This window comes from Carassius carassius, chromosome 44 (assembly GCF_963082965.1).
Source record: "Carassius carassius chromosome 44, fCarCar2.1, whole genome shotgun sequence".
Taxonomy (NCBI): Eukaryota; Metazoa; Chordata; class Actinopteri; order Cypriniformes; family Cyprinidae; genus Carassius; species Carassius carassius.
The window spans coordinates 20,425,007-20,546,902 of NC_081798.1; the positions used below are offsets into that span (position 1 = coordinate 20,425,007).

General features: G+C 39.9%; 5 protein-coding genes and 2 pseudogenes across 6 annotated transcripts in view; 4 read left to right on the plus strand and 3 right to left on the minus strand.

Annotated features, from left to right (window-relative positions):
* Window positions 1-9,228, plus strand: part of LOC132126062 (dnaJ homolog subfamily C member 16-like) — a 15,673-nt gene extending 6,445 nt beyond the window's left edge. Inside the window, exons 8-15 of the mRNA XM_059537072.1 lie at window positions 8-138; window positions 237-414; window positions 509-691; window positions 859-935; window positions 4,947-5,027; window positions 5,122-5,211; window positions 5,329-5,499; window positions 8,085-9,228. Coding sequence (XP_059393055.1) covers window positions 8-138; window positions 237-414; window positions 509-691; window positions 859-935; window positions 4,947-5,027; window positions 5,122-5,211; window positions 5,329-5,499; window positions 8,085-8,520 — 1,347 coding nt within the window. The 3' untranslated portion in view covers window positions 8,521-9,228. The remainder of the gene's footprint in view (window positions 1-7; window positions 139-236; window positions 415-508; window positions 692-858; window positions 936-4,946; window positions 5,028-5,121; window positions 5,212-5,328; window positions 5,500-8,084) is intronic.
* Window positions 9,229-12,488: 3,260 nt separating this feature from the next.
* On the minus strand, window positions 12,489-111,211 carry si:dkey-33m11.8 (trypsin-3). 2 transcript variants are annotated; one of them, XM_059538302.1, is made up of 6 exons: window positions 111,097-111,211; window positions 15,046-15,108; window positions 14,727-14,877; window positions 14,443-14,584; window positions 13,046-13,300; window positions 12,489-12,916 (listed from the first exon to the last, which is right to left on the minus strand). In XM_059538302.1, the coding sequence occupies exons 2-6, from the start codon at window positions 15,095-15,097 to the stop codon at window positions 12,758-12,760; spliced, it is 759 nt and encodes a 252-aa protein (XP_059394285.1). In that variant the 5' UTR covers window positions 15,098-15,108; window positions 111,097-111,211; the 3' UTR covers window positions 12,489-12,757. The 2 variants fall into 2 exon arrangements, with proteins under 2 accessions (XP_059394285.1, XP_059394284.1); XM_059538301.1 differs by lacking the exon at window positions 111,097-111,211 and adding an exon at window positions 16,002-16,122.
* On the minus strand, window positions 30,979-32,317 carry LOC132126738 (uncharacterized). The gene has a single exon (XM_059538196.1). It carries the CDS (start codon window positions 32,086-32,088, stop codon window positions 31,300-31,302), a length of 789 nt encoding a protein of 262 aa, XP_059394179.1. The 5' UTR covers window positions 32,089-32,317; the 3' UTR covers window positions 30,979-31,299.
* LOC132126238 (uncharacterized) lies at window positions 32,322-33,959 on the minus strand (annotated as a pseudogene).
* Window positions 47,006-91,842, plus strand: LOC132126239 (trypsin-3-like; annotated as a pseudogene).
* LOC132126720 (calcium/calmodulin-dependent protein kinase II inhibitor 2-like) lies at window positions 98,152-99,947 on the plus strand. Its single transcript, XM_059538172.1, has 2 exons — window positions 98,152-98,690; window positions 98,987-99,947. The coding sequence occupies exons 1-2, from the start codon at window positions 98,522-98,524 to the stop codon at window positions 99,049-99,051; spliced, it is 234 nt and encodes a 77-aa protein (XP_059394155.1). The 5' UTR covers window positions 98,152-98,521; the 3' UTR covers window positions 99,052-99,947.
* Window positions 111,212-111,240: 29 nt separating the features above from the next.
* LOC132126793 (ATP-dependent RNA helicase DDX19A) lies at window positions 111,241-116,836 on the plus strand. The gene is made up of 13 exons (XM_059538300.1): window positions 111,241-111,307; window positions 111,416-111,500; window positions 111,857-111,923; window positions 112,042-112,089; window positions 112,182-112,317; window positions 112,409-112,501; window positions 112,858-112,960; window positions 113,053-113,167; window positions 113,341-113,518; window positions 114,034-114,271; window positions 114,366-114,528; window positions 114,603-114,794; window positions 116,607-116,836. Exons 2-13 carry the CDS (start codon window positions 111,444-111,446, stop codon window positions 116,666-116,668), a joined length of 1,452 nt encoding a protein of 483 aa, XP_059394283.1. The 5' UTR covers window positions 111,241-111,307; window positions 111,416-111,443; the 3' UTR covers window positions 116,669-116,836.
* The last annotated feature ends 5,060 nt before the right edge of the window (window positions 116,837-121,896 follow it).

The window sequence follows — 121,896 nt, forward strand, 5'->3', positions numbered from 1 at the left end:
TCTCTAGGCAAGAGGGATGAAAAAGCAGATCATTGACGAGTTTGTGTCCAATAATCGTTTCCTGCTGGTGCCGCGGCTGGTGAATCAGAAATTCTTCGATGAGCTGTGTCCAGTTAAACAGTTCCACCGTCGCAGGAAGTAAGAAATCTCACCTCTAACTGTAGCATTGGGTGTCGGTAGACTTACTGTATGTCTCTGAGTAAACCTAATCATTTCCCTGTCTTTCTGATTGACAGGTACTGTGTTCTTCTTGTTACTGGTGAAGGGGAGCAGTTTGTGTCAGTGAATGAGGCGTTCTTTGACTTCGCTTCTTCCAACACTAAAGAAGTTGTCAGGTTTGCTTATGTTTATCAGAGACAACAGCAGCCTCTCTGTGACACCCTGCTCAAAAAGGAAGACACAACCCCTCCACAGGTCAGAGAGATCCATGTGCTAATACACACACTCCACTTAGTCACTTTCTTTTTGATGCCATATGAATTTATACCTCTTCTGCATATAACTTCAGGTGATTCTCCTGGAGAGACGTAGCGCTACAGGAAGGGTCTTGTATCGGACTGTGATGGATGGATGGAATGGGAGTGATGATGATAAGCACCGCCTCCATGAGCAGCTTGAGATTCTACAAAGAGACCCCTCCTACCTTACCCATGATGCCATGCTGCCTGAACTCAACAATGAGTTTGCCTCTGTAAGTCATGTAGAGGGTAGTGAAGGGCTTAGATTGTCTTTAGGACTTCCAAAACATGGTTTAATGAATGCATTGTTAAACCTCAAGATTGTTTACATTAAGGTCTAAGTGGCAATAAAAGAAATAATTGACAGTAATAACGTATTTTGTTATTGTTATTATTTCAGATGTTTTTGATTCAGTGGATAAATGCTGCATATGATTACCTTGCTCAATTTTACTTTGATCTTCTCTACTCTAACTGGTGAGTACAATCATAAAGTGTTCATGGTCCTGTTTGCATGCCGTTTCTAAGCTCTTTTCCCCCAGAATGATTTGCGTTTTAGAGCCAGAGCAAAATCTTGGCCAGTGCTCTACCAGGCAAACTGGATCCTGTTGCAAACCAGCCACATTTTTCCACAGATTTGAGAAATGAATATTGCTATTTGTTGTTCACCGGACTAAAACCAGTCTAAAACAAACCATTATGGAAACACATAGAATGGTTCAAAAATCTGTGTCAGTGGAAAAAGGATGTGTGGTCTATTGTGATCAATCAGAAATTAAAGCAACATTAGCAGCACTTGACTTTTGGGTCATACTGTCGTAAATTGCAAAGTGTATTGTGCTATATTTGGTTTGAAACTTACCTCGACCATTAAAACAGCTTGTTCTGTGTAGTACGAATTAAATTTGGACGTACTTCATGTCACGAAGCCTACAGTGTGCTTTGTGTTGCTTCACTAACTGGAAGTCTCCAATGGTTGCGCACTTCAGAACTTTTCACCTACTGCTTTATGAAAACTAGTTAAAAAAATAAGACCTGTTCTAGTTTGGAATTGGATTTTAAAAATGGAACTGGAACTGCATGTTAACAAATCAAAGACTTAACGCAGAGTGTTCATTACACCCTGGGTGTGCATTATTTTCTAATATTTCAACAGATTGGAATCAATTATTCCACTTGTACTAGATACCACACCTCAAATATTGTTCAGATGTTATATTTCTAGACATTCATCAGGTTTTACCCTTAAAGGGATAGTTCACCCAAAAATGAAAATCCAATGTTTATCTGCATACCACCAGGGCATCCAAGATGTAGGTGATTTTGTTTCTTCAGTAGAACACAAACTCGAGATTTTGAACTCAAACCATTGCAGTCTGTCAGTCTTATAATGGAGGTGAATGGGAATCACGGCTAAAACATACAATAAAACAAAACAAAAACACACACAAACAAAACCACATTAAATCCTGCAGCTCGTGATGATTCATTGATGTGTAAAGACACAAAAAAATCAGTCATTGCAAGAAACTGAACCATATTTATATCGTTATTTACCTCTGATCTGCTTCTTTTTGCTTTAATGCAGCTCGCAAACGTATAAGTGCATTACCACAACCTTCCTCTCAAATGGACCATTACAACTCCTAATTGAGATTGTAGATAGAAAGTCAATGGTCCATTTGAGAGAGAGGTCGTAGTAATGCACTTATAAGTCTGCGATCCACCATAAAGCAAGAAGAAGATGCCTCACACAGGCTGTGTCGAGGACATGCTCACAGTTCAGACAGTTCAGTACATCAAAAGTAAAAAAACTATATAAATACTGTTCAGTTTTTTTGCACAGACCGATCATTTTGTGTCTTTACACATCAATGTATCGTCACTAGCCATAGGGTTTAATTTGGTATTGTTTGGGGGGTTTTTTTTGTTTGTTTTGTATGTTTTAGCTGTGATTCCCATTCACCTCCATTATAAGACTGACAGACTGCAATGGTTTGAGTTCAAAATCTTTGTTTGTGTTCAACTGAAGAAACAAAGTCACCTACATCTTGGATGCCCTGGCAGTAGGCAGATAAATATTAAATTTTAATTTTTGGGTGAACTATCCCTTTCTGAAAGATCTCAATCCCAGCTTGTTAATTCCAAAACATAATTTTAGACCTAGTAACAGAACCTACTAAGGGGATATAGACGCTTATATACCTTCATTATAAGGCTTATATAAGGCGTTTAATTTTTTGCGGCTCCAGACAGATTTATTTTTTCTTCTTTTTTTTTGGTCAATATGGCTCTTTCAACATTTTGGGTTGCTGACCCCTGACCTAGAGCAACTGATAGTAGACTAATGCAGTTATTAATTAAGTTCTTAGAGTGAGAGCATGAGAGAGAGAGAGAGATATCAAGGGTGGGTGAATTACCTGAGTCTGTGCGTCTCTCAACTGTGTCCAGCAGCAGCATCTCTACTAATAGTGAAACTGTAAGTTCATCAGCTTCAAGAACAATGCCGTTGTTACCTCCTCACTAGTGAGAAATCACGTGTAGCTTTCAAGCTACTATACTGCTGATAAAATCATCAGAGCAAGTGTGTGTGTGTCTGTACTGTATATATGTGCATTTAAAGAAAAGCATTCAAAAACTTAGTAATATAATATTACAACCCGAATTCCGGAAAAGTTGGGACGTTTTTTAAATTTTAATAAAATGAAAACTAAAGGAATTTCAAATCACATGAGCCAATATTTTATCCACAATAGAGCATAGATAACGTAGCAAATGTTTAAACTGAGAAATTTTACACTTTTTTACACTTAATTAGCTCATTTAAAATTTAATGCCTGCTACAGGTCTCAAAAAAGTTGGCACGGGGGCAACAAATGGCTAAAAAAGCAAGCAGTTTTGAAAAGATTCAGCTGGGAGAACATCTAGTGATTAATTAAGTTAATTGATATCAGGTCTGTAACATGATTAGCTATAAAAGCTTTGTCTTAGAGAAGCAGAGTCTCTCAGAAGTAAAGATGGGCAGAGGCTCTCCAATCTGTGAAAGACTGCGTAAAAAAATTGTGGAAAACTTTAAAAACAATGTTCCTCAACGTCAAATTGCAAAGGCTTTGCAAATCTCATCATCTACAGTGCATAACATCATCAAATGATTCAGAGAAACTGGAGAAATCTCTGTGCGTAAGGGACAAGGCCGGAGACCTTTATTGGATGCCCGTGGTCTTCGGGCTCTCAGACGACACTGCATCACTCATCGGCATGATTGTGTCAATGACATTACTAAATGGGCCCAGGAATACTTTCAGAAACCACTATCGGTAAACACAATCCGCCGTGCCATCAGCAGATGCCAACTAAAGCTCTATCATGCAAAAAGGAAGCCATATGTGAACATGGTCCAGAAGCGCCTTCGTGTCCTGTGGGCCAAGGCTCATTTAAAATGGACTATTTCAAAGTGGAATAGTGTTTTATGGTCAGACGAGTCCAAATTTGACATTCTTGTTGGAAATCATGGACGCCGTGTCCTCCGGGCTAAAGAGGAGGGAGACCTTCCAGCATGTTATCAGCGTTCAGTTCAAAAGCCAGCATCTCTGATGGTATGGGGGTGCATAAGTGCATACGGTATGGGCAGCTTGCATGTTTTGGAAGGCTCTGTGAATGCTGAAAGGTATGTAAAGGTTTTAGAGCAACATATGCTTCCCTCCAAACAATGTCTATTTCAGGGAAGGCCTTGTTTATTTCAGCAGGACAATGCAAAACCACATACTGCAGCTATAACAACAGCATGGCTTCGTCGTAGAAGAGTCCGGGTGCTAACCTGGCCTGCCTGCAGTCCAGATTTTTCACCTATAGAGAACATTTGGCGCATCATTAAACGAAAAATACATCAAAGACGACCACGAACTCTTCAGCAGCTGGAAATCTATATAAGGCAAGAATGGGACCAAATTCAAACAGCAAAACTCCAGCAACTCATAGCCTCAATGCCCAGACGTCTTCAAACTGTTTTGAAAAGAAAAGGAGATGCTACACCATGGTAAACATGCCCCGTCCCAACTATTTTGAGACCTGTAGCAGAAATCAAAATTGAAATGAGCTCATTTTGTGCATAAAATTGTAAACTTTCTCAGTTTAAACATTTGCTATGTTATCTATGTTCTATTGTGAATAAAATATTGGCTCATGTGATTTGAAAGTCTTTTAGTTTTCATTTTATTAAAATTTAAAAAACGTCCCAACTTTTCCGGAATTCGGGTTGTAAAATATCTGCAATAGACCATAAAGATTAGAGACTGAAAAAGTGCAAAAGCTGTACATTGTATGCAAAAATGTTTCAAATGGGATTGATAACAAATAATAGCAGACTAAATGATAATGACTTTTGTTGATGATTATTTTCAGGTTTATTTTTTGATTATCTTAGAATTTATTTATTTTTTTATGACAAACTTAAGAGCACCCTGTTTTGTCATGTTCTGCTTCCCCCAGGCGTGAGATGATGCCTGTACTGTCTCTGATCTTCTCCGCTCTTTTCATTCTGTTCGGGACTGTAATCATTCAGGCCTTCAGGTAGAACAGATTTTGTTATATCAAAGTGCTTTTGTAAGGAGAGTTTTTTGTTGATTAATTGATTGATTCATTCATTCATTTATTCGATCAACAGCGATGCTGGGGAAGACAAACCAGCCAAACAAAAGGCCACTGATCCACCAAAGACAGCAGAGAGCTCACCAGGACAGGAAAGCACTTCAAGGTAAGGCACTGTTTGCTTGTAAATAAAATATAATAACAGTATGTCAAATAGAGTTGGAGATCACAGATGTGTTCAGTTCATTAGCTGAATAGCTGACAGTTGGTTTTCCTGTTACAGTCGTCCACCAAAGAAGAATTTTGTGGAGGTAACGGAGCTGACGGACATCACATACATGAGTAACCTAGTCAGGTTAAAGCCTGGTCACATCAACGTTGTGCTGATCCTCACTGATGCTTCTAAGCAAGTACTGCTCAGGAAGTTTGCCAAAGAAGTGTATTCTTTCTCAGGGTGAGGCCTGCATATGTGTTTGAGAGAATGCTAAAACCTGTTTCTGGAGATCTACCTTCTTACAGAGTTTAGGCTGTCAACTATTCAAATCAAAACTTCCCAACTTAGAAGGCCACTTGAAGCTTAGCACACATTCAAATCAATACTAGCATTCATCATCTTCCATTAAGCTTTGGACAACTGAACCAAAGTCAATGATGCTATTTAAACATATTCCAAATCTGCGATTGTAGTTGTAAGTAGATCTCAGTAGATCCTAGAGAAGATTGGTACCAATGGTTTCAGTGATCTACATGGGCTTCCAGTGCTTTAGTAAATACAGCCTGGGTTCACTTGAAATCATCTGGATTTCATAAAAGCACAATAGGAACCATTATTCCAAACTTCTAATTTGTCAATGTGCACAATTAAAAGGTGCATTCCTTTTGTAAACCCTGGGTCCTTGCATTGTGCAATCACCTGTAAATGGTTTATATTTGTTGCTGAATGAAAAAAATCACACAAAATAACATTTTGTACTTTAAAACCTGAAATAAATTTGAGTAATTTTTTTATTACATTTTTAGATGTATAAATTTAGCATGAATCCGGCTAGTCATTTATTTTGTATGCTCCCCTCACACACATCAATATATTTTCTTCTGCACTCAGCAATTCAAAACAGATCTTGCAATACTGAGAAACCAATAAAACCCATTACAAACTAGGCATTTGTTGCATCAGTTGGGGACATAATTACTGATTATAATGACTTAAACTGTCTTTTTACGTGTCGCGTTATGTATCACGCCGCATAAACATAAAACCATGTCTGCATTTGTGATCGGAGAAACGACAAACAACAACACTACACTGCTTAAAACTCACATTTGAATAGTCAGTGGCAAATTCTTTAAATATAAAAACTTAAATATAAAAATTTACTTACAGTCTATGAGTCAGAACAGCCAACATTGTAGGCTACTCTCCCAGAATCAGGAAACAGTACTCCGTAAAATGCCCTGCAAACACTCGATTATTTGGTTTGAACTGTTCTGGAACATTGTTTTAAATACAACTTAACCACTGATTTCTAGTTGTGTCCTCTTTTGGAAGACCAAACAAAGTCGTTTCGATTTCACAATGAAACACACAGCATCTCCACAACATGGTTCTACAGCGAGAATCAAAGTTACACCTTTTTTTCATCGCCTAAACATTTGGGCAGCATTATACAATTTCCCACACAGTGATGTAGACGTGGGGGCATGTTTAAGTGAGGCGTTTTAGGAGTGTGTGGACAAGTCTTTTAAATAGAATATCTTTTTGGGTTTGAGACTTAAGGCCGGTGACACACTGGCTGCGTGGCGTTTCTGCTGCGTGTCAGGAGCGTGGCGGCTGCCTCACGTTTTCTGTGTCTTTACACACCAAAACCGTGCCTGACGCGGCGCTGGCGCGCTGCTGCTGCTGTAGAGGGAGGCCGCCGATAGACCAGGCTCTTGTCTTCATGACAACATCAACTTTTTTTTACACACCTACACCTACTGATAAAGGACACCGTCAACAGTATTGACGGCAAAATAGACTATGTTTGACAGGTGCAATATTTGAAAATCGATAATTATTTATTTATTTTTTAAATTACATTTATATCTGAATTTATGTCAACCTATAGACTTTCAAACATCAAAATGTCATGAATTAATATGTATTTGTGTACAAAATGACATATAAACATATTTTCCTATTATATTTTGCCTGGAAACGCTTCCAACACGCTTGCGTGTCACGTGAAAAATAGGCGTCGGTTCGATTTCTAGCATGCACGCGTTTTCCGCGCGTCTCACGCAGGCAGTCGGCAAGCTCTAACCTGTTAACATGGGAGCCGAATTAAAAACGGACACGCCACGCAGCTGAGACGCTTGCGCCACACATCCAGTGTGTCGCCGGCCTAAGTCTTTGCAACTTTAGGGATCTTATCTATTCATGAACAGCTTGTAACACTCCAAAGAGAAAGGAAAAATTTAAATCGCATCACATGACTCATTTAATATCATTACATTTTATTTGCTTTGTTTTATTTTGTGAAACATTTGTACATGAATGGAATAACTGTTTGATAGCAATAAAATTAAGCAATAAGCCCTGTGAAGCCATGGTTTACAGTGAATTTATAACCGTTAAGGGGATTTTAGGCACTCTGCGTCATGCTTTACAGCACCCCTAACTGTTATAAATTAAGTTAACCACAGCTTCTTGGGGCGTATTGCTTTATTTTTACACTAGGGATTAGGTGTCTGAAATTGAGTAGCATTCCCGAGGTCAAGTAAGAAGTTGCAGAGTTTTGATTTCCAGTCATGGTGCTTTCCAGACAACTCCAACTGCAACTCTCTTACCACCACTTTGAAAAACAATGGAGCATCATTTGAATATGAAGTCGAATGTCCATTTGCTACTATTTACAGGTCTGGAAAGTAGCATTACATTACTGGAATTAAACACCGAAAAAAAGCACGTCTCCAGAAGCTGTATTAAGCATCTTTGCTTTCAACTTAAATCGTGCTACAAACAAATGCAAAGAAAACTATCCCTATTTCCTCCCTCAGGTCTCAGACTCTTCACTACTCCTTTTTAAATGTGGACAAGCACAGCCAATGGATGGATTCCCTCATGGAGTCCGCTCCTGATGCCAGACCGTCAGACTGCTTGGACGAAGAGGAAGACACCACCTTCAACAAATCAGACTACACTGGCCATGTCCTGGCACTCAATGGCCACAAGAAATACTTCTGCATATTCAGACCCGTGTTCACAGGGGAGGAAGCCGAATGTAGTAGGTGGTCCGACGAGGATGCAGGGACGGCCGGTCCAAGCAGAGCCTCGAGGTCCCGGTCAAGTTCTCGACAGAAGGCCACCACTCTGGAGATCCACCACAAACTGGACCGACTGGGTCTGTGGATGGAGAGGCTCATGGAGGGAACTCTACCACGCCACTATGTTCCGGCCTGGCCCAGTCTGGACACTATAACACCACAGAAATAAGACTCTTCTTTGTCCTCAGGCCCATTGTAGGAGGCGGTCTGTAGTGACGTGAAAAGTGTTGAATTCTCAACATCTTTTCGATCCAAATTACTTTAAAAGATATTAAGTTATTCTGTAAAATGCACTGGTGATAAGTAGAGGTTTTTTTTTTGTTTTAGAGCACCATGTGCTCGTCGGCTGCTTTAAGGGCAAAACTCCTTTCCATCTGTTAACATACACTGTCTTTTTGTTAGTATGCTTGTTTCATTACTGTATGAATGCCAGTGTCCAGGTAAAGCCTCTCTGTGTAGCTTCCAACAGGGCTATCGTTTCTTTACACTGCTGGGTATGTGGCAGCTACAGTCCACCCATATATCATCCAGGGTCCTGTGAATTCAAGCAATGGGCCAGATTTCAGAAGCAACTCGTAATGAGATTACCGTTCTGCCTTTTTTCCAGTCAGAGTCACTAAGTGGATGATAGAAATTTGACAAAGAGTGTGTGTGGAAAAGGTTTAATCATCCTTCTCTCCTTATGCAAAAAGTCCAACTATATGAAAGCATGAAAAATCACGTTTTGAAGACTTGAGAAGATACTTAGATTTTCCTGCCATTCGTGCATGTGCTGCCTTTCCTTAAAGCCCATACTTTCTTTAATGTCATTTGTTTAATGTTTTGCACTTTGATGACTTGCTTAGGATTCGATTAATAAACGTAATATTTAAATAGAGATTCTAACGGTATTTGACTTATCTCTGAAACTTAAGGTTAAGAATGTCTCTAGATCATCAGTTGCCATTTTCTTATAGGAAAATGATGTTATTTTTTTGTTGCACTTTTTTGTGGTTGATTTATATGTGCATTGTTTAAAAAAATAATAAAGTTTGTACTGTAGTGACGTGTTCACTTAAATCTTTTTTAACATAATTTACACATTTACATAAAGCATTCATTAAGACACATTAAACAACACCATTAATCCACATAAACCTTTTTCTATCTACAAGCAAAAGTCTTTCTAGAGTCAGTGCTTCAAAACTCGTTCTAAATATTGACTTTCTTCCTTTCTAAGCCTTCTGGACCAAAATATGGCAGTTCTTTAATAGTCATCTACGCAGGAACTGTCAGGTTTTGACAAATACACATCCCAGTTTGCACAGAACTGTATAGGTAAAAACAAAAATAACATGTTTAATGAAATATGAGAATGCTTCTTGCTTAATTGATATAAAATACTGGTAAATGAAACTTGCCTCTCTCTCATGAATTGCCTGCAGCCACCACAGGGGGAATGAAGTGCTCACACATATTGCTAAAAGAGCAGAAGACATTACACTGATGCTGTTTTGTACTAGGAGAGTATATTATTTCCAAATATGGAGGTAGTTAGGAATGTAATTCAACCAATAGAGGGCCTGTGAAAACAGCAGAAATATACCTCGCAGTAGCAATGGCTTTGAAATCCCGGTAGCCATCTGAGATGAATTCTTAGATGGCAGTTCTTTCGACACAGATTCCCAAGTGGAAGCATGTGTTTCCTACATTACAGAATGATGTAGAGAAATAATAAAAAGTTTAAATGAGAGTTGCCGATATATGTTACATCACACCATAAACTCTTAACAAATATTATGTGAGGTACATTTCTATTAGCTGGTCTGGAAGGCACCTTTCAGGTCAGGAGCCAAGTTTTTATTTACTTTCTGTGATGACAAAAAAGGTCCTCTCTCGTGCCACTGTTGTGTTGCTGCAGTCACGAACAGTATGGTCATTAAACAACAGTAAGTGATGTTTCACCACAGTTCAAGGCTGTGTCAGTTGTACTGAGAGAGCAATAATCAACTGCATTACTTAATGGGATCAAAGTGTTAGTTAACCAGAGCATTAGCCAGTTTAGACAAACAAACAAAAAATGTGTATTGCATTTAAAAACCATAAAACCAGTTTTGTTCAGTGTTTATAAGCTACATGATGTGCAAGGTTCTGTGAAAATGTTTCAGCTTTTATTTTCCTTTTTCGCCCTTAAGAAGATATAACAGGTCCTTCAAGTTCCATCCTCGGTCACTTTTTCAATCAACTTTGACGAAACTCCTCCCAGAAACGTGGATGGGAACCACTGCTATAGACACTATATTCAATTTATGGAGGGCATAATATTTTTTAGATGTTAATACGTATATATTTTTACATTTTGTAAAATTCATAAAAAAAACATGGCTAGAACATAAATTGGTAGAATTCTTTTTATTAATATGTGGATATATATATATATATATATATGGTGACTCTAAAAATACCATAATATGTTTGCAGATATTTAAGAAACATGCTATCTTAACATACTTGTTTATCTGAAAAACAATGCTACAGTCAGTTTTTCTTCTTTGAAAATGTGTGTTCTGGGCCGGAATGTCGGTCTCTGTTTTGGTTTGTGAAACCGACCACTCCCAGTTTACCCAATTGTATTTTGGCACTTCAGGTTGCCAGTTGGAGGAAAACACAGCGTATTTCATTTAATTCATCGTCAAGTGCACTTGTTCCTGTTTGTGTCATCAGTTTGGCAACCTGCTAGTGCTTCAAGTCTGAGGAGCAGCGGCTGCGTGAAAAAAACCCTTTCCAATCTTTAGAATTTTGACTGCAGTACCTAGTTCAACCACTCAGTGTCAATCCTACATACAGCACCTTTAAATATAATTTTACTTGTATATTATCTTAAAGCTTCCACTAACAGAAAATAATTCAATAAAATGTGCAAAACTATTGGTCTAGGAATAAGATTTACATTGCAACAATATTTTAGTAATTGTCTATTAATGTTGAAGTCATCTGAGTGCATTTTTACCACAGTCGATAGTTAAGGTGCAAGATGTTTGAATGAAAAGAGAGGGAGAATCTGCAGTATGATACTAGTGACGTGAAAATAGCACCGGTTTCAGTTTCTCAGATCACTGGATTGAAATACACCATTCCCAATTAAGACGGCAAAGATCAGGCAATATCTGACCACAGAATTTCACGAGACTGAAGAGCTGAGTAAAGTGTGTGTGTTGAGTCTCATTTACGTGTCAGAGGTTTTACCTGCTATTAGTCTTCCTTCTGTTGACATGCAATGGTTTAGCAAGCTTTCATGTGAATTTGCCAACATCTTTGCTCTCAGAGTGGCAACAAATTGAGCACACATTAGATTTCAGCCTTCATACATTATTCATCAGTTCTGAGTTCATAAACACTCGTTACAGCAGTTGATGTTTTTTACCTAACCAGCACTGGGAACTGACTGAAACTGGCACTTTTACAGTGCATTACCTGTGAAAACCTTCCTGTCTTGTGTCAGAAGTGCCGCCCCGACTCGGAAATTGCTGTAGGGGCAGTAGGCAAATTTCCTGGCCTCAAGGGATTTCCGAATCAATTCTTCATTCATTCTAAAGAAGTGTTCATTCAACCCATTAATAAGCTTACATCTCATCTTTTGATTTCCCATGTTGCTGTGCCATATGTGTATTGTGTTTCTGTGTCTTAACAGACTTGCCTGTGACTTTGTTTTCCCAGAACCGGCATCCAATCCCCTTTTCCCAGATCTCCCACCTCCCTGACGTTCTGTGTTTGATGTGTGTGATTCTGTCATGCTGCAAGGTTATGTAATTTCCAGTCAGAGACGACACAGCAACCTTTCCCTTAGCCACACTGAGAGACAGTGAGGAGGATGAGGTATAAAGGTCACTGACTACATTATAGTGGCATTCCCAATGGAATAATGATGAAAAAGCATTTCCTTTTCACAAAAGACAGCTGAAGATAAATATGCCAACAGCGGTAATAAGCTGGGGAAAATATTTTATTAATTAATTACAAACAAAATGTAGATTTTATATATATATATATATATATATATATATATATATATATATATATATATATATATATATATATATTATATATATTTTTCCTTGAAAACAAGACTTTATATCTTAAGTAATTTTGCTTCTCAAGTAAATGTATCTTGATTTAAGAATGTTTAGATATTTGTACTAGAATTTGTGGTTAAACTGATGATTTTACTGGTGTAAAATCAAAACAAAAACCTGCTGCTCTTTCTTTCATTCATAAATTGAGCATCCTTGTTTGAGAACGTAAAAGAATAAAACAATTTATCTTATCTAACAGACACTGACTGTCGTACTCTGTATACTGGGTCTTTTTGACCATCGGGTGTCATTTCTATGGTGTGGCAGTTCAATAACCTTTAGAAAAGGAACATTCTAGCTGGTGTTGTCGTTCTCGATTATCCAGTTGATCCAAGAGACGTAGTTGCTAACTTTGGTGTAGACTCCTGGGAAATACTGGTTGGCACAACTGATGCCCCAGGACACGATCCCCTCAAAATAACCGTTACAGACGAGAGGCCCACCAGAGTCGCCCTGCAGCCAAACAAACACAGGATCACACAGTGCTAAGTGTTCTATGATGCTGTCAGCTTAATTATAAATATAGTCTCTTTTCCTTTCCTTTCTTGAGTTTCAGAATAAAACCATGCTTCTCGGATTCACCTGGCAGGAGTCTTTGCCGCCCAGTGGGGAGCCGGCGCACACCATGTTGTCTGTGATTCTGTAGTAGTAGTAGTATTGACACTGAGGGATGATCTGGACATCCACAGAACGCAGGACAGGGGACAGGTAATAACTGTAGACCTGAGTGACGCCCCAGCCGCTCACCGTGCAAACTGTGCCCCCTTGTAAGGGAGCGAGTGAGATTGGCAGCACAGCTGGCTGAATGTTGGCATTGAACTCTACAGGCTTTTCCAGCTAATGCACAAATCCAACAATGAATTAAAATGAAAAACATTATCAATTGCATTTTTAACTGTTGATAATATTATATTCTATTGATAATTCAACTTTGATAATATTCAGAAATGTTTCTTTAGAAGCAAATTAGCATATTACATTGATTTCTAAAGAATCATGTGACACTGGAGACTGGGGTAATGATGCTGACAATTCAGCTTTGATCACAGGAACAAAATTAAAAAATTGTATAATATTTTAAATTACACAAATTACACATTTTATAATATATTACAGGGGTAAACATATAGTAAAATATATGACAATAGAATAAATTCAAACCAAAAATATTGTGAAATATTACAATTTAAAAAAAACTGTAATTAATTTTAATAATATTTCACAATATGATTTTTCACTCTATTAATTTACATTTAAAATCTGTTTGTTACTTGATATTATCATATATATGCATATAGCAAACTGAAGAAAAAAGATCCTTTATTTATGACCATTTTATGAACATGTTTTATTTTCATTTCTATATTACTGAATTTTTTTTTTCTTTGTAGTAAAACATTCTCCAATAATGATGTATAAAAAATAAATAAATAAATAAAAAGTGATGATTTACTTGAAAGGAAATAGTAGATCAGCTTGTTACTATGTGTGACCCTGGAGCAACAATACATTGTATAAGGTCAAAATGTAAAAAAAACAAATTATGCCAAAAATCATTAGGATATTAAGTAAAGATCATGTTCCATGAAGATATTTTGTAAATGTCCTACCGTAAATAATAGTAGTAATATGCATTGCTAAGGACTCAATTTGGACAACTTTAAAGGCGATTTTCTCAATTTCTTTTATCTTTTTTTTTTTTTTTTTTTTTTTTTTTTTTTTTTGCATCCTCAGATTGCAGATTTCCAAACAGCTGTATCTCGGCCAAACATTGTCCTATCCTAAAATAAGTGGAAAGCTTATTTATTCAGCTTTCAGATGATGTATAAATCATGATTTAAAAAAATGTACCCTTATGGCTGGTTTTGTGGTCCAGGGACACATGTGTTTGTTACTTCCTAACTAGGATACAAGGATAAATAAACTCAGATTATTACCATGTGTGCAATATTTATATATTTCATGCTTGATGAACTTACTTTCAAGAGCATAATGTCACTATCAAATGTCCTGTAATTGTACATGTAATGCACCAGAGCTCTGGACACACCGAACACCTGCTCAAGACCCTCTTTAATGGAGAGGTTATGCTCACTCAAAACCACTTTGATTAAATAGCTCCTGCGAACAGATTAGACAGCAGAACCCAACATTATCACATCAGTACAGTCAGAGTAAAGATTTGGCCTACGTCAAATACTGTAGCATGCTTGGTGTTTTCAGTTGCTTGTCAATAAAGGTGAATTCTGACTGAAATACTCACGGTCTCCAGCAGTGGGCGGCTGTAACCACCCACTGTCGGTGTATGAGCGTTCCTCCGCAGTAATGGAAGTTGTTGTACTGGATAGAGGCCTGGTACTTTATTGAGTAGGGCCCAACCTCCTGTCCTCCAATGATTCTCTGCTGCAGTGAGTCTGTGAATGTTAAAGCAAAGCCTTGTATGTGCTAGAAAAACATAAAACACCAGCCGCTTGTGCTCACCAACGGATTTCAATAATGTATGCACAGAAAGCAACTTCTTGTTACATCTGCATTATTTTTAGATAGCACCGCTGCGAGTAACATGTAATGCAGTGCTTTACCGTGAAGCGAAGAGATGATGAGGAGCAAGGTGTATTCAAGGCATTTCTTCATGTTTGAGGGGTCTAAAACACAGGAGGTTTAGAGGTAAAGAAATAAATACAAAAAGCTGTAGTAAAGAAAAAACATCACATTTTACATAATACATGGTCATTTTTTTTTTCAATATTTGAGATATTGAATGAATGTCACAGCGAGTTTCCAACAACTATATATATATATATATATATATATATATATATATATATATATATATATATATATATATATATATATATATTATATATATATATTAAATAAAATGTATGCATTTAGCAGACACTTTTATCCAAAGCGACTTACAGTGCATTCAGGCTATCAATTTTTACCTATCATGTGTTCCCGGGGAATCGAATCCCCAACCTTGCGCTCTACCAACCAATGCTCTACCAATTGAGCTACAGGTACACTATATATATATATTTATTTATATATACACACATACATACATACATATATATTCAAATAAATGTGTTCATCAAAGAATCCTGAGAAATAATGTAAAAAATAATAATAATAAATACAACACACAGAAAGTAAGGTTTCCACAAAAATATGAATCAGTTCGAGTGTTTTCAACAGCTGAAAAAAATTTTTAGCGGCAAATCAACATATTAGAAAGATTTCTGAAGGATCATGTGACACTGAAGACTGGAGGAATGATGCTGTAAATTCAGCTTTGCATCACAGGAATACATTAAATTTTACAATATATTCATATAGAAAGCAGACATTTAAAATTAATAAAAGTAATAATATTTCACAATTTTACTGTTTTTACTTTATTTTTGATCAGATAAATACAGCTTTGGGAAGCGTAAGAAAGCTCATATGCATAAGAGGTTTCTTATGCTTCCCAAAGCTGTATAATATATAACTTTTCCTACTCAAAACATAAATGGACAGCATAAAAACTCACCCTGAGCATCAAAAGCTTAATCCTGAGCAGCTAAATTCCACTTACTTCCACCAACAGTAACTTAGCTCTGATATTGTCTTAGCTTATATAGTGTAACCACATCTGTCCCTTAGGTTTTATGGTCTTGTTTGTACACTAACTATTCACAGGAACAAAAACAATAACACGCCAGGACTTGGGCTGACCCAAAAGCTTTGAATATCTATGATCGCCTCCTCTTATTTGAAGCTATCAAATCTAAGACCTTGCCTTTGATCCACACACAGTGAGCTGCTCTCCAAGGAGAAATCAAATATCTATAGACGATTTCATTTGAAAAAAAAGTTTGTCAGAGAATAGGATATCGAGTGACAGTGAAACTGGGTGGAAAGGGCAATGTGGTGGTAACCAAAGCAGCTGCGAACAAGGTCTTTCCAATATTGCTTGACTGTATAAATACACGTCTATATCCTCAGGGGAGAGCTCCACCTAGAAGGATGAGTTTGCCATTTATCTGGAGTCCCATCTTGGATGTAATGAATCTGTATTCTCATAGAACCTTGTGAGATTTGTTTAGAAAAATAATGTCAATTTCTCTCCTCTCATTGTTTGAAAATCAAATGAGATACCAAAAATGAAATTCTTATTGGTGCTACATTATCTTTATTGTATGTAACTCGTAATCTGTTCAGGGAGTCCACCCAGAGAATGTTGTTGTGATTATCTTTCCCTTGAGTTGGGCAGTTACAGAAATATTGTGTGTATTTCTGAAACAAAATGCTCTTGTGGGAGACAACAGGAATTCAAATATGTGGTACTGCATACTAAATAAAATCGAATGGAGAAAATGTATGCAAGTGGCTACAGAGAGGACAAGGGTTTACATATAAGGTGCAATCGCATTATTGAATGTCTGCGGCTGAAATAGGTCCTCTGTCTTTTGTGTCACACATAAGTCGCCTTCAACCCAAGCAGCTTTCTTTTGGTCAGTGCAGAGAATATGCATGACCACCTTGAACCCCTTGTGAAATCTGCTTAGGGAAATATTTTTCCCTTATGCAACGTTCCTGATCATATGGATTCCTATTTAAATGACTGGAAAATTCACAGTACAGCAGTAAATGTAACCACACCTTTAGACTGGAACGTAAAAGTCAGCAGTTAATAAATTATTAATGAATGAATCTTCAATCTTGATAAATTTTCACATCAGGATAAATATAAAAGATACAGGGTTTGGACAAAATAACGTGAACACCTGTTATTATGAGGGTTCATATAATTTATGCAGGCTACAGGAGCATTGTTAAACTTAACAGCCCAACTGTTATTTTAACTGGTATTTTGAGAACAACGGTTTTTACGATTATGACTCTGTACGCAAAACATGGCAATACTTTATAAGAGAAGAGGAAATGTAGTTGAAAACTGAAAGTCAATGATTGGGATAATTGAACACTGAGAAGGATTGTGTCCACAGAACTACTGTAGCAAAGTGACAGCTAACCTCAATATTCACTTTAAAGGCCATGTTTCCACAAAAACTTAACTTCACAATAAACCAAGATATAACCAAGATGGCGACGCGTCCACACGCATCAGTTCTCTCTGTCCCGACAGAACGGTGTTTTCGTGTTTTTTGTCTTGTAAGTCGCAGTGTTTTTGTATGTCATCATCGCATACAGTCGCGAGTTTCTGCTTGATGTCAGCAGAACCGCATTTTTACAGTTAAACTCTACGCACGCGGAACAGCTGTGAGATCTCGGTCTGCTACAGAGGCCTTCACCATCACCGACCCCCACTACTGCATCTCGCCCACAGCGGAGGCGCCACAAGCGGTGTGAGAGAAAGCAGAAGAGGGGTGTGCACGGAGGTATTCGGTCTAGGCTAACGGCTAACCCACACAAGCCATCTATCCCCACCATCGTACTGGCTAATGTACTCTCGTTGGACAATATACTGGACTACATTCGATTACTACGTTCAATTCAGAGGACTGTAAGAGGCTGTTGTGTTTTTGTGTTCACGGAAACATGGCTCAGCAACAGCGTTCCAGACTGCGCTATTCAGCTCGACCAGCTGACGTGCTATCGAGCGGACAGAGCTCTCGTCGCGGGAGGAAAAACCCACAACGGCGGGCTTTGTGTTTACATCAGTGACGCGTGGTGCCGCGATACTGTTGAGATCTGCAAACACTGCTCACCCCTGATGGAGTTTATGGTTATTTAGTGCCGGCCGTTCTATCTGCCGAGGGAATATACTGCTATACTGCTCATTTCAGTGTACATTCCCCCGTTCAACATCATCAGCAACAGGAACGACGCACTAAATGAACTGTACCAGCACATCAGTGAGCAGCAGACAGCAGACCCCAAAGCTTTTCTCATCATAGCTGGGGATTTCAACCATGCTGACCTAAAGAGTGTATTTGCAAAAATACACCAACACATTAACTTTCCAACACGAGGTAATAACATTTTGGACTTTGTTTACACCACACAGAGAGGAGCTAACAAAGCCCTCCCCCTCCCCCACCTCGATGCCTCAGACCACATCATTGTCATGCTAATGCCTGCATACAAACCGCTCATTAAAGTCGCCAAACCAGTTCAAAAACAGATTCAAGTGTGGCCAGAAGGATCATCAGAGGTTCTTCAAGACTGCTGCAACACAACTGACTGGGACATGTTTAACCTGTTAGCCAACACCCCCCCATTATGGGACTCACAGCTGAAAATGCTCTACCTAACTTATAATTGTAACAGTTTCCTACTTCAGTGTGTTACAAACATAATTTTGGTGTCTTTGGAAAGAAGACCCTTTGGGCTTTACTTTTTATCAACCAGATTTGATAATGCTCAAAAATATTAAAAGGTATAGACACTGAAGTGCCTTGAAATTTTTTTACCACACTTAAATATTTTTTTATTTGATATAGAAATACATGAAATGAGTCCTGGAGCAATCTAGAAAAGTAATGGGTTGAAAGCCACATGTCTCATGAGTTTTTATTTCAAATCTGAATAAGATATCATGAAAAATGAGACTCCTGCAAATATTTTTATGAGACTATATCTAGACCCGCCACCCCCCAAATATACAAAAATATATTTCCCAATAGTATTGAAGGCTTCTACAAAGTATTTATTCAGTAAACATACCACTGCATAGTTTTTTTTTTCAATTATAAAACACTAGACAGAAACTTAGACATCATATAAGTGATTTTTTGAACACTAGAAAAATACAATAAGAATAATTGGAGTAAGAAAAATGAGAATAAGAAAAATGAAAAAAGATTTAACTTTGTTTGCCAATTACAGAAAATCATGAGATTGCTAGAAATGCAGCATTTACAATGAATTATGATGCAAATAAGTGCTGATGTGCTGATGGCCACTTATACAGATGGTAATAACACAAAGTAAATAATCCACTCTCTCTATTCATATAGACGCGTTCACTTTGATAGCCGTGATCATGCAGTAATAGCGAGCTTATTTGGGCTGATTTACACTCAAACAGATGGTAATCATGCAGATACATTCACATTCAACATAAAACACACTCTCATTTGAAAAATAAAACAAACAAAGAAAAAGGCGATCGCTATAAGTTCCACCTCCATCAGCTGACAGGTGCGTCAGAGCGCGTCACGATCTTTCGCCTATCTTTCATTCATTCTTTTTCCGGTGGATCTACTCATTCTGTTTGTGACACTGTATGCTGCAAAACCATGCCGTTTTTTTACTACCAAGACGCAGTTTCTGTAACGACTGGGTGAAAGGAGTGGCAAGAAGCAAGTGCGAGTAATGAATATTTAATTATATGAATGACACAGTACATAAAGTTGGAAACACAGATGATACTTGGCCGGGGATACACAGTTGGCAGCAGGAGAGGGTGACACAGGAACTGCGGGGAAGCGAGCCGAGAGGTAAGTGATGATCCGATGGTGATATGCGATGAGTGGACGGGGTTCCAGGGAGACACGGACATCCAAAACGCAGAAACACACAAGAGAGCAAAACATCAGACGAGTAACAGGAAACAACGGTCTGACAAACACAAAACCCTAGAGAGACCAATATATTGGGATGAGTAATGAGTGAGAGCTGTTGCTGATGACAATTAGCGGAGACGCCCACAAGAAACAATCAGTGCTGACGTGTGACAAACAGACTTCACCCACATAGTGAAAAACCCAGAGATTACCCAGTACCCCCCCCCCAGGAATGGCTCCTGAAGTTCCCAGAAGGGCCTACCTACTGATTGTAATCATCAATAAGGGAGTGATCCAGTATGTCCCTAGCAGGTACCCAACTCCTCTCCTCCGGACAGTAACCTTCCCAGTCCACCAAGTACTGGAATCCTCATCCCCTCTGTCTAGAGTCCAGAATCCGATTTACCGAATAAGTTGGCTCCCCATCTACGAGACGCGGCGGTGGGGGAACCGGGGTAGGCGGATTAATATGTGAATAAAACACGGGCTTAATTTTGGACACATGGAAGGCGGGATGAATCCTCTTGTACGCCGGAGGTAGTTTGAAGCGGACTGTCACCGGACTAATGATCTCGGTGACAGGAAACGGGCCAATAAATTTGGGAGCTAATTTATTAGAAACGGAGCGGAGCGGAATGTTGTTAGTAGAAAGCCACACTTTTTGACCCACGACATATACGGGAGGCTTCGACCGGTGGCGATCGGCCTTGACCTTAGTGCGCTCCCTCATCTGTAGCAGAGTCTCGCGGGCTCTGGTCCAGGTGCGGTGGCACCTCTGGACAAACGCGTGAGCAGAGGGGACCGCGACTTCAGACTCCAGACTAGGAAAAACAGGTGGCTGTTAACCTAAGCTACACTGAAATGGAGAGAGGCCCGTGGCTGACACTGGTAACGAGTTGTGAGCGTACTCCACCATAGAGAGTTGTTGGCTCCAGGAAGAAGGATTCTTGGAGACTAAACATCGCAACGTTCTCTCTAAATCCTGGTTGGCTCGCTCAGATTGCCCGTTACTCTGAGGGTGATAACCCGAAGACAGACTAACCGTCGCTCCTAACAATTTGCAAAATTCTTTCCAAAATTTGGATATAAATTGGGATCCCCTGTCAGAAACCACGTCTACCGAGAGGCCATGTAACCGAAAGACATGATCAATGACAGTGACTGCTGTCTCCTTGGCTGTAGGTAATTTGGGCAAGGGAATGAAATGTGCCACCTTCAAGAACCGGTCCACAACGGTCAAAACGACCGTCATGCCATTAGAGGGCGGGAGGGTGGTAACAAAATATAGAGCGATATGTGACCAGGGTCTCGAAGGGACAGACAGCGGTTGAAGAAGCCCATCTGGAAGTCGGTTATATGACTTACCACTGGCGCAAACTGAGCAAGCCAAAACAAAATCGTGAACATCGCGAGCCATAAGTGGCCACCAGAATCGTTGCTTAACTAAACCCTTGGTTCGGCTTATCCCTGGATGACAAGCAACATTAGAGCAGTGACCCCACTGAATAACCTCAGACCGTAACTCTTCCTGCACAAATAAACAATTCGGTTGGCATCCGGGTGGAGGCATTACCCCTTCTAAGGCCGTCTTGACCTTCGATTCGACCTTCCATATGAGTGCTGAGACGACTATTCTCTCAGGTAAAATACACTCGGGAGTCACCGGGCATTTGGAAGGATCAAAAAGAATCGGGTTTAACATTTTTGGAACCCGGGCAGTACGACAGAGCAAAATCAAAGCGGCCGAAAAGAAGTGCACAACGAGCCTGCCTGGAATTGAGTCTTTTGGCAGTTCTGATGTATTCTAAATTCTTATGATCGGTCCAAACAATGAAAGGTACCCCTGACCCTTCCAACTAGTGACGCCACTCCTCTAAAGCTAATTTGACAGCCAACAATTCTCTGTTACCAATGTCATAATTGCATTCAGCAGGAGATAAACGATGGGAGTTTATCTATATTAAATGCTGTTTCGGCTGCATTAGACCACCTGAACGGAGTACTGGGGGAGGTCAAGGCGGTCAGAGGTGAGACTAGTTGGCTGAAATTACGAATAAAACGTCGATAAAAATTGGCGAACCCCAGAAACCGCTGTAGGGCCTTATGGGAATCTGGAGTTGGCCAATCTATCACAGCCTTAACCTTGTCAGGATCCATACGTATTCCCTCGGACGAGACGATATACCCTAGGAAGGGAACAGACTGTGCATGGAATACGCATTTCTCTGCCTTGACAAAAAGACCATTCTCAAGTAATCTCTGGAGCACTCGTCTGACGTGTTGCACATGTTCCTGGAGAGATGAAGAAAAAATCAGTATGTCATCCAGGTCTACCATGTCTCTCAACACATCATTAACGAGTGCTTGGAAAACTCCTGGTGAGTTGGAGAGCCCAAACGGCATCACCAAATATTCAAAGTGCCCTCTAGGGGTGTTAAAGGCGGTTTTCCACTCATCCCCTTTCCTAATGCGGACCAAATGATAAGCATTACGTAAATCCAGTTTTGTGAATATGGATGCTCCCTGTAACCTCTCGAAAGCTGAAGACATCAACAGCAAAGGATAGGTATTCTTTATCGTGATGTTGTTCAGCTCTCTGTAGTCAATACAAGGTCACAGAGAACCATCCTTCTTACCCACAAAAAAGAATCCCGCCCCTGCTGGAGAAGAGGAAGGGCGGATGAACCTCGATGCCAAGGAATCAGATATGTATTTCTCCATGGCCTCCCTCTCCGGAATAGAGAGTAAAGCTTGCCCTTAGGCGGAGGCTTACATGGAACTAAGTTTATAGCACAGTCATAGGGACGATGCGGAGGAAGAGAAGCAGCGCGGGACTTACTGGACACTTCCTTCAGGTCCAAGTACTCTGTGGGCACATTTGATAACACCATGGTCTCATCCTGAAAGACAGAAACAGGCACAACAGGACAAGCAGAAACCAGACAAGACTCGTGACAACTTTCACTCCACAAAGTGACTGTGTTGGAACCCCAATCCACTCGTGGATTGTGTTTGACCAACCAGGGGTAACCTAAAACAATGGGAGCGACAGGGGAGTCCATAAGGTAAAATGATATGGTTTCGGTGTGGTTTCCTGAGGTGAGCAGAGTTATGGGTTCAGTGTTGTGAGTGACGTGTGGCAGTTCCTGGCCATTGAGTGCGGTGACATGGATAGGACGAGACACGGGAAAGACAGGAAGGTTCAGGTGATGTGCAAGGACAGTGTCAATGAAATTACCTTCGGCTCAAGAGTCCAGAAGGGCGTGAAAGTTGTGAGTATGGTTCTCCCACCGCAGTTTCACCGGAAGGAGAGTCGAAGATGTAGTTGAGGACTTCCCGGCAGAGATCCCACCCGATAGTAGCCTCAAACTTACTACCGGGCTGGCTCTTTTACCAGGCATGAAAGGAGGGAATGACCCGAGCCACCGCAATATAGACACATTCCCTGGGACCTCCGCCTCTCTCTCTCCTTCCGGTATAGTCAAGCTCTACCCACCTGCATGGGTTCGTGATTGTAGACGGGACCGACCATGTTCTCTCGACTCGAGTGACCCCGTTCCGGAGAGATGTGAAGGCGTGATGGACTGGTTTGTTTACCAAGGCGATTTAATCCGGGCGTCCACCCGGAGCACTAGATCGATGAGACTGTTGAGTATTGGGGGTACCTCGAGGAGGTAGATCTCCTTATGAACACGGTCGGCCAGCCCATGCAGGAATCGATCCCACTGTGCCTCCTCGTTCCACTGGCACGCGGCCGCCAGGGTGCGGAACTGGATGGAGTAATCCGCCACCGACAATTTCCCTTGTCGGAGGTCTGATAGCTGGTGAGCGGCCTCCATGCCGGCCGCGGCCCGATCAAATACTCTCTTCATCTCCTCGGAGAGGGCGTGGAACGAGGTGCAACACGGATGATGGTTTTCCCACACCGCCGTCCCCATAAAGGCGGCCCTGCCAGAAAGTAAAGTGAGAGCAAACGCAACCTTGGACTCTTCCATCGCGAAGGTGCGGGGTTGTAATGCAAAGTGCATGGAACACTTGTTAAGGTAAGTTCTGCAAAAGTCTGGCTCACCGGATTAACTCTCTGGCACCGTAAGTCGCGGCTCTGGCCGGAAGTGGTCTCTCGGGGGGCAGGCGGTGCGGGTGGCGCAGTGGGAGAGGTGAGCTGATGGATCTGCTGGGTGAGCACCAGCGCTTGGATCACGCGTCCGGTGTTTACAATGCTCTCCTGCTGCTGATCCATGCGGTTGACGCTGTGGTGGATGAAGTCGGAGAGTGAAGTGGTGCTCGCTGCTTCCATGGTGGGTCTGAGCGTTCTGTAATGACTGGGTGAAAGGAGTGGCAAGAAGCAAGTGCGAGTAATGAATATTTAATTATATGAATGACACAGTACATAAAGATGGAAACACAGATGATATTTGGCCCGGGATACACAGTCCAGGAAGATGCAGGTGAGTGAAGGATCTGAAGGGCGGTGATGAGTTGGCAGCAGGAGAGGGTGACACAGGAACTGCGGGGAAGCGAGCCGAGAGGTTAGTGATGATCCGATGGTGATATGCGATGAGTGGACGGGGTTCCGGGGAGACACAAACATTCAAAATGCAGGAACACACAAGAGAGCAAAACATCAGACGAGTAACATGAAACAACGCTCTGACAAACACAAGACGCTAGACAGACCAATATATAGGGATGAGTAATGAGTGACAGCTGTTGCTGATGACAATTAGCCAATTAGCGGAGACGCCCATAAGAAACAATCAGTGCTGACGCGTAACACACAGACTTCACCCACATAGTGAAAAACCCCGAGATCACGGTTTACCAACCGTGACAGTTTCTGACCGTGAGTTATTCCATAACGGACACAAACAGTTCTGTCGCTGAAGAACTGAAACGTAAACAAAGGAATCATGATCAATATTACAACCTTATTGCTTCGTTGGACTAATCGTGCTTCATGAGATGTCATTCAGTGGACCCTTACCTTTCTAACTAAACCGGGATTTACAGTTGTGGATGTGTTTATGACTCGTTATTACGACGGATCTGGTATGTACAGCGTATGTTCATGTTCATGTTTTGATGTGTACTGCTTACACAAATGAAGCAAATACAGTCTTTATAAGCTTTCCATTGAAAAACAGCAATCTGTCGTCGATCTTTAGGCTTAGATCTTTATATTGATACATAGTTTGTCAAGATTAAATTTGTCCCGTTTCATTTAATCTATTCATAAACACTGAGACGTGCAAGTTGGCATTCAGGACAAGGGTGTCTTTGTGCTGGCTAACAGGTTAAGCAGGCTGCCACATGCAATAACACCACTGACCTCCAGGAGTACTCAGAGACTGTCACTGCCTAGATCAACAAGTGTATTGATGATGTAACGGTCACAAAAACCATCACTCTCCGGGCCAAACAGAAGCCATGGATGACAGGGGAGGTCTACAGACTCCTGAAGACAGGAAACGCTGCCTTAAGAGCTGAAGATAAGGTGGACCTGAGAACAGCCAGGGCCAACCTTTCCCACAGCCTCAGAGAGACTAAGAGACAGCACTCCAGGAGGATAGCTCATCAATTCACCAACAGCAGAGGCACTAGGAACCTGTGGCAGGGGATACAGACCATTACGGACTACAAGCCCCCACCACGGACCTGTGACAGCAACATCTCTCTGCTGAACGAGCTGAACACCTTCTTCGCTCGCTTTGAGCAACAAAACAGCACCACTGCACAGAAGACGCCACCTCCTCCCTGTGACCAGGTGATGACGCTGACCCCAGACAGCGTGAGGAGATCCTTCAGCAGGATCAATGCACGCAAAGCTCCGGGTCCTGACAACATCCCTAGGCGTGTACTGAGAGACTGTGCAGCAGAACTCACTGATGTCTTCACAGACATTTTCAACATCTCACTGAGGCTGTTGTTCCTACATGTTTCAAAACTACCACCATCATTCCAGTTCCGATGAAGCCATCTCCATCCTGCTTCAATGACTACCGTCCTGTTGCACTTACCCCCATCCTCATGAAGTGCTTTGAACGGCTAGTCATGCACCACATCAAGTCTGCCCCCCCTCCTCCCTGGACCCCTTCCAGTTTGCATATCGGTCCAACCGGTCGACCGATGATGCCATCTCCACTACCCTCCACTCAGCACTCACACATCTGGACCAAAAGGACTCATATGTCAGAATGCTGTTCATAGACTTCAGTTCAGCATTCAACACAATCATCCCTCAACAGCTCATTTACAAACTGATCTAGCTGGGGCTCAACACTTCGCTGTGCAACTGGCTGTTGGACTTTCTGACTGGAAGACCTCAGGCAGTATGGGTCGGCAGCAACACATCCAGCACCATCACACTGAACACTGGGGCCCCCCAAGGATTTGTGCTGATCCCCCTCCTCTTCACTCTGCTGACCCATGACTGCACACGTGACTGAACGTGGAGAAGATGAAGGAGATTGTTGTAGACTTCAGGAGAGCACACACTCAGCACGTTCCTCTGACCATCAATGGTGCGACTGTGGAGAGAGTGAGCAGCACCAGGTTCCTGGGTGTGCACATCACAGAGGACCTCTCCTGGACTGAAAACACCGCAGAACTGGCCAAGAAATCACAACAGCGTCTCTACTTTCTCCGCAAACTGAGGAGAGCCAGAGCCCCACCCCCCATCATGTACACCTTCTACAGAGGCACCATTGAGAGCATCCTCTGCATCACAAGTGATCCCACTCACCCATCACACAGCTTCTTCAGTCTGCTACCATCAGGAAGGAGACTGCGGAGTCTCCAGGCCAGGACCAGCAGACTGAAGGACAGCTTCATCCACCAGGCTGTCAGGAACGGGTAACCCGCGGGTCGGGTTGGGGTGGCTTAAGAAATTGGCACTTTATTGTTTGGCGGGTTGGGGCGGGTCACTAAAAACAACAATTTTTAAAATCAATTTATGGTGCGTGGAATTTAGAGGTGGAAATTTTGATTATTTCAAGAGATTCGTTGATTTTCAGTTCGTTCACCAAAATGATTCGTTCAGATTCATTCACTGATTTGTTCAGTGACCATTTCTTCATATTATACACAAATACGCCACAGCAGGTGGCAAAAAAGAGTGTCTTATGTGTTATGGCTTAAGTCAACGAACGTATTTACTTGTGACAAAAACTGATTTGGCTTTATTAAAGTGTGTGCATGTTTGCATTAAATACATAGTCTAAATAAGTTTAACATTAACAAAGCGCAAGGTTTTCTTGCATAATTAAATATTTTAATTGTTTGGTCAGACCAGGGGCGGTTCTAGGGTGAGCTGAGATCATCCATCAAGATCAGATGAAAAAATAATAATAAAAAATAAAATTTGGAATACAGAAATATGAAATTTGGAAAAATTAGAATGGTACTTTGCCACTATGTGGCGGCATGCCACTGCCTTTATGAGTGAGTCAGTCATTTAATCAATGGATTCGTTTGAAACGGATGATTCATTCAGAAAAAAAGTAAGCAACTGTTTTTATGAATGGGTCAGTGAATCATTTACTCAAGCAAATTTATTCAGTAAACACAGCTGTGTGTTGCTGCTGAGCACAACAACATGCTTTGTTTGGAACCATTTCCTTTGTGAAATATGTCTTTTTTTATTATCTTGTTTATTGCATTGTTGCCCTGATACGAAAAGTCTGCCACAGACCGTGCTAACCAAACATTATAACCGCTCTGTGTGTGTGTGTCCTAAAGACTGTGCTGCGAAACCGTTAACTGTTAGATGTTCAAAATGTAACGTTGAATCAGACACAACTTAAAACCGAAAAAGAAGTATAATACTATGATTAAAATTTACAGATACCTGAAGCTGTTGTATCTTGGCGTTCAAGTGTTGGCTGGGGGGGGTTTACTTCCTTTTTTTTTTGAAGAAGAAGAAGAATTTTGAAATATCCCATTTTAATTTTCAAATAAATTGATCTAGTAAAATACTACACGCCAACAGACCGCCTGCCTCCAAAAGATCTCATTTCATTGGCTGGATCGTACAGACGCTCATCGATGGTTGGCCAGTTTCCATGTCGGTCAGAAGCACAAGACTCAGTGGGCGGTTTTCGCCGGGTGTGAATGAAAATGCGTTAATTGACAGACACTGTAGACGTGAGAATCGAGAAATTTATTTATTTAATTAAATTCTAATATAAATTACTTTATTGGGCATGAAAACTCATTGATGGCATAGTGGTAATAAAAACATTCTGGGCTTTACTGAAAACATTCGGGGCTCCAGCCCAGCTCATAGACAATTGGATGAGCTTTTGGGGCAGACCTGACCTGTTGAAAAGAGATGGTCTTCATCCCTCCTGGGGTGGCGCCACTCTTCTCTCTAGAAATATGGCAAATAGTCTTAGTGTTTATACTTGACTAACTGGGGCCCAGGTCAGGAAGCAGACAGACTGGCTAAACCGACCGTCTGCTAGCTGCCTCACGTCACAGAGATCAGCTAATTCTCAGCACATAGAGACACTTTCACCTAGAAATCACACTATAGAGACTTTGTCTGTTCCCCGAACTAGAAAATACAAATAACGTCCAAACCAAGTTAAGATTAACAATTTAATTGAGGTTCAACAAATAAAAAACAGATGCAATATGGATAAACAAATGATAAAGCTTGGCTTATTGAATATCAGATCCCTTTCTACGAAAACACTTTTTGTAAATAATATGATCACGGATCATAATCTAGATGTGCTCTGTTTGACAGAAACCTGGCTAAAACCTGATGATTACATTATTTTAAATGAGTCCACCCCCCAAGATTACTGTTATAAACATGAGCCGCGTCTAAGAGGCAAAGGGGGAGGTGTTGCTTCAGTTTATAAAAACGTTTTCAGGATTTCTCAGAGGGCAGGCTTCAAGTATAACTCGTTTGAAGTAATGGTGCTTCATATAACACTATCCAGAGAAACAAATATTAATGATAAATCCCCTGTTATGTTTGTATTGGCTACTGTATACAGGCCACCAGGGCACCATACAGACTTTATTAAAGAGTTTGGTGATTTTACATCCGAGTTCTGGCTGCAAATAAAGTTTTAATAGTTGATGATTTTAATATCCATGTTGATAATGAAAAAGATGCATTGGGATCAGCATTTATAGACATTCTGAACTCTATTGGGGTTAGACAACACGTTTCAGGACCTACTCATTGTCGAAATCATACTCTAGATTTATAATACTGTCACATGGAATTGATGTTGATAGTGTTGAAATTATGCAGCCAAGTGATGATATCTCAGATCAATATTTAGTTTTGTGCAAACTTCATATAGCCAAAATTGTAAATTCTACTTCTTGTTACAAGTATGGTAGAACCATCACTTCTACCACAAAAGACTGCTTTTTAAGTTATCTTCCTGATGTATCCAAATTCCTTAGCATATCCAAAACCTCAGAACAACTTGATGATGTAACAGAAGCTATGGACTCTCTCTTTTCTAGCACTTTAAATACAGTTGCTCCTTTACGCTTAAGGAAGGTTAAGGAAAACAGTTTGACACCATGGTATAATGAGCATACTCGCACCCTAAAGAGAGCAGCCCGAAAAATGGAGCGCAGCTGGAGGAAAACAAAACTAGAGGTATTTCGTATTGCTTGGCGGGAAAGTAACCTATCCTACAGAAAAGCATTAAAAACTGCTAGATCCAATTACTTTTCTTCTCTTTTATAAGAAAACAAACATAACCCCAGGTATTTATTCAATACAGTGGCTAAATTAACGAAAAATAGAGCCTCAACAAGTGTTGACATTTCCCAACACCACAGCAGTAATGACTTTAAGAACTACTTTACTTCTAAAATCGATACTATTAGAGTTAAAATTGCAACCATTCAGCCCTCAGCTACAGTATCGCATCAGACAGTGCACTATAGACCCCCTGAGGAACAGTTCCACTCATTCTTTACTATAGGAGAGGAAGAATTGTATAAACTTGTTAAATCATCTAAACCAACAACATGTATGTTAGACCCTATACCATCTAAGCTCCTAAAAGAGGTGCTTCCAGAAGTCATAGATCCTCTTCTGACTATTATAAATTCCTCATTGTCATTAGGATATGTCCCCAAAACCTTCAAACTGTCTGTTATTAAGCCTCTCATCAAAAAACCACAACTTGACCCCAAAGAACTAGTTAATTATAGACCAATCTCGAATCTCCCTTTTCTGTCCAAGATACTAGAAAAGGTGGTATCCTCACAATTATATTCCTTCTTAGAGAAAAATGGTATATGTGAGGATTTCCAGTCAGGATTTAGACCGTATCATAGTAATGAGACTGCTCTCCTAAGAGTTACAAATGATCTGCTCTTATCATCTGATCATGGGTGTATCTCTCTATTAGTTTTATTGGATCTTAGTGCTGCATTTGACACAATTGACCACAAAATTCTTTTGCATAGACTTGAACACTTTGTTGGCATTAATGGAAGTGCATTAGCATGGTTTAAATCGTACTTATATGACCGCCATCAGTTCGTAGCAGTGAATGAAGATGTATCATATCAATCACAAGTGCAGTATGAAGTACCTCAAGGCTCAGTACTAGGGCCACTACTCTTCACGCTTTATATGTAACCCTTGGGAAATATCATCAGGAAACATGGTGTTAGCTTTCACTGTTATACTGATGATACTCAGCTCTATATTTCTTCGTGGCCCAGTGAAACACACCAATTTAAAAAACTAATGGAATGCATAGTCGATATAAAAAACTGGATGACGAGTAATTTCTTACTGCTAAATTCGGAAAAAACAGAGGTGTTAATTATAGGACCTAAAAACTCTGCTTGTAATAACTTAGAATACTGTCTAAGACTTGATGGCTGCTCTGTCAATTCTCCGTCTGTTGTACATTTATCGTCTTAGAAAACTAAGAATAACGAAGTGAGACGTTGCTTCGTTTCATACGTTTTATGAGGAAAAAGGAAAGCGAAAGTAACAAAAAATACAGCGTGTGCTTGCTCAGCAAATCGTTCACAAGATGGCCGTTGTAGAATTCACCAGAACCATTCACAAACCCCCCCGTGAATCACATGACCTTTACCATTGCTCAATGCATCCTGGGTAATGAAGTCAATTCACAAATCAAAATGACACAATGTTTTAACCACATATATGTATCTGTAACATGAACTGTTAATCTAAATGTTGTGTATTAAATGTTAACTTACTAAATTTTAACTTATCAATCTTAACCTTCGTAACTATTATTTTAAATAGTTTTCTAACAACTTTTTCTCAACATCCTCCCCCCCATAAACCACAGTTTATATGATTTCCAAAGGATACAAAAGCTGGATGGGTCTCCGCAGAACAGTCCCTGAACTTGTGCGAACTGCACATGACCTCACAAGGCCATCACGACCTGGAAACAGTTCCTCAATTCTTCCTAGCCTCCAGCTCTGTCTTGGGGTATTATCTTCTCCGATGAGCGCAACATCTCCGACTTTCAGCAAAGAAGATTGTGGGGTGTCGCAGCGATGAGCCGACTTCAGATTCAGCAAATACTCTCTCCGCCATCGGTTCCAGATGTTATTCATAAGTCTTTGTCTGTAACGCCACCTTCTGTTCATCTCCTCCTTGTTCGCTGTTGGATGGTTAGTCTCAACTGCACATGGCTTAGGAGGCAAACAGGTCAGTCTCTGACCCACCAAGAAATGAGCAGGTGTCAGTGGCTCTGGCTCATCCACCTCATTGTGCACATAGGTGAGAGGCCTCGAGTTTATTATGGCTTCAGCTTCAGTCAGAATGGTGCACATTTCTTCAAAGTTGAGTTTAGCTCTGCCTAGCACCTTTCTGAGAATAACCTTGACTGACCTAACCAACCGCTCCCAGAATCCGCCCCACCAGGCTGCTCTTTCAGCGATGAACCGCCAGGTGATGCCTTTCTCTGAGAAGAACTCCCGTAGCCGTGGATCTTTAATGCCTTTCCAGAGCTCCTTCAAATCTTGATCAGCTCTCTTGAACGTCTTGGCATTATCTGAATAAATCACCTTGCATAATCCTCTTCTTGAGATGAATCTTTTCAACGCTAACAGGAAGTTCTCTGTGCACATATCTGAGACCAGCTATAAGTGCACTGCTCTTGTTACAGCGCAAGTAAACAGTGCTATATACACCTTTGTCATAACGTTCTGTGTCTTGACATAGAGTGGCCCTGCGAAGTCCACACCAGTGATCTCAAATGGCGGTGACTCTATTATCCTGTCTCTCGGCAGTGGCGCGGTAGTCTGCTGTCCAGCCTTTGCTTTAAATTTCTTGCAGATTACACATCTGGACACAACCTTCTTCACTTCTGGAGCTCATCCTCGTCCAGAAATGGTTTTAGCTCTCGGATTCTGGAGTCAGCGTTGGGACATTTCCCTGCTTTCAGCAGATCAATTTCAGAGCTGAAACTCTGGTTCTGAATCACCTTTATCCAGTTTTTATTTGCTTCATTCAGCTCTTCTGCCGTCAGTTCACCACTGATGTTTATGCTTGAGCGGGTGTTGGTGATAAACCTCTTTATCCAGGCTGTTACCTGGAGCACTGTTTTTAGTTTTCTGTACTTCTCCAGACATAAAACAGGGCTTAAGAAGTCTTGGTCTTGCTTAACAAGCTGTACAGCAATCTGTTATTTGGATCTGAGTTCAGACTTTACCTCATCTTCTTGGACATCTTCCTGAGTGCTCTCTAACTGATCAGTTGACATCAGAACACAAGGACCATTCCACCACAATGTGCTCTTCTTCAGGTCCTGCACAGTTAGACCTCTGGTGGGAAGATCAGCTGGATTATTTTTCCCTTTGCAGTGAGACCATGACTGTGGATCAGTTAGAGACTGGATTTCCGTGACTCTACTTGCTAAAAACTGTTTCCACTTATGAGCAGAACCACAAATCCAATGCACCACTATCATTGAGTCTGTCCATAGTCTGAGTTGTGTCTTGTCTAGTTGCAGTGCTTTCATGAGGGTGTTCCCCAGCCTGGCTGCTATTACAGCACCCATTAGCTCCAGGCGTGGCAGTGTCATCCTTTTGAGTTGAGCCACTCTGGACTTAGATGCAACCAGGCTTGCGGTCACTTCTCCTTCTTTTGTTTCTCCTTGAAGATAAGCGACTGCACTGTACGCCCTTTCACTCGAGTCACAGAACACACGTAGCCTCAACACTTGACCGTCCTGCCGTGGTATGTGTGTTTGGTACTATCGTGGGATTGAGAGCTGATGCAGTTGAGGGAGCTCAGAGCCCCACTGTTGCCATTTCTTCGTCAGATCAAGTGGCAATTTCTCGTCCCACTTGATCCCTCTCTCCCACATCTCTTGGAACAAGCACTTAATCCTGATGGTGAAAGGAGTCAGGAATCCTAAAGGGTCAAAATTACGAGCAGAAGACTGCAGAACACTTCGTTTTGTGTTTTCTCTTTCTTTCAGAATATCAAGCAACCCCCTGAGGTCGAACACAAAGTCATCAGTGGCTGGTCTCCACACCATACCCAGCACCTTCAGGACAGACACGTGTGACTCTGGATGCACAACACAATCCATCAAGCCTTGCTGCCATTTTTCTTTGAGCTCAGGAGAGTTTGTCATCCATTTACATAACTCCATGCCTGCAGCAGACATAATGTTCCTGGCTGTTGTTGTCACTGTATGTGCCTCTGTCACCCCACTTGCACTTGAAATGAAATCATCGACGTAGAGTGAGGAGCTGAGGGCTTCTACCACTTGTGGGTGTTCCAGCTCGTACTGTCTTAAATGCTTCCTTATGGTGGCTGCAAGTAAGAATGGGCTTAACGAAGCTCCAAACACCACTCTCGTCATTCTGAGCAAGCGCAGCGTCACATCCTTCTCCTCAGTTGGTGGTCCAGTGAACCACAGAAATCTTACAGTGTCCCGATCTCTTTCTGAGAGTGATATCTGCAGAAATGCTTTCTTGATATCGGCCATATATGCAATTTTAACGCATTCTCATCCTAAGGCGTCATATACTGACCCTCTTGACATTTCGTCAACATCCTACGCATATGGCACCCTCTAGCGTCAATATGAGACACAGATTATAGGTTAAGGTTAGGGTTAGACCGCTAGGAGGCGCCTTCTGGCCCATTTTTATCTGCTTCTAATATTGACGCTAGAGGGTGCCATGTGCGTAGGATGTTGACGAAATGTCAAAAGGGTCAGTACATGAAGCCTTGGGATGAGAACGGTCTGGCAATTTCATGCAGTCTGAATTTGATCAAAATACTCATCAGATCTGGATTCAGATTGGGACCTGTTAAAAGACAGTCATTTAGTGAAGGACTTCTGTCTTCATGGGATGACGCATCAAACACAACCCGCAGTTTCGTTTTTGCCTTGTCCTCTCTCAATACAGCGTGATGAGGTAAGTAATAAATCTGACTGCCTGGTGATGATGCATGCTCCCTTGGCACATCCTCAGCCATTCCTTGGTTTAAGTAGTCCTCCACAACTTCATTGTATCTGCTGTAGAGTGTGACATCCTTGCTTAGTTTCCTTTTCAAACTCTCCAATCTTTTTTTGCGATGCGGTAATTGTCTTGAAGTGGAGGATGATGTTGTCGCCATGGCAACTCCACTTGGTAACACCCATCCTTGAAGATGGAGGTTTACTCGAACCGCTGCAACGCTTCTACATCCTCTGGGCTCTCAGATTTCTCATTTATGATGCCCAGGGACTCAAGCTCCCAGAATGCATGCAGCTGTTTATCAATCTGTGCATCCTCGCTGAGCTGAATATGCATGCAGGTTTTCTCTGTCATGCTGGACACTGCTACTGGGCCTTGCACTGCCCATCCAAAAATGCTCTCCAGTGCCACTAGGCTCTTTGTCAGTCTCTCTACTCTGCCTGATACTATCTGCCAGTAATAATCAGAGCCGATTAGCACAGCAAGCTCTGGTTTATCATCTCCAGCACAATCTGCTAGTTGAAGACCACTGTTTTTCATTTCCATTTGTATATGTTCACCAGGCACTTTCATCAGCGCTGTGCACACTTTGGGGGTGACAACTGCCTTGATTTCAATTCCCTGCCGATTATCCCATACATTCTCCAAACTAAGCTTCACTATGTTGCGACTCACCATTGTTGGAGCAGAGGAGCCAAATGTGTGAAGAGTAAGTGTTCCTTGTCTAGTAACAGGTAGCTGCAGCGCCTTCACCACATTCTCATGCACAAAACTCCCCTGACTGCCTCCATCTAGCAAGCAGCGGACCATCTTCCTGCTGGTGGGTCCTACGACCCATGCTTTGGCAGTTTGTAGCAGCACAGTGTTCTCAATGGCAGGTTTGCATTTCTCTGCTTGGGGAATTACTGAGGAAATAACAGTGTCAATGTGGGCAGCTGCAGCAGGTGGAGATGTTTCATTTTTCTCACAAATGGCTGCATAATGCCTGCATCCACATGTGGCACATGACCTGCACTTTGACCTGCAAAACCTGGCGATGTGTTTGGTCCCCAGACACACAAAGCACCTGCCAAGCTTCTTCAGTTTTTCCTTGCGTGCTGACACCGGGTGGTCTGGACATTTTTCAGATTTGTGTTCAGTGCTATCACAGAACAGACAGTTTTGCATTTTCTGGTCAGCAATGTGTAGTGCAGCTGCAGATGGCATGCTTGGTTTCTTTGATTTCACATCATTGGCTGAATATGATTTGCTGCATGTTTTGTTAGCAGACTGGTTTTCTCTCTGGTTGTATGATTTCATCATTTGTAAAGTTCTCTCTCGGCTCTTAACCTCTTTCTGCAGGATCTTCAACACATTAGGCACATTCCATTCATCATCATCCCCTCTGTGACGGCTGTATTCAAGAGCCATGTCGTCTGGCATCATCTGGAGTAATATTGGGCACAACATACTACCATAGGTGTCCGATACCACTCCCAATGACTCTAGGCTTCTGATTTGAATTTCACTGTCATCATATAACTGCCTTAATGCACTGACATCAGAGGATTTCTTTACAGGAGTGAGATTCAGAAGCTTTGACATGTGAGCATTTACAATGAGATCTTTCCTTCCAAATCTGCTTTGGAGAATATCAACTGCAGCATCATAGTTACTGTCTGTCAGTGTGAGTCCTGCTACTGCCTTTGCAGCTGTTCCAGTAAGATAAGTTTTCAGGTAGGTAAACTTTTCTTTTTTGCAAAGTGCACAAAGTGTCTCATACTGGCTCTAAAATTTCCTGCCATACACTAACATCTCCGCTAAACCTCTCAATTTGTAGCTTGGGCAGTCTTACTGTCGGTTTATTTTCGCTAACGTTACCATCACTTGACTGAGCAGGCCGTGGGTTACTCACAGTTTCTTTTTCTCGAATCACTTGGTGAGCTCGCGCTTTCATCTCGATGACGTGGTCTCTGTATTCTTCTGCGAGTTCAATCTCCGCCTCCACGTCCTCCAGCGAAGTGTGTTTCTCCACTATGCTGTCCAGCTCGCGCAAACTGTCCTCTTTTGCTGACAACACGGCTAACATGTCCCGCACACGATCGATATCCTTGTCTTCCTTTAATAATTCAACGTCGATCTGGTTCAGCAGTCTCGTTGTGGAACTCCGTATCGTCCGACGCTTTCTTTTGGACCGTTCATATTGTTCCACACCGGTCGGTCGCTCTTCGTCACTCATAGTCTTCTGAGTCCCGGGTTTCGGCACCAAAAATTATTGTACATTTATCGTCTTAGAAAACTAAGAATAACGAAGTGAGACGTTGCTTCGTTTCATATGTTTTTTGAGGAAAAAGGCAAGCGACAGTAACAAAAAATACAGCGTGTGCTTGCTCAGCAAATCGTTCACAAGATGGCCGTTGTAGAATTCACCAGAACCAATCACAAACCCCCCGTGAATCACATGACCTTTACCATTGCTCAATGCATCCTGGGTAATGAAGTCAATTCACAAATCAAAATGACACAATGTTTTAACCACATATATGTATCTGTAACATGAACTGTTAATCTAAATGTTGTGTATTAAATGTTAACTTGCTAAATTTTAACTTATCAATATTAACCTTCGTAACTATTATTTTAAATAGTTTTCTAACAACTTTTTCTCAACATCGTCATCAGTTAGGAACCTAGGTCTGCTATTTGATCACAATCTTTCCTTAGAAAGCCACGTTTCTAGCATTTGTAAAACTGCATTTTTCCATCTCAAAAATATATCTAAATTACGGCCTATGCTCTCAATGTCAAATGCAGAAATGTTAATCCATGCATTTATGACCTCAAGGTTAGATTATCGTAATGCTTTATTGGGTGGTTGTTCTGCACGCTTAGTAAACAAACTTCAGCTAGTCCAAAATGCAGCAGCTAGAGTTCTTACTAGAACCAGGAAGTATGACCATATTAGCCCGGTCCTGTCAACACTGCACTGGCTCCCTATCAAACATCGTATAGATTTTAACATATTGTATTACTTATAAAGCCCTGTATGGTTTAGCACCTCAGTATTTGAATGAGCTCCTTTTACATTATAATCCTCTACGTCCGCTACATTCTTAAAACTCAGGCAATTTGATGATACCTAGAATATCAAAATCAACTGCGGGCGGCAGATCCTTTTCCTATTTGGCACCTAAACTCTGGAATAACCTACCTAACATTGTTTGGGAGGCAGACACACTCTTGCAGTTTAAATCTAGATTAAAGACCCATCTCTTTAACCTGGCTTACACATAACATACTAATATGCTTTTAATATCCAAATCCGTTATAGGATTTTTAGGCTGCATTAATTAAGTAAACCGGAACCGGGAACACTTCCCATAACACCCTATGTACTTGCTACATCATTAGAAGAATGGCATCTATGCTAATATTTGTCTGTTTCTCTCTTATTCCGCGGTCACCGTAGCCACCAGATCCAGTCTGTATCCAGATCAGAGGGTCACTGCAGTCACCCGGATCCAGTACGTATCCAGACCAGATGGTGGATCAGCACCTAGAAAGGACCTCTACATCCCTGAAAGACAGCGGAGACCAGGACAACTAGAGCCCCAGATACAGATCCCCTTGTCTCAGAGAAGCACCAGGACAAGAACACAGGAAACAGATGATTCTTCTGCACAATCTGACTTTGCTGCAGCCTGGAATTGAACTACTGGTTTCGTCTGGTCAGAGGAGAACTGGCCCCCCAACTGAGCCTGGTTTCTCCCAAGGTTTTTTTCTCCATTCTGTCACCGATGGAGTTTCGGTTCCTTGCCGCTGTCGCCTCTGGCTTGCTTAGTTGGGGTCACTTCATCTACAGCGATATCGTTGAATTGATTGCAAATAAATGCACAGACACTATTTAAACTGAACAGAGATGACATCACTGAATTCAATGATGAACTGCCTTTAACTATCATTTTGCATTATTGACACACTGTTTTCTTATGAATGTTGTTCAGTTGCTTTGACGCAATGTATTTTGTTTAAAGCGCTATATAAATAAAGGTGACTTGACTTGACTTGACTTAGCCCACCCCTAACGCCGCCCCTGGGTCAGACTGTTAATATATAATATATTCACATTAATAAATCGTGGATTAAATTAGTTATGTTCTGTATGCTAAATATGAAAACAAGTGTATGTGCACCTATAACTGCGCTTTGTATCCGCTGATTGCTAAATGAGATTTACATGCATGGCTCACTGACCCGGTATACTCTCATTCATTTCATTCACGAACGAGCTATGTATCACTTTATTCAACTCGTTCAACTCACAAACGGCAATATCGTATTTGTTCACTACATTCAACAAATCACATGATCCGTCACATCTTAAGTAACTCTTTGACAGGATGAAACAGTTCACAGAGCTGTTCACGAGCTGTGCATGCGCTGCTAATAACGCCGAGCTCGCGCGCTGCTGTGGAGGGAGGAACTTCAGTGAATGAGTAATCGTTCACCTAAAATATTCGTTCACGAACGAACCATCACTAGTGTAATCCCTTATAGCCTATATTAAATATTTGGAATATTTTCATATTTTATTGGGTTCTTTGATAAGGTTACAATACGAATGTCTAAGTAGCAACGTAACTTCCGTGATGTCTCCAATGCGCGGGGTGGGTAAATAAATTTTACTTTATTTGCGGGGTGGGTTGGGGCGGGCCAAAAAATTTCAGATAAGTGGGACCCGTGGGTTGGAAAAAAAGCCGACCAGCGCATCACTACTGCACACTACCTCATTCAGCATGGAACTGACGTCATTCCACTACCTTATCAGTCAGTTAAATAAAATAACTGCTCTTGAGCCCTTTGTCACTTTAATCAGACTTAATAAGGTTTGTTTTTTTTGCACTAAAAATATTTTATCTGCACTGTTGTTCAGTTCATTGATTTGCACTCTATCTGCCATTTGCCTTGCGCTGTTTTATTTAACTTTATTTTAAATTTTATTATATGTCTTTTTTTACATTTCCTTATTGTATAGTTGTATCAACATTTTATATTTGATCTAGATTTTTAGGCTTTAATATTAATGTTATCTGTATGCTTGACTTGACAAAGCCAGCATCCGCTAAAGAGCTTCAACCCCTAAAATTTATTCACAGAAACCAATGCTTAAATCCCTAAAAGATGGTGTCATAATCATAAAACCTGGACAGATGAAGCACCATGATGAACTTTAAAATATGCCTTGATCGGACAAATCACCTGACATGAATTTTATCAATCTACTGTAGGTAGTAAGCAAGCTAGTTCATGCATTCATGATCTCTAGAATGGACTATTGTAATGCACTGCTAGGTGGTTGTCCTGCATCTTCAATAAACAAGCTACAGGTTGTCCAAAATACAGCAGCTAGAGTCCTTACCAGGTAAAGAAAATATGATCATATTACCCAGATTTTAGAGTCTCTGCACTGGCTACCTATTAAGTTCTGTATCAGTTGCAAAATATTGTTACTTATCTATAAAGCCCTTGATGGGTTAGCTCCTGTATCCCTAACTATTCTTCTACCATGCTACAGTCCATCATGCTATCTAAGGCCGCAACACTCTGGACTTTTGGTAGTACCTACGATAGCAAAGTCCACTAAAGGAGTTAGAGCTTTTTCACATTTGGCTCCCAAACTTTGGAATAGCCTTCCTGATAAAATTCGGGGTTCAGACACACTCTCTCTGTTTAAATCTAGATTAAAGACACATCTCTTTAGTCAAGCATTCAAATAATGAATCTTATAATCTTCATCTAATAGTAACTAGGATTTGCACCTGAGAAGAGATGATGCCTGCCCTGATACAACATACAGAACTACCAAATGTTGCAATAAGTTTGATTGCAACATATAACATATCATGGTCACCAGACATTAAGTTTCTAGTCAGTATATCCTTCCTCAGAGCAATCTGCCAGGGAGGGGCTGTCCTCCCTGACCTTGCAGAGACCTGGGAGGGGAGACAAGGTTTTCCCTGCGGGTTGGAGGCCATATTAATTAGGACACAATTGTATCGCAACTGACCAGCCCACCAGGGGGACCCTCTTAAACCCCCTCCATCCCCTGCACTATCATCAAGAGTGGTGAGGCAGCAGGTCAGTTTCCGTCAGAATAATGTGCCATCCACGACCTTGTAAGCCCCTCATGCAACTCCAGGAAGAATGGCACCGGGGCAGGGTGTTGAAAACCAGCGCGGGCCAACTTGAAGGACCAATCATCCAACCTTGAGGGCTCGGGACATGGTGGCCTTCTCCACTTGAGCCCTACGCTCACGGCTGCCTGGAAAAGCATAGCCATCATTTCTGGATGCAATTCAGGCATTGCTACGGTCCTGGAGGCCAGCAGCCCATCCAAATCTTCCTCTACAGAAAGCTCCGGCTCGCCCTCTGATGCAGCGATTGACATCCACACATCGGGAGGAGTGCTGATGGATACTGTTGGTATGCTCCTTGTAGAGGGCCCAATATGTTACTGGTTGCGGAGTGCAAGAAGAGTGATGGTCCCCTAGGGTTGGTTCCCTGGAGGGTTTGCCATCACTGTTATCCTCAGACCTCCCAAGCTCCTCTCTGAAGTAGCCCCTGTCTGACTGCCACCATGACAAGAACTAGATCGAGGCACAGGCAATGGAGGCAATGGTCATCTTCCCGCAGTGAGAACATGACTCATCCAAGAACGCCACCTCAGCGTGCTTAATGCCCAGACACGTTAGGCAGCGATCGTGACCATCACCGATAACGACCACTTCCAGAAATGCATGGGTGATACATTGTCTATAGCAAGAAGTAACATTGTCTTTACAAAGACGCACCCATGAATGCTCTTTTAGGGGAAAAGCTCTTTTAGCGTTCTGAAGTGCACAGGGGAGATGGCCACACAAACAGGGGGTAGTTCATTCTGCAACCCACTTGACATGGGAAACCACCACCGCTAAAGCACCATACAGCCAACAGCTAAAGCTCCAAAGAGCACGCTGAACTTGTTCAGTCTTCTTCTCTCAGCAGAATATTCAGGAGTTAGAACACAATGTCACCATAATATATTTTGGATCAGGCTTGAGGAAAGGGGATAGAATTCGTATGTACACCCCAACAAAAGCTATGAATGCTAACAAACAACTCTGCACGGTTTCCAGGACTTGGCTCTTATGAACTATGAACAATCAAATGAGCTATAACTGAAAACTTAGCATCCAGAATTTCAGTTGTATCTAAGGGCCATTTACACTAAGGATGGTTACTTAACACAAATTAAAACAAATTATAAAGTTTTAATAATCTATGTTCTAATTCTACATTCTTGATCCTATTCCATCTCATCTCCTTCAAGCCATTTCTCCTGCAGCTGTACCTGCTCTCACTCACATCATTAACATATCCCTCCACACTGGTATTTTTCCCTCAACATTTAGATTCGTATAACTCCACTACTTTAGAAACCCACCCTCAACCCATCTCTTTTAGAGAACTACAGACCAGTTTCCCTTCTTCCTTTCATTGCAAAAACACTTGAACGAGCTGTGTTCAACCAAGTCTCTGCCTTTATCACACAGAACAACCTCCTTGACAGCAACCAATCTGTCTTAAGAAGTGGACATTTAACTGAGACTGCCTTGCTCTAAACTGTTGAAGCCCTAAGACTGGCAAGAGTGGATTCCAAATCTTCAATAATTATCTTGTTTGATCTGTCCACTGCTTTTGACACGGTTAACCACCAGATCCTCCTGTCAACCCTACTGGCAAAGGGCATCTTAGGAACCGCACTCCAGTGGTTTGAGTCTTACCTATCAGTCCTTCAAAGTATCTTGGAGAAGTGAGGTGTCCAAGTCGCAACATCTAACTACTTATATATGCTATATATAATTGTGTATGTGACGAATAAAAACTGGGGTACCTCAGGGCTCAGTTCTTTGACCACTTCACTTCTCTGTCTACATGGCATCATTAGATTCTTTCATTCAGAAACATGGCTTTTCACACCACTGCTATGCTGATGACAGTCAACTCCTACTCTCATTCCATCCTGATGATCCGACGGTAGCTGCTCGCATCTCAGCTTGTCTAATAGAAATTTCTTTCTGGATGAAGGACCATCACCTTCAATTCAACCTTACCAAGACAGAACTAATTGTGGTTCACTCAAACCCATCGTTTCATCACAATTTTTCCATCCAGTTAGGCACATCAACTATAACTCCTTCAAAAACAGCCAAAAAACTTATGATTGATGATCAGCTGACTTTCTCAGACAACATTGCTAAAATTGGCCGGTCCTGCAGATTTGCTTTAATCAACATCAAGAAGATCAGGCCCTTTCTTTTGGAACATGCTGCACAACTTCATGTTCAAGCTCTTGTTCTGTCCAGGCTGGGCTATTGCAATGCTCTCTTGGCAGGTCTTCCAGACAGTTCTATCAATCCTTTAAAATTAATTCAGAATGCGGCAGCAAGATTTTTAAATGAGCCGAAAAGAATGCCCTGGCTACCAATAGCTGCTTGCATAAAATTCAAGGCATTGTTGTTTGCCTACAAAAACACCACTGGCTCTGCACCCCTTTACCTAAATTCATTACTTCAGACTTATGTCCCCTCTAGAAGCTTGTGTTCTGCAAGTGAACGTCGCTTGATTGTGCCATCCAAAAGAAACACAAAGTCACTTTTACAGACTTTTAAATGAAATGTTCCCTCCTGGTGGAATGACCTTCCCAACTCAAAGCAGCTGAGTCCATAGCCATCTTCAAGAATCGGCTAAAAACACATCTCTTCCATGTTTATTTGACCCTCTAAGTTTAGCAATCACTATTCTAACTATATTCTTTTAAAAAAAATTCTAATTAGCTTTCTATTCTTTTTGTATTCTGTTTTCTTTTAATTTATTATACAATTAACAAAAGCAAAAAAAGGCCTCTAACACTAGCTTGCTCTATTCTTATTCTATTCTATCTGATTTATTTTTATTTATTATATTATTTAAAAGCCCTTGCTATGTGTACTGCGTTAAGCTAACTGAGACTTGTTATAGAACTTGTTTATCATTGCTCTCTTGTTGATTTTGATTGCTTCCATTGTCCTTATTTGTAAGTCGCTTTGGATAAAAGTGTCTGCTAAATGACGAAATGTAAATGACTAAATGTAAATATAAAAATTGTGAAGTCCACAATGCAACTATAATGATAACAACAAGTTGTATCATTGGAATCACTATCAAAATAACATTTTTCCAGCTGATAAATGATAACATATGACAGCAAATGTAAATAAGATAAATAATAAACAGAACACTGTCGCCAGTTATTGTGAAAAACACTAATATAGTTATTGTAATAGTTGTATTTAATATTAATATGTGTATATATATATATATATATATATATATATATATATATATATATATATATATATACTGTATGTGTTTTTTTTTTTTTTTTTTTTTTTTACATTTACATTTACATTACATTTATGCATTTAGCAGATGTTTTTATCCAAAGCGACTTACAGTTCATTCAGGCTATACATTTTCTTTTTTACCAGTATGTGTGTTCCCTGGGAATTGAACCCATGACCTCTTCCCAATGCTCTACCACTGAGCCACAGGAACTGAGATATACCATAAACTAGAACTAAAACTATAAAAACATTTACTTGAAATAAAAATAGACATTTTCTATATACATTTCCTAAAATAAAATGTATTTTAGCAGTCCCCGGCTCATGGGAAGAGGTGGGCAAGAGCACGGTTCAGTTATATTTAGATCAGTGAGTGTGTGCACTAACCACACCGGAGTGCAGATCTTCTGATAAGTGCTGCATGATTGTGTGGATATTTCTGAGCGGCAAAAGCAATAGATCTTTAAAGCAATAGATTGTGAGAGGGACATGTGTTACTGCATCCCATACGACTCAAAATAATAAAACACAAAGTTAACAAAATTATTCACTCCACTTGAGCGAGAGCACTTCTTTGCTGTCTTCATGTGCTATCGGAAACTTCCTATTTCCAACTTATAATGTCATGTTTACGAGCTTGTTGCATTCTTTTCTGTTAAAAATAACAGTGGACAGTGGTTTGTGAATGTTGATGCTTAGCCTACATAATTTGATCGGGAGCATCCCCTCCTGTTACCCATGATTTGTCTGCATTTGTATTCAGAGCCAGTGAGCAATGGACTTTCATAATAATAAAAAACTGTTAACGCATAATAAAATAATTGTCTCTGTGTTAATCAGTTAATGCTTGACTGGAATGACTCTTGCACTGACTTTACTCCAGTCCTGTCCCTGATGTTGTCGTTGGGCCATAAGACTCTACGAATCCATCTTAGTCACTTGATCTGAAAGACCTCCAGCTTTCGCTTGATGGCTACTGGCATCTTTCAGCGTTTTGAGCTGTAGAAAAGAACACTCAAGTCATTTGCTCTTATATATCCTGATCTTGGTATGAGAGCTCAGGTTTGTGGATCTCCAGACTGATTTGAGCATGTTGAATGCCTGATTTGCCTTACTGATTCTGGCATTCACTTCAACATCGCAGTCACCAACAGCTGTCATTTCACTGCCCCGGTAGACAAACTCCTGAACGTTCTCCAAGGGTGCTCCATCTATGTTGACATTAATATTAACTGCTAGCATTCCAAGGTCATCGGTGTAATCCAAGTCCTCCAGATGCAAGGTCAGGGTCCATTGGATGCATTGACGTTTTCCTTGGGTGACATTACACAACAGCCAGTCAATGGCCAGGGAGAATAGGATTTGAGAAAGGATGCAGCCTTGCCTCACTTCAGGTGCCTCACTACTGGAAAAGGTTCTGTCAGCGCACTGTTATGGATGAAATGACACTCAGAGCTCTCATATAGTTACTGGATGACATTGACCAGTTTCTTACGAATGCCATAATGATGTAGAATATACCAGATGCACAATGCAGACTGTCAAAAGCCTTCTCAAAATCGATGAGCATGAGGTATAATGGGCTGTTCCATTCATGGGCCTTTTCTAGGATCTTGTGTAGAATGAAGATGTGGTCAATGCATGACCGTCCTTCCCTGAAGCTAGCCTGTTCTTGCCGAAGGATGTAATCCATCACTGCTATGATGTGCTGCAGTATGATAAGGCTGAAGATGTTGCTGGTGAGAGAGAGAGTAGGGTGATGCCTCGCCAATTGTTGCAGTCCCCAAGATCCCCAAGTCCCCTATTCTTTGGCAGCTTGACGATGGTGCCACTATTCCAGATCTCTGAGGCTGTCTCTTTTTCCCAAATGTCCTGTAGGATGCGCTGAAGAATCTGTGGCAAGTCCAAGTAAGCTTGTGAATGGTTTTATGCTGAAAGAGTGTTCCACCAATGACTAGGTCATTTTGTTCACAGAAGTCAATGAGCAGTCAGTGCAATCTCCAACTCCATGCTGACCCATAACCAGGGGTGCACATATTTTTTTTCAGCCTGGTTCTCATAAGAGAACTTGGAGATTTGTTTTGGTCCTCACACTGCATATAACATGATCCATTAAATATAACTATAAAAAATGAATTCATAATAGTTATAATATTATTGCACTTTATTTAGTTTTTTTTAAATAAAATAATAAACTAAATAATAATGTGTGATAATACTATTTAAAATGAAAAGGTAGGCCTAGTACAGGTATCTTCTACTGTCCTACAGCCTTCAGTTCCATCCCTGCTGCAACACACCTGTCTGTAATTATTAGTAGCCATGAACAACTTCATTAGCTGGTTCAGGTGTGTTTGATTGAGGATGGAGCTGAAATCTTGACGGTAGCTCTCCAGGAGCAGGGTTGGAGACCACTGGCCTAGTATTAAATACAAATACAATTATTTTTATAGTAAACTTAAAAATAAAATGCTAATATTTATTACTATCAAAATACGTGATCGCCTAGTCAGTCTACTGTGAATCTCTACCTATGTGCTGTCTCTGTGTGCGAATTCAAACAAAAATGCCGCCAGAAGAAGACTTACGTCAGCCACTGGCTCTTGTGTGTCTCGTGACCGATTGTGTCATGCTATGGGAGTATCTTTTTGAATGCGTTACCGCATTACAGTGCAATCAGTTAGGACATTGCACAAGAACATGTCGTGTTTCCAGGTGTCCTCCTGTGCTGTCTGTAATGCCCTGTAGAACTGGTCCTTTTCTTCTTCTTCACCATTTTCGGTAGAGGTGTAGGCCACTAGGGTGGACTCATATACATACAACAGGTGTTCGTTAATGAAGTTTAACTGCAGCAAAGTATTGGTGTACTTCTTGTTGATGAGTAAGGCCATTCTTTCTTGGTGAACATCGTCCTGTTTACCTGACCAGGGGTGCGTTTCCCAAAACCATAGTTGCTAACTAGTTAGCTAAGTTACCAACTTTGTTGGTTGCAATGCAATTTCCCAATGCCAACCAACTAAGTTCCTAACAGGTCAGCAACTATAGTTTTGGGAAACGCACCTCAGATGATCACTTCCCCACTGCTCAGCTTTTGTTTCCCCATCTTTATCCATCTTGTCTCCGTGATTCTGAGTAAGTTCAGATTGTATCTGTTTAACTCGCTCATGGTCTGTGCTAACCTTCCAGCTTACTGCAATGTTCGTACATTCCAGTTTCCAACTCGCACTTGGCATTTTGGCATCAGGAAGTCAGCTATCGGGCTAAGGACGTCCCCTAGGCTTTGATCCTCATCCTTCATTAGTCCAGTTACCTGGCCAGCTTCCCTCCCTCTGCAGGGTGAAGCTTTTTTCCTTTCTGTAGTTTCCATAGCAAAAAGGTTTTTGCTGGGTAAGGTTGCCTTACCCTCTTCTTTTCTCAACCGGACTTGGGACAGGATATGGCAGAGAATATATATATAAATACATGAGCCTTAAAATATCAGATCAATTTTGTCCTATATACATTTCAGCTATCTAAAATTTTAAGTTACTTATGTAATCTAAAATATATATTTTTTTAATTTATTAGGGAAAATTTGATGTACAGTCATATTTAAATCTAAACTATATTTAAAAACTTTTTTGTTAATTAGTGAAATTTAATGTATCAGTCACATATATTAAGGAAATATGTTAATAGTTTTTACTTATTAGTTATACCAATAACATTATTAGAGTCATTACATTTAAACTCATTAATCAACAACTAGAATTTTTAACTTTTGTTTTTCTTTTGTTTATCGTGAACATTCTTAATGTTCATAAATATCATAAATCATAAACCACTACTGCATACTACCATTATCAAACAACTTTGTAACCAAGAAGCCTTTATTGAATATCAGGCCATGTATTCTGAGATTAGAAGTTTATTTCATTGTCCTTTCACTGTAACTTGAGTTCTGAAATGTTTTTATTGTTTTTTATGTTTTTTAGGTCTGGACTTTGTTCAGGGGCGCATTGTTGGGGGATATACCCCCTTGCCAAATTCAAATACATTGTATTGTTACAGAGCTCGAAGGCCCAGCACTTCTGTGGCAGATCTCTGGTCCATAAGTCCTGGGTGCTTACAGCTTCCCATTGCAATACCGGGTAAGTGATTTTTCAATTTTCTTTAAATAAATTATCTGCCTAACAGATTGTTAGTGAGACTTACAGGGTGTACAGTATGGCAGGCTTTATGGCCAAGTCCGTGGGCAAATCGAAAGCCAGAGTAAAGCAAACAGGCACTAAGGACGCACGCTAACCTTGACCCGTCATCACCATGTGGGACTTAATGAATGCTGGCTTTTCTGCAGCTTGGCACGGATTAGGCTTCAATAACAGCAAAGAAATACTGTTATTCAACTCATGTCCTCTACCAAAGTGTCACTGTGAATAACAAGAAATCAGATATCAAGCATATTACTATCTGTTTCTTCACTGTTGCTTACATATGTGTTAAAATATCATCCCATGTTTTTTCAGAGGGTCTTTACTGTATTTTTGCTTGACTTTAAGGATGGATCAGATGATGGTGGTGGCTGGAGACTATACTTTAGGTGCTCATGAGGGGAAAGAGCATTACTTCAAGCCTCTGTCACTTATCCCACACCCTCAGTACAACAGGAGCACCAATGATGCAGATATTATGCTCATAAACAGTGTTGTGCTAGTTACTAAGAAATAGTAACTAGTTACAGTTACTAGTTACTTCATTCAAAAAGTAACTCAATTACTTTGTTGATTACTTACACCAAAAAGTAATGCATTACTATTAAAAGTAACTTTTTAGTTGCTTTCTTAAAGAACGTTCTTTAATGTTCCCATTAATGCCCTTTTATGCGTTATGGTCTATACAAACACAAAACTGACTTAAACAGAAAGTAATTTTTAAAAAACTATTTTGATTAAGTCAGACCAGCACAAACTGAATATTGTATATCACAAGGATATCTGAAATAAATAACAAAACACCTGAATAATATATTCAGAATCAAAAACTCAATCAGAATCAAAGTGGCTTCTGCATCATAAAAGCTGTTGTGTTGAGCCCTTAAAAATGTTATGTATGAAAGTCTTAAGTATGAAAACTATCAACAATGTACAACATAACACAAAACATTTTGAAATAAATAAATGAAAGCAATCTGAATTATTCAGAATCAATTTCGAGAAACTCAGCACCAAAAAAATTATATTATTGACAACCATAAATTATATGCAATAAAAAGAAAACATAAAAAATATAAATGTTGTTTAAAAATGAAATCTATGTTATCATGCTAACGAGCTGCCTGGAAAGCCGGCGACTCCACAGTAGAAACAGGCTGCATGTTTTCAATAATGTTTCACCTGTAGGCAGGGACGGACTCGGACTAAAAAACGGCCCTGGACTTTGACTAAACCCAGCCCAAAGCAATCGGCGCGCAAGAAACTCGACAACAGTCTGTCTGTGCCATCACTGTATTTAAACACTCTCTGTACTGTCAGGTATTTTGTCTTCTTTTGAGGGTGGTTTGACAAAAAAAAAAAAAACCTCTAGGATGTGACTATCTGACTTGGGGCGCTTAAAGTTGAGCTGGAGTGGGTGTCTTTCTCTGCTCTTGGTCTAAGCTCAACCTGAATAAACAAATGATGAAATGGATTTAAAAAAAAAAAAAACTGGTTTTATTCCAAGATAACATTGAATAGATTATATAATATGCTGTTATAACAGCATATTATACAATCTATTCCATGCTGTCTTAAAATGAATTTATTACTTAATAATCTTAACTAATTTATGCAGTAATTAATCTTACTGCACAAATAATACCACATCTAAATCAAAACCATTACACCATTACAAATGTAACTTCTGTATTCAAATCTTCAAAGTTTGTAAGCATTAACTGTAACGTTACCAACATTTTTAAAAGTAAAAGCAGAAAATATAATATTAGCTACTGCATGTGGCATTTTACTAAAACATTAGTAGTGTTTTAACTACTGTAATCATTAAAAATGTAGCAACCTGAATATCACTTCCTAACATCATCCCTAGCAAGTAACTCTCTTTCTCCTCTCACGTTCCATACTTTTACCGTATTTTCCGGACTATAAGTCGCACTTTTCATAGTTTGGCTGGTCCTGCGACTTATCAAAATTAATTTGACATGAACAGAGAGAAATGAACCAAGGGAAAACATTACCGTCTACAACCGCGAGAGGGCGCTCTATGCTGCTCAGTGCTCCTGTAGCCTATCCCTGAAAACATAGAGTGCCTTCTCGCGGCTGTAGACGGTAATGTTTTCTCTTGGTTCTAAATAAATGCGACATATAATCCAGTGGGATTTATATATGTTTTTTTTTCATCATAATGACGTATTTTTGGATTGATGCGACTTATACTTAGGTGCGACTTATAGTCCGAAAAATACGGTACTTGCCATGGGTCTGCCTGTGGAACCAGCTCATCTTTCTGTCCATCATCATCACTGGTGGCATGTTGCTGCATAGCTGTCTGGCTCACTTCTTCACTGCTGCTAATATTTAATTGTGAGGTGCTGCTGCTGGAAAATATTGCTATATTTCAGTTAGTTTGCGACATTTAGCTGCTTCAGTATCTAAATTACGCAAAAAAAAATTCCCTCCTTCTCAGCCCCCCCCTTTTCTTTCCGTTTTTTACCCGCGGCCGCGTTATGCATATTGTTTGTTTGTTTCTATGCTTCTTCTGTCTAACGTCTTTGCTGTTGGTTTCTTCCTACTCTTCCACTTCTTCTCCTTACTTGGCGGACACGGCATCCAACTTATAGGTGCATTGCTGCCACCTACAGTACTGGAGTGTAAAACAGATTAGTAGGGGGGAATAAACCTGACTGCGTGCGTGGTGGGAAGTGGGCCGATTCTCCAGATCACACAGATGGCCAGTCCGCCCCTGCCTGTAGAATGAAAAACATACAATCCGTTCCAACGGTATTGCAATCCGTCCCTTCAGTTTATAAACCGTGCTCACAAATTCTTAAACCGTTCCATCGGTTAAACAAATTTTCAATCCGTGCGCTCAGAGAATTGAAACCGTACCCACGAATTCTGTTAAAAAGAGTGAATCCATCGGAGCGCTGATGCGGACGCTAAACTTTAGCATTGCGTGTCATATATAGCTCCACTCATTTTAAGGGTGTTGTGCGTCAATGTAAGTAAGTGTAATATATCTTATCTTTGAAACGATCATGTGTGTGTGTGTGTGTGTGTGTGTGTGATATGGTTGACTTAGCTGTCAATTACATTTTGCTGTCTGATGTGCAGTAATTGTTATGCTAATGCTTACATATTATTAACATGTCTTTAGCGCAATGTTTCACTATATATTTACATATAACCTTTATTCATAGTTGCTTATGTTAATGTTATCTATGTACATTTCACTAGTGTTTTGGTGTAGTTTGTTTATTAGTCCTCATTTCTGAGATATTTTGAAGCTGTGAAAAACGTAATGCGCATGAGCACTGGCCATTTCCAGACAAAGCACCTCTGATACAATATGCAACAGATAAATCTGTTTACTGTTTAATTCTGTGTGTATGGTATAGCACGTTTGTTTTCTTTAATTTATTAACATGTTTAATTTCACTGAATATTCATAATAAGTATTCATAGAAAAACCACAGAAACCCTTATTAATCACTGAGTTGTTGTGGTGACAAATAAACTGGTTACTCCCATATAATCCATCTATGACCACGTCTCTTACCAGACACCCTATGGCGGGTTTCAACCTGACCAGCAACTTACCAAATGAGACTTTGCTATTGAAACAAAACTAATTTTTTCATGGTCCTTCGAGCCGGATGAGACTTGCTACAGGCTTATAAGATGTCAACTCATGCAGATGATGAGCCAACAGGGCATGTCAGAAGGAAGACTTCCTGGAGATTATGATCTTACTGGCTACATTTTACCAACGCTGCATCCAGAACAGGTGTCACCACACACTCCGATACCCTCCAACCTATCAGACAAGAAATACCAAGAGGGCGCGATGGCATTTAATCTTCCTCAGATTCCAGATGATGAGTATCACAGCGCAGAAGAGAGGTCCGATAACGACCCAGGCAGGTCTGAGAACGCCTTGCTTAACGTAATCGCAATCTACGTTATGCAAATAGAACATGCTTCAAACTGTACAGGTGATGCAGATGGAAAGGGATGCATCGAAGCAGACGAATCAACAGTATGCTCAAGAGCTCTCGCAACTTAAGTGGCAGATGCAGCAGCTTCAGATTCAGGCCAGTCAACTACGACCTGTGACTCAACCTCAACATAGCAAACCCATTCCTGCACCACACCATGGAAAAAACATGCAGTCAGCTGAGGGAAGTCTTAAGCCTGTGCCGGCACCACGTTTCAGAGGAGACCACTTCTCAAGTCAGGAACAATCTTCACCTTTGGCAGCAGTTCCTAGAGACAAAATTTACTCTCTTTATGACATGCCAAGTGCTCAGTCATTCAGTCAGGGAATCCCAGAGGAGGAAGAAAGCTACTGCCAAGGACGTGGTTATTATCCTCCTTACAAAAAGTAGCAGGCAGCCTCTACCCCTTATGATTCAATCTGGCGCCACCAAATGCCTTGTAGCGCTAGAAGTAGCTCTAAGTTCCTCAGTTCGGACCAGAGTCAATGTACAAAGGCCCTACTCCCACCATACCAGACTTTGTACATCCAAACCCAAGAGAGTTTTCATGGTTGAAGATTGCCTTAGAGAACATACGCCCTGCTAATGCCACAGAGAGGTTTAAGTTTCAGATTCTCACAGATCATCTCAAGCTAGAAGAGGCATTACTCATTGCTGATTCATACAGCCATTCACAAACCCCCTTCACGAAAACGATGGCTGCCCTGGACCTGCAGTACGGTCAGCCACACCAGCTTGCATTACAGCGAATATCAGAACTCATGGATAGCCCAAACATCAACAGCGGTGACATAAAAGCCTTCAGACTGTTTGTACTCAAAGTTCGTTCGCTAGTTGGTATGCTGGAGCAACTCGGAAGATAGGGCACCTTTGAACTGCAGTGTGGATCCCCTGTTTCCAGACTGTTGGAGAAATTACCACATGATCTCAAATCAAGCTTTCGTCAGTTTGCTCATCTACACCTTGTTCAAATTCCAACACTCTTGGACCTCTCTCAATGGTTGGAGTATGAAATTCAAGTACAGAAGGACACCTCTAGATTTGTAACAAGCCAGCGTAGAGCGCCTACTGCACGGACCAGAGAGGTAATGAAAGAACACAAGCCATTTAATAAAAACGCAAACATTCTGCCTAACGCTGAGAAGGCAACTCTTGAAACACGTACCTCAGCTCCTACCATGAAAGCTGTTCCAAAACCCTACTGCCCCTATTGCGATCACATTAAGCACTCCTTGAATAACTGTTAAAATTTCAAGCCACTCACTACAGAGCAGAAGCGACAGTGGACCAGGGAGAACAACCAATGTTGGCGCTGCGGCAGGAACCATCAAGCAACAGAATGTAGTCTGAAAATGCGCTGCAAGCAGTGTTATAATTGACATCTGCTAATTCTTCATGACATTACAGTGAAAGGTGCTGAGAGCTCACCGACTGTGCCACATGAAGCTGTTTCCACCCGCGACACGCGACATTCGAAAGCCTCCTGCCAGCCGAAAAATGTCCGGCACCCAAAGAGGCAGTGATTTCACAGCTGAGAGCTACTGAAAAAAGACTGGCTAAAAATCCAGACCAAGCAGCTGCATACACAGCAGAGCTTCATAAACTGGAACAAGCAGGCTATGTAGTTAAGCTGGATCAGCATGATGAAAAGGACTCTGCCCACTCATGGTACATCCCACACTATATGGTCCACACAATAGGAAAAACAGAGTAGTTTTTAATTGCTCCTTCCATTATCAGGGCCAAAATCTGAACGACCTGTTACTCCCAGGACCAGTTCTGGGACCTTCTCTACTCACCGTTCTACTCTGATTCCAGGAACACTCCATTGCAGTCGGCAGCGACATACGTGGGATGTTCTATCAGGTCCAGTTGCTCCCAGAGGACAGGCCATTGCTGCGTTTTCTCTGGAGAGACCTCAAGGTACAAGAACAACCCAGTGTTTTTGAGTGGCAAGTCCTTCCCTTTGGGACCACCTGCAGTCCCTGTTGCGCAGTCTATTCCCTTCAGAAGCATGTCTCAGATCACAGTGAACCTGGAGAAGATGTCAGACATTCTGTCATCAAGTCCTTTTATGTCGACAACTGTCTGCAGAGCTTCACTTCGACAGAAGAAGCCAAAACCTTTGTCAACAAAATCCGGGCCCTATTGGCAGATGGTGGGTTTGAATTGAGACTGTGGTCTAATAACCAGCCGTTAACTTTAAGTCACCTGCCCACAGAGCTGAAATCAGCCAGTGCTGATCTCTGGATCTCTCATTGCAAAATAGACACACAAGAATCTGCCCTGGGACTGATTTGGAACCATCAAACAGACACCATTACCTACAGATATCGTCCCCAAAAGAGTGCTGAGATCACTATGCGTAATATCTACAGAACATTGGCTAGTCAGTATGATCCCCTGGGTTACCTGATTCCATACACCACCAGGTCTAAGCTCATAGTCCAACACTTGTGGGACAAAAAGAGGGACTGGGATGATCCAAACCTTCCCCCTGATCTGTTACAAACCTGGACAGAGTGGGAAGCAGAGTTACCTTCTTTACCATACAAAGCCTTCCCAAGATCTTATACCAGTCCAGTTAAAGACAAAGAAACAAGTCAGCGAGACATACAGATCTTTTGTGATGCCTCTGAACGAGCATATGGCTCAGTGGCCTATCTAAGGACAGAAGACCAGCAGGGAAATGTGGAAGTCTCGTTTCTTACAGCAAGATCAAAAGTAGCACCCAAGAAGCCGCAGTGACAGGGATCCAAGATTTCACAGATCAGCACTCATGGAGATTTGTGCCATATTCCAGTAACCCAGCTAATGACATCACACGGGGACAGACATTGAACGAGCTTGGTCCAAACAGCCACTGGTACCAGGGACCATCATTCTTAAAACACTCTCAGAGTTTGTGGCTTGAAACAACATCTCCAGTGGAGGAAGAGGGAGCTGAGCTGCGCAAGACTGGTTTAAACACACTTACATGCTTTACTATCAGCACCTCAGTCTCTAACCTTGATCAGCATAAAACATTCCAAGAGCTGATAGAGTCCACAGCTTCCCAGGGGTCGGCCACTGGCAGCCTGACAGCCAGTGCGTACAAAGATGCTGAAGTCACTCTACTACAAAAAACATCAACAAGAGTCTTTCACTTCAGACATTGAACAGTTAAGAGCTGGTAAACCTCTCGCTCATAACAGTCACTTAAAAGCTTTGGCACCTGAAATTGACAGTGAGACCCAGCAGATTCGAGTTGGAGGTCGCTTACGTCACAGTACCAACCTTGAGCGAGGCACTGTACATCCCATTGTTCTCGATGCTAAGCTCATCATACAAAGTTATGATGCCAAACTCCACCACCCAGGGTATGAGAGAGTGTTTGCTGAACTTCGATGCAAGTACTGGATTCTCCGCGGTAGGGAAGCCGTAAAGCGGTTTCAAAGAAGCTGTGTAGAGTGCCAAAAATGGAGAAAGAATCCAGATATCCCCAAAATGGCAGATCTACCTCCATCCAGACTACTTTTATTCCGGCCTGCGTTCTACTCCACAGGTGTGGACTGTTTTGGTCCCTATGCTGTCAAGGTTGGTAAGAGGACTGAAAAGAAATGGGGTATCCTTTTTAAGTGCCTAACCACTCGAGCAGTGTATATTGATGTCCTACACAACCTTGATGCTGACTCTTTCCTCATGGCCCTCAGACGTTTCACTGCCAGACGTGGCACCCTCTTTGAACTAATTTCAGATCAAGGTACCAATTTTACAGGAGGAGAAAGGGAACTCAGGGAAGCCTTTGCAGCTCTTACCCCTGAACTTTAGGAACAGTTAGCCAGACAAAAGGTCGAATTCCATTTCAACCCCCCAAATGCTCCTCACTTTGGAGGTTGATGGGAACGAGAAATTCGTTCTCTCAAGCAAGCACTGACAGCCACCATTGGAGCTCAGTCAGTAACCTTTGAGGTGCTACAAACAGTGTTAGTTGAAATTGAGGGAATTCTAAACTTAAAACCTTTGGGCTATACTTCCTCGGATATTGCAGACTCAGATCCCATTACTCCAAACTCCCTCTTGATGGGGCGGCCAGATTCCTCACTAACTCCAGTGGTATACCCAGAATCAGAGATCATAAGCAGGTGGCGATGGCGTCACAGCCAAGTCCTTGCTGACCACTTCTGGAAGCACTTCTTGAAGTTTTACCTTCCTGGACTTCAGACTCGTCAGAAGTGGCAAAACGACACATCAAACAATCAAGTTTGCAACGCAATGATGATCGTTGACCCACAATTACCCAGAGCGCTTTGGCCAGTGGGACGAGTGTCAGAAATCTTCCCTGGGGCTGATGGCAGAGTGAGGACAGTTAATATTAAGGTGGGCGGCATGACATACACACGCCCAGTGGCACGTATTATATGATTACCTAGCATCCCTGAGTAATGTAACACTGTACACCATTCTGTAACTTAGAGGCCTTTTCATAATTGTACAGATTCTGCCCCCGAATCTGGGGGCGGCTGTTAAAAAGGCCATTATAGCTTTAACCCTTTAAAACCGAACGTGTCGGCGCCGACACAATTTACCATGCGGTATTAATGTTTTCATAACTCAGCAACTGTTTGCACTATGAAAAAAAATCGAATTGCGTCTGATAGAAGACAGCTTGCGCTTTAAGACAATATACAGCTTAATACGGTAACTGCATGCTTTCCAGCAGCAAATCACAGCAGCTTTCGGGGAGAGGGGGAAGGGCGGACTTGAAGCGGGAGATATGGAGCACAGCAGGTTTGAAAGTTTGAGAGTGTGAAATATAAACAAAAACGAACAAAAACATGGCGAAAAAAGGTTTTACAGAAGAGGAGGCGATTGATTTGATCTCTGATTACACCTGGGAAGAGGCTGAACTTGATTCATCGGACCTGGAGTCTGTATTCAGACGTTGAGGAGGTGTACTGGTTTTGATCCAGTCGTGGATTGGTAAGTGAAGCTTATTTATTTGTTTCTTTCTGTTGAATCGATGAGAAATGAATAAAATAGTCAGACTCCATGTTTCTGTTCGAAAAAACACTGTTTCACACACTTATATGTGCGTTGCACACACGTGTAAGTGCGTATGTGCATGCATGCATGCGTTCATATTTACTTATGTAACGTTAGCGTTATGTGTATGGGTGCGTGTGCATGCATACATAATTGTGTATGTAAGTGCATGGACATATCTCTCTCTCTCTGTGTGTGTGTGTGTGTGTGTGTGTGTGTGTGTGTGTGTAAGTAAGTAAAGGTGCGTGTGTGTGTATGCGAATGTGTGCGTGTATGTGTAACGTTATATGTATGTTAGGGATGTAACGATACGCGTATTCGTATTGAACCGAAGGCTTTCGGTTCGGTACGCGGTATGCATTATGGACTGAACGGTTCGTTGGACTAATTAATTATATTTGGAAAATAAAAAAAATTGTGAAATATAATGATATGCGTTCAACAAGGTAGCCCAATAACCCAAACGACGTAACAGGCAACGCCCCTGACACCCCCGAAGAAGAAGAAAACACCAACTTATATGTTTATGTTAGGCTACTCAGTCAGGCGCTCGCTCGCTCACTCAGCAATACAGGCTGAAGGCGCGTTGCAAAATGGCCAATGCGTTTAACAGGGAATCCAAAGTGCACCCAAACACCAGACCTGTTGGTTATTGGAGGATCTTCTATTTCTGGTCTGTTAAACGCATAAGCCATTTTGCAACGAGCCTTCAGCGCGTACTGAGTGAGCGAGCGCCTTACTCTGTAGTGCAGTGATCCTCACTATTTTTTTCACAAGAGCCACATTGGCAGAGCAAAATCAAAAGGCGAGCCACTTTTACGACAACATACTAAGTCAACTTTGCAAATGTGCATTTCTACATATAAATTGGACATCCCACAAAAAAGAAATAACACGGCCAATACATTTTCGTTTAAGAACAGATTTACTTTAATAGTGGGATGAGCGAAAGCTGGCATGCATGTCAAACAAAATGCCCCCAAAAGAAAAAAAAATCTCTATGTTTTCAGTGCTGATGCATTCATGTAACATTTAAGGGCACCTAAAAGCTGTCACAACGAACCGGCAAAATTAATGATTATGAATATGTAAAATATAGCAGAAGACTTTTTTATGTCTGTCGGCTAGAAAGATGCTGACTCGTGATCTTCGCAGTAGTGAACGCGCCTGAGAGAAATGCACATTTCATACGGGAGGGAGAGCAGTCTGTTTTCTTTCGTTTTGAATTGTTTTGTTTAAAAGTAGACATTTCAATCCTTATATATAGCCTATTTGTCGGGTCCGTGAGGCAAGTAGGCTATATGCTGAGTTTCGGTTCATTCATGAGACAAACTCCAGGTTCACACCGGCTCCTTCATATCGTGGTTATCTATTTTCTATTTACTTCTTATTAAATCCAGACAATTGGTTGATGAAACCTTGATTAAAATTAAGATACAATTAATACAAAACGAAATCAAATTTAAAGACAGGCTTTGTGCTTTCTGTTTGAGGTCTCAGTGAAAGTTTTAAAGCAGTCTTAGTGCCGCTGTCAGAGCGCTCACGTCCGTAATGGAGAACTGTCCCGTCCATAAAAAAAAATTTTTTTTATGAGTAACTGTGCTGTAGTGGAAAACGTAGGTTTTAAGAACATACTTAATGTAATTGAGCCCCGTTACAATATTCCTTCACGAGCTCATTTCAGACAGACCGTAATTCCTGCTTTGTTCCAAAAAACATAAGCCCTATAGAGAACCAATTGAGTAAAAACACACTCAATATAAAGAGTTATAGAGTTCCATATAAAAAGTTACATCTTTGTATTTGTTCATAACTAATATAACATTTTCATTTTTTTTTTATAAGGAGCTGTTTTTGTTTTATACAGTATGCTGCTAAGAAAACACCAGAGAAGATGGGTAAAGAATAGCTCCATCATTGTTCAATGTAAAAAAAAAAACATACTTTGTTAGTTTTAATAAATAAAACATTTTTATAAAAATCAAGGAAATTTATCTGCTAATTTTTTCTTTTTGCTGTATCTAAAACGTACCGAACCGTACCGAACCGAACCGTGACCAGTGGCGGTCTTAACATAGAGGCATAGGTAGGCGGCTGCTTGGGGCCCCCTACCAGCGGTCGTAGAAGGGGGGCCCCCAACAAACCTCAAAAAAAAAAAAAAAAGAAAAGGCCCCTTATCATCATGAATGCTTCAAAAGCAAGGTACACTTTATTAATATTCTTAAGAAATACGTTGAAACGTTGAAGTAGTGGTTAAAATGTCCAGTTCATGGTTATCTGTCCCTACACATACACCCCCTGTTTTCACAATGAAATGGACTAGTCCATAACGCTGCGCGGCGCGAAAGATAAACACACAGTCAGTGACAGGAGGACTGAGAAATACACAGAGACGACGCAAGGCAAATCAAAACGGGAAAATGAAAAGAAGTTACGAAAGCGGGTCAATTAAAAGAAAAAAGCGAAAAGACGCCAATAAATATTTGGCAACGCTGCCAAAGTTGACACACTTTTTTACGGCTGCTAATACAGACTGGAACAACAACATCCAAAGCGCTAACATTACAGCAGCAGCAGCAGCAGCTAACGTTAGCTGTGAAGTGGCGCTAGGTGAGGAGGAGGATAACGCTGACCAAGACAATGAGGACATCACGTTGTTGCTGCCCGCCGTCACCGACAGAGTTATCGAGGTTGACACAGATGAGGTGGAAGAGTTGTCCAGTGATGGCCATTTTGACACCGATGACGGGGATTTGGTGAGTCAACCGCCTAGCCTAGTTCTACTGTTAGTGTAAAAACGGTGAAATTTACGGTAAAAAAAAAAAAAACGGCAGATGTGGCTGATGTATTTTACCATGAAAAAAAAATGGTGGCAACCTTTTATGTTTTACGGGACTTAAATTTACGGGCAAAAAAACAACAACAACAACACAATTTAAAATAACCCTGTGAAATTTACCTTTTTTTTTTAAACTAAGTTAATTGTAGTAGACTTATGATTCTACAGCATGTGATCCATCCGTGTTGTGATAATCTGAAGAATCTGTAAAAAAAATTTGCACAATAAAGGTTTGAACTACTGTATTTTTCAGACATACACAGACATCAAGATTCAGCATATGAATCTCAACAACGGGGATATAAGTGCAGTGCATGATGGGAGCCATCAATCAAAACTCAATCAATATCTCCCAACATGCATTGCAGCATGAATAAATTATGCTGAATTGCCTTAGTATTTTCTTTTATTATTATTATCTGCTTTTATTTTTGCTGTTGTTTTTGTTGCAACTTTTTAGTAACTTGTTTTGTGATGTTCAGAGTTTTATCTGATTATTTTGTTGATTGTCACCGTTGTTGAGATTCATACGCCGATTCTTGATGTCTGTGTTGATCTAGGCTAACTCATATAACGTTAGAAGTTTTAATCCTTTTTTTGTACATCGTGTGTTTTTAAAGTTCTTCAGATTACCTGTTTGTCACTGCTAGCTTGCATGCGGTAGGGTCACAGAGCTATAATACTCAAAAACATGAAATATTAATTAGTATTAAACATTCCCCATACAATGAAAGATAAGACTCTTTATGAGCTCAGTGAATCAGGCCACTACATGACGATTATGCCATCATCAATAAATAGCCACAATGTTTTTTTACGGTAAAATTTAGTTCAATGCCATTAAACATAAATGTTTCTAAAGTATTTTTTACGGTAAAGTATTGGCAACCACAGCTTCCAGTTTTATACCTTAAATTTTATTTTTATTTTTACGGTAAGGTACGGTAAATGCAATGGTAAGTTTATGGTATTTTTTTTTAACAGTGTTCTTCCAAAATCTGTACATTTAACAGTATTTTACAGTAAAATTACATGAAATGTCCTGTGAGAGCTATTACAGTTTTTCACTGTAAGGGTACATACTGTTAAGCAATTAATTAACATACTGTTAAGCATTTCCGTTGCTTTTTTACAGTTTTTTACTGTTAAAATTACAATTCTTTTTTTTACAGTGTAGTAATAGCCCTAGCTGTGCTAATCCTGCTGCCACCAACCAAAGCACTGTGGGCTTGCTGACAGATGACCCGGCTCTCTGGCCTAAGAAGCTCACAGCCGAGGAGAGATGTGCGATCGTTCGCAAAGGTCCCATACAAGCCGGTGTAGAATTCCCCAAAAATCAAGAGGGGCGGAGATTTACCAGTAATAATTACTGCATCCAAATGAAGAACGGGGAGAAGATTAATAGGAAGTGGCTTATCTACAGTGAATCAGGGGACTGTGTTATGTGCTTTTGTTGCCGACTTTTTGGAGAGGGGAACACACATTTAAGTTCAGATGGTTTTAACAATTGGAGAAACCTCGGAGCTCACCTGAAACAGCATGAGAGGTCCGCTGAACATGTGTCTCATATGGAGTCCTGGCACACACTTACCCAAAGACTTCAGACAGGCACAGCCATTGATCAGCTGAACCAAAATGCAATGATGGCAGAAATTGAGAGATGGAGAAATATTTTAAAAAGATTGCTTGCCATAATTACCCATCTAGCTGAGCGAAATCTTGCTTTCCGTGGGCATACGGAGAAATTATATGAGCATGGCAATGGAAACTTCCTAGGACAAGTACAGCTGATGGCAAAATTTGACCCATTCATGAAAGAACATTTAAGAAGAATCCAAGAAAAAGAGCTGTCAGACACTTATTTGAGTAAGCACATCCAGAATGAATTGATATCACATGTGGCAAAGAGCACCCTTGATGCCATTGTTGAAAAAGTGAAGAGGGCCAAATATTATGCAGTCATAATGGATTGCACACCTGACATCAGCCACAATGAACAGCTGTCTGTGGTCCTGCGCCTAGTTAATTGCGAGCTGCACAAAGACGTGTCCATCCACGAGCATTTTGTAGGCTTTCTTTTGGCAGAGGACACAACTGGCAAAGGCCTACTCGAACTTTTTCTTGGACATCTGGAAACACTGCACCTGGATATCTCTGACTGCCGTGGTCAATCTTATGATAACGGCAGTAACATGCAGGGAAAGAAGCAGGGGGTACAAAAGAGGGTCCTTGACCTCAACTCCAAAGCCCTCTGTGTCCCGTGTGGAAGTCACACACTGAACCTGGTCATTGGGGATGCTGCCAAATCATCCACAATATCCCTCAACTTCTATGGTGTGTTACAGAGACTCTACAATCTTTTTAGTGGCTCTGTTCAGCGGTGGGCCATTCTCCAGGCGAATGTGAAGGATTTTACCATCAAGGCCTTGTCAACCACCAGATGGGAATGCCGTGTGGAGGCTGTAAAAGCTGTACGGTATCAGCTTCCAGAAATTTTGAATGCCCTGGAGGCTTTACATGACTTTGCCATAGAAAAGAGTGATTCAGAGTGTGCATCCAGTGCTTCAAGCCTCTGCCGGGAACTGAAGAAATGGCCATTTATGGTAAGTTGTGTGGTGTGGTACAATGTATTGTACGTTATCAACAAAGTTAGTAAGATCCTACAGGGCCCCAAAGTGAGCATTGAGACCATGAAGAGGGAAATCTCTGCAGTCATAGACTTCCTCCAAGATTTCAGGGAGCACGGATTCAATGCCGCCAAAATAGATGCCAGGGAAATTGCAGAGAAGATGGAGGTGGAGATGATCTGGGCAGACATTCGGCAGAAAAAAACAAAAAGGCAGTTTGACTATGAGGGCACAGAGGAGACTACTTCAACTGCAGAGGAACGTTTCAGAAGAGAGTTCTTCTTACACCTAGTTGATACTGCCCTGGTCAAGACTAGGGAGAGATTCTCCTACATGGAGAACTTCTTTAAGTTGTATGGATTTCTCTACTCCACTGATATAATGAAAAGCACCATACAGGCAGGCAATCTAGATGAATGCTGCAACAGGTTTGAGAAGGCAATGGAGGATGTGGATGCAGGGGACCTAAAAATGGAAATTACAGGTGCTGTTAAGTCTTTCCCCCCACACATCTCATCACCATTGGAAGTTCTTAACTACATATACAAAGAGAATCTCCTAGATCTGTATCCAAATCTTAGCATAGCCCTGCGGCTCTTGCTTACTCTTCCTGTTACAGTTGCATCAGGTGAGAGAAGTTTCTCTACATTGAAACGACTGAAAACATATCTGCGCTCATCTATGTCCCAAGAAAGACTGTCATCCCTGGCTGTCATTTCCATCGAACATGACATAGTGGAAACTGTTGATACAGACTCCATAGTTAGAAAATTTGCTGAGGCCAAGGCTCGCAGAGTAAGGAAGATGAGGAGGAAAAGAAACAGAGGGATGAGAAAGAGAGAAAGGAAGGGACAGAGACGCAAAATAGAGAAGGTAATCATTTAACAATAGAAAAATTCTAATTATTTCTTAATCCCAATGATTGACTGCTGTTGTTTTTTGTTATTCTTTCACTTCATAATAGAAGAAAGAAGCCCATCACTAACTTCTGGATAGCTAAGGTAATTGACTCAACCTTTTATTGGACCACAAAATTGTCCCACACTCATTTTGTTCATAGACCATTTTGTTAGTTGGTGACAATGTTTTTTATTATTATTATTATTTTACAGGTACAGCTCCTACATCTGCACATCATGTTGGTGAGAAGACCTGTGAGAAAATGTCAACAAGTAGGACTCTATGTGTCAGAAGTGTGTCATGTGGAGAACAATCTCTCTTTTCTCTCTCATAGACTCTCACTCACTCACTCACTCACTCACTCACTCACTCACTCACTCACTCACTCACTCAAAGACACTCACTCACTCACTCACTCACTCACTCAGACACTCACTCACTCACTTACTCACTCACTCAGACACTCACTCACTGACACTCGCTCACTCAGACACTCACTCACTTACTCAAAGACACTCACTCACTCACTCACTCACACACTCGCTCACTCAGACACTCACACTCACTCACTCAGACACTCACAGACACTCACTCACTCAGACACTCACTCACTCACTCACTCAGACACTCACAGTCACTCACTCAGACACTCACAGACACTCACTCACAGACACTCACTCAGAAACTCACAGACACTCACTCACTCACTCAGACACTCACAGACACTCACTCACTCAGACACTCACTCACTCACTCACTCAGACACTCACAGTCACTCACTCAGACACTCACAGACACTCACTCACAGACACTCACTCAGAAACTCACAGACACTCACTCACTCACTCACTCAGACACTCACTCAGACACTCACAGACACTCACTCACAGACACTCACTCAGAAACTCACAGACACTCACTCACTCACTCAGACACTCACTCAGACACTCACAGACACTCACTCACTCAGACACTCACAGACACTCACTCACTCAGACACTCACTCAGAAACTCACAGACACTCACTCACTCAGACACTCACAGACACTCACTCACTCACTCACAGACACTCACTCACAGACACTCACAGACACTCACTCACAGACACTCACAGACACTCACTCAGACACTCACAGACACTCACTCACAGACACTCACTCAGAAACTCACAGACACTCACTCACTCAGACACTCACACTCACTCACAGACACTCACTCACTCAGACACTCACACTCACTCACAGACACTCACTCACAGACACTCACTCACTCAGACACTCACAGACACTCACTCAGACACTCACACTCACTCACAGACACTCACTCACTCAGACACTCACACTCACTCACAGACACTCACTCACTCAGACACTCACACTCACTCACAGACACTCACTCACTCACTCACTCAGACACTCACACTCACTCACAGACACTCACTCACTCACTCAGACAATGACACACACACACACACACACTTTCTGTCATACCCTGTATCCTGTACATGGGTCTGCTTATGCAATGGCAATTGCAACTTCAGCCCTCTCTCTCTCACACACACACACACACTATCATGTACATAGGTTTGTTTGTAGAATGTTTGAAATGTTCAATCTCAAATGTAATGTCAATTCACTTACAATATCCTGTATCTTGTACATGGGTTTGTTTGTAGAATGCAATATTTGCTAAGTATATGGCTGTTTGTGGGGGTTTACCCTTACTACTTGTCTTGCTGGTTATGTTAATTTGCTCTTATAAAAATAATAAACAGTGCTGGTTTTCCTGGCATTTTGGCAAATTTTGTTATCTGTTATCTGTTGGGTTCAATCGTGACTATTAGTTTGTGTAGTGCTACACTTTGTGTGGTCTCTGCTTTCCATCTTCATTTTGGAGTAAAGAAGTGTATGCAGGGTTCAAAGGGGAAGTTTTTTTTTTCTCCTCTTCAAACTTCACTTCCCCGTAGATTAGCTTTACCTGCCTATCCACAATTCAGTCTTTTTTTTTTTTTCGCTCTTTTTTAAAAATCGGATGGGGGGGCCCCATACATACCTTCGCCTTGGGCCCCCAATTTGCTAAATCCGCCACTGACCGTGACACCAGTGTATTGTATCGAACCGAACCGTGAATTTTGTGAACCATTACACCCCTAATGTATGTTTGTGTAAGTGCATGCATGTGTGCATATGTTTATGTGTGTTTGTGTGTGCTACTGCTAATGTGTGCATGTGTATATCTGTGTGTATGTGTGTGTGTATATCTGTTTGTGTGTATCTGTGTGCATGTGTGTATCTTATACAGTCTATGATGTGTATGCAAATGTGTGTGTGTACGCGCTTGCATGACTTTGTGCATGCATGCATTTATGTCTATATCTGTATATTTGCGTGTGTGTGTGTGTAGGTGCATGTATGTGTGTGTGTGATTGTGTGTATAATGTTAGTAACTGCAAGCTTTATTTTTATTATTTTATTGTATTATTATAGTTATTTATTTATTATATTATTATATATTTATATATTATTTGTACAATTTTCTCTTACTAATAGATTGCTTCATAATGAAAAGTATTTTTATGTACATATATAGTGAGTTTGTAATACATGCTGCTTTTTTTTTTTTTCCAGTGAGTGTGGCTTACTCCAGTCATCTATGAAGAAGCAAATGGGCCATCTACATCGAACACACACCATCTCAGAGGGGCCGGGGCAGTGGTCGCAGCTGTAGCTGTACAATAAGTACATGGGGTGACTTGACACCTCCAACAAGATGCTCAGAACAAAGTCGGTGCCCCATAAAACAAGTCATATATGACCATTTTCCAGCACTTCCTGGACATTGCAGCGACCAACAGCTTCATTTTACACAAAGAGATGTGTGCCATCCACCATGATAAGCTCATGACACGGCAAAACTTTCAGGAGCTGCTAGCTGCTCCGCTCACAGATGTTCCCCTGGATGGCAACTCGAGAGAGATGCGATCATCTGCCTGTTCCTGTGAGTGATACTCAAGACCTTTCACAGAGTTGCATATGATGCAAAAGGAGTACCCCATGGAAGTGCAAGGAATGTGATGTGGGATTATGCTTGCAGTTAGACAGGAACTGCTTCAGAGAGCACCACATTTAAATTACTGGATTGAAGGATCCAAAAACGCCTGGAGGACTGGAGTACAACAAATGGCTCCTGAGTAAAAACTGTGCAATCCAGTGTCTCAAAAAGACTTGTATATATGTATTATAGTTCCTTTTTCAAGATTGAGACATTAGATTCTTTCCATCATGAGTTTACAGATTTTTTCTAAATAAAAACCAGTACAATTTCTTCCCGTTTTTATTTTTTTTGTCTATTTAAATTCTATTTACTAGTTCATTACACAAAATAATGTACAATAACTGTAATTTCCTGAAAGCCTATAAGTTTCTGAAAAAAATGACACCTTACACTTGAAGATACCAAATTATGTTCTAATTGTATACTCAAAAAAACTAAATGAGTGAAAACGGACAATTTTAGCTTTAGGTTCTAAAGGGTTAAGAATAATTAATCTTCTGATCGAATCTCTCTCTCTCTTTTGCCGAGACTGATTGACACACAGGCAGCCAATCAGCATTCACTGATTCACATGCAGGCAAATATCCCGCCCACCGCGCTTAGTGTGAAGTTTGGAGCCCTGATGCTGACGCTAAACTTTAACATCGCATGTCATATATAGCTCCACTCATTTTAAGGGTGTTGTGCATCAATGTTAAGTAAGTGTAATATGTCTTATCTTTGAAACGATCGTGTGTGTGTGTGTCTGATATGGTTGACTTAGCTGTCAATAACATTTTGCTGTCTGATGTGCAGTAATTGTTATGCTAATGCTTACATATTATTAACATGTCTTTAGCGCAATTTTTCACTATATATTTACATATAACCTTTATTCATAGTTGCTTGTGTTAATGTTATCTATGTACATTTCACTTGTGTTTTGGTGTAGGTTGTTTATTAGTTCTCATTTCTGAGATATTTTGAAGCTGTGAACAACTTAATGCGCATGAGCACTAGTGATTTCCGATTCGTGAACAAATCATTCAATTTAACCGGTTCTTCTTAGTGAACCGGTTGAACCAGTTCACCAAATCGAACTGAATCGTTTGAAACGGTTCAGTCTCCAATAAGCATTAATCCACAAATAACTTAAGCTGTTAACTTTTTTAACGTGACTGACTACCTCTGAGTCAGAATAAACCAATATCCCGGAGTAATTCATGTACTCAAACAGTACACTGACTGAACTGCTGTGAATTCTCGTTCTCGAGTCAAGAACCGGTTGCATCGGTTTTCGGATCACCAGTACACTGAACCGAGAATCATTTCTGTCGGACGCGTCCGATTTGAGAACCGATGAGCTGATTCTCGTTCTCGAGTCAAGAACCGGTTGCATCGGTTTTCGGATCACCAGTACACTGAACCGAAAACCGTTTCTTTCGGACGCTTCCGATTTGAGAACCGATGAACTAATGATACTGCGCAAGCGTGTAATTTTTTACGTATTTTGTTAAACATCGGAAAGTGTGATAAAATAACTATTTTATTTTTATTTTTTATTTTTTTAAGATGAATGTTTCTAATCTGTATATTGTAGATAATGTATAGGCCAAAGGGGTTTTCAGGGATGTTGGACAATAATTAAGACTCTATGTTTAATAGGAATAAGGGATGATTTATGAAATATCTGTACTGTATATATAGTTAATGATGACACATTCGTATATTGAGTTTGTAGTAAACAGAATATGAACACGAGTAGAGCAGCTGATGAAACTGAACTGCAGCACATGCCGGTTAAAATGATTCTCATTCTCGAGTCAAGAACCGGTTGCATCGGTTTTCGGATCATCAGTACACTGAACCAAAAACCGTTTCTTTCGGACGCGTCCGATTCGAGAGCCGAGGAGCTGATGATACTGCGCTTGTGTGATTCAGCGTGAAGCAGACTGACACACAGAGCGTCTGAACCGAACTGATTCTTTTGGTGATTGATTCTGAACTGATTCTGTGCTAATGTTATGAGCGCGGGTAAACGAGGGCTTGGATGAAGGGCAATCTGGCGAAACGTAAGTTCATTTAATAAAAAATACATCGCAATGGATTATTTATAGTAAGTGGATCATGGTTTCTGCGCTGATGACACCTAATTTATTTACTTTATATCTTCAAGACTTAAATCCTCGTATGCACATTATTGCTGTTACTGTATTTGGGTGCGTTGTTGCAAAACTCAAATGTAAACTTTTCATGATTATGAGGTTTTTAACTGACTAAAGTTATGATTACTGACTTATAAGTATATATATAATATTTTTTTTTTTTTTTTTTTTTTGATAGACGTGACGCCATTACGTCATCGCCAATGACGTCATTACGTCGAGCGTAAAAGAACCGCTGAACCATTTTTTTCAACCAGTTCATTGAATCGAACCGTCCGAAAGAACCGGTTCACATAAAATAATTGAACTTCCCATCACTAATTAGCACTGGGCATGTCCAGACAAAAGCACCTCTGATACAATATGCAACAAATAAATCTGTTTACTGTTTAATTCTGTGTATATGGTGTATATTCATGTTTACTCTTCATTTGTGTTTTATAGAAATACCACAGAAACCTTTATTAATCACTGAGTTGTTGTGGTAACAAATAAACGGGTTACTCCCATACAATCCATCTTTGACCACGTCTCTTACCGGACACCTTGTGGCGGGTTTCAACCTAACCTGCAACTTACCAAATGAGACTTAGCAAAGCCGCTTTGCTACCGTTCTAGCTTACTGCTCTGCGCTTTGCTTCTTATTTCTGTACTTTTCTCTGATTTTTCTAAGATTTCTACATCAGCAGATCAGCACAGTGCTCAAAAAACAGATTTTTTGGCACAAACGCTAAAACTAAAAACTCTTTGGGACTGGAATAATACTACAAAAAGAAAACTTTGCCTCCCACTGCCAGCAGCTTACATTCCAGAGAGGGGAAAACAACTGCCTACATTCAAACAGAAGAGAGAAAAAATGCCTCCTGTTGGATCTACTTGTTGCATGAACTGCTGCAAACTTCTACAAAGGATTGTGATTCTTGAAACAAAGTTACTTGCTGGAATTCCAAAACAGACGGAACACTTAGCAGATCATCGTCATGGACCTTCTCGGCATACAGCCGGTGAGTCCCATGAATCTTCTGAATCTCAACAATTTATACCAAGTGTAGAGGAACAAGCCGAAACTGATCGCCACACTAATCGATGGTACAAACAGGGAACGAGACCCAAAGGAAAACGAAATATCAGATTGTCACGAGTTTCTCGTATTGCTGCCGTAGCTTCCTCTACCCCAGATTCGACTATGACAAGGCTTGTGAATACTGGCATTCAACCACCCCCTATACATCTTGAGAACAGATTTGAAGCATTAATGAATGTGGGTGAGGAATCCCCAAATGTATTTAAAGATGGATCTGATCAGCCAGCAGCTAACATCGCTACTAACAGGCGCTCAAGGACGAGCAGACAGCGGCTTTCAGCTCAGAGCGCAGCCGAGCCAAGGACTCTGATAGTGGGTGACTCTGTTATCAGAAACATCCGTAGCAGGACTACAACAACATGCTGCCTTCCTCAAGCAACGGTCTCTGATGTGAACAAGGAACTTCAGAACATTCTGATGAAGCACAAGACTGCAAATCGAATCATCATCCATGTGGGGAAGAATGATATTCGGAAAGAGCAGTCAGAACTCCTTAAGAAGGATTTCAGTGAACTCTTTGAAACACTTCGAAGACTCAAAGTTCAGTCGTTCATCAGTGGACCACTCCCAGCAAGGGGAACAAATATGTTTTCACGGTTGCTTGGGCTGAACACATGGCTACAAAGATCTTGTAATATAAAAGAAGTGAATTTCATCGACAACTTCAATCTTTTCTGGGGCCATAGACAATTGTTTAAACCGGATGGCCTCCACCCAAACAAACTTGGTGCTAGAGTGTTTAAGGAAAATATCTACTTTTCCCTCCGTCATCCTTCAGCAGAGTGTGTCAATCCATTCAGCACACACACACCGGGTCCGAGTCATCATGTGGTTGATATATCCCACAAGGACACTGATAACACCACACAGCCAAAACAAACACTGCTCATGGATACTATCCCGACTGAGCCCTGCCCACAGACCTCCTCACAGACTGATTGTGATGTATCAAAACAGCTACAAGATTCAGCACCCAGGGATTACTTTCTGGAAAACAGCCAGGGAAGCCAGGACAACATATCACAGCCACCGGAAACACCAGAGACACAGCCCATCTCACCAGACACATTATCACTTTCTCCAGCATCTCCACTTCTGTGCTTCTCACAGAAAATGGAGGAATTGGTGTATGCTGGGACTAAACTCTCTCACTCATTCGCTGCAAGCCCGCAGATATCACAAAAAAAACGGCAGGCCCCAAAACCACCAAAGCCTGTGGTCCCTGCTCCTGCGAGAGCTCTTCGACCACTGCCACAACGCCAGGGCCCAAACCCTCTATCTGCTGAAGGTGAACCAAAAACAACTGATAGCAGCTCTCAGTGATATGTGTCAGGTCCCTGCTGTAATAACAGCAACATTCACAAATGCCTACTGAACAAGCGGGAACCCAGTGTGCCTGTAGCTTTCTCTATTTCAGTTTTATCACGTGATAGAAAGTCTAAGGCCATCTCAAGCCGAAGGGCAAACTCATCTAATCTGCGGCCTATTATGCATCAAACTAAGATTGATATAAAGACACAAAGCACAGCCATCTAGTTAGCATCTTTAAACATTCGCTCAGTAAAAAATAAATCATTTCTAATCAATGACTTTATAACCACAAACAATCTGGATTTTATGTTTTTAAACGAAACATGGCTTGAAGACAGCTGCAATGCAACAGTCCTTAATGAAGCAGCCCCTCCTAACTTCACTTACATGAGTGTCTGCAGGACTGTTAGGAGAGGTGGGGGTGTAGCTGCTATATTTAAAGATGTCTATCAATGCAAGCAAGTGTCATTTGGTCAGTACTTGTCTTCTGAATATCTAGGGATTGTGCTGAAAGGTGCTTCACGCATTCTGTTTATTATTATTTACAGGCCTCCAAAATACTCTCCAGCCTTTGTTGAAGAGGTCACAGAAATGTTATCAATGATTTCCTCAGAGTTTGACTGTTTTGCTATTGCAGGGGATTTTAATATTCACATAGATAATTCAGAAAACAAAACTACAAAAGAAATGTTAACGGTTTTAAACACTTTTGACTTGACTCAGCATGTGCATGGACCCACACACAAAGGTGGACACACTCTAGACTTAATCATCAGTAGGGGTCTAAACATTTAATCCATTGATATTAAGGACATAGCACTATCTGATCATTTCTGTATTTTCTTTGAAATTTTGTTGTCAGCTACAACTGAATCTAGATCGGTCTCTGTCAGAAGGAGATGTATTAACGAGAACACAAGTGTACTATTTATGGAAGCTATATCTTTAACACCAAGCATTTCTGCAGACTCTGTTGATACACTCCTTGATTCATTCAACTCAAAAGTTAAGAATGTTATTGATGATATTGCTCCAATAATAATCAGAAAGATAACAAACAGACAGAAATCAGTTTGGAGAAGATCAACAGCAGTTCAGACTATGAACAGACAATGTAGAAAAGCAGAGCGGATGTGGCGGAAGACAAAACTTGAAATTCACTATAGCATCTACAAAGACAGCCTTCATGCTTTTAATGTGAAACTAGCCACAGCTAGACAGAATTTCTTCTCAAACCTTATAAACAGTAACTTAAATAACACTTGAACTCTTTTTGCCACTGTTGAGAGACTGACAAACCCCCCAAGTCAGATTCCCAGTGAAATGCTATCAGACAGCAAATGCAATGAGTTAGCATCCTTCTTTTCTGATAAGATCATCAATATCAGGAAGGCAATTAGCAGATCCTCAAGTAATGCAGAGGTCAGACAGATTAGGCCACAATATAAAAAAGATACTATGTCGATTTTTGAAGCAATTGATAGCAAAATTCTGGAAGACATAGTGCAGCACCTAAAATCGTCAACCTGCTATCTTGACACACTTCCCACATCTTTTTCAAAAATGTGTTTAACTGCTTAGAAGCAGATCTTTTAGAAGTGGTGCACGCCTCACTTCTTTCTGGGACATTTCCAAACTCCTTAAAAAATGCAGTTGTTAAGCCCCTCCTGAAAAAGAGCAATCTTGATAACACCATTTTGAGCAATTTTAGACCAATATCTAATCTTCCTTTTATAGGTAAAATTATAGAAAAGGTAGTTTTTAATCAGCTGAACAAATACTTACACTCAAATGGATACCTGGACAATTTTCAATCTGGTTTTCGACCGCATCACAGCACAGAGACAGCACTCATTAAGATAATAAATGATATTCGCTTAAATTGTGACTCTGGCAAAATATCGGTGCTGGTATTGTTAGATCTCAGTGCTGCGTTTGACACTGTCGATCATAACATACTACTAGAGAGACTGGAAAACTGGGTCGGGCTTTCTGGGATGGTACTCAAATGGTTCAGGTCATACCTAGAAGGGAGAGGTTATTATGTGAGTCTAGGAGAGCATAAGTCTAAGTGGACGTCCATGACATGCGGAGTCCCACAAGGGTCAATTCTTGCACCGCTCTTGTTTAGCCTGTATATGCTTCCCCTAAGTCAAATAATGAGAAAGAACCAAATTGCCTATCACAGCTATGCTGATGATACCCAGATTTACCTAGCCTTATCTCCAAATGACTACAGCCCAATTGACTCCCTCTGCCAATGCATTGATGAAATTAATAGTTGGATGTGCCAGAACTTTCTTCAGTTAAACAAGGAAAAAACTGAAGTCATTGCATTTGGAAACAAAGATGAAGTGTTCAATGTGAATGCATACCTTAACTCTAGGGGTCAAACAACTAAAAATCAAGTCAGGAATCTTGGTGTGATTCTGGAGACAGACCTTAGTTTCAATAGTCATGTCAAAGCAGTAACTAAATCAGCATACTATCATTTAAAAAACATTGCAAGAATTAGATCTTTTGTTTCCAGCCAAGACTTGGAGAAACTTGTTCATGCCTTCATCACCAGCAGGGTGGACTATTGTAATGGGCTCCTCACCGGCCTTCCCAAAAAGACCATTAGACAGCTGCAGCTCATCCAGAACGCTGCTGCCAGGATTCTGACTAGAACCAGAAAATATGAGCATATCACACCAGTCCTCAGGTCCTTACACTGGCTTCCAGTTACATTTAGGATTGATTGTAAAGTACTTTTACTCGTATATAAGTCACTAAATGACCTAGGACCGAAATATATTGCAGATATGCTCACTGAATATAAACCTAACAGAGCACTCAGATCATTAGGATCGAGTCAGTTAGAAATACCAAGGGTTCACACAAACCAAGGTGAGTCCTCCTTTAGTTACTATGCCGCCCGCAGTTGGAATCAGCTTCCAGAAGAGATCAGATGTGCTAAAACACTGGTCACATTTAAATCTAGACTTAAAACTCATCTGTTTAGCTGTGCATTTATTGAATGAGCACTGTGCAATGTCCGAACTGATTGCAATATATATTTTTATTTAATTTTATGTAAAATCATTTTCTTACTGTTTTAAATTCATTTTAAATAAGTAAAGTTTCAATGTTTTTTAAAGTTTTAAAATTGCTTGTTTTATTCTTATTGTTTTTCTTCATTACTATTTTACTTTCTTTTATGTAAAGCACTTTTAATTACCATTGTGTACGAAATGTGCTATATAAATAAACTTGCCTTGCCTTGCCTTGAAACAAAACTCATGTTTTCAAATTCATTATCCTTGCACATGCTTTCGCAATCCCATATCCACGGATTTGTAAACTCACAGCTTTGTGGCTCCGCACCCCACCGGCAGATTAATTTCTGTTTATTAAACATTATTTTTTCATAGTATCATATGAGACGATCTGCTTTTTAGCGTTTATTTTACATTAATCACCAATAAGATAAGACACCGCCGCCTGTGTCCATCCATCATCTTCCGCTTATCCGGGGCCGGGTCGCGGGGGCAACAGTCTAAGCAGAGACGCCCAGACTTCCCTCTCCCTAGCCACTTCTTCCAGCTCTTCCGGGGGGACCCCGAGGCGTTCCCAGGCCAGCCGGGAGACATAGTCCCTCCAGCGTGTCCTAGGTCTTCCCCGGGGCCTCCTCCTGGTGAAACGTGCCTGGAACACCTCGCTGGGAAGGCGTCCAGGAGGCATCCGAAATAGATGCCCGAGCCACCTCAGCTGGCTCCTCTCGATGTGGAGGAGCAACGGCTCTACTCTGAGCTCCTCCAGAGTGACCGAGCTTCTCACCCTATCTCTAAGGAAGCACCCAGCCACCCGACGGAGAAAGCTCATTTCGGCCGCCTGTATCCGGGATCTTGTCCTTTCGGTCATGACCCACAGCTCATGACCATAGGTGAGAGTAGGAACGTAGATTGACCAGTAAATCGAGAGCTTTGCCTTACAGCTCAGCTCCTTCTTCACCACGACATCCCAGTGCACGCTGAAGGTCCTGGTCTGAGGAGGCCAACACGACAACATCATCCGCAAAAAGCAGCGACGAAATCGTATGGTCCCTAAACCGGACACCCTCTGGCCCTTGGCTGCGCCTAGAAATTCTGTCCATAAAAATTATGAACAGAACCGGTGACAAAGGGCAGCCCTGCCGGAGTCCAACATGCACCAGGAACAGGTCTGACTTACTGCCGGCAATGCGAACCAAGCTCTTGCTCCGGTCGTACAGGGACCGAACAGCCCTAAGTAGAGGGCCGCCCACCCCATACTCCCAGAGAACCCTCCACAGGATGTCGCGAGAACAATGGTCGAATGCCTTCTCCAAATGCACAAAACACATGTGGACTGGTTGGGCAAACTCCCATGAACCCTCCAGCACCCTGGAAAGGGTATAGAGCTGGTCCAGTGTTCCACGACCGGGACGAAAACCACACTGTTCCTCCTGAATTCGAGGTTCCACTATCGGCCGAATTCTCCAGTACCCTGGCATAGACTTTCCCGGGGAGGCTGAGAAGTGTGATCCCCCTATAGTTGGAACACACTCTCCGGCCCCCCTTCTTGAAAAGAGGGACCACCACCTCGGTCTGCCAGTCCAGAGGTACTGTCCCCGACTGCCATGCGATGTTGCAGAGGCGTTACAGCCAAGACAGCCCCACAACATCCAGAGACTTGAGGTACTCGGGGCGGATCTGATCCACCCCCGGTGCCTTGCCACCGAGCAGCTTTTTAACTACCTCGATGACTTCAGCCCGGGTGATGGACAAGGGCTCCTCCGAGTCCCCAGCCACTGCTTCCTCAACGGAACACAAGTCGGTGGGACTGAGGAGATCCTCGAAGTATTCCTTCCACCGCCCGACGATATCCCCAGTTGAGGTCTGTAAACAGTGTTGGTAGGGCACTGCTTCCCCCTCCTGAGGCATCGAACAGTTTGCCAGAATCTCTTCGAGGCCAACCGATAGTCTTTCTCCATGGCCACACCGAACTCCTCCCAGGCCCGATTTTTTTCCTCCACGACTACCCGGGCTGCAGTCCGCTTGGCCTGCCGGTACCTGTCAGCTGCCTCCGGAGTCCCACAAGCCATCCAGGCCCGATAGGACTCCTTCTTCAGCTTGACAGCATCCCTTACTTCCGGTGTCCACCACCGGGTTCGGGGATTGCCGCCTCGACAGGCACCGGAGACCTTACGGCCACAGCTCTGAGCAGCCGCAGCAACAATGGAGGTGGAGAACATGGTCCACTCGGACTCAATATCTCCAGACTCCCTCGGGATCTGGTCGAAGCTCTGCCGGAGGTGGGAGTTGAAGATCTCTCTGACAGGGGGCTCTGTCAAACGTTCCCAACAGACCCTCACAGTACGTTTGGGTCTGCCGAGTCTGTCCAGCTTCCTCCCGCGCTATCGGATCCAACTCACCACCAGGTGGTGATCAGTTGACAGCTCCGCCCCTCTCTTCACCCGAGTGTCCAAGACATATGGCCGAAGGTCTGATGACACGACCACAAAGTTGATCATCGACCTCCGGCCTAGGGTGTCCTGGTGCCACATGCACTGATGGACACCCTTATGCTTGAACATGGTGTTCATTATGGACAAACCGTGGTTAGTACAGAAATCCAATTACAGAACACCGCTCGGGTTCAGGTCAGGGGGGCCGTTCCTCCCAATCACGCCCCTCCAGGTGTCACTGTCACTGCCCACATGAGCGTTGAAGTCCCCCAGTAGAACGACGGAGTCTCCAGTCGGAGCACTTTCCAGCACCCCTCCCAGAGACTCCAAGAGGGCCGGGTAGTCCACACTGCCGTTCTGCCCGTAGGCACAAACGACAGTGAGAGACCTATCCCCGACTCAAAGGCGCAGGGAAGCGACCCTCTCGTTCACCGGGGTGAACTCCAACACATGGCGGCTGAGCTGGGGGGCTATTAGCAAATCCACTCCAGCCCTCCGCCTCTCACTATGGGCAACTCCAGAGTGGTATAGTCCAGCCTCTCTCAAGAAGTGTGGTTCCAGAGCCCAAGCTGTGCGTGGAGGTGAGCCCGACTATCTCTAGTCGGTACCTCTCGACCTCCCGCACAAGCTCAGGCTCCTTCCCCGCCAACGAGGTGACATTCCACGTACCTAAAGCCGCCTGTGTTTTATAGCCTAAAATAAACGCTAAAAAGAAGCAGAAAAATAGGTAAAAAGCGATACAAAACAAATAATGTGCCGGTTATGTTGTCATTTCTTTTCTAACTGAATGTAATGTTATAATAGGCCTAATTATTTAATAATAACATTAATGTCAATGTCAATGTCACCTTTATTTATATAGCGCTTTAAACTAAATACATTGCGTCAAAGCAACTGAACAACATTCATTAGGAAAACAGTGTCAATAATGCAAAAATGATAGTTAAAGGCAGTTCATCATTGGATTCAGTTATGTCATCTCTGTTCAGTTAAATAGTGTCTGTGCATTTATTTGCAATCAAGTCAACGATATCGCTGTAGATGAAGTGTCCCCAACTAAGCAAGCCAGAGGCGACAGCGGCAGGGAACCGAAACTCCATCGGTGACAGAATGGAGAAAAAAACCTTGGGAGAAAGCAGGCTCAGTTGGGGGGCCAGTTCTCCTCTGACCAGACGAAACCAGTAGTTCAATTCCAGGCTGCAGCAAAGTCAGATTGTGCAGAAGAATCATCTGTTTCCTGTGGTCTTGTCCTGGTGCTCCTCTGAGACAAGGTCTTTACAGGGGATCTGTATCTGGGGCTCTAGTTGTCCTGGTCTCCGCTGTCTTTCAGGGATGTAGAGGTCCTTTCTAGATGCTGATCCACCATCTGGTCTGGATACGTACTGGATCCGGGTGACTGCATTGACCCTCTGATCTGGATACAGACTGGATCTGGTGGCCACGGTGACCTCGGAACAAGAGAGAAACAGACAAATATTAGCGTAGATGCCATTCTTCTAATGATGTAGCAAGTACATAGGTTGTTATGGGAAGTGTTTCCGGTTCCGGTTTACCTAATTAATGCAGCCTAAAAATCCTTTAACGGATTTGGATAATAAAAGCATATTAGTATGTTATGTGTATGCCAGGTTAAAGAGATGGGTCTTTAATCTAGATTTAAACTGCAAGAGTGTGTCTGCCTCCCGAACAATGTTAGGAAGGTTATTCCAGAGTTTGGGCGCCAAATAGGAAAAGGATCTGCCGCCTGCAGTTGATTTTGATATTCTAGGTATTATCAAATTGCCTGAGTTTTGAGAACGTAGCGGACGTAGAGGATTATAATGTAAAAGGAGCTCATTCAAATACTGAGGTGCTAAACAATTCAGGGCTTTATAAGTAATAAGCAATATTTTAAAATCTATGCGATGCTTGATAGGGAGCCAGTGCAGTGTTGACAGGACCGGGCTAATATGGTCATACTTCCTGGTTCTAGTAAGAACTCTTGCTGCTGCATTTTGGACTAGCTGTAGTTTGTTTACTAAGCGTGCAGAACAACCACCCAATAAAGCATTACAATAATCTAACCTTGAGGTCATAAATGCATGGATTAACATTTCTGCATTTGACATTGAGAGCATAGGCCGTAATTTAGATATATTTTTGAGATGGAAAAATGCAGTTTTACAAATGCTAGAAACGTGGATTTCTAAGGAAAGATTGCGATCAAGTAGCACACCTAGGTTCCCAACTGATGACGAAGAATTGACAGAGCAACCATCAAGTCTTAGACAGTGTTCTAGGTTATTACAAGCAGAGTTTTTAGGTCCTATAATTAACACCTCTGTTTTTTCAGAATTTAGCAGTAAGAAATTACTCGTCATCCAGTTTTTTATATCGACTATGCAATCCATTAGTTTTTCAAATTGGTGTGTTTCACCGGGCTGCGAAGAAATATAGAGCTGAGTATCATCAGCATAACAGTGAAAGCTAACACCATGTTTCCTGATGATATCTCCCAAGGGTAACATATAAAGCGTGAAGAGTAGCGGCCCTAGTACTGAGCCTTGAGGTACTCCATACTGCACTTGTGATCGATAGGATACATCTTCATTCACTGCTACGAACTGATGGCGGTCATATAAGTACGATTTAAACCATGCTAATGCACTTCCACTGATGCCAACAAAGTATTCAAGTCTATGCAAAAGAATGTTGTGGTCAATTGTGTCAAACGCAGCACTAGGATCCAATAAAACTAATAGAGAGATACACCCACGATCAGATGATAAGAGCAGATCATTTGTAACTCTAAGAAGAGCAGTCTCAGTACTATGATACGGTCTAAATCCTGACTGGAAACCCTCACATATACCATTTTTCTCTAAGAAGGAATATAATTGTGTGGATACCACCTTTTCTAGTATCTTGGACAGAAAAGGGAGATTCGAGATTGGTCTATAATTAACTAGTTCTTTGGGGTCAAGTTGTGTTTTTTTGATGAGAGGCTTAATAACAGCCAGTTTGAAGGTTTTGGGGACATGGCCTAATGACAATGAGAAATTAATAATAGTCAGAAGAGGATCTATGACTTCTGGAAGCACCTCTTTCAGGAGCTTAGATGGTATAGGGTCTAACATACATGTTGTTGGTTTAGATGATTTAACAAGTTTATACAATTCTTCCTCTCCTATGGTAGAGAATGAGTGGAACTGTTCCTCAGGGGGTCTATAGTGCACTGTCTGATGTGATACTGTAGCTGACAGCTGAATGGTTGCAAGTTTATCTCTAATAGTATCGATTTTAGAAGTAAAGTAGTTCATAAACTCATTACTGCTGTGGTGTTGGGAAATGTCAACACTTGTTGAGGCTTTATTTTTCGTTAATTTAGCCACTGTATTGAATAAATACCTGGGGTTATGTTTGTTTTCTTCTAAAAGAGAAGAAAAGTAATCGGATCTAGCAGTTTTTAATGCTTTTCTGTAGGATATGTTACTTTCCCGCCAAGCAATACGAAATACCTCTAGTTTTGTTTTCCTCCAGCTGCGCTCCATTTTTCGGGCTGCTCTCTTTAGGGTGCGAGTATGCTCATTATACCATGGTGTCAAACTGTTTTCCTTAACCTTCCTTAAGCGTAAAGGAGCAACTTAATTTAAAGTGCTAGAAAAGAGAGAGTCCATAGTTTCTGTTACATCATCAAGTTGTTCTGAGGTTTTGGATATGCTAAGGAATTTCGATACATCAGGAAGATAACTTAAAAAGCAGTATTTTGTGTTAGAAGTGATGGTTCTTCCATACTTGTAACAAGAATTAGAATTTACAATTTTGGCTATATGAATTTTGCAAAGAACTAAATAATAATCTGAGATATCATCACTTGGCTGAATAATTTCAACACCATCAACATCAATTCCATGTGACCGTATTAAATCTAGAGTATGATTTCGACAATGAGTAGGTCCTGAAACGTGTTGTCTAACACCAATAGAGTTCAGAATGTCTATAAATGCTGATCCCAATGCATCGTTTTCATTATCAACATGGATATTAAAATCACCAACTATTAAAACTTTATCTGCAGCCAGAACTAACTCGGATGTAAAATCACCAAACTCTTTAATAAAGTCTGTATGGTGCCCTGGTGGTCTGTATACAGTAGCCAGTACAAACATAACAGGGGATTTATCATTAACATTTGTTTCTTTGGATAATGTTATATGAAGTACCATTACTTCAAACGAGTTATACTTGAAGCCTGCCCTCTGAGAAATCCTGAAAACGTTGTTATAAATTGAAGCAACACCTCCACCTTTGCCTTTTAGACGTGGCTCATGTTTATAACAGTAATCTTGGGGGGTGGACTCATTTAAAATAATGTAATCATCAGGTTTTAGCCAGGTTTCTGTCAAACAGAGAACATCTATATTATGATCAGTGATCATATTATTTACAAAAAGTGTTTTCGTAGAAAGGGATCTGATATTCAATAAGCCAAGCTTTATCATTTGTTTATCCATATTGCTTCTGTTTTTTTTTTGTTGAACCTCAATTAAATTGTTAATCTTAACTTGGTTTGGACGTTTTTTGTATTTTCTAGTTCGGGGAACAGACAGTCTCTATAGTGTGATATCTAGGTGAAAGAGTCTCTATGTGCTGAGAATTAACTGACCTCTGTGACGGGAGGCAGCTAGCAGACGGTCGGTTTAGCCAGTCTGTCTGCTTCCTGACCTGGGCCCCAGTTAGTCAAGTATAAACACTAAGACTATTTGCCATATTTCTAGAGAGAAGAGTGGCGCCACCCCAGGAGGGATGAAGACCATCTCTTTTAAACAGGTCAGGTCTGCCCCAAAAGCTCGTCCAATTGTCTATGAAACCTATGTTATTCTGTGGGCACCACTTAGACATCCAGCCATTGAGTGATGACAATCTGCTATGCATCTCATCACCACGGTAAGCAGGGAGGGGACCAGAGCATATTACAGTGTCTGACATCGTGCTTGCAAGTTCACACACCTCTTTAATGTTATTTTTAGTGATCTCCGACTGGCGAAGTCGAACATCATTAGCGCCGGCATGAATAACAATCTTACTGTATTTATGTTTAGCATTAGCCAGCACTTTTAAATTTGCCAAGATGTCAGGCGCTCTGGCTCCCGGTAAACATTTGACTATGGTGGCTGGTGTCTCTATATTCACGTTCCGTACAATAGAATCACCAATAACTAGAGCACTTTCATCAGGTTTCTCAGTGGGTGCATCACTGAGTGGGGAGAACCTGTTTAATGTTTTGATCGGAACAGAAGAGTGGTGTTTTGACCCACGACTACGCTGCCTCACCGTCACCCAGTTGCCCTGCTGCTGGGGCTCTGTTTCCGGAACCGAACAATGTATAGGAATCCCTGAGCTAGACGCATCCAAAGCCGTATCTAGAGCCCTAACATTTTTACTGTCCTCAATTAAAGTTTGGATGCGTGTCTCTAATTCTGAAATCTTCTCTGTCAGCCTAACTATTTCCCTGCATTTATCACATGTGAATCCCTCATCAGCGACAGAGATAGATAAACTGTACATGTGGCAAGAGATGCAAGAAACAATGATAGGAGAAGCCATTACTCACCGTGCTTGATGAAAATTCTTACTGCGGTTGTTTGATGAACTTGTGAAAAACTGGAGCGAGGGAGAGGAGAAAAGAAAACAGCGATAGGTTCGAATGAAGACACTAATGACAAGCTAACGAGTGCTAATGCTTTGCAGGTGTACTGCACTCACGGAAATAAAATAAAAGTGAACGATCAAAGTTAATCTGATAAGATTGATCGATAATATCAGAAATATGGTGTGAATTAAGTTATATTTTACCACTTTAAAAAACAGAGAGTGATAGTAAGATAAAGATTCTAGAGAAAAAAATAAAATAAAAACAGCTACACGGAGCTACAATTTGCTACAGAAGGCCAACAGGAAGTAGAGAAAACACTGTCCAACAGCGACACCCGCAGGCAGGAGGGATTTTGTGTGAGGTTTAGGGGGAGCTACGACAGACAACAACACAATGACAGTGAAACAGGTGAAACAGTGAAGTGAAACAGTGAAGCACGCATCTAACTCTGGGGGGAGCTTAGTATAATAAAATCAACAAAATAAGTCTTAATGTTAAGAAAGAATAGTACACAAACATTTCCAAAACTGTAAAAGGTTATTTAGAAATAAGGCATTCATGAATTATTTTATGACAATAATTTTTACTGTCTTAAGTGCACTCATTGATTAAGCCTATAAGTTAAAATAATAATAATAAAAATAACTATTATTTTTTTCATTATTATTATATATTATTATACAGTTTATGCATAAGAAACTGTTATCCAAAACGACTTCCAAAAGAGGAACAAATTACTCCAGAGCCAGTCACAATGCCAGGTTTATTTTATAATAATAATCAAGTGCTAAGATTATCACAGATTAAACAAGATTTTGATGTACATCTTTCTTATGAAATCGTTGTATTCCACCTCTTACGACACTAGAAAGAGAATCACTTAAGACGCTTTGCTGTAAACCTATTCCAAATAATAATATTCATTAAAACTGTATGTTAACACGTAGGAGCTTGCTGCATGAATCCGTCATGAGTACAGTTTACAAATCCGAGGGAACAGATTGTGAAAGCGTGCGCATGGATAATGAATTTGTGGGTACAGATTCTAAAACCGAGGGTACGGTTTACAAAATCTGAGCAAACGGATTGAAAATTTGTGGGCACGGTTTGTTAAACTGAGGGAACAGTTTATGAATTTGTGAGTACGGTTTATGAACTGACAGGACGGATTGCAAAACCGTCGCCATGGAATTATTTTTTTTCTCCTACAGGTGACATACGGGGCTCCGTACATTCAAACCAGAAAGACACAGCTCACATTTGACTAAAAGGTTTGTGTCTTTATGTTCAACTAAAGTGAAATAATGAGCATATGTCCAATTTGAGAAACTCGTATTCCTCTCAGCTTGACTCGCCATGCCTGCCGCACATAGGCTACTTGAATAAACGGAAACACGCCCACAGTGCGTCTTCGTGTTTACAGTGGTTGGCATCCACCAATCCTACAATGCGTCGCTGCTGCAAACAGGTTAGGCTGTAGGCTACACTTCAGCCAAAATTAATTAATTAAAAAAGTAACGTGACTATGCAGCATGTGGTAACGGTAACGGAGTTAATTTATTTAAAAAGTAATGCGTTACAGTATTAGTTACTGTCAAAAGTAACTGCGTTACATTAACGCGTTACTAATAACGCGTTACTCCCCAACACTGGTTGTCAAAGACAATGGACAGTTAACTCCATGGATATGAAATCTGCATTTCTACAGGGAACATAGCTGTCTTATGACATTTATATCAAACCTCCTCATGAGGCCAACATTTAGGGAAAACTATGGAAGCTTAAAAAGTTCATGAAGTCATCCATGTGGATGACTTCATATGGGGAGGCACACAAAGTTTCTCCACAACAGTAATACCTCATCTCAGATCCATGTTTCAAGTTGGGCGTGAGGAGTGTGACAGCTTCTGTTACGTAGGAATAAACTTTGAGACTGTGGACAATAAAATGCAGGTACATCAGGACAACTACATATGTATAAGCATATGCAGTCCATACATTTGGATCCTTCTCTAGCTGTGGAACAAAATTCTCCTCTTTGTGAGGAGGAAAAAGATCGACTAAGGTCCAAGGTAGGCCAAATTCTCTGGACTGCAAGGCAGAGCTGGCCTGATATAATTTTTGATGCCAGCAGCTTAGCGTCAAACATAAAAAATGCAACTGTGCAGACTATTCATGAAGTAAACAGAATAGTCTGTAAACTGAAGTCTAAAAAGGTAGTTCTGTACTTCCAATACCTGGGCAAAGACCTGGGCTCAAGATGGTTGTATACGGCGAGTGTGATTTAACCAAGTACAACTTGTTCCTGGATCAACGTCCTTGTTGATCCTGGAACAACGTTCCAATCAACCAATCAGAACTAAGATATAACTTTTCAGAAAATATCTGTTTTAGGCTTACAACCAGAGTTAGGTGCTTCTACACCCTTGTCAATCAGCTATTATTTCCCACTAATTTTGGGAATAAATTATGGGTAGGGTTAGGTTTAGGGGTAGGGATTGGTTTAAGTCTATATTTTTGAACAATAATGTTGATCCAGGATCATCAGAAGATGTTGATCCAGGAACATGTCTTACTTGGCAAAATCACGGCGACCGGTTGTATAAATGGATGTCTCATTTGGGAATCTTTCAGATGGGGGGACTCAAGGTGGGTATATGATTGTTTCAATGGGAGAAAATGGGAAGTTCTCTCCCCTTTTCTGGCAGTCAAAAAGAGTCAAGAGGAATGTGTGAAGCACTCTTGCTGGTTAAACATTGGCAATGTCAGATTGAATTGACAATGCAATATTTCCGACCACACTGTTCTCTGAGCTGACTACTGGTAACATTGAACATGCCATCATACCAATAATCTGTGTCACTGACAATCATTCACTTGTTGATACACTGAAGTCCACAAAATCAGTTGCTGAGAAAAGATTGCATCTGAAAATAAGCAGCATCAAACTTATTCAAACACAAAGGGTTGAATGAGAGCTGTGGTATAATACAAAAATACAACTTGCAGACTGCCTTACAAAAAACGGGGCATGTAAAAAGGAGCTGTTAATAATTAACTTTTAAAACAGGTTATTTGATGTTAATGTTTTGTTGTTTTACAATGAGAACTCCAAATGGCACCTTGGTGCTTATATCATTCTCAAGTGAGTGAATAAGAAAGTACTGCTTCAGTCTGGTCAACTATAATGGCATTCATGGCTTCAATTATGACAATCTAATATAAAGAAACAGCATAGCTAAAAACGTTGAAAGAAAAAATAAATAAATACATTAAAATATTTCCAAAACCTTACGTCCTGATCATCCAGTAGGAATTTATATTACAGATTGGCTATGATTCCTTACATAATAAAACTATTCTGAACCTTTTGATCAGCCAGTCAAGTATTTAAATTATATAACATTAATAGCATACTCTCTAAATAGGTACTTCTTTTGAAAAAGTAGTTACTTCATGATCATTTAAAATACATTCTATATGATATGAAGGTGTGTTGCATCTGGGTAGATTCCACTTACTGATGAATTTGGCTGTTTTTCACCTACTGTATAATAGGGAATTATGCAATTTTTCGAGTCTTGAATCATTTAATCATTCATTCAACTGATTTGTTCAAAATCACTGATTCATCCAGAAATAAGAAAAATGACTGTAAGAGTAAAATATCTCTGAATTCTATTGCCATTTGTATTTACATTTTTAACACACCAGGGTGATTAGGAGCATGAAATTGTCCAGCCATGACTTCCTGATACACAGGATTATATCCTCCATCACAAGATGTAAAATCAAGGAATATAGTTCTGATGTGCAGAACAATATTGTTGAGCTTCACAAAATAGAAAGTGGTTGTAAGAAAAGGGATAAAGCATTGAAAATCCCCATTTCCACCATCTATATCTCCCTAATGCATGGTGAGGAGGAGGCCAAAGTCTCCAAGGATCACAGCTGGAGAACTGCAGAGATTAGATAAGTCTTGGGGTCAGAAAGCCAAAAAAATATTAAACAGCCCCTGCATCACCGCATGTTGTTCAGGAGAGTTTCAAGAAAATCCTCCTTGCTCATCCAAACACAATCTCCAGCATATTCAGTGTCAGACACGACTGGAACTTCAAATGGCACTGGCTTCTATAGTCAGATGAAACTAAAAATACAGCTTTTTACCACCAGACGGGTTTGATGCAAACAGTGAATTAAATAACCCCATCCCCACGGTTAAATATACTGCTGGATCTTTAATGTTGTGGGCCTGTTTTTGTGTTGGAGGTCCTGGACATGTTGTTCAGATGCATGGATTCTATCAAATACAAACAGATAAAAAATTCTAAACCACACAACCTCTGTTAGAAATCTTATAATGGGACATGGTTGGATCTTCCATCAGGACAATAATGCAAAACATACACAAAAATGGGTCAAGGAGCACAAAATGAAGCTTCTGCCATGGCTGTCTCAGTCTTCTGAACTGAACCCTATAGAAAATGAGTGGGGTGAACTAAAGAGAAGAAGCACCAAGATTGAGCTGTTAATCTGAAGGATCTGGAGAGATTGTGTATGAAGGAATGGTCTCTGTTCTCTTTTCAAGTGTTCTCCAAACTCATCAGGCACGATAGGAGAAACTCAGAGCTGTTATCATGGGAGAAGGACATTGCAATAAATGGGTGCCAATAATAGTGGCCAACGTGACCTAGAGAAAACTATAGAAAACATTTGAAGTGCTACCTCCTTTAGTGGACTTTGCTATCCTAGGGACTTTTGGTAGTTCCTAGGATAGCAAATTCCACTAAAGGAGGTAGAGCTTTCTCACATTTGGCTCCCAAACTCTGGAATAGCCTTCCTGATAATGTTTGGGGTTCAGACACACACTCTCTGTTTAAATCTAGATTAAAAACACATCTCTTTTGCCAAGCATACGAATAATGTATCTTTTAAACTGTGAGTGTAGTTGCATCTGATCAAATGTGCATTTTTATTCTTTAGCTTGGGTTAAACTAATTTTACTTTGTTGGATCAGCAGCTATGCTAATGATGTCTCTATTTTGTTTCTATGTTTTGCCACGGCCGTGGCAACTAGGATTTACACAAGCTCCAGTCTGGATCCAGAACACCTGAGAAGAGATGATGCTGACCCTCAGAGGACCACAGATGATCCTAACCTTGAATCAACAAACAGAACTAACAATTATTGCTACATGTGTGACTGCATCATATAATAACTATTAATTAATAATATTGATAGTTCATCGTCTAGCTGACTACGTCTTGTATTATTTTATTTTATTTTTTTTCTAAAATCCTGTCAAACGTGCACAAACTACTAGCTACTACTAAATATTGTAGAAACATAATTTTCTGTAAAGTTGCTTTGTAACGATTTGTATTGTAAAAAGTGCTATACAAATAAACTTGAATTGAATTCAAAAGAAGGACCTACTCAGAAAGTATGCTTCGAGAATGAATAATGAATGAATAATTGAATCATTTATTCAAAACATTTCTTCAAACTTACAGTTTCTGTCTGAAATTAGTCGCTAAAAAACTGATTACAATGAAACAGAAAGTAACACATTGTATTAAATAAAGTAGAAAGACTGAAATGGTATTTTCTTTCTAAATGTACTCCAATAATTTTTTATTTACTTACTTTATACAATGTAAGTTAATATTACATTACATTTATTCATTTAGCAGATGCTTTTATCCAAAGCGACTTACAGATGAGGACAGTGGAAGCAATCAAAAACAACAAAAAGAGCAATGATATATAAGTGCTATAACAAGTCTCAGTTAGGTTATGAAAGTACACGTAGCATGGGATTTTAAATAATATAATAAATAAAATTAAAATAGAGAGAATAAAAAAGAATAGAGCAAGCTAGTGTTAGAGGTCTTTACACATAGACACACATACGCACACACATACAATGCATAATAAATGAAAAGAAAATAGAATACAAAAAGATTAGAAAGGTAGTTAGATTTTTTTTTTTAATAATAGGATTAGAATAGTGAGTGTTAAAGTTAGAGGGTCAAATAAAGATGGAAGAGATGTGTTTTAAGCCGATTCTTGAAGATGGCTAAGGACTCAGCTGCTCGGATTGAGTTGGGGAGGTCATTCCACCAGGAGGGAACATTTAATTTAAAAGTCCGTAAAAGTGACTTTGTGCTTCTTTGGGATGGCACAATCAAGCGACGTTCACTTGCAGAACGCAAGCCTTGTAGAGGGCACATAAGTCTGAAGTAACAAATTTAGGTAAATTGGTGCAGAGCCAGTGGTAGTTTTGTAGGCAAACATCAATGCCTTGAGTTTAATGCGAGCAGCTATTGGAAGCCAGTGCAAATTGATAAACAGAGGTGTGACGTGTATTCTTTTTGGCTCATTAAAAATTAATCTTGCTGCCGCGTTCTAAATTAATTGTAAAGGTTTAGAATAGAATTGGCTGCAAGACTTGCCAAGAGGGCATTGCAATAGTCCAGCCTGGACAGAACAAGAGCTTGAACAAGGAGTTGTGCAGCATGTTCCGAAAGAAAGGGCTTGATCTTCTTGATGTTGAATAAAGCAAATCTGCAGGATCGGACAGTTTTAGCAATGTGGTCAGAGAAAGTCAGCTGATCATCAAACATAACTCCAAGGCTTCTAGCTGTTTTTGAAGGAGTTATGGTTGATGTGCCTAACTTGATGGTGAAATTGTGATGAAACGATGGGTTTGAATCACAAGCAGTTCTGTCTTGGCAAGGTTGAGTTGAAGGTGATGGTCCATCATCCGGGAAGAAATGTCTGTTAGACAAACTGAGATGCGAATAGCTACCATTGGATCATCAGGATGGAATGAGAGGTAGAGTTGAGTGTCATCAGCATAGCAGTGGTATGAAAAGCCATGTTTCTGAATGACAGAACCTAATGATGCCATGCAGACAGAGAAGAGAAGTGGTCCAAGAACTTAGCCCTGAGGCACCCCAGTAGTTAGATGTTGTGACTTGGACACATCACCTCTCCAAGATACTTTGAAGGACCTATATGATAGGTAAGACTCAAACCATTGAAGTGTGGTTCCTGAGATGCCTTTCGCCAGTAGGGTTGATAGTAGGATCTGGTGGTTAACCGTGTCAAAAGCAGCGGACAGATCAAGCAGGATAAGTACTGAGGATTTGGATTCTGCTCTTGCCAGTCTTAGAGCTTCAAAAACTGAAAGCAAGGCAGTCTCAGTTGAATGTCCACTTCTGAAGCCAGATTGTTTGCTTTCAATGAGGTTGTTGTGTGTGAGAAATGTAGAGACTTGGTTGAACACAGCTCGTTCAAGTGTTTTTGCAATGAAAGGAAGAAGGGAAACTGGTCTGTAGTTCTCTAAAAGAGATGGGTTGAGGGTGGGTTTCTTAAGTAGTGGAGTTATATGAGCCTGTCTAAATGATGAGGGAAAAACACCAGTGTGGAGGGATGTGTTGATGATATGAGTGAGTGCAGGTACAACTGCAGGAGAAATGGCTTGAAGGAGATGAGATGTAATAGGATCAAGCGGGCAAGTAGTAGGGTGATTAGAAAGGATGAGTTTTGAGACTTCTGCCTCAGAGAGTGAAGAGAAGGATGTAAATGAGTGTAAGGTTGCTGGTGATATGAGCTTGACTGATTGTGGTGTTGAAAATTTAACTAATGTGTTTAATTTTATTAATGAAAAAAATTGAAAAGTCGTCAGCTATTAGAGATGAAGCAGGAGGGGGAGGAGGAGGACAAAGAAGTGAGGCAAATGTTTTAAATATCATGAGAGTTAGACGAATTGTTAATTTTGTTATGGTAGTATGTCATTTTAGCAGTGGTGACATTAGCAGAGGAGTAGGAGTGACTGATACACATTAAGGTCAGTAGTATTTTTGGATTTGCGCCACACCCTTTCAGCAGCTCTAAGCTTAGAACGGTGTTCGCGTAGAACATCAGATAACCAAGGGGCAGAAGGGGTGTTACGGGCTGGCCTGGAAGATAAGGGGCAAACAGTGTCTAAACAAGATGTAAGAGTGGAGCAGAAAGTATCAGTAGCACTGTTAGCATCCAAAGATGCAAACAGTTTAGGGGAAGGAAGTGAAGATGAAACCATTGCAGATAGTCGGGAGGGTGAAAGTGTGCGTAGGTTATGTCGAAAGATGACATGTGGAAGGGTAAGTGATGTGTCAGTGACCATGTTGAGGTGAAGAGTGAGGAGGAAGTGATCCAACGTGGGCAGTGGAGTAACCAGAACATGAACATTAGAGCAGTGTCGTGTATAAATAAGGTCCAGTTGGTTGCCTGATTTGTGAGTAGCAGTAGTTGACACTCGGTTGAGATCAAAAGAGGCAAGCAGAGTGTGGAAATCAGCATACAGAGGTTTATCTAGGTGGATGTTGAAATCTCCAAGCATGGGGAGTGGGGAGTACCAGGAGAGTACCATCCTCAGGAAAAGTTGAGAGCAACACATCTAATTCATCCAAAAAGTTACCCAGTGGTCCTGGGGGTCGATAGACAACTACAAAATGTATTTTAAGAGGGTAGGTAACAGTAACTGAATGAGATTCAAATGAGCTGTTGATACCCAAAAATGAGAAATTATTGGAAAGTGCTGCAGGTGTAGCAGTGTCCTCTGGTTTGATCCAGGTCTCTGTTAGGGCCATGAGATTAAGCTTTGAATGACTAATAATAGAAGTAATGAAATCGGCTTTGTTTACAGCAGACTGGCAATTCCAGAGACCAATAGAAAAAGAAAGTAGTGTATTAGCAGATATAGGCAAAGTGCGCAGGTTGTTAAAATTGTGCTGTCTACATTGTGTGATGTGTGGTTTGCGAGTGGTAGTGATAGTAGGGACCTGGAAACACATAGTAAGATTTGGTTATAAACAAAAAACAACTGAAACAGTAATGAAACGAGAAAGAAAAAGAGATTAATCAAAACAATACTGATATTCCCTGCCGGTGTCCCTGTCCGGTGGAGTCACATGGTAGAGTCAATGGTCTTTACACTCTTCGGTCTTCACACGAGGAGGGCTTAACTGGAGGGCTGCCGCGACCGCTGCGGCGGTATACTAATCTTTTTTTAACCCGACAAAACGGAAATTGAATTCAGCTGAACGCACTTTACTGTTTATCACAACAAAGGTCTAAGCAAGCTCACAACACTGACATGGTATGTGATAGAGTACGAGACCAAATGCAGCACGTCTCAACACAGTAAACAAACAAGTGTTTCCTAGCAATGACAACTGAGCTAAACACTAATGAGACAAGAAATAAAAACACTTACAATCTGCTTTTAACTCCCGCTGATTTAACTGCTTCTCACAAAGAGTATTTCTTTACACTCTCTTGGCTGGCGCTTGAACGCACTTTACTGTTTATCACAACAAAGGTCTAAGCAAGTGCACAACACTGACAACGTATGTGATAGAGTACGAGACCAAACGCAGCACGTCTCAATATTGAGTTCAATATGATTTAAGCTGTGCTTTCATATCAATTCTGAACTGTGTGCCTGTCTCTGGATGTGGGTTCTTTCATCTTAGTGTGCCCATAGAGCTGAACAGGTATGTGTCCCTCGCCCCGCTCCCCAAACAGAACGCAGGGATGCTGGTGGGCAGGATGTGCCGGGTGTCTGGATGGGGCTCCACCAGCCACAGCAGAGGTTTGACGGCCCTCACCCTGCATACGGTCAAACTCCCCATCAGGGACGGACTGGGACTAAAAAACGGCCCTGGACTTTGACTAGGCCCGGCCCAAAGCAACCGGCACGCGTAAACTCGATGACAACAACAACAATAACGCCAGGCATGAGTGTCACAAGACTTTAATTGTGGCTAATGATCCTGATAGCACACGTACATCTCAGAGACGTCTATTTGATGTCTGCATTTACATCTACAAGATGTATTTTTTACAGTGTTTGCTCATCTGCACTTTGTCTATAGGACGTTTCCTTTTAGATGTCAAATAGATGTCTTTTAGTTGTCTTTAACATGTTTATGATTTAGAATGTATGTAAAACTGACATCTGAAAGACGTCTGTCAGCAGATGCTTTCCAGATCAAGAGATCTTTAACAGACATCTTGCAGACGTATGTGTGCTATCTGGGATACTATACCATCCAAATGATAGCAATAGCACTGATGTTGAATAGATGTTGAGGTGGAATGGGTGTCTTTCTCTGCTCTTGGTCTAAGCTCAACCTGAATAAACAAATGATGGAATTGATAAAAAAAAACTGGTTTTATTCCAAGACAGCATGGAATAGATTATATAACATGCTGTTATAATAGCATATTATACAATCTATTCCATGCTGTCTTAAAATAAATGTATTACTTAATCTTAATTAATTTATGCAGTAATTAATCTTACTGCACAAATAATAATACCACATCTAAATGAAAATACACCATTACAAATGTCACTTCTGTATAAAAAAGTTTGTAAGCATTAACTGTAACATTACCAACATTTTTAAAAGTAAAAGCACAACATATTTCTTAATATTAGCTACTGCATGTGACATTTGACAGCTAAAATGTTGAAGTTTAGCTGTTTTAATTACTGTAATCATTAAAAATGTAGCAACCTGAATATCTTTCTCCTCTCATGTTCTATACTTGTATCTGGATCTGACTGTGGAACCAGCTCATCTTTCTGTCCCTCATCATCTTCACTGGTGGCATGTTGCTGCATAGCTGTCTGGATCACTTCTTTGCTGCTAATATTGAACTGCGAGGTGCTGCTGCTGACAATCTTGCTAAATATTTCAGTTAGTTTGGGACATTTAGCGGCTTCAGTATCTAAATCTAAATTCTGCAATTTTTTTTCCCTTGACTTCTCAGCCCCACCCTTTTAATTCCGTTATTTTTTACCCGCAGCCGCGTTATGCATATGTTTGTTTCTATGCTTTTTCTATCTAACGTCTTTGCTGTTGGTTTCTTCCTACTCTTCCACTTCTTTTTCTCCTTACTTGGCGGCCACGGCCAGTGCAGCTGGCATCCAACTTAAAGGTGCCTTGCTGCCACCTACAGTACTGGAGTGGAAACAGTTTAGTGGGGGAAAAAACAGGTGATGACTGTGTGCGTGGAAGGTGGTGGGCCGTTATGTGATTCTCCAGATCACACAGATGGCCAGTCCACCCCTGCTCCCCATCACCTCCACCTCCAAGTGCAACAGCAGTAAAACATCACCACAAACATGATCTGCGGTGGGACAAGCACAGGTGAAAAGATACGTGTAAAGTAAAGTGGAAAAACACTAGCAGTAATGGCCAGCTGACATTCTCCGTTACCCATAATTCAAATGCTCTATAAGGATGTTGGCGTTCTGATGTTCCAGGGAGACTCCAGAGGGCCACTGGTGTGTGATGGACGTATTTATGGCCTGGTCTTTTGGGGAAATGGATGTGGAGATTCTAGGTTTCCAGGGGTTTATACAGCCATGTCCAGGTTTCGCAGGTGGATTGACCAGACAATATATGGCCCATATTCACGATGCCTTAAGTCAGCCGGTCTTTTCAGAAGAGAAGACTAAACTTCTGTGTGCTTTCTCCAATACTTGCATTCATATTCAATATTTGCACCACATCTTAAATGATTATGTGATTCATTCCACATCATCCTGTGGTGGAAATCACAGTGATAGAATATTATATTTTACACATTTTCCTAATAAAATAATGGTTACTAAACACTTTTGTATAATTACAAAATTACAGCTGAAATTATACACTAGAGTAAAATGTGACCGAAACTCAATTCATGAATGGTAATTGTCTTAATTTTTCTACCTTTTTTTTTTTTTTGGTTTGTTAATTTTGATCTTAATTATAAAAGATGTATTTAAATAATTTACTCACAATACTGTATAAACTATATTGTTCATTTTTTTTCACTGCTTGCTTATATTATCATAGTTTAAAACATGTAATTATAATTTTTATGATTGATTTTCATAACATGATTGATTATTGTTACCTAAAAGGAATTTTAAAAGCAGTAGAAAAGGGTTGGGAAAAGGCATGGTCAATTATTTTAACAGGATTTTACATATATTTATATGTTACGTTTTCATAAAAAATAAATGAAAATCCCTGGTCCCTGGCTCATCTTTGAAAGATTTTAAATAAGGTCAAGATATCTTTTTTTTGAGGACACATTCAATTAATCAAAAGCAACAAAAAAGATATGCACATTTAGTTACAAATGAAGTTAATACCAAGACTTATCCTGAAAAAAAAAAAAGTTTCTATAAAAATATCATCCAGTAACTAAACTGCATATTTTCAACACTGATAATAATCAGAACTCTGTCTTGAGCAGTAAATCAGCATATTAGAATGATTTCTGAAAGATCATGTGTCACTCAAGACACTCCATCATTGGAAAAAAATTACATCTTAAAACATATTAAAATAGAAAACATCATTCTAAAACATCTCAAATGGAAAACATAAAACACCCATAAATGAAAGCATTTGAAATAAAATGTAATGTGAAGGTCTCTTAAAACTACAATACACTTACAAACTCTTAAATTATGTGGTTAATATACATGATAAATGAACAAAAATGTCTGACAGTGATGTTGTGAAGACTGATGACTACGTTTTAATATCAGTTAGCAACTAGATGTCATGCATATAGTTGTAATAATAAACAATCTCCCTTTAAGTTGCTTTAACGGTTTCATCAAAGGATTTTAACTGTAGAAAATCTGCCTTTGTTTAGTTCAACTGCTGTGACAGGGAAGCCATAAAAAGATGTGACGTTGTACCGTTCTTGCAACAATGGATGTTTTTGCGCGGCTAATAGGACTGGGTGTGTCTGCAATTCCTCTTCTCTGAAGGTGGCATCAGTTTCAGGAGCTGTTGGTTTCACTGCCTGCACATGACACCACATGTAAGATGATCGCCGCACGAACTACACACAATGATTTGCAGCAGTTTATGCGTGCATCATATGAATGCATCCCAAAGGTTTAGTTTGATAATAATAACTTTTATGTATCTGGGGCATCATTCATTACTTACATTATTAAAAACAATAGGTAACATTAAGCATAAAGGTTAAACCAACCAACCAACAGTAAAGGTCATATGGGAATAATGAAGTTTTTGAGGAGGGCTGCAAACACGTTTGGCTGTAACGGAGTAATCTGATGGATCTCTGAATAGAGTTTCATGGGAAATAAATCACAGAATAGCATGTTCCCACAGGGAAAGCCATTGTGAATGAACAAGCCACACAAAAACAAGCAAATACTAAAGAACAATGCTTATTTCACGTGCCAGGACAAGTAGTTGACCAAGATTCATTGTATTATCTGTACCATAAAATATTTGTTTGTAATTTAGTGGTTAGTGAAGTTTACAACTGGTGGAAATGGGTCACACTTTTGTAGAAAAATGCTTAGAGAGTATAAATGCTTTATGTTACCCCCAACATAATCAGTTTACTTTTGCATAATCAGATCACTTTTTTCAGCTAGCAATGCAACACATTACCTTTACATGAAAATATCTGAGTTACCTTTTTAAATAAGAAATAGCAGTTATTTTGTTTTCCCAAGTATTGACTGACATCCCTCTTGTTCCAAAGTTGAGAGGAATTGTAAGTGCATAGTGCATTATTGTAGTTCTAGATTAAATTGGAGGCTTATTCATAAAAAAAAAATTGTGTGAAAGGATGTTTACATTTGCCAAAAATAGACATTTTTTATATATATAAAATCAAACCAGCAAGCCCAGTCTAGATGAGAAAAAGTAACGCAAACGTCAAGCAATACATTACTTTCCATAAAAAGTAACTAAGTAACACTACTTTTGGGGGGGAATAACGCAATATTGGAATGCATTATTTTTAAAAGTACATTTTCTCAACACTGTTGGCTCACAAAATATGGCCATGGGGAAAAAATCCCTCAAAAGTACAAAATTATAAAAAATTTTGATAAATTGTTAATTGTTAGTCCAATACGATAACATTAACTAATATTTTCACAAAAAAAAAAAATATTTAATCCAGTCACAATTCTATAGTGGTACAATTTACTCAGGCCAATTATTTGTATAACGTGTATGACATGAAACTTTTTTAGAATATTTGTACATAAACAGATTGAGCAAATCAAATTTTACTATTTTTGAAAACCACATACTTAGCTGCAGACACACAGAAATTACAAATGCATGAAAATAGCGTCCCTTAATTTTATGTAAAGAATCACAACTGTCCCTTATTTTCCTATTCTGGCTTTGGCTATTCTACGCTCAGCTCATCTTCGTCATTCTTCCCAATATTAAACTCTGTGAAGATGGCCTCTCTCTCAAAGAAAACAGGCTGGTTTCTAGCAAACCGAGACGAAGCTCGACTGGCTCTGTGCGTTTGCCATTTCAGCTATTCAGATCAGATAGAACAGAACAAAATGGCCTCTCATTCACAGATGGGAGGAAACAGTGCATCTCGCTTTCATCCCGCGGAGTGACAGTGTCTGCTGCTCAATCCTGGAAAGGTTATAACTGTGCTTGGTGCAGAAGATTATGCTCTCCAAATCTTTGACAGAGAAGCAAACCCCCTCAGCTCATACTGTATATCCAGATTGTGCCAGTATGAGTTCAGCATCACTCCAGCTTCTGATATTACAAAATGAAAACCTATACACAGAGGGGGGAAAACATCCCATATTGCCTCCTCTTGTGATTTACAGGCATGTTTTAATATCTTATTCTGTTTGGTCGGGTTTTAACTGAAAAAGCATGCAGTAAGGATAAAATCACTAAATAAAATAACACATGGGCTCTTGCTACATCTAAGGTATGAAGTTTTACAAAATGTAGATGGCTCTCAATGTTATTAAACTGAGTCAGTGCTTATTTAATTTACACTATCGTGTGCCTTAACCCTTTAACTGTGTTCTTAGCTGGTATTTTGGTGGTAGATTAAAGTGTAAAAACACTGTGAATCAGGCCTGTCTCTGATTTGCAGATTTTCTGACTCCTGATAAACCCCTAGTTTCACTACAGTGATATATATGATCACAGGTGATGAAATGTGATGCATATACAGTTCATTTATTTGTCAAATTCACACATTTCTACCCAGCTCAGGTCTTGGTTCCTCTACAAATGAGCAATCGAAGGCGACGCAGGTGTATTACATAAGAGAGACATCCAAAATATACTGAACTTCAGGATTGAGTTCAGGACTGAGAACCACTATATCTGTAAGCCTCAACATAAGCATTCAGTCTGTGTAGCAAACCGTCACTGCACATATGAAAGAAACTGGAAAAACGTGAGAGGATTTCTTATGAAAATGAAATATGCATTTTAATAAAAATTCAGTTTATTCAGGTTCACCTTCTTTCATGAAATGAATGAAAATAAAGCTAAAGTAGTAATAATGATGATGAGGATGACAATAATAATAATAATATCCTCGGCAGACGTTTGTGGACTTTAATTTTTTTTTTTTTTTTTTTTTTTGTCCAGCATAGCCTATATTGATTTTCTGTTTTAGCATTTCTGATTTTCAGTATTGTTAAAATCTGAATCTATCTATCGAATAATCTATGTCTCAAGGTTAAGGTCACACATAAAAAAAAATATATATATATATATATATATATATATATATATATATATATATATATATATATATATATATGTATATATATATATATATATATGTATATATGTATATATATATATATATATATATATATATGTATATATATATATATATATATATATTAAAATTCATTTTAATTTCATTTAATTTTTTATTTAAATTGAATTTATATATATATATATGTTTGAAGACTTTATAATGATTTTGTACACTCAGTAGGTTGCTTGGTGGATACATTACATGGCATATTTAAGAGTCATTAAAACATAAAGTCTGTGTAGAATGTTGTGTATGAAAATATGTATGAAATCCACATGAATATGCATGATTAATCTCGGACATCTTTGACACATGGAAGCATTTTGTTCCACGCGCAAATAGCTTGGAAATTTCCCAAGATTAATATTGGCCATAGTGACAATGAAAGAGCTGGAGAGGAAGCCCGCGCCTCAGTGACGTTCATTCTCCATCAGGGATCTTTGTTTTGCATCGCTTCTCAATTTGCATTTGTTTCTCAGGTTTTCCATACTACGCTCCAGCCACCGACAAGCCCCGAGAGCGCAAAGGCGCGTTTCCGCCGCGATCGAGCGTTCATCGCCTCTCCAGCGCTCCTGACTCGGGCTTGAACTGAACGAAGGAAATCACATGCATTCGCCTCGCGTCCTCGCCATCCACTCGCGGAGACACGTGCCATAGAGGTAAACAGCCCAGAGATTCGCTCCGCAAAATTCACCTCGCGCTACCGATTCAACAGCATACAGTAGACGCTGTCGGTTCATACAGCATGTCGGATGTATTACCGTACAACGAGGACAAAATGACTCATTATGGCAACGACGGGGACGAGGAACACCTTTCCTTCACCTGCCGCCTCCAAGACACCAACAACTTTTTCGGTGGCAACCAGAATAAACGACCACCAAAGCTGGGGCAGATCGGGAGAAGCAAAAGAGGTAACGGGCAAAGCCTTTGCTTATCACACGAACAAAAGGAATCATTGTAATGATGCGAAATTCCACGTTGCGCTTCGCGATTATATGCATTTACGCGCGAAAACGTTGCTTATTTTATTTGAGCTTAAACTGTCTGCTTTCTGCTTCGCGATTTGGAGACAGTGATGTATTGCGCCATTTCTGATGTATTAAAAATCATGGCACATGGAATCTCCATCTTTGTGCCAGTGCGCAGACTGTAGGATATGTGTGAGTTGGTTTCTCATCATAACCCTTGTGTCTCTGTTCACTGACAGTCATGGAGGAAGACAACGATGGCGAGGCACTGGACAAGAGCACAGAGAAGTCCTCGTCAGCGTGAACAGACCCAAAGACCTCTCTGATGTGTATATCCAAAGACGTTGTGAAGAGGCACTCTCTCTCTCCCATCTGGTGACATGCATTCCCCTCTCGATCTCCCAAACTCCATTGTCCAGGGTTTACAGTGTGAGCCAGCGGTCCGGAAGAGCGGCCCAGGGGCTTGAAGGAATACTGTGTTTTCCAAACTATACTCCGAGATATGTGCAATGACAGGGTTCGGTCTCATTAGAGACCGGATTCTTCTTCTTTTTTTTATTTTGGTTCTAATGAAGCAATTTGATAGACTGAGCAAACAGTACCATTAACATCAAACCAGTATCTTCCCGCTTAACCCAGTAGCCTACTGGTGGTGTTAATGGTATACTAGCAATGTTGACCTTTTCTTCCAAGAGTGCACCTCCAAAGAGGTTCCACTACGTATGTAACAAAAAAAGCTATTTATTAAATCTTTGGATACATATTTTGCAGTGTTGAAGGTTGAGATACCATTTTATATAATGGAACGATGACGAGAAGTGAATTTTGCTTTGGATAAATGTTTTGTATGTAGCTTAACTGTGATTCTCGTGATCTGCTTCGTTTCATTTCATTCATTTGATGTTTGATTCGATCTGAAATGTCAGTTTAAGGACAGTAACTTTATTATCGTAAAGCATATTAACTGTAGATGTGCCAAATTTATCCTGACAAGAAACGTATCTTTCTGTGCTTTCTTCACGTGCGCAGGTTTATTAATATTCGGTGGTCATGTTTACAGGGCTCTTTCATATTACTTGTGATGTATTCTAGTCATGCATGACAAACCTCAAAACCTCAAGAACGTCTTCTTGAATATATTACGTATTTATCTCACAGAACATTTCTACAGAATATCTGTTATAATAAAGATTTTGAGAATCTTGAGATTTTTATTTTTTATTTTTTTTTTGTCTTCCTGACACATCTCTAATGCTCAGTTTAGCCCGGTTACATCTGTGTGCACGCTCAAATTCAAGGGATGTGACATTTCAGCCTCTGCCACCTGCTTTAAATGATTCATGGTTTGGGATGAGCATTGTCAAAGCTCACCGTTTTATATCCAGTCCGCCGAGGAATCACAAATATGATCTGCACACTGTACGAGGGAGTTTTCATTAGAAACACTGGCTGGCTGGATGGATGGGCTGCCATGGAAACAGATTCAACCCTCCTGAAATCTACTCTGTGCCCACTAGGGAAACCACAGCAGAGGATCTGGCAACATGGAGGAGCAACACATCCATCCAGATATCTGCATTTATACATTATATTATTAATAAGCCCTATATAATAGGCTTGGCTCATACGAGTTTATCACTCTCCAGTGTTTTTTACCTGTTCAGCACTATGCCAGAATGAATAGGCATCCTAAAAAAGGCGTTCGAGGACACTCGCTCCAGTTGGAGACTTTTCCTAAAAAGCAGTCTGAGATTCTACCCTGAAGCGGTGAGTTCAGATTGTGACATCATGCATTTAAAAAATGTCACAAATCCCAGGGAAGACTGCAGGATGTAATAACGTTAGCTCGCGTCAGAAGGCGTTACGTAACGCACAAGGGAAGTCGGCGCTGTGTGGTGGTTTGGTAGAGACATGCAAATAATCTGGCTCCTGCTGCAATTTGCATTTCGCTTCTATGTATTCCTTTTCCTCTACACAAAAATGCCAACATTTTGCACAGGTTTAACCATGTTCTCATTCAGAAAACACAAAGACACAGTATAATTAACTCAAGCATCAAAAAATGAACTTAACTAGTGCACATTTATCCATGTGTGAACATTCAGTAGCAAAAATGATGACGCACCAGTCAGAATCTTAGGATGATATGCACAGCAGCAGAAGTGATTATGAGTTTTAGAAAATTAATCCTGGTAGTGGGAGACAAAGAGGAATAGGAGGGAGGGGAAAATAAAAATGAAGGGAATGAGGTCAAAGGTTATTTGTTCCTGATGAAATACGAAGCACTATAGTTGATCATGTTCTTCTACATGGACTGACCATGAGGGAAGGTGGCCTACAGACTCATCTACAAGGTTTTAATACTATTTACATAAACAATATACAAACCCGATTCCAAAAAAGTTGGGACACTATACAAATTGTGAGTAAAAAAAGAATGCAATAATTTACAAATCTCATAAACTTATATTTTATTCACAATACAATATAGATAACATATCAAATGTTGAAAGTGAGACATTTTTAAATTTCATGCCAAATATTGGCTCATTTTGGATTTCATGAGAGCTACACATTCCAAAAAAGTTGGGACAGGTAGCAATAAGAGGCCGGAAAAGTTAAATGTACATATAAGGAACAGCTGGAGGACCAATTTACAACTAATTAGGTCAACTGGCAACATGATTGGGTATAAAAAGAGCCTTTCAGAGTGGCAGTGTCTCTCAGAAGTCAAGATGGGCAGAGGATCACCAATTCCTCCAATGCTGCGGCGAAAAATAGTGGAGCAATATCATAAAGGAGTTTCTCAGAGAAAAATTGCAAAGAGTTTGAAGTTATCATCATACATAATACATACTACAGTGCATAATATCATCCAACGATTCGAGAATCTGGAACAATCTCTGTGCGTAAGGGTCAAGGCTGGAAAACCATACTGGATGCAGTTAACTTCGGGCCCTTAGACGGCACTGTGTCACATACAGGAATGCTACTGTACTGGAATCACAACTAGAAGCCTGTATTAGACAAGAATGGAACAACATTCCTATACCTAAACTTGAGCAACTTGTCTCCTCAGTCCCCAGACGTTTGCAGACTGTTATAAAAAGAAGAGGGGATGCCACACAGTGGTAAACATGGCCTTGTCCCAACTTTTTTGAGATGTGTTGATACCATGAAATTTAAAATCTACTTTTTTTCCCCTTAAAATGATATATTTTCTCAGTTTAAACATTTGATATGTCATCTATGTTGTATTCTGAATAAAATATTGAAATTTGAAACTTCCACATTACATTCTGTTTTTATTCACAATCTGTACAGTGTCCCAACTTTTTTGGAATCGGGTTTGTAATAACAGTATATAGTAGTACATCAGATGAGAGAACTTTCATTATTCTATGCACAGTAAATACTGTAACACACTCATTACTGTAGCCAAATAGTCCTTACATGTAATGTATTTGTGCAGAACTGAAAGTCGACTGTTTAGGGGAGGCAAAAACTATTTTGTAAGAAGACTAAGAAACTGCTATAACAAATAAGGATATAATTAATACTGTAATACAAATTGTCAGAGGATGCTGAATGAAGGAATGAATGAATTTATTAAATTATTTATTCATTATTTGTTTATTTCTGTAAAGTAACTGACAGTATATTCCAATGTGTGTTTACTGCATATTCAGTTGTTTAGTCTTTGAACTTTTCATTTACTGTAAGATCTCTTTACAGTAGTGTAATGACAGTAAACATTTCTTAAATTTATTGCTAATTTTGACTGTATCTATCTACACCCCTCTGTTTATGTCGTATACTGTAAGAGACATTCCTATTTCCCAAAAGGAGGTTTCTGTAACAGTCTTTTGAACTGATCTCACTAGTGTTCTCTAGGCTGTGTGTATCTGACAGGTTTTTATGTGTCATCTGAGGCCAAAGTTTGAGTCTGACAAAAGAGAACGTTTTTGACTAAACTGTTTGACTTTGACCTGGAAGTTTAAAAAATCGGGTGTAGTTTTGAGATTGTGTTTATAGTTGTGAGAAAATTGTGAATTGTTTTATGAACTGTGTATTAGCAATCGTGAAAAACGTAATGACAATTTTTTTATGAACATTGAACAGTTATCTTTTTATCTATCTATACATGCATATTCATACATTTATATGTATAACTATATCTATTTTATAGAATATATAAATTATTTTTGCAGGATTAATACAACTACTTTCAACGTGTGTTTGTGTATATATATATATATATATATATATATATGTATATGTATACACACATACACATATATATCCTTACATTCACAACCGATTACATCATATATATATATATATATATATATGCAATTAAATAATATCTGCAATAAATTTGTAATGTACATACATTTCATAACATTTTCTGTAATATATACTCTATATATATGGTTAAATCCTTACACTTAAATAATTAATAATTAAATCATACAATATATCATATTGTGCAATGGTTTATATGGTAAATCAATCATTATATAAATAATATCTGTAATAGATTTGTATGTTTGTAAATACATATTAAAAATTTCATCATATTTTTTGTAATATATATTGTTAAATCCTTACTTTTAAATAAGGAATAATTAAATCATACAGTATTGTGCAATGATTGATTTGATAAATGTGTGTGTGTGTGTGTGTGTGTGTGTGTGTGTGTGTGTGTGTGTGTGTGTGTGTGTGTGTGTGTGTGTGTGTGTTAAATCAAAGTTAATGAATACTATATTAAGCCTATATTTAAAAATAGTTCCTATAGTAAACATTTAAAGCAGGCTTATATCATTAAATCATAGTGTAGAGTAAATCAGGGTGTTTAAATGACTGATGAGGTCAGATGTGTGCGCTGGATTTGTTGTGATTGTGTTGGGTGTGAGTCAGAGCCTCACTCAGTATGTACACCATGCAAACCACAAGGCTACATACACTGTGGGCTGACTGGACTGTTTCCATGGTTACCATTACAGGTTTCTGCTCTCTTTGCTACCGCAAAGTCGCCACTGGAAGTGTACGAGTATATTTCAGAGAGTGATTTTTGGTGCAGAGGCTTCAAACGAAAGCCTTCGGAACAACTGCGGCACGAACAATGGCCTCGAGCTCTCTGTGGAAATCTTTCAGTCTCTGGAAATGAAACTGCGATGGCAAATATGATGTAACAGAGCTACAGCTGCTAATTAAAATATCAAAAATCATACTGCGTCCCCCTATTGTGTAGTTCATAGGCTTCTGAGGAAAAGCATTTAAAATGCATCAGCTCACCCCTAACAAACACTCCGCTACAGAAGCCAAGAGGTCACTTCACAAGCTATTACACAGAGATCGTTTTCAGAGTGGGCTCTTTGTCTCTCGGTGGCGTGGAGCGACTCTGGGAAACGTGGCTGGTAACTGTGTAAGTCAAGCTCTTGAATTAAATATGCCATTGGAAATCCACCATTGGGCGCTGGATTAGACCCACATGTCTAAAGGACCCAAACAAACCGTTAGGACATCGACTCGTTCAAGCAATCCTTCCAAAGGATTTGAAGCATCAGACCTTCATTTTGGAGGGTGAAGCGAAACACAAAACACTCTTAATTTTAAGAGTCCTTCAAATTCAGAGTAGTAGATCAGATAAATCCACATTCTACAAATCCAATATTTGTTTGTCCAGGTGAAAGGGTACCAAATAGCTATTGAGTGTCAGCATTATAAAGAAACTAATGTATTATTAAGACCGTAATAAGGCAGTGCTGGAAACACATTATTGGAGAATGATTGCCTGCTCAATACAACACAATAACACAATAAAGCACTCACGTCTGGATATAAAAAGCTCCCTTCATTGCAGTCAGAGCGCTGTACTTGTTGTTTGCCTCACTTTTACAGGCAAAACCAGTAAAAATCTGCATATGAATGCTATTGCTGCTATTTTATCGTCTGGCACATCCTTTAGATTTACTATACCACCTCCTCTCACACACACACTTTTTCAAGTGAATTATTTTCCAAAAACCTCACGATCCATCTAAACATACTTATTAAAAAAAAAAAAATTCCAATCACATAATCATGTCAAATTCACATGAATGTTTTGTTGTGCATCAAGGGATTTTTTCAGTAAGTTTGTTTCCATCATAGTTTATGTGTTAATAATTATCTGCCTTAATTGAGTGCATATGTTTTTATGCACATTTTAAGATTTTATGTACGTCTTGGTTTTTACATCCAGCATTTCTTATGCGCTGTCCCCAAATTTGCATAAAAATATGTGGATGGTAAAGTGGTACTACAGCATTCACACTATGAATAATAGGAAATATCTGACGGCCGAATGCAGACTGACACATCTGAATCCAGTAGAATAATAAAATAAAATAAAATAAAATATTATTAAAAATAAAAATACTATTATAAATGATAATAAAAATATAAATCAATATCAAATATTCCAAGTTTTATCATGTTGCTTTAAATTGTTTTAATGTGCACATCATAGCAGAAAATGTTTTGAGTATTTCAGCTCACTAGGAAGAGAAGGTGAAAATACCAGCTCAAAGATTGGGGATTGCTGTATTGCAACTACGTGTTGTCAGCTGTATCTGAAAACAGATATATTTTTGGTGAACTGAAAACTGTGTGTGCAGTGAAGGAGCATTTCCTTATCTTTCTATCGCTGGTTACCATGGACACTTGCAAAGATCATCATTATGAATACCAAAGATGAAAAGTCCCCCAGTAACAAATACTTTTGGGAAGAGAAGAATGTTTCTCGACGAAACCTGATGCAATCTTTAGACACAAGCAGAATGCAACCATCAATCAGCCTTTTCACCAAGAGAACAATCCAGAATCAATTACTCATTTAAACTAACAAGAGAGTCAGCCAGACCACAGTCTTGACAGTGAAACAGTGAAAGAGTCAATAATCAATCTACAAATAAAAAGAGAGCTCATAATAAAATGAAGCCAGCTTAATTTTGGTATAATGTAGGTATCAAGTAACAGATGCACAGAGTAAATGAACTGAATAAAAAGCATATTTTTGTTCATTAGAGCCTCAACGCTTTCTTCTCTCCTGATCCACAGAACAAAGTCCAGATGCAGAGAGAACAGAACAATACAAATGTTCCCCTAGTTTTAAATATATAATGTCTCATTCTAACAAATTCTTCTGGTCTGTCACTGAGAACCGCCTGTCTGTGAAAATGTTCGAGAGGTGTGGGGCAACATCTACAGGCAATGAAGAGAATTACTGATATCAAAACTAGCATTTTGTCAATGTATTGCATCATTTGGATGTCTGATCTGAGGAAGAACATGCTGTACAATTTACAAAGCCTCTTCAGTTTTGACACACATGACACACATCTAGAATATGACGAACAAAGAAAAATACAAAAACAAATTGTAGACATACAAATTGTTCTTATATACAGAATATGCAAATAAAAATGTGTGAAAATAGTTATTCATAGGTTCATTTAAATTTAAATGAATTTTTCTATTAGACGTATGGTTTTGTTCTGTCAGGTCTTGGATGTTCAATTCAAACAGTGTTTGGGTTACTGAATTACAAGTACCATGAGTTGCATGCTTTTTTCCAAGTAACTAAAAAAAGTAACGCATTACTTTAAAATTTATATCCGAGTTACTTTTTAGTGTCAGTAACTTTGTTTTCCCATTTAATCACTGATACCTCTCTTCTCTAGGAGGCACTTCCTTCAGCCTGGCACTTATTTATTTCACTTTTGGTGGGAACGGGCCTTTACAGTTGCCTAAAATATAACTTTTGAGTTGTTTTGTTACTAAAAAACAATAGCAAGCCCAGCCCAGGGGACAAAAAGTGACGCAAAAGTAATGTAACTCATTACTTGCCATAAAAAGTAGTTCAATTAGTTATTTTTTTATTTAGGGATGCAATATTGTAATGCATTATTTTTCAAATGAACTTTCCCCAATGCTACTGTCAAGAGAATTTTTGTGAGGGAGACGGCCCAAAAGAAAAAAGTTTAGTTACAAAAATAAAATAAAAAATTAAATCGATCTAATGCTGTAAAAGAAATGGTTTCAGACCAGAAACTTTTTAATGTACAGATTTCCTGTAATCTATGTCTAATAAATGTGCAAAGAGGAGAAGTTTGACTTTTAGTTTCATGTTGGGGCAATTAATCAATATTCATTTACATATGCTTTATCAATTCAAATCTATAGTATAATATGGATAAATTTTATTGGGACACACCTTTCAATTATTCATGTGAATTTTTGTGTTTTAATCAGATGCAATGCCAGTGGTGTATAAAATCAAGCATGTCTGGATTTACAAGCATTTGTGATAAGAAATTGTTCTGAATTCAAACATAATACGGTGATAGGATGACACCTTTGCAGTAAGTCAGTTTGTGGAATTTTATCTCTGCTCGATATTCCACGGTATTCATTAGGAAGATCAAGCCCTTTCTCTCGGAACATGCTTCACAACTCCTTGTTCAAGCTCTTGTTCTGTCCAGGCTGGACTATTGCAATGCTCTCTTGGCAGGTCTTCCAAACCTTTACAATTAATCCAGAACACGGCAGCATGATACATTTTTAACAAGCCAAAAAGATCATATGTCACACCTCTGTTTATCAATTTGCACTGGCTACCAATAGCTGCTCACATAAAACTCAATGCATTAATGTTTACCTACAGAATTCCCACTGGCTCTGCACCCCTTTACCTAAAATCATTACTTCAGAGTCAGACTTATGTGCCCTCTAGAAGCTTGTGTTCTGCAAGTGAATGTCGCTTTATTGTGCCATCCCAAAGAAGCACAAAGTCACTTTCACAGACTTTTACATTAACTGTTCCCTCCTGGTGGAATGATCTCCCCAACTTATAGATATTTCAACCAAGAGCAGTATGTGGGTGAAATTCAAGGTGTGGACTGGTCAGAAGTGTGTGAAGATCGTGACCCTGACTCAGCCCTTAATAGGTTTATGGATAAACTAATGAAAATAGTCGACAAGCAAGCTCCTCTCAGAAAAAGAGCTGTGAGAAATAAAAGTGCCCCTTGGTTGGACAAAAATCTTAAAAATGTAATGCTGTCTAGAGACAACGCTAAAATAAAAGCTAGTATTTCTTGCGAATTAGCTGATCAAAAACAATACCGTACTCTTAGAAATAAAGTAGTCAAAATGAATAGAAAGAAGAAAAAAGAGTACTTCCAGAAAAGATTAATGAAGCAAAAAATGATGGTAAAAAACTATGGAACACTTTAAATCAAATAATGGGCAGGAGTAAGCACTCAGTTGCTTCATATGTTGAAAATGATGGAGTGTTTATTACAGATCCAGAGTGAATTGCTAATTATTTCAACAATTACTTTATTAGTAAGGTAGAGAAATTTCAATCTGGTATGTGTCCAAATACCTCAGCATCTTATGATGCAATATTAAGTCAGATAATGAGTGAGAAGAACCATTCTATCACTTAGGTTCTGTTGGAAAAATTCTTGCAGCTCTTCCTGATGGAAAGGCATCAGGCATGGACCACTTGGACTCCAGGCTTATCAGGGTGGCTGCTGAAGCTCTGTCCTTTCCCATTGCTCATTTGGTCAACTTAAGTTTGTTGCAGGGCATATTTCCAGAGAAATGGAAGGAGGCTAAAATTATACCACTGCCTAAAAATAAAAGAGCCACATTTACAGGACAGAATAGCCAACCTATCAGTCTATTACCTTTACTCAGCAAAGTCATGGAAAAGATCGCTTTTGAACAAGTTTATAAATATTTTTTTTCTAATAGGCTGATCAAGTACCAGCATGCATATCGAGAGGGTCACTCCACATGTACTGCTTTAACTCATATGACCGACAACTGGTTAGAAGAAATCGATGCAAACAGATTAGTAGGACTTCAGTGCAGCGTTTGACTTGATAGATCATAAAATACTGCTTCAAAAATTAGAATGCTATGGTTTTACACCTTCGTCTCTGTCATGGATGGGGAGTTACCTATCCAATAGGAAGCAGCGGGTGTTCTTTAATGGTCAATATTCATCTACAAAGACAATACATTGTGGTGTGCCCCAGGGTAGCTGCCTTGGGCCTTTGCTATGTTCGATATTTACAAATGATTTACCTTTTATTGTGAAACATTCAACTGTTGTCATGTATGCAGATGATTCCACACTGTACTGTTCTGCAAAAACTCCTCATGATGTTTTAAATCTATTAAATCATGACTTGCAGAATATAAGCAATTGGGTAAAAGATAACAAACTAGCTTTAAATGTAGACAAATCAACATCTATGATATTCTGGAAAAGATCAAAACTAATCACCGAGCCTTCTCTGAACTTGTCAGTCAATGGGCTGCAGCTAAGACAAGTGATGCAAGCCAAGTTATTGGGCGTCACCTTGGATTCTTACTTGTCTTGGTCAGCTCATATTGATGGAATGATAGCTAAAATGGGGAATGGTATTGCAATGTCCAGAAAATGTATGTCATATATTCCTATGTCCATTGCTAAACAGGTTGTCCAGTCTCTTGTTCTGTGCCATTTAGAAAACTGTCCAATTATATGGTCGTCTGCATCACAAAAAGACCTACGTAAGCTTCAAGTGGCACAAAATAGGGCAGCAAGGACTGTCCTCCAGTGCTCGCTTAAGACTAACGTGGCCCTGATGCATACACGCCTTTCTTGGCTTACAGTTGATGATAAAATCAAACTACGATTAACTTTAATATTGTGGAATGCAGTATTTATGAACAGCCACAGTTTCTTTCTGAGCAGCTTGTTTTTGTAGGAAGTGGACACCTAAATGCCACCAGGCAGGCACTAGGTGGTGACATAAAACTTCCGCTTCCCAGGACAAATTTTCTGAAACGCACATCATTTTACAGAGCAATATCTATTTGGAATCGACTTTCTGTCTCATCATGCAGAGTTCAGAACAAATATAAATTTAAGAGGACAGTAACCCAGGAACTGCTGCAAATGACCTCGTGAAAGCTGGAAATTGTCATGTTTTTTCACTTGGTAATATTTGGAATGTAACTGTAATGTTTGCATTTTCTTGATTGTAATTTGTGTTTGTTTTGTGTAATTTTATGTTGTGAAGATTTTTAAAGAGGACCCCAGGAAGACTAGCTGCCATTAAATGGGCCGCTAATGGGGATCTTAATAAAACAATAAACTCAAAGCAGCTGAGTCCGTAGCCATCTTCAAGAAACTATGGCTCAAAACACATATCTTCCATCTTTATTTGACCCTCTAACTCTAGCACACTCTATTCTGATTCTATTTTATCTTTGTTAACGTGACCCTCTAACACTTGAACTCTCTATTCGTTTTCTAATAGCTAGTTTTCTTTAAAAAGGCCTTTAACACTTTGGGGCCCTATTTTAATGATCTAAACGCAAAGTGTAAAGTGCACGGCGCAGGCGCACTCAGAGTGTGTCCAAATCCACTTTTGCTATTTTAACAATGGAAAAACGGTTGGCGCGCCGAGCGCATGGTCTAAATGGGTTGTCCCTATTCTCTTAATGAGTAATGGGTGTTTTTTGGGCATAAAGTGCAATAAACCAATCAGAGTGTAACGGTATGTGTATTCGTACCGGACCGTTTCGGTACAGGGCTTTCAGTACGGTGCACGTGTGCACCGAATGACCGAATGCAATAACGAAATCTGAGCAGGTCTAAAAACTGAAACTGTTGTTGCTGCACTTTACACTTTGGAAAAGTTATATATTTTTTTTAAAATATGAGCAGGCCTACAAGCTGGGATTGGTAATGCTGCACTGTAATCATAGTTATTTTATTTATTTATATTTTTTATTATATTTTATTATGTGATATTGGTTTGAGACAGAGTATTTTATTTAGTGGAGAACTTTGCAGCATTATTTTATTTCTTATTCATTTTTTATTATATATATATTTTGTTATATTTTATTAAAGTGTTAAAAAAAAGTGTAAACAAATTGTTTAAAAAAAAAAGTTTAAAGTAATAAACAACCTGCAGTTTAATGTTTGAATTTCTTTCCCTAACTGTACCGAAAATGAACCGAACCATGTATTTATATACTATATATATATATATATATATATATATATATATATATATATATATATATAAACAACCTTATTACGTGTGCGTTATAGCCCTTTCATATTATTGCTCTTTTGTTTACTTTTGATTGCCTATGTTGTCATCATTTGTAAGTCGCTTTGTAAAAAAGTGTCTGCTAAATGACTAAATGTAACTGTAAGTGATATTATATGAAACTGGAAGGGTTTAGGAACAGCAGAAATTCTGCCACAATGATGAATTAATGCACCTCTTACCAATCAATACTTAGCCAGCTTTTGTTGGTCCAGCACATCCTTTATATAAATTATGTACAAGTAGAGATTTTTCACCGTGGATCTCGATTCACGTCATGCATGTTGCCCCTACAGCGGACCGTTTAAGAGGAACCAAGCGCAGACGAGTCTGTTTCCGGCCGGACTTGTGAGTGTCGCACCCTCTAAATAGCGAGGACCGACACACGCCATTGTATGAATTTGTGCATTCGCGGTTTTTTTTTCGTTTAGTTTTATTAAAGTTTTATCTGCAGTCAGATTTAACAGTCCATTGTTAAATCACTGACTCGCGTTTTTTAAGGACGAACCTTTTATTTACAATTAAGGAGATGGCAACAGACTCGTGGGCCCAGGCTGTGGATGAACAAGAAGCCGCGGCGGAATCGGTACGTTTAAACCTCAACCATAACAATTATAACAAGCTGGATAATTTAATCAAACATTGAACGAACCACAATGACCCACTTAGTCAATTATCAGTCTTATTAACTCTGTGACCTTAAAACTTTAAAGTTGTGTCGCAGTGAGTAACGCAACATCGCTTGCCAAGTGAACTTTATAATAACGCAGAATAATTCTAGTGTCCTGTTATTGTACTGCTGTCTTAGTGACGTTTTAAGTAATTTTTCATATATTACACGTTGTATTTCGTGTTGTGTTGAGTCGTTTTCTTTGTATTTTCAACATGCTTTACAGTAAAGCTCTTTTGAATTCTCAGTCCTGATTTCACGTTCATTTACAGATAGGCAGCTTGGAAATAAATGAAAAAGATGACAAGCTGAAAGCTGAAGTGAAAGCTGAAGCGAATGGTGAGAATGGATTTCTTTTCAAACTTGAATAACCTGCTATTTTTGTGTATTGCTGATCTGGAGTCTTATAATGATTGGTGTTGGTATTGTTTTTTCTTCCTTTCCTTTTATTAATAAGGGGCAAAGACAGAAGGAGATGGAGAGAAGACCGAGGACGATGATAAAGGTGACGTTTACAGCAGAATCAGCAGTGTATACAGCAGTGTGTGTGTGTGTATTCTCCACATGAGAGGTAGCTAAAACTTATCTGAATTGCAGACGACAAGGCAGCTCAGTCACTACTGAATAAACTGATCCGCAGTAATCTAGTGGACACGACCAATCAAGTGGAAGTCCTTCAGAGGGACCCGAGCTCTCCGCTGTACTCTGTCAAGTCGTTTGAAGAGCTACGATTGTGAGCCAGACAGTGCTTTCACACTCCTGATTGTGTTCCAGCTTTAACAGAGGCCAGAATGGCATGAACTTTTTTTTCTCTCTCTTGCCAGGAAACCTCAGCTGCTTCAAGGAGTGTATGCCATGGGTTTCAACAGGCCCTCCAAAATCCAGGAAACCGCATTGCCCATGATGCTCGCAGAACCGTACGTTTATATAACATTTTCCTTAATGCATTGCCGAAAATTTCTTTTTTGGTTCTAGATCATTTTGTGGAAGTGATTTCAGAATTTTGTGTAAAGTTAGCTATATTGTTTTTATAATTAAGAGCACACATTATATATAGCACACACATTTAATATTCCTGTCAAAGAAAATGTTTCTCATCAGATTCTGAGTTTGCTTCTTTTTCCAGACTACTGTCACACCTTTAATGCCATTTTTGCAGTCATTTTGTGGTTAAATGGTGAATTATGCAGGATCCAAATGATCCCAAAAATGTGACATTGTGAATAACTGGAGGGACTGTTAGTGAGAGTACATCACATCATATCCTTACCAGTCCACAGAATCTGATCGCTCAGTCTCAGTCAGGCACGGGGAAAACCGCTGCCTTTGTGCTGGCCATGTTAAGTCACGTGGACCCTGAAAACAAATGGCCTCAGGTACGAAATGCATCAGAAGCAGTGAATATAATGCATGGAAATAATTCAGCTGTTTTTAGTGTTAATGTCGCTCTGACTCTCTGTGTGTCCAGTGTCTGTGTGTGTCCCCCACATACGAGCTCGCCCTACAGACAGGCAAGGTCATCGAACAGATGGGCAAATTTTACCCTGAAGTCCAGCTGGTGTATGCCATCAGAGGAAACAAATGTGAGCTCTTTTATTTCTCTTTCTGTACAATTCTCTAGTAACACAACATCTGGAATCTGTAGATTACTGCATGTTTTCTCGTCAACCCCATGGTGTCTCCGTCAAAGCCTCACTACATGTTTGTTACACAGGAGTAGCTTGTAATTGTGCATGTTGTGGTGTGTTTGGTCCAGTGGAGCGGGGAACTCGATTACAGGAGCAGATCGTGATCGGCACTCCTGGTACTGTTTTGGATTGGTGCCAGAAGCTTAAATTCATCGACCCCAGGAAGATCAAGGTGTTTGTCCTGGATGAAGCTGATGTCATGATCGCCACACAGGGCCATCAAGACCAGAGCATTCGTATCCAGAGGTACAGGATTTCTCTCATAGTTTGCTAAATGTCTTCACTGTTCTCTAAAAGTCCATTATTATTATTATTTTGATTGATTGAAAGTTTATTTTTAGTAAATGGAGTCTGTTCCATCAACTTCTATCAAAAATAATCTAGAATTGAACACCCTTTAAGTGTACAGCCCTACTGTTTTCATGCAAAATTTGCAGTTCATCTACATTTTCTGCGTCATGGAAATCATTGGTCCTTCCTTACAAATACTGAAGAATTCCTATTTGACTTTTTTTTTTTTCTCCCCCCATTTCAACTTTTGACTCATTGCTATATTTAAATCCGTGCTGTTTATAAATTTGCTGTTTCACTAGTGATCTTTGACTTGGTACCCCACTGTAAATCTCTAAACCTGAGGTTTTATCAGCTAAGGACATTGCTTTATATATTGTCCTTAATTAGTTCAGAGCATTAGGAAGAAATTAGTGGTTTTGAATTTTACAATGAAAGTATTACGAGCTGTTGTTCTTGTATTTTTACAGGATGCTTCCTAAAACTTGCCAGATGCTGCTGTTCTCGGCCACATTTGAAGACACCGTGTGGAACTTCGCAAAGAGGATCGTTCCCGACCCCAACATCATTAAACTGAAGCGCGAGGAGGAAACTCTGGACACCATCAAGCAGTACTACGTCATCTGCAACAGCAAGGAGGAGAAATTCCAGGCTTTGTGCAACATCTACGGAGCCATTACTATTGCACAGGCCATGATCTTCTGCCATGTAAGCACAATAACATTTGTTGATATTTAAAGTGTTTGTTCAAAGTACAACCAAAAGAAGTAGTAATGCATGACCATGAGATTTGCCATCACAGACCAGGAAAACGGCCGGGTGGCTGGCAGGAGAGCTGTCCAGAGAAGGCCACCAGGTGGCGCTGCTCAGCGGAGAGATGCAGGTGGAACAGAGGGCAGCGGTCATCGAACGTTTTCGTGATGGCAAGGAGAAAGTTCTTGTTACCACTAACGTCTGCGCTAGAGGTATGACAGTTAGCTTTCATTTTACCTACGGTCTTATCCTCCGTTCAGGCTAAGCAGGTTTCACCTTCTGTCAGGTATTGATGTGGAGCAAGTTTCAGTCGTCATCAACTTTGATCTGCCAGTGGACAAGGACGGAAACCCTGACAATGAGACGTATTTGCACCGAATCGGGCGTACAGGGCGATTCGGCAAGAGGGGGTTGGCGATCAACATGGTGGACAGCAGGTTTAGCATGAACATCCTCAACCGCATCCAGGAGCACTTCAGTAAGTTCAGCCCTTATTTCTCATTAATAAAAAAAAAAACTAATGAATGTCCTGGATGAAGCTTTATCAGCTGCAGAGGTTGTAGGCTGTAGAAACTTTGGGTGATATTTTGGGTCAAGTAGTGTCTTAATCTTTTAGTCGGTGGGTTTAAAAAGAAATATAGGCAATATATTACAGAAAGCTTGAAATACCTCATTTTAAACTAATTTCAAACCAAAATAAATAGGCTACTCTCTGATTATGTAATCCATATGAAATATGCATTTCTCTCTGGCTGTTCATGACAAGTCCGCATCGACAACTTCATCTTAGCAGCGACACAGAAAACACCAGTTTATTACTAAACAATTAAATGTCTCCTTGCTAATTTAGACACATTCATAATCATTACTTTAACCGGTTCTTTGTGGCAAGCCTTATGTGTGCGGTCATAACGCTTATCCTGTAGGCTATAGCCTGTTTAAGTAATTAAGTTAATTTAAAGGGGCGACGCATTTACTACTTTTAAAAAAAGCGGGTCGGGTACAATATTTTCTTATCTTTTTTTGCGGTCCGATTTTTGGTCGGGTGCGGGTTGTTTATACACTGACCCGCGCATCACTGATGGGAAATTTTCGGTTAATACAACTTCTGCTTTATAGAGTCTGTGATTTGTGTTGATTTATTAGTAGGAAACAGTTTAGACCCTAATTTCTTGTTTTCTACGAAAATGTTTACAATGGTTCATAATGCATTAGTCTAATTATGTGAATTGGACAAGGCTCCGCACTGGAATAAACCATCTAAAAGCCTGACTCAGACTACAGTGTTTCTATTCTCTGATGCATCGTGATTCTCTCTTCAACTCTTCAATTTTGAACATTTGAGAGTGGATTCTAAACTTTATTATTATTATTTTTTCTGCATATTGGTGTGCTTCCAACTGCCGTTATTTCAGTGTTTTACTTGGATATGCTTTCATTTACTCCGTTTGAAATGCAGTACGTATTAGATGCACAAAATCACATGCAGATACTGAAAGCCGTTTTTGTTGATCACTTGTAATTGTCTTTCACCCTCTTTATTACTTTATATTTGCTTGTATATTTTGAAGCTATATAGTTAAATTCTTAACTATTGTTTTGATTTATTAATTTGTAATTTTAAAAGTAGTCAGTTTATATAATTTATTACAAATGCAGAAATTGATTTTTATATTAAATGAAAATGTAGGCATGTGCCATAATATTGAAAATTGATGCGATGCACCGTGATATTGAATTGAATCAAATTGTTGACCTGATCATGAAACCGGTGTCGATTCAGACTCCTAATGCACACATTACAAGATCTGAAAATCACAGCGCATCACACACTGCAAGTTTATGGGCACCTCATGTGATCTCGCTTTCTTGCATCGCAGATTGTGTTTACATTTCCACCGCTAATGTTTACTAGCAGTTAATTTGTTAGCTAGTGCACTATTTTCATCTGGTATGTTCAAGACTGAGGCGATTTCTTCTTCGCTCATCTCTTTGTCCACATGGTTTTGGTAACTGACTTAAAACTCATACATGATATAAACTTTTTTGACCAAGTAGTAATTGTTTTTTTTTTAAACAAAGTCTCTTAACATTCTAAATGTATAATGGTTTCAACTAACAAATATTTATTTTTATTTTCTTTCTATCTCCGAGATCGACATTTCCCAGCTGCTGCTGAAAGATCTTCAGTTTTAAACCAGAACAATAACTTGTATCCATGCTTCTACTTATTGCCATGCTTTCATGATTCAGAATGTGGCTTAATTCAATTATCTGTTTCCTATTGCAGATAAGAAGATCGAGAAGCTGGACACCGATGATTTGGATGAAATCGAGAAAATCGCCAACTGAGCGGCAGTCTTTGTTCTTCTACTAGGACTTTGTTTTAATTCAGAGGCTGGAAGAGGAGAGGATGTTTACATGTGGAGCAGTTTTATCTCAGATGGTGTTTTTATAGGTTTTGTTTAAACACATTTCACTCTTTGTACTTCTTAATAAATTCTGAATGTCTAATCTTAACGTCACGTGTTTGAGAATGCTACAGCAGCGCTCTGGGATAGTGGCACGAGGATATCCACAATCTCATCATGAACCTTTTAAACTCACTTTTAACAACCTGCCTTCACACAAAATGTGGGGAAAAATTCTATTGACCGTTATATTGATTTCTAACATGGGACTCCCAACCAAGGACTCATGTTGTCATAATTATGGATGAGATTTTTATGGAATGAGGTAAATTTTTTATCAAGCGTGAAAAATAAGCTCTTTTTTTGTTTTTTGTCAAGTTTGTGTTATATGAAATCAGGATGCAGCTGATTTGATTTTGGTGTGTCACTCTAAAATAGGAGTCAAAATGCAGGGTTTATTTAACATATTGAGAGCTTGCTGTTATTGTGTCATACATTAATACTTGATACCTCATGACATTGCTAACGAATGGATGCTGGCAGTTATTGGCTTTGAACTAAACTGAAACGGTTGCCAAAATCCTTTTATTGGTATAAAATTATGCAAAAACCAAAGATTTGTGCCTCCATTGGATTTTCCAGTATTTAACATGGAATAACACAAACGTATCTATCTATTCATCATGTACAAATATTGTCATACATATTTAATAAGTACAAAGAGTGAAATTGTTGCTATAGTTAACAGATGCAGTGTAAAGAAAGCAGATGCATCCTGGCATTCGTTGGAAGAGTGCTCTGGAGCGGAAGCATTATTTGTGTTGAGTTTAATTAGAAATGATCAGGTACTCGTACACAAATGCAACCGAAGGTTGTGCCACATTCCCATTTTGCAGCCGCCTTAAAAATGTGAAAGGCAGATGTGAGCGCATCCTCTACAATCTCACTTGTATTCTTCAGGTTAGCCGTAGCAAATGATTATTTTATATTAAGGGACGTTTTAATTTAACTACACGACACTGCACTCGGCTCCATTATATATGCATTATGATAGACATATATTTTATTCATTGGTATGCGAGTAGTGAGGTTGGGGTAAAGTGTGTCAGTCGCATCTTTGAAGGGAAGACTTTTCTTTATTAAGAATAACTAGATCGATTAATCTCCTGATGCCTTGTTTATTTTCTCAGTTTGGTTCAAGCTGTCAATCATACCTGTTACGATGATGTTAAATAAAAGTGAGTTTTTTTTTTCTTTGCAAACAGAATTTGAAATCTATGACTAAACTAAAGGACTGTCTAGAAACCAACATTTGATCTGGTGTCTCATCAAATAAATGGACTTGTCTCTGTAATCAAACACATTCCTGCATAATCATTGCATTCTTTTTTATTTTATAACTTAAATACCCATAATGCTTAAGGACAATTCGATAATGTTTCCACAGCACCACAAAGCTGTGTGTCACGTTCACCTCAATGAAGATGTTTTTTTAACAATCATTTACTCTCATTTATGTGAAAAATGTTTTGATAGTTTTTCAACAAACATGCACTTACAGCTGACAAATCAGCCTTTTGAGATGATTAATCATTTCCGTGTTTCACTTCAATTGAATGTTGATGACAAAAAAAAGTATGTATCTCTTTGAAAGTGATGTGTCTTGAAAGGTTCTGTGTGTTTGGAGCGGATCAGTGACTGTCTGGATGTTACAGGACGAGGAACGCTTGCTTCTGCGGATCTTGATAAAACTGTTCAACTAATCCAGCTCCTCTCAGGTCTGCTGCTTCTGTGCTCATATTGATGTCTGAATGATGTGTGCTAGAATAAAGCTACGAATCAAAGCATCTTTCACCAACTTTTTGTAATTGTCTTTAAAAATATAACCGGTTCAAAAATATTTTTACAATATCAGTAGTACTTAAATATGTTTTTATTTAAGGATAAGTTTAATTATATATATATGCATATATATATATATAGTGCTGTTAATGTTTTGTTTTTTTGTTTTGCATATGTCACACTTGAATGATTCAGATCAAACTAATTCTAATATTACACAAAGATAACCCGAGTAAATACAAAATGCAGTTTTGAAATCATTTGATTTATATGAATCTTTTAAGTGAGACATATATGATTGTTGGAGGCGAGGGATAAAAATAAGACTTTAATAATTTTTTTTCACGTATTTACAATAGATATTGTGAAATCTCTGTATCTTAATTAAAATACATAATTATATTACTTTTTTTGCCATACAAGCCCCAAGATCTGTAACGAAAAAAAAAATATAAACAATATTTAATACATGGTGACCTGTAAAATGCATGCTCTTGCGGAGGAATGGATAACTCTAGTATATGACTGATACTGTGTACTGCATACTGAGTACATGACTATTACTGTTACCATTAAAGATTAATTTACTGAAATGAAATAGTGCAGATTCACACATTTAACACTAGGAGGCAGACAACCTATAACGCCACATCTATTAGGAAACAAAGCCAGTACTTGTCTGTATAAAAAAGACCTAATTTTAAAATTGAGCTTCCAGAACGGAATATCTCTGAAAGAATATGAACAAAAATTAAGTCATCAAACGTGAACAAAATTCCACGTGTGCAGAGATTCATGGGTGAAGAGTTCAGGCCTGACCTCTTTTGGGTTGTGTCCTTCACTCAAAGTATTATTTCTGCCTAGCTGGTACAGTATTTTTTCCATTGAATCTAAATGTGCTATTCTGCCAAGTTGTCTGCATCAAATAAACAACTGGAGCTGCTGCAGGAGCCCTGGAGCGCTCAGACTGGACAACATCTCGAGCAGAGCCGCTTCATAGTGCCTTTTTTAACAGGAGCTAAATTCATGATGAGATTTGTTTGGACTGACTTCACAGAGACACTTAATGAGATCGTCTGGCTCTCATTTAATCACGGCTTTGAATGAACGTTACATGAATAGAGATAAGCGTTCAACACCAACGCAAGCAAAACCTCAGAGGAAGCACATGAGAGTCTAAAATATAGAGCTGCACAACAGAATAATAGTGTACTGATAACTGCTTACTGCACTACTTTTTCTACTATATGTGAAATAAAATCTAAAAAATATTTGTAAAATATCCATGATTTTTCAAACTTTTCCAGTAGTGTGATGATTGAAAAAAAAAACTTTAAAAATAAAAATCTAAAATTGTAATATATCACTTAATATATAATATTTATATCACTTAGTGTGTGTGTGTGTGTGTGTGTGTGTGTGTGTGTGTGTGTGTGTGTGTGTATTATAGTTTCTTACTTTTATTTCTTAATATTAGGCCTAAAATGTGTTTTAATGTCACTATTGATGAGGATTGCATGATCTTTGAATAATTTCAGTCTTTAAATGCAAGATATTTAAAGTGTATCACAATCAAATATACTTCAGTATATCTTTAGTTGAACTTCAGCATTATTTCAACACAATTAAAGTGCATTAAGTACAAAATTAGTCGTTCCAGTTTATCAGACTTTAAGTATACCTGTTTAGTATACCAAAAATACAGCATTTTCATATTAAGTACATATGTAAATGTATTTGTATTATACCTAGCATGAAATAAAAGTAATTCAAATACACTTTAGTACATTTATTTTTAACTAGGGTAGTCCAATCTGAGAAACTATAGCATTGTTATAAATCCTAACATCAGTTAAGCTAATGCTAACTAGCAAGGCCTTGACCTTTTTTACTAACAATAAACTCTAGGGTTAGCTCATTAACTTGTTTTCTCTCTCTCTCTCTCTCTCCATATAACCAATCATTTTAATGAACATCACCCCATTGTGAAGGAATATCTGATCTCATTAACTGTGACTGAACAAACATTTCATATCTAACTCATAATAAAATGCATTTTCTAAACAGGTGCACCTGGACATCTTAGTTTTTCCATTTATTAATTAATTCATCTCCGTACTACATGTGGGCATATTCATGATGTTTCTCGTGTGTGATGTCCGCTCAGTTCATTATGATTTAGATTAACATGGCATTAATTTAAATACTCCTATAGTTTAAAACTTTGTTTGCATATTAACAATTTTATCTTGAAGTTTTGAATCCAAGTTTATACATGAATAGTTCAACTGCATCACTTAAAAAAAAAAAGAAACTGTTCACTCAAAAATGAACATTTGCTGATAATTCAGTCGCCCCCAGGCCATCCAAGATGTGGAGGATTTTGTTTCTTCATCAGAACAGATTTGGAGAAATTCAGCATTACATCCCTGCAGTGAACAGGTGCCGTGAGTCCAAATAGCTGATAAAAACATCACAATAATCCACAAGTAAACCATACTGCTTCCGTTCATCAGTTAACGTCTTGTGAAGTGAAAAACTGAATGTTTCTAAGACACAAATAACATGTTTTTAACTTTAAACCATTGCTTTTGAATAAAATAGTGTCCTCTCTCTATAATATTGCTTTCTCCAAAAAAAAAATGTCTCATCTGAATCAGGAGAGAAATATGTACAGCTCAAGCATTGCTTACAAACGAAAACAGTCCAAAACAGATCTAAACAAACATATCAGTGGATTTTGACGTGAGAGGACAACAGGAGATGGAATTGATGGACTGGTGTGGATCACTTGTGGATTATTGTGATGTTTTTATCAGCTGTTCTCATGCTGACGGCACCCATTCATTGCAGAGGATCCATTGCATAGCAAATTAGTAATACTACATTTCTCCAAATCTGTTCTGATGAAGAAACAAACCCCTCTACATCTTGTATGGCCTGAGGGTGAGTACATTATCAGCAAATGTTCATTTTTGAGTGAACTATTCCTTTGTGTTACTGTGCTTATAAGACCACAAAAAAAACTTCTGTTTTGCATTTTTGAAGGGCTATGCCGCAAAATCCCTTGATCTGGATTTGATGCAGACAGTGACGTGTGTGTGTGTGTGTGTGTGTGTGTGTGTGTGTGTGTGTGTGAATGATAAATGCAGTCAGTCCCCTGCAGATCTTGACATTAGTGTGAAACAGAGCAGATGGTGTGTGTGTGTGTGTGTGTGTGTGTGTGTGTGTGTGTGTGTGTGTGTGTGTGTGTGTGTGTGTCCTGACAGCTCAGAGCTGCACGTAAAAAACCCAAAATGACCTGCCGAAGGGATCCCTGTGTGAGTT

Excerpts from the sequence above, each read along its gene's own strand:
- LOC132126738 (XM_059538196.1), bottom strand. The coding sequence starts at position 32,088 with ATGTGCACAGAGAACTTCCTGTTAGCGTTGAAAAGATTCATCTCAAGA.
- si:dkey-33m11.8 (XM_059538302.1), bottom strand. The coding sequence starts at position 15,097 with ATGAAGAAATGCCTTGAATACACCTTGCTCCTCATCATCTCTTCGCTT. Across the intron at positions 14,878-15,045 it reads CATCATCTCTTCGCTTCACG|ACTCACTGCAGCAGAGAATC; the intron begins GTAAAGCACTGC and ends TAACATTCACAG. Across the intron at positions 12,917-13,045 it reads GCGGCAAAGACTCCTGCCAG|GGCGACTCTGGTGGGCCTCT; the intron begins GTGAATCCGAGA and ends GTTTGGCTGCAG.
- LOC132126793 (XM_059538300.1), top strand. The coding sequence starts at position 111,444 with ATGGCAACAGACTCGTGGGCCCAGGCTGTGGATGAACAAGAAGCCGCG. Across the intron at positions 111,501-111,856 it reads AAGAAGCCGCGGCGGAATCG|ATAGGCAGCTTGGAAATAAA; the intron begins GTACGTTTAAAC and ends GTTCATTTACAG. Across the intron at positions 113,519-114,033 it reads CAGAGCATTCGTATCCAGAG|GATGCTTCCTAAAACTTGCC; the intron begins GTACAGGATTTC and ends GTATTTTTACAG.
- LOC132126720 (XM_059538172.1), top strand. The coding sequence starts at position 98,522 with ATGTCGGATGTATTACCGTACAACGAGGACAAAATGACTCATTATGGC. Across the intron at positions 98,691-98,986 it reads GATCGGGAGAAGCAAAAGAG|TCATGGAGGAAGACAACGAT; the intron begins GTAACGGGCAAA and ends GTTCACTGACAG.